At 34.1% G+C, this 144,179-nt stretch overlaps 4 protein-coding genes across 7 annotated transcripts in view; 3 read left to right on the top strand and 1 right to left on the bottom strand.

The window, feature by feature from the left end:
• LOC143239944 (basigin-like) overlaps positions 1-13,704 on the bottom strand; it is a 77,269-nt gene extending 63,565 nt beyond the window's left edge. The window contains exons 1-2 of one of the 2 annotated variants that reach the window (XM_076481617.1): positions 13,191-13,704; positions 8,452-8,730 (exon numbers count right to left, since the gene is read on the bottom strand). In XM_076481617.1, coding sequence (XP_076337732.1) covers positions 8,452-8,730; positions 13,191-13,239 — 328 coding nt within the window. In that variant the 5' untranslated portion in view covers positions 13,240-13,704. The remainder of the gene's footprint in view (positions 1-8,451; positions 8,731-13,190) is intronic. The other variant, XM_076481618.1, reaches the window with a different exon arrangement.
• A 30,992-nt stretch (positions 13,705-44,696) lies between these two features.
• On the top strand, positions 44,697-65,760 carry LOC143239390 (uncharacterized). 2 transcript variants are annotated; one of them, XM_076480404.1, is made up of 4 exons: positions 44,697-44,934; positions 49,012-49,277; positions 57,191-57,226; positions 64,676-65,756. In XM_076480404.1, the coding sequence occupies exons 1-4, from the start codon at positions 44,913-44,915 to the stop codon at positions 64,700-64,702; spliced, it is 351 nt and encodes a 116-aa protein (XP_076336519.1). In that variant the 5' UTR covers positions 44,697-44,912; the 3' UTR covers positions 64,703-65,756. The 2 variants fall into 2 exon arrangements, with proteins under 2 accessions (XP_076336519.1, XP_076336520.1); XM_076480405.1 differs by having other exon boundaries at positions 44,904-44,947; positions 64,676-65,760.
• A 6,577-nt stretch (positions 65,761-72,337) lies between these two features.
• LOC143236089 (uncharacterized) lies at positions 72,338-120,040 on the top strand. Its single transcript, XM_076474356.1, has 9 exons — positions 72,338-72,465; positions 74,229-74,354; positions 86,141-86,264; positions 94,091-94,208; positions 94,995-95,068; positions 105,960-106,068; positions 109,939-110,133; positions 111,171-111,262; positions 119,050-120,040. The coding sequence occupies exons 1-9, from the start codon at positions 72,338-72,340 to the stop codon at positions 119,167-119,169; spliced, it is 1,086 nt and encodes a 361-aa protein (XP_076330471.1). The 3' UTR covers positions 119,170-120,040.
• A 14,288-nt stretch (positions 120,041-134,328) lies between these two features.
• LOC143239388 (large ribosomal subunit protein uL24-like) lies at positions 134,329-142,793 on the top strand. 2 transcript variants are annotated; one of them, XM_076480399.1, is made up of 4 exons: positions 134,329-134,480; positions 138,189-138,385; positions 141,254-141,394; positions 142,629-142,793. In XM_076480399.1, exons 2-4 carry the CDS (start codon positions 138,218-138,220, stop codon positions 142,752-142,754), a joined length of 435 nt encoding a protein of 144 aa, XP_076336514.1. In that variant the 5' UTR covers positions 134,329-134,480; positions 138,189-138,217; the 3' UTR covers positions 142,755-142,793. The 2 variants fall into 2 exon arrangements, with proteins under 2 accessions (XP_076336514.1, XP_076336515.1); XM_076480400.1 differs by lacking the exon at positions 134,329-134,480 and adding an exon at positions 136,002-136,055.
• Positions 142,794-144,179: the final 1,386 nt, after the last annotated feature.

Here is a 144,179-nt window from a genome sequence, read left to right as displayed (position 1 = left end):
CCAACAATTTTGCAGCTACTGACGAAGTCTGTACTTCTTTATATCTAATATGCACTTTGACATTAAATGATACTTCTTCAATCAAACTCAGTTGTCTACATTTTCCAGTCTTTGTCCACGCATTTAGATCTAACCCTTTTTCTCCTAATTCCACTTATTTGCGTTTAGCAAATTCAACATATGACTCAGTAGATAACTTAGTACTTTCTCTATAATTATGCCTGTATTTCTTTAAGATTTGTTTATATGTTTCTAAAATTTTCTTTTTGACAACATCATCATTTTCAAACTCTCCAAGACTTAAAGCTGAAAAATCTCTAGCAGAGCTTTCTCTGTTAGTTGTGATTGCAATAATATAGAGTTATTTCTAGGAACCTCCATAAGTATACATGATTTCTCAAAAACCAAAAACAAACTATGAACATCATTCTTATTGAAAGAAGGAAGGTAGTTACTAACAGTGTCTACCATTTTCCCATATCTTCTAGCCTTATCCCCAGATGTAGAACGATTTTCCCATATCTTCCAGCTTGATCCCCATATCTAAAACGACTTCTTTGACATTGCTCCTCGATCTCTTTTAGTCTTATTTCTCTTTCTGTCTTTTCTCTCTTAAATATTAGTTGTTGTTCAAATCTGTGCTCTTCTGCTTTAAATTTGCGACTTTCATTTCCTCGTTTTTGATCAAGTTCCAATTACTTTATTTCTACAATCTGTTCTAAAGTCAAATTTTGGTTTTGCACATTTTCAAAATTATGAAGATTCAGAGTTAGTATTTTCAGCTTCTGTCCTGACCACTATCTATTATAAATAATATCAACTTTCTCATCATCAATAGTCTTTTCTCTTGTATTTACTTAAACTAGGTAGGCCTCATTCCAAAAATTGTTGTTGTTGTTGTTTGCTTTAATGGATACTATCAAGTTAAGCTCTTTCAACTGACCTTTCCTCAATCCTGGTTCAAAAAACTCTTGAACTGTGAAAATTTCAGCCATTTCAAACTAACTTCTTATGATTTAAATATATTCACAAAATTTTAAACCAAAATAAGCAATAACTTGTTTCCAAATTAACACCAAGTTTGAGTATTCACACAATAAAACAGATCTAGACCAGGAGTATAAATTATACAAAACGTAAATAATATATATTGGACAATTATACAAATTCTAAAGAATTTCTCTGTTGCTAACAACCAACTCTACCTATCGTCCTACGCCATATTCAGGACTAGTTTCCAGTTGTTACGATCCTGTATTTCTATACTGTATATTTCGTTTGTCGGTTATTAAGCAGGAAGCTAAATAATGACATATTTGTGCTATACCCGTCCCAGGTATCGAAACACAGTTTCTATGTCGTATTTCCGCAGACGTACCATTGTATAATACATAAAAACAAAGAAAATACAACTTTGCAATTTTGTAGCTTTATATATATATATTAACATTAAAAAACGTAAATACAATATATATTATAAATATATATAATATATAAAATATTTTTTTTTTGTTTGTTTGTTTTGGAATTTCGCACAAAGCTACTCGAGGGCTATCTGTGCTAGCCGTCCCTAATTTAGCAGTGTAAGACTAGAGGGAAGACAGCTAGTCATCACCACCCACCGCCAACTCTTGGGCTACTCTTTTACCAACGAATAGTGGGATTGACCGTCACATTATACACCCCCACGGCTGGGAGGGCGAGCATGTTTAGCGCGACGCGGTCGCGAACACGCGACCCTCGGATTACGAGTCGCACGCCTTACGCGCTCGGCCATGCCGGGCCATATATATATATTTAAAAATATATAAACAATAATTTATAAAAGGGTACAATACAAATAAAAACTATTTCTTGGTAGATCCACGTAAGAACTGTGTTTCCAATTCGATGTAATCACTTTAAACGCAGTGTCGATCTTCAGCTCAGAGTTGTAAACTCAAAGTTCCAATTCACGCTAAATTGAACGGTTACAAAGAGTTCATTGTTCTAATGTCCACTGCACCAAAAGTTACCAATATTTTCAAAAATCGTTTTTCAACAGTTCTCAATACCACAAGACTTACAACAGATATAAACGTTAAGACTAATTCTTAAGCTTACTAACTCTTTAGAGCCATAAACAACAAAATCTAATAATGGTTTACAATAGAAACAAAAAACAAGAAAGGTTTAAAAACTCTTTCCGATTTCCATACAGAAACATCTGTCTCAAATGGCCACTTAAACTAAACTACATATCTCAAAACACACTTCTGTATCTCAGGACGGTGGTATACGAGGTCTGTTCAAAAAATACGCGGACTGTTTGAATTGCGCGGCTCCAGTTGATTCCAGGGGATTCCGCTTGGTGTCGCTAGGTTTGTACAGATCAGCTAATTACGACGCCATTTCCCGATTGCAGATATCTTCATTTGTGTATTAGCTACGCGGTTTTAAGTGAAGTGCGATTTTTTCGTTTGGCGGATTTCAGAATGAATGACCTGAAGGAGCAACGGCTTGCTGTGAAATTTTGTGTTAAACTTGGAAAATCTGCAACTGAAACTTTTGCTATGCTTAACACGGCTTACGGTGATGTTGCTATGAAGCGTACGGCATGTTTCAAGTGGCATGAACGTTTTAAGGATGGTCGACAGTCCATTGAAGATGATGAGCGTCCTGGACGTCCTTCCACGTCAACTAACGACTCACACGTCGACAAAATCAACACCTTGGTGCAAGCAATCGACGTCTGATTGTCAGGGAGCTTGCTGAAGAGTGTGGGATATCAGTTGGATCTTGTTACGAGATTTTGACCGAAAATTGAAGATGCACCGCGTTGCTGCGAAATTTGTGCCTCAGAACTCGTGAGTTTTTGGCCAAACACTCGATCACTGTTCTTCCCCACCTCCCTACTCACCTGACTTTGCTCCTTGCGATTTTTTTTTGTTCCCCAAACTCAAAAGACCCTTGAAAGGAAGAAGATTTGAGACGATTCCTGAGATTAAGGCAAATGCGACGAAGGAGCTGGAGGACATTACAAAAGAAGCGTACCAGGACTGTTTCAACAAGTGGAAACACCGTTGGGATAAGTGTGTGCGTTGGGGAGGAGAGTACTTTGAAGGGGTCCCAGACCTGTAACTTCTAAATAAAGTACATTTTGTTTTATGACGTCAGTCCACGTATTTTTTGAACAGCCCTCGTAGGTATTAACACTTTTATTAATAAGCAGAGAACAACGTTTCGACCTTCCTAGGTCATCTTCAGGAAAACAAAAGAAACCTAAAATTTCGCATCAGAAAAACAATTGGTTATACGTCAATGATCAAGCAGTAGAGCGGCTGACACATATAGCCCTCGTGTAGCTTTGCGCGAAATTCAAAAAACAAATATTACATACATTCGTAGAATATATAAACTTTCACCCAGAGGGAAAAATATCACAAAACAACAACTAATAGAAAAGATTTTGTAAATGTAAAATGGTGTAGAGATTGCACTGCCAAAAAGAATGATAGCCATCACCACCCGCCATCAACTCTTGGGCTTGAGTGAAGTGAGTACCATCGTAACAAGCTTTCACAGATCAAACCATTTGTTGTTCCATGACCGTCTTATTTCCGTAAGGGTCAGAAGAAGGATACTGTCCAAGCTAAGCTACGCATTGATCACATTTTTATAACTCATATTTTCTTTTATCTGGGACTGATCCACTAATGTGTGTCCTTTGTGACACTCGAGTCACGGTAACTCACGTATTACCGTTGTGTCGTCATTACGACCGTGAAAAACGGCATCATTTTAGACATATCTTTTCTATGGGTTTAACCCTGAAGCTGGACATTGGCGATGATGACATTGTCCAAATTATTTTTTTTTTTAACTTTGTACGAGCCATTTGCCTTTTTAGTTATATTCAAATCTTGTATCTGAATTTCGAACATTTTTTTGTTTTATCTCGATTTATTTTTAAATTTTATAACAATTTTTACTTTTACGGTTTTCATTGATTGTTTGACATAGATAGCCTAGTTGCTTTGCGCCAATAAACGTCAAACAACCACCAACTACGTATTTCAAGTTATTGCTGTAGTTGACATCTGATGCACAGCTGACTTAATCACGTGAAGTTTACAAGTTATTTGAAATGATTGCATTTTGATCTGGTAATGTATTTCATTGACCTACCCCAATTAATGCTTTAAAGTATTTTCTTGTTTTTGCTGAATTTCTTTTGAGGTACAAATGTATCTAACTGATCTAACCACACAACCGTTCAAGTTATTTTTGTTGACTGGCTTTCGATACATTAATGTATATAATTCATCTACCCTAATGATTGATTTCAAGTTACTTTTGTTGGTTGACTTTCAGTGTACAAACTGACTTATCCTACACTGTGTTGACTTTCAGTGTACAAACTGACCTATCCTCCACTGTGTTCTCAAGTTATATTTATTAATTGAATTTTGCTGTATTTGATATGCAATTTCATAATAAACTTGGTTTATTATAAGATTTATCAGGTCGTTAAATGTACGTAGTTGAGAGTGGTCACATCATTCCAAGTCGTTAATTGTACATGGCTGAGAGCGGTCGCATAATTCGAAGTCATTAATTGTGCATAACTGAGAGTGGTTACATAATTCCAAGTCGTGAACTGTACATGGCTGAGAGTGGTCGTTTAATTCCAAGCTGTTAAAAATGTTGACCTGCAGTTGATCTTTGCGAACCAAGTTCAAATTACCGTTATAATAAAACCGTATCTGTCCAATGCCACTGTCGGTTTTTTTGTTATATGTTAAAAGTAAAAAGTAAACAGATACATTTCTCGTAACTATTGTAATTCAGTTATTCAAGTCACTGTTGCAGTGTGACTGTATCCAGGAATTCACGCCAATGATGGAAAGGATATATATCCTGCTGATTCTTCTGGTATAATTCTATTGTTGACATAAAACTTTCCTACTAATCTCCCTCAGAATATTTTAAGTAATCTTTTTTTTTGTCTAAAAACCTGGAACAACACATAAAAGTGGTTTGGGAAGACTTACTCTCCCCAAAATGGTGAAGAGAAAGAGTTCATATCTAACCGACCAAAGAATAACCTCTCTTGAACATCTTTCATGGACAAAGAAATCACCTCCTCTAATGACATGCCCCTTACAGATCATTGTTCCCGACAACTTAAAAATATTATATATATGTCAGAATAGCCAGCCTACCCAAACAAAAGATTTATGAGCCGCCCATGTCTAAAACTTTATCTAGTTTATCTTCATGCGACTTAAAACTGTACTGAGTTTCAGTGTATAGCACCATAGTTCTTTTTGTGTGTATGTGATAAAATATAACGAAGTACTGTGTCTAACTTATATTCATCAAATAATTTGAAAGTAAGTATTGATGTAAAACATATTCTTACATTAGAGATGTTTCATACATATGTTTTTAGACTTTAACCTCTTGAGTAACTTCAGCTTATCTCGAGTAGCTGAAATAAATTCTATACTAGGACGTTCCACTTATTCAGTTGAAATTTCGTCACTTAGTGAAACAGAAAAGAAAATACATTGTATCTTGGCTTTTAAGTTGTTTAAACACAAGTCCTCTGATGCAGGACGTCCAATGAAAATATATGGGGACATAATTTTTAATACTTACGTTAAGTTAGTGTATTTTTATTTAACAACTATCTGGAGTAACCGTCCCCTGAACGAATGTTATGTAAATTTATGGTTAATGAAAGGTTAAATTAGAACATGAAAAGTTGCTTCCCTTATATGTAATTGTAACAAACCCAAAAACGCTCATAAAGACTGAAAAATATAAAATGTGAAATCGTAAATTTGGATCCAACAAACCCTTATGCTAAATCTGATGACAAGCCATCAATATGGGAGTGGAGTAATGATAAAAAACACAAAACCCAGAATGCAGAACTGAAAATTTGTATGTATATCTGCAAGAACACAATGAACCTCCATACAAAATTTGGTGAATATCCATTCGGAAAATGTCAGGTAATGGTTTCAAAAATAAAACAACGCAAAAACGTCCATAAACATCGCAAAACACAAAATTCAAAGCTGAAAATTGGTATGTACCCCACATAGACCTAATTAGCCTCCACACCAATTTTGGCGAAGGCTCATCTACTCACGCAAAATAATTACATAAATATACAACAGACAGCTCTTATTACATTTATACAGATGCTTTATTAGATTTTCTTCTGTTTCCTTTCTTTTCTATGCCCAATATTCTTGTGTTTACATAATTCATTTTCTGATCAGTTTTTTTCACATCTTCATTTACACATGATATTTCTTTTACTTGCTCATTAAGTCTCCTTTTAGATTTATGCTAGTTTCACCAACATATACACTTCTGGCCAAAATCTTAAGGCCAATAAACACGAAGAAAAATATGCATTTTGCGTTGTTATACTCAACCACTTATTTAAGTAGAGCTTCAAAAGATGAAAATAAGAAAAGGTAAAATAAAACACTTTTTTAACATTTAATAGGGAAAATGTTAACACTATGAAATTAGCTTAAATACTAGCTGGTCAAAAGTTTAAGACCATACAAAATTTAGTCATTTGTGTTCAAGCATTAGCATTGTCAACATCTCCCACTGACATCTCCTGTGTTACATTAGGTAAAAACATGGCAAAGGTTCAAACGTTGACAGAGTTTGAACGTGGCAGAATTGTCGAGCTGCAAAAGCAAGGTCTCTCTCAACGTGCCATCACTGATGAGACGGTTGCAAATTTCTTAAAAGACCCTGAAGGATATGGAACAAAAATCTCAAGTGGTCGGCCAAAGAAAATTTCGTTGGCGTTGAGCAGGAGGATTCGACAGGTTGTCCGGCAAGACACCAGCCGATCGTCGAACCAGATTAAGACCCTTACGGACGCAGAATGCAACTCAAGAACAATAAGAAGGCATCTACGAGAAATGGCTTTAAAAACCGTAACCATATTCAAAAAACACTCCTTCTTCCACACCACGAAACTTGGTTAAACTTTGCTATGAAGCACCAAACATAAGACGTAGAAAAGTGGAAGAAGGTTTTGTTCTTTGATGAGAAAAATTTTAACATAGATGGCCCAGATGGCTTCCAACGTTATACGACACAGTGAAAGAGATTCCATCATGATCTGGGGTGCTTTCTCCTTCCATGGAACAATGGAGCTTCAGGTTATACAGGGGCATCAAACAGCAGCTGGCTACATTGGAATATTGGAGAGAACATCCTTATTGACTGAAGGCCCTCGCTTGTGTGGAAACGACTGGATCTTTCAGCAGGACAACGCTGCAATACACAATGCTCGCAGGACAAAGGACTTTTTCATGGCGAATAACGTGATCCTTTTGAACACTCCAGAGTATTTGCCCGAACTGAACCCTATTGAAAATGTTTTGGGGTGGATGGCAAGGGAAGTCTATAGAAATGGACGTCAATTCCAAACATTGCATGATCTCCGTGAAGCCATCTTCACCACTTGGAATAACATTCCAGCCAGCCTTCTGCAAACGCTTATATAGACCATGCCAAAGCGAATGTTTGAAATTATTTACAATGACGGCCGTGCAACTCACTACTGAGACCTCTTGTTTGGCATTTCCTACCCTGTTTAGGACTTCATTTTGGTATGGACTTAAACTTTTGACCAACTGGTATTTAGACTAATTTCATAGTGTTCACATTTTCGCTATTAAATGCTAAAAAAGTTTTTTAATTTTATTTTCCTTTTGGTATTTTCATCCTTCGAAGCTCTAATCAAATAAGTGGTTGAGTCTGACAACGCAAAAAGCATATTTTTCTTTATGATCATTGGCCTTAAAATTTTGGCTAGCAGTGTATATATATCAATAAACTCTCACTATTTTCCCTATTTGGTTATATACTCTTGAATGTTGTAAATTTAAAAAAAAAACTTTGATTCCCAAGTCAAATATATCCTAAGTTTTTTATAAGTATTTAACAGAAAGAAATCTTTCACCTCGAACATAAACTATACGTATATCTGGAATCAACATCAACGTTAAAATATTCCCTTTTTCCGATCATTTTTATTAATAAACTTAGAACTATTCTATTATAAATGTATATACATAAGTTAATTATAGTTCGGTCCTCCTCGGTGGACATAGCAAAAAGCCCGATGTGGCTTTGCTAAAAGGAAAAACACACACATACAGTTTCTTATAACTCAAAAACAAGCCGCAACAAAAACAAATTAAACAAAAGTAAACGTTGCATAAACTGGAAAGATCCCAGGGTACAAGCTAAACCGTCAATAATACTGTCTTGAGGAAATGTTTTACGCTTTACCCATTATAAAGATTTTTTATGAGCCTGATATATATTTACAAAATGTCCAAGTCACATAAAATTGGATTATTATCTCAACATTCCCTAAATTTCTTATAAAGGAAAGCATTCAATGTGAAGGCTGCCTACCTGACGAGACTTCAACGTGGTGAGCTGTAGCACTAAACCTACTGCATCTGTAATCGCCCGAATGATCAGACTTGGCAGATTCCACCTTAAGAGTTAAATGGACGTTGTTATCATCATCTGATTCTTCACTAAATACGTAATCATCATCTGAAGAGATCCCAATCCTATTTTTTGTCCATCGCGCACTGTCATATTTTGAAATAACACATCCAATAGAAAATGAAGAACCCTCTTCTACAGCATCTTCTCCTGAGTATTGAACTTCAAAAGGTTGAACAACTATAAAAATAATCACTGATATAATATAAACAGTTAAACAAGTAATTTTTATGAACTATCTCAATAACATAACTAAAAGTTAATGAGGTCACTATTTAGTAATTGTTACATTAAATTTGAAGTTAGATCCTTATGGTGGACAGATAGCTCATTGCGCAGCTTTGCGCTGTAAAAACAATAACAAGAAAACGAGACATTGTCATAAGAATCTAACATCCCTTATGGGTATTACTTTTGTTCTTCAAAACAAGTGTTGCTTCGAAGTTAAATATACACTTTGGTCTACAGATATGTGTATGTTTATAATTAAATTCCATATTTTGAAAATGTACATTTTAAAATGTTAATCCTGGTTTAGAATCATAAATCTTCCTCGAAAAAAAATCTACTCATAACTATAATAAAATTACAAATAGCATTACCATTTCAAAATATAAAAATAAAAACTCATTTCCTGTTTAAGAACACTTTTATATATATATTATTCTAACTTTAATTGTTGGGGTCCCCATTTGCTTTGGGAGACCCTGTGCAGCAGTTTCATCTGCTCGCCCGTTAATCCGGCCCCCCGCTAGTACAGCGGTATGTCTTCGGATTTACAGCGCAAAATAAGGGGTTCGATTCCTCTCGGTGGGCTCAGCAGATAGCCCGACGTGGCTTTGCTATAAGAAAAACACACAAACACACCCGTTAATCCGCTACTGACAATATTATATATTTAGAAATGCATGTAACTTATATTGTTAAATTTGTATTGCTCTCTGAATTTGTAGAAGATTCTCGAGCGTAGCAATCAACAATGTACAATGTGTGTATGTAAATACCAGTATTGTTGCCTTAGCTGAAATTTCTGGAAAATCTCCTCTCAAGCTTTTGAAAGATAACCAACGCAACGCGGAAAGACGGGTTTAAATTGTTGGTTTGCTAAACTAGAAAATGTAGTTGTGATAAACGCTTATTAATCGGAAAGCTACAGATATTTGACCAGGAAAGTTTGTAGATTTCGAACATTACAAACCATTCAGGCATTACCAGTTGGTTAAGGAACTGAATTTCATATTGACGATTCACGATGAGCTAATTAATTCTTTGTTGATACGGCCCGGCATGGAGATATGATTAGGGGGGTCGACTCGCAATCTGCGGGTCAGGGGCGAATCTCCGTCACACTAAACATCTTCGCCCTTTCAGCCGTGGGAGGTTATAATGTTACGGTCAATCCCATTATTCGTTGATAAAAGAGTAGCCCAAGAGTTGGCAGCGGGTGGTAATGACTAACTGCCCTCACTCTAGTTTTACATTGTTAAATTAGGGACGGCTAGCGCAGATAGCCCTCGTGTAGCTTTGTGCGAAATTCAAAAAACAAAGGACCGGCATGGCCAAGCGTGTTAAGGTGTGCGACTCGTAACCTAAGGGTCACGGGTTTGCATCCCCGTCGCGCCAAACATGCTTGTCCTTTCAGCCGTGGGGACGTTATAATGTGACGATCAATCCCACTATTCGTTGGTAAAAGAGTAGCCCAAGAGTTGGCGGTGGGTGTTGATCACTAGCTGCCTTCCCTCTAGTCTTACATTGCTAAATTAGAGACGGCTAGCACAGATAGCCCTCGAGTAGCTTTGTGCGAAATTCAAAACAAACAAACCGTTCAACTTCAGTGAACTACCTTCGGACGATAATAAAACCACGAGGACAACAGATGTATTCTTCGGTAAAAAAATGAGCTTGTAAACCGCGTGAGGCCAACCAAGAATAGAACTACCTGGCATTCCCGTGAAGTGAAGTGTACTTGTGTATCAACAGTTTGTTTTGGATTTTCAAGCTAAGCTACAGGAGGGCTATCTGCACTAGCCGTCCTCAATTTAGCAGTGTGAGACAAGTGTGAAGGCAGTTAATCATCATCACCCACCACCAATTCTTGGGCTACTCTTTTATCAACAAAAAGTGGGATTGACCGTCTCATTACAACGCCCCCACGGCTGAACGCTTGAACACGATTAGTGCGACGGAAATTCCGAATCCGCGACCCGCAGATTGCGAGTCGAGCGCCCTAATCATATCCCCATGCCGGCCCGTATCAACAAAGAATTAATTAGCTCATCGTAAACCGTCAATATAAGATTCAGTTCCAAACCAGATAGAAGTCTCAACATTGTTTGTAAGTTTATAAAAAAGTTGTATATAAATAATCATTTTTGTTTGTTTGTTGTTTAAGCACAAAGCTAAACCCCTAATTATCTGTGCTTTGCGAACGACAGTATCGAAACCCGGATTCTATCGGTGTAAATTCGCAGGCATACCACTGCGTCACAACCATCATTTGTAATAACGATTTATAATAACCGTTATCATAAAATGTATTGTTCTTTGCATATTAAAATATATAAGTATTGATAATTTGTTTTTGAATTTCGCACAAAGCTACTCGAGGGCTATCTGTGTTAGCCGTCCCTAATTTAGCAGTGTAAGACTAGAGGGAAGGCAGCTAGTCATCACCACCCACCGTCAACTCTTGGGCTACTCTTTTACCAACGAATAGTAGGATTGATCGTCACATTATAACGCCCCCACGGCTGGAAGGGCGGGCATGTGTGGCGCGATGGGGATGCGAACCCGCGACCCTCAGATTACGTATCAAGAAAATTATATGTAACAATCTTGTTTACAAAAATACATTTGATAATACAAACATTTAATTAACTTCTAAATTAAAATTAAAATTTCCTGCTATTTGAAAACCTAACGTGTAACATAATAAATCGGAAGCCCGTCCGGTATGAGTTATAATACGTAACATAATGGATATGGTAGAAAGTTCATATAATATACATGTAAGTGCCAACATAGCAAACAGCATTTATACATTCATAAAAAAATCAAGAGATGTAAAAGTGAACTAGGAATGTAAGAAGTAGAATAAGGTCACAAACAAGCTATGTGAAGGTTGAAAAGTGCTGTACCAAATAGGTCATGGATTTTCGACTCTTACCCTTTCAACTTTATGATAAGAGTAAACCTAAATGTTAACTTGGAAACAGTACTGCTCTTCATAATTTATTTACATTTTAGTGATTAACCGTGTTTACCAAATACAAATGCATTTCTTGGTCCTTAAATTATACATTATATATTAACAAGTTTATATTAGATGGTAGCATTATACAATTACCAAACACAAATCACAAGTATAATATTTAAAAATAAACAAAAAATATCTAATATATTATTAACAAATTTAATTCGTTATGCCACTATAATTCAAAGTTTCTCATCTACGAAATATCTTAAAACATTTCAACAACGAGTTATCACTTCCATCATTAACTAACTATAGGATTCTCTAAAACTATTTGTAACCCGAAGAATGATTCTAACGTTTTATTTAAAATATTAGTTTGGAAATATATGACAATACTGATCTAATATTATTATATCTATACATAATTTTTAATCTAAAGACAAACTTTCACGGTTTCATGAATCTTACACTAAGATCCTGGGCCTTAAGATTTAAGTCTAATTTCTTGCTATATCCTAACTAAATGTTTTAGAATGTTTTGGTAACACTTGCAAAATCCCGAAATAATTTTTAAGTTATATGAATAATCTGAAACTTCAGTGAAGCTTCAATTTCCAATTACTTTCCCGCCAATTTGAACATTTCAAAGGTTTTATGGGCTCAGCATGGCCAGGTGATTAAGGCGTTTGAATCGTAGTCTAAGGGACGCGGGTTTGAATCCCCATCGCCCCAAACATGCTCGCCTTTTTAGCCGTGGAGGCGTTATAATGTGACGAACAATTCCACTATTCGTTGGTAAAAGAGTAGCCCAAGAGCTGACGATGGGTGGTGATGACTAGCTGCCTTCCCTCTAGTCTTAAACTGTTAAATTAGGGACGGTAACGCATATAGCCTTCCTGTAGCTTTGCGCGAAATTCAAAAACAAACTTTTTGCAATGCACATTTGTTATAAAATTAAAAACTACAAAAAAGTGGTTTCGAATACTGTATAGAAGGTCTTGTTACAATAATGTTGCCCCCCCCAATGGCTCAACGGTATGTCTGCAGACGTACAACGATAAAATCCGGGTTTCGATACCTGTGGTAGGCAAAGCACAGATAGCCCATTGTGTAGCTTTGTACTTAATTGAAAACAACAACAACAATAATGTTAGTTTAACTTCTTTAGCCAAATTAGAAATATGACGATTACATTACTTATTTGCTTTATGCTCTAAATAATGAATTGTTTCACTGCATAATTCAGATATATTTAAGTATCGTTTACTACATAACCACGAGAACTATTAGTGTTTTGCTTAATTTCTAAAAATAGCTTAAATAAGATATTTCGTTTCAAATTGATCGGCTTCGTTATCAAATAATTCAAGGGTTTAAAACATCCAAGTTAGATACTGAAAACAAAAGTATAAAAACTGCTTACTGCTAAAATAGGGATACCTACATTGTGAAACCCAAAGTAGAAGTGTGCCGTATATCCACATCTTACACATTGAGAAATTATCGAAGCTATACTTGACGTCTAGAAATCGTTATGTTACCGAATTACAAAGTTGATGAGCTTAGAGTTAAATATGCTCTTTAAATAAATAAAATAGAACTTTTAAATCACTCAAACCTAATTAACTGAGACCTCTGAATATCCCGTAGATGTGAACATGCTCTTAATTCGTTCTTGAAGCTTAGTCGAACTACAAGGACCGACCTACACGCTGCTATAAATAACTTAAGTTCTACTGCTTTCTTTGAAGACGACTTCTGCTTGTTGGTTAACCTAAAATAAACTTCTTTGCCAACAAATTTTTGTGATACTTTTGTCTTCAAAGAACTTTAGAGTCTCTGTTATTTCGTAATAATAACAGCTGACGATGTTTAGCTTTGAAATTAATTTTAAAAATTGGAAGCTTTTTACAGTTGAACTTGCAACATTTCACGATCGTAACAAAAACTAAACAAAATTTGCTCCTGCATGTGATTGAAATGCGAAGTTGCGAAATAAACTGCATTAAACGTTACGTATTTTAACTTTGTTTACCAGATTAAGTCCAGCTAATTGTTTAGAGTATACTTATGATTTGAAAAAAAAAGTTAATTTTGACTTTAAGTATCACCTGATGGGAGAAATTGATTGGCAGTAGTTTACCTCTTCAAATAATGTTAATGAAGCGGCAGAATTGTTTTATAAACGTATAATACTTCTGAGATATTAGAGTCCAAAAGAAAATATAACAGAAGAAAAAAAATTAAAACCGTGTCCAGTTTTGCTAAGGATGCAATCACCACAATGAACCCTTTTACGTGCCTGTGTTATAAAATTAAACATGACATAAATTTAGGTTAATTACGTTATATTCAGTTTATGGAACAGAATTCTGAAATAATGCTAAATAATATCTATAATTTCATACAATAACAATGTAATCTGAATATATTTTAATTATACTGTGTATACCGACAGTTAGTGAAACTGGTCATAAATTTATCTCCTTGACCACTACCATGACTTGTATCCCAGCCGGGTTGATAAATTCTGGTATTGAATAAAAGTTCTCATCGGCACAGGATATGGCAGATGTAACGGAGCTGACATGTTACATATTGTTCTTTACTTTAACTTATAGTTTTAGTATTGAAAAGTAGCAGATATTTTTGCTACTTTCGTTTAATCTATAACCAAGAAGATGTTGGTGTAAATTTGATTGAATAAACTGGACAGACTGAACATTGCCGATCTTCTAAATATTACCAGTATGGCATCAATTCATCTGAAAAAGTAATCAGGTCTTGAATGTATTTCACTTTTACTTAAAAGTTTGTTTAATAAGATGCTGTTGCTTTTACTGTAAATGATCTAATAAATCGTTACATTTTTAAATCAATGCTTTCAAATCCTGTCATAGTCTCAAATTCGGCTTTGCTAATAATAACATTAAAACAAGTAATTTGTCCTAAATTCCTTCCAATCTTACTCTAAAGGTAACAGAAGAAAAATAATTATTGATATATCAGCTTCGCGAAGCAATTTATTCAAACTGAGAGTGTTATAAACCATTAGTTAAGAACTAGGATTTTTAACAGACAGCATTCATCTTTGTCTTTCCTCTCCTGTTACCATTACTTTACATTCTCCCAGGGATCTCATCTCTTGCCAGCATTGGTTGTTGGCAGCGTTGGTCCTAATGGCTACAATCGCTATTGGATGAATTTCTCATTCCTTTTCAAATATTTTTCTTTCCATCTTTTCTTTGATTCCAGGAAACCTGTAGATAGCTGTCAAATCTTACAACTTTCATGTCTCAGTCTGTTTATTGTCTTCCTGTACTTTCCTGTTGGGGTTTCCTCATTCTACATTGGTCTTTCATCCAACAGCTTGGAATAATTGATACTGACATTTTGGATGCCTTTTCTTTTTAATTGAGATCTTTCCCAACAAGTCTTCTCTAGCCACTCTTGTCTCCTTCTTTGGAAGGTGATGCATCTGGGTTAGTTGGTTCATCTTGGAGGATCTTCATGTCATACCCATTTCATTTGGGTGTTATATCATTCATATGTCTGCAGAGCCCAGCCTTCGACACTTCTTTAGAGGGACATGGAATAATTAGTTTCCTCTGTCATATCTTTTCCTTCTCTCTGTATGGTGGTTCTTTCTCTCTTTGGGATGTAGGCTTCCATGGAATCCTATATCCCCTTAGGGTGTGCTCATTTGTGACATTTATTGCACATTGTCTTCAACCATCCTCCTTCCTTATCTGAATACTTCACCTGCTGACTTCATAAAGCTTCTCCTATAGTGAATATTCCACTTCATCTCATCTAAGTCTTCTGTTTCCAAATGCCACCTTAATAAGATGTGGGGCATGTCTTGACTCTCATGTGAATTTGAGTTGTTGGTGTCAAGACGTATCGTCTCTTCAAATTCTCCTCTTAGAACTTTTAGTGGTACATTCAATTTTGGTTTTTTTGATCGTTCATAGATGCCAACTGATTATACATACCATTAACTCTGCAGTTGACTCCTTTATTAATCACTAGGAGGGCTCTTTGTCTTCTCCCTGTTTCTACACTAATGATTTTCTTTTTTGAACCTATTCTATACATGTTTAATAGCTTGTCTATTCTGGATTCCATTTGACTTGTCATGTATCATTTATCATGGCTCACAAAGGTTGTACCTATGGATTGGTCCATCATTCCTATGACGTTCAAGTTGCTCTCCTCTCATTTTGACACTCTTCTTCTCGACAGCCTACGTCCCCATTTCTTGGTTTCATGTTCCTCTTCCCGCAGCATTAGCATGAGATACTTCCCATCAGGACTAGTCCAACTTTTTTCTTTATGCTTTTCCTTCTACACGTCTTGTCCCTCGTGTTTCCCTCATTATGAACACTAGATATTGAATTCACCTGATAACTCCTTACTGGTCAGTTCAACCATGGCTTCCTCTATTGCATCTGGTTCTCCAATCTCTCTCATTCCTCTGCTATTGATCAGTCAACACTACAACTTTACAAGTAGGTTTTGTCCAGTACCTTACAGGGCATCCTATATTCTTTACCTGCAGTTTTCCTTTTATTTTTGTTTGGTTTTTCTCCCCCTACATGTCTACCTATAATTGACCTTTGTATCATGTTTTTTTTCTTTCCCTTCCTTCTGTCCCTCATTTTTCCAAATATTTTCATTGGCTGGTGAAATGAGCCTTACTGCTTTAGATCATTGCTTGTTACTGAGCAGCTGCACCTAATACTTTCAGGTTTTCTTATTATTCTCATGTACTCTCCTCTCCTGTCTTTTCTAAACTCTTTCATTCACTTTGCTACCTTCATCCTTGTCTTGAAGTCCTCGCTGATTAGAATCTGAATACTGTTCTCCATGCCCTTACCTTTTCTCTCTTTTTCCTTGTACTATGTTTCGTGTAAGTAATAACTCTTACTTTTTTCCTTTTCACTGTAGGAGCTGTGTGTATTCCATTTCTGCTTCTCATATTTCCCCTTCTTTTCCTAAATTTTATTCTTATTCTACTTTAAATTTGTCCCATCCATGTAGTTCATTGTTCTCTCACCAACTCTGATAATTTTTATGGTTCCTGCTTCCATTTATTTATTGTTTGGAATTCTCATCTCTTTGAGAGATTTTTACTATTACTGTCAAGGGACAGCTACAGCACTTCACTTATTTAGCCTGTGCTTCATTGGATGTAGATTGACATCAACTCTTTCAAGTATGTTCACCAAATCTGACACCTTAATCTCTCTCTGGCTCTTCATTCCCATCATATGTTGGAAGAGTTCATGCAAAATTGCATTTATATGTCCCACTTCTTTTTATCACATCTTTCCTTCATTTTATGGACTATTTTCTTAATTCCTCTGGATATGTAATTTCTCTTGACACCATTCTACATACCCTTACTATTTTTAAATGGGGAGTTATCATTCTTATATATAACTTACTCTTAATCTTGCTAAGTGGCAAATGGTGCTTGTGGTATCCTTAACTTTAAATCTACACCATATGACCTTACAGATCTATAATATTCACTGCTGAGATAGAGGGTTCCTCACAGTATCTTGATTCATAAATAAAGTCTCTACTGGACTGTACCAACTCATTGTGTTAACAATGTAAAGCAGTATCAAGATCATTAGTCATACATCTTGCCTTGAAACTGGCCTGCTTTTCAAAATAGGGTTTTTATTATGATCAATCATCTTATCTTATTCTATTCCTCTAGACAACACATCACATTGTCTCCCTCTTCCACAGGGTTACAGAAGTCTGCTAATTACCAGTTCCTATCCTCTGGGGTGATGGACTATAGAGGCTTCCACCTGTTATAACTTCCACTCAGCCAACAGTATGCAATCATGTTCTGTTAATGTAAATGGTGAGTTCTCTCCTTCTACAGACCAGAAGATAAATTCCTAGTGCTATCTGGTTTTGAATTGGAGATCACATACATTTCACCCCCTTGCTGGTTTTATTCCATCCTACCACTCTTGGATGTCAGTTTGTAAGTGGTCTGATGTTTGGATCAGCAAAGAACCAGCTAATACAAATCTTCACACATCTGATTGGTAGAAGCCCTCATCCTACTGTGAACTGGATGAAAGATACCTGGTTTTGGGTGGCTGTTAACCCATCACTCTTACTTTTCCATTTCCTTATGTTGCCTGGATGTTGGATTCCCAGATGGTCTGGTGCTGGTTGTGTACTGAGTTTGCACACATGCCCTATCTGGGTTGGTCATCAGAACAGAAGTTGTTTTCTTCCTGGGTTTGAGTTTAAAATTGTTTGGACACTCCTCATACAGAAGACTGAAAAAAAAAACACCTGACACTACCTAGTTTTTGATAGTTATTGGCCTACCAAATACAGCCTGATGTACCTTATCCACTCTACCCCATCTAGTACATTCTATCATTGATTGGACTAGCTCTCTTTCACCTGATTTAACAACATGTTATCTTTACAATGAATACGGAATATACTTGGTATAGATGGATTGCAGTCTCCCACATGTGTGACTTTATACATTGATGTACTTCACTCCATGGTTTCTACTTGGGAACCTTCTGAACTTACCTAAGTAATTATTGCACTGATCTCTCCACCTTTTCAACGTATTGTTCTAACTGTTATGTGACAAAAGGTAAGGTGCCATATCAGAAGTTAACATTTTCCTACTTTTAAAATGTATTTTTGATAAATACTTATCTTTATTCTCACTTTCCACCCTTCCTCCCCACTTTTGGTGTATTTATTTTTTGCCTAATCTTAAAATTATGGTTGTGTTCTACACTATAGAGAGAGTCAATTGAACTAGAAGTGTGTGTTGCATTCCTATTGATGGACAGTTCTTGCATGATAATTTGCAAACAACAACACATCAAAACTATGTGTAAACATGTGTTGTTAGATGGAAGCCTAAAGGCTATAACTGATCAAAACTTGCACATACAGAGAGCAGTATAAACTGAGGAAGGCTATTATGTGAGTGAGGGTATCTGTTGGAAATACATTTTCAGTGTACTAATAGGTTAACTTTCTTCATCTGAAAAAAAATCTCAAATTTCATTTTCATAATCTCTAAAACCACCTAATTAACTCTCATTGTTTTTCAATAAAACTTTATATATTATCTGTTACTTTCTCTACCCTAAGACTATACAAAGTTGGTCATTGTGACTGACTTCACAACCACCAATGAAAATTTTGAAGTAAATCTAAGTTACTCTTTTTCCTTCTTTATAATGACTTCCAATTGTGACGTAACTACATCTGTTTATCCTAAAAAGTTATAAACTCATAACAGTGTACATCTGTTTATAATTAACTTTTATTGTTTTATCGACCTTTAAACTGTGCCTAACTAATATTCATGCCATATAAGTTATAAATCAACTCCCCCGCTAGTACAACGGTATGTCTCCGGATTTACAACGTTAAAATCAGAGGTTCAATTCCCCTTGGTAGGCTCAGCAGATAGCCCGATGTGGCTTTGCTATAAGAAAAAAAATCAACTGACAAACATGTAGCCCACATAATACATTTGAAGTACATGATGAAGAGGCCAGTTTTGAGTATACATCATAAAAATTATTACTATTTGTTTTTCCCTAATCTAACCCAAAAAAATTCTAACTTTTACATTTTATTTGCTTTTATACTAATGAACAGAGAATACAGATGAAACACAAGAAATGAAGTACTTGACCAGATGTTCTTCTTTTTTTTTCCCGTAAACTATCAACGACATTTACCCCTTACTCTTTTTATACTAACGATACTACTGTACTAAACACATTTTTATCAACTTCTGATTACAATAAAAAGAAAGTTTTGCAGTATGTTCAAGTACAAATCTAAAGGCTATTTTCAATTTGAAGAAAAAAAGAAGCCATAGGTTTTTCATTATGAAAGAAGACATCAGATACTAGTATTTCATCAGTTTTTACATAAACTTCTAAATAGTATTCTTAGCTCAACAAACTTAGCAGTTGTCTGTTGACTATTACTTATAGATGAAATTTATATCATAATACAATTTAGAAATGTATAAGTTTCATTCATCTAGCCTATAATAATGTTACATATCATGAGTTGCCCGCTCCAAGTAACTTTTGCATTTTGAATTTCCTAAACAAAAAAATGCTCAGATGTACTTTAGCATGTTAAATTCAACAAAAACTTTATTTTTACCTGTAAGTTTCTATTACAACATTTTCTTCATTTATAATACGTCTTATAGTGTTATTTAGTCCTATAATCCTTAAACAGTGCACTCCATCATTTTCCAAAATGTTGAAAAATCCCTCAAGAGGGGGTGCAACTAATCTCTTGTGGGTCAAGAGTGATTAGGTGGAGTGAATAGTGCAATAATGCAAAATTAAGAATGTTCATATATTTTTATCAATGAAAACAATAAGTAAGTACTACAACACATGTAGCACAACACATGTACTACAACACATGTAGCACAACACATGTAGCACAACACATGTAGCATTTTAGTATCCTTGTATTACATCTCACCACTTAATTAACTCATTTAAAAGAAGCAAAAGAGGAAATAAGAAAAAAAAACTATTTATTAATGGGTGGTATTGATGACAAAGGTTTGTAAAATTCTGGTGTATTCTATTGTACAGTTGCACTGTTTAATGAAATTCAAACATAACAAACTTATTACACTTGACATTGCTTAATAATTGCAGATTTGTATTCTGTTGACAAAACTAGAAAGATGAGAAGAACCTAATTTATGGCTGGCATCACCTCTGTATTAAAAGTTTAGCCCAGAAAGTTTGCTTGTATTTAATAATTTAATGAAATATAAGTTACTGATAAAGCTGCATAGCTGCATTGGTTTCCTGATAATGAATATTTCTTGTCTATTAAACATATATATTAATGCATCCCACATTGCCTGTTTTGTTCTTGCCATTTTTCCAAAGCAAACTTTGGACAAGAGTAATTTAAAATCAATGGGTTGGACCATTATGCACTGTATCACATGTCTTTATCATTTCTCACTAAAGTTTTCATTTTAAATTCAACTTGCAAAAAATTCATTAAATAGTAGTTCAAATTTATTATTTCCATTTCTTTTGTTTATGAAAACAATTCAGTCATAATCTCCATTGAAAAATACATAAATAAATTATGATATTAAAGCTCACTCACGTGAACTTTGTATGTGGAGGTTAATTGTCAAATGTCTTGTTTTGTTGCCTTTTGTAGAGTATGCCTTGCCTGTGAATGATTTTTAGCTAGCTCTTCCTCCTTCAGCCTTTGTTTTTGTCTCTTTTCTCTCTGTCTGTTGAGGGACATGCATTTTCTCCTTTTCTGTTTACTATGCTCATGAATTAGATATGTGATATTCTAGCATTTTCTTACATGTAAATTACAATGTGTCTGATTGTTTTACAAAGTGTATCATCTTCTTCTGTCACAATGCTGAATTGTTCTTGTCCTAAATAGCCTTTGCTATGGCTTCAAGTCATGGCTTTCTTATATTTATTGATCTCCAATCTCTTGTGTAATTTTCTTTCTTTTTGAAGTTCGCCTCTTTCTTCCTCTTTTTCATTCTTTCCAGTATCTGTTTTTTTATCTTTAACCTAACTTTCTCCACTATTCACGTCCTCAATGAAGCTCTTCATTATGACCATTATAGTTATTTGTTTGCCACTTCTTCTCCTTCTTTCCCTGTTTAGACTTAGTTTCTTTGTTTTTAAGATCTTAATTAAGTATCTGCATATCATCCTCTTATATCTGGGTCCTTCATCTCATCTACTGATTACAGACATGACTTTTGGGAGTGCTCCTAACTTCTTAGAATCCCAAGCTTGGGCTTCTTGTTGCAATTTTTTATTGTTTCCTTAATTTTCCAACTCACTAATCCAAAATACCTTGTCCTCTTGCTTCTGTTTACCATCTTCCATTCCTCATAGCTAGGCTAGCTGTTGTGGCTCTCAACAGTAACTATTCTTTTTAACCACTTCTAAGCTGTGGTCCCATCAGTATCCTCCAATATCCTTCCTTCAACAGCAGTCTTATGGTTTTGCACATTCTTTCTCATCTTTTCTCTTTCTTATTTTTCATAACGCTCTTCCTGCCAGTCCTCTGCATTGTTATCATCTTCAAAAAATTGTTACCTCTTTGTTCGCAGTGAGAGCTGTAGAACCTGCTTCTCATTTATCTCAAGGCTTTTATTTGCATCTTTTTCTTGTTCCCATAATGATGGGAGTTTCATGCCCCGTCACTGACATGTGATTTCTGAATCATCTTGTCATTGTTTCATAATTCTGGATAGACAACTTTATGTCTGTGTTGGATTCTTTTTCACTTGAGTAGTGTTTAACTTTCTTCAGTTGTTACAAACAAAACATTAAAAAGGTGAATGCCTGTCTCAAGTACTTAAATGTTGAAAAATATTTGGTGTAGTAATACGAAAACATTGGAGAAAGAAATGCATTGACTAAGTCTTTAGTTAGCCCTTAGTAATATAAATTGTAACAAAGATCTGTTTCTCTTACCTTAAAATTTAAATCTGGACTACAATATAACAATGATACAGACCATGAAAAGTATTTATTTTCACTAACTTATTTTTCATTCATTTTCCTACATGAAGAAAATTAATTTTGTATACTTACCTTTATAAAAAATCCTGGTCTTTCTACTTCAAGTAGCAGTGACTCATAACCATACATTTATTTCAGCTCTCATCATCAGTTTTAATTAATTATAATACTTTCATCCTGGTTATATTGCATGCATTTTTGACAATGTGAAACACATCATAAATTGCAAGAATTCACAAACCATATAATGCATGGGAATAAAGTTATTGGATAATATAAATAACCACAAATGTATAACAATATTAATAGGTGAAACATAATTTAGAGCTTGCTATAACTTCATATTAAACTAGCAGAAATAATGTCCAGGCAACACCCAACCAAAAGAAAATTTAGATGAAACACTAATATGGATAAGATGTTATGCACAAAACACTAGAAATTAACATTTTCCTTACCAAAAATATATTTCAGATAAATGCTTACCCTCTCTTCACTGCTATAAGCAAACAACTGCCACTGAATGTATTGCACTAACTCCATCCCTACATGAGTTGATGTGAACTGTACCAGCCTCTGATATAATTATTATTAGCCAATTCTTGATCAGGCAAAGGGAACAACTACCTCAGAAGTAGAAAGGTGAAGACTGGAGGAGCCTTCACCTATATACCTACCATTCAATAAAAGTAATTTCCCTTATCCAGGTTTCTCATTGTCATGTTCTCCTGCTTACTCTGTACTGGCCAGCTCACTTGTGGTTTCATCTGCTCTGGACCTTACTCGAGCAACAGCAACTCCTGCCCTACATCTGTCCAATGGCTCCTTCAACAACACCAATTGGATGTTTTTCATTCAAGTGTCATCAAATACCATCTTCAATTGTGTCTCATAACCAATCCCTTACCTACCTTAGGGACTTGCTCTCCATGTAGCATCCTTCCTAGCCCATATTGTTTGCCTTTCCCTCTTATCGATGTACCTGTGGCATTGGTCTTACTTCAGACTTTGATCCATTTCCTGCTCTTCCAACTACCCCATCTTTTAGTTCCTCACCTGTCCCAGTTCTTTGCCTGGTTGTTTGATTGGGGGTTGTCTGTTTCAACTGTTGCTTGTTATAGGGATGTCCTGTTGACCATCTTCCTGCTTCCAGAATGTCTCTGCTTATTTCCTTCCTTTTCAGTTTCATTTGTCTGTTCCATCTGCAGTCTATCTTTGTTCTACCAGACTGAGATCTCATTGTTGTCCTTCATGCCTTGTCCAGTTATCTTTGTAAACCCATTACAACGTATTCCTCATACCTTCTTTCCCCATCTTGGCATGCAGTTGTCTTCTTTAAGATATTTATGCCATTTATTCCAACATCCACCATTTCTTGTATGTTATCCTTAATCCAGATTGGTCCTTCCTTCCCAGGATATCAGCTTCTCGAGAAAGTTCTTTAGTCTCTTTTTCTATTTCCTTACCTTCCATTTCCCATCTTTACTCCTCTTCTGTACTTATGTAATATGACTCATACTGTCTCCTTTCATTTAGTGGTTCACATTCCTGTCTGTCTGTTTGTAGCAATTCCTCTAATCCCTGTTATCTATCACCTATTACACTTACTAGTTGGTTTTGTCAACTCATACGACTGGCATGTTCTGACTTGTCTGTGAAAGGTTGCAATCTGCAGAATGTTTCTTCACACCACATTTGTCATCTAAGTATGCCTTTAACTGCTCATAACCACCATCCTTTTGAGGGGATTGTTAAGTCTGGTATGTGAGAACGCCTTCCAGTACATTTTTCACACGTGCACAACCTAGCTGTGTTTTCCTGAGAAAGGTATAGGCTTCCACCTGTGGTAATTCCAAATATACCTGTTCTCCTTTGACTGAGGTAACGTGACCTGTTATTATTTTGTATCTTGTTATGTTCATATACATCACATTAAAGGATCCCACCTAGTGGCAGGTGTTACCTAGTTACATATGGTGAATATTTGTTTTTGCACTAGCTCCATATAATTATAAACACTCATTGTAGAGACAGGTTGTTTCTGTAAGACCACTGGATGCTTTTCTGATGATATATACACTACATGGCCAAAGGTACATGGACAGCCCTTCTTATTAGTAGATTTGGCTATTTCAGCCACACCCATTGGAAACAGGTGCATAAAATCGAGTATACAACCATGCAATCTCCATAGACAAACATTGGCAGTAGAATTGGTCATACTGAAGAGCTCAGTGACTTTCAATGTGGCACTCTCATAGGATGCCACCATTCCAACAAGCCAGTTCATCAAATTTCTGCCCTGCTAGAGCTGCCCTGGTCAACTGTAAGTGCTGTTTTTGTGAAGTGGAAATGTTTAGGAGCAACAACAGCTCAGCCACGAAGTGGTAGGCCACAGAAGCTCACAGAACAGGACCGCTGAGTGCCGAGGCACATAGCACGTAAAAATAATCTGCCCACAATTGCAACATTTACTATAGATTTCCAAACTGCCTCTGGAAGCAATGTCAGAAGCTTCATGAAATGGGTTTCCATGGCTGAGTAGCCACACACAAGCCTAAGATCATGATGTACAATGCCAAATGTCAGCTGGAGTGGTGTAAAGCACACTGCCCTTTGATTCTAGAGCAATGAAAATGCATTCTCTGAAGTGTGAATCACACTTCACTATCTGGCAGTCTGATGGACAAACCTGGGTTTGGTGGATGCCAGGAGAACTCTACCTACCTGAATGCACAGTGCCAACTGTAAAGTTTTGTGGAGGAGAAATAATAGTCTGGGGCTTTTTTTCATGGTTTGAGCTAGGCTCTTTAGTTCCAGTGAGGGGAAATCTTAATACTACAACATACAATGACATTCTACAGAATTGTGTGCTTCCAACTTTATGGCAACAGTTTTGGGAAGGCCCTTTTTTGTTTCAGCATGATAATGCCCCCATGCACAAAGCGAGGTCCATAAAGACATGGTTTGCTGTTGTTGGTGTGGAAGAACTTGAATGGCCTGCACAGATCCCTGACCTCAACCCCATCAAACACCTTTGGAAAAATTGGAACAACGAGTGCAAGCCAGGCCTTCTCATCTGACATCAGTGCCTGACCTCACTAATGCTCATGGCTGAATAGGAACAAATCCCCAAGCCATGTTCCAAAATCTAGTAAATAGCCTTGCCAGAAGAGTGGAGGCTGTTAGAGCAGCAAAGGAGAAACCAACTCCACATTAATGCCCATGGTTTTGGAATGAGATGTTCAACAAGCATATACGGATGTGATTGTTGGATGTCCACATACTTTTAGCCATGTAATGTGTATATATATAAATATATATGTATAACAAATTTTTATTTTCAATGTATTTTATATAAAGTACCATCACTCATAGACTTCCTGAATAAAGCAAATGGGGATTTTTATCAATCCCCACTGAACCATGATCCTTACAATCTGGGTCTTTCTGCTTTTCATAATCTCAGACATCCACTACACAGTCACCATTGTGTCATTTCTTTGTGCTCCCCAATGCATATTTTCCATTTTTTATTTAATTCTAATGAAGCACTCCAGTTCCCAATTGCTGGAGTGGTGAACCCTATAGGTTTCCTTGTAAGTTGAGTTGTATAATGAAAGAAATCAAACTCCTAACTTATCAGGACACATTCAGTAAGAAGAGGACTTTTGTCATTCTAATTATTGTTTTGGCAATAGCATACTTGTATTCATTCTTTCATTGATTAAATTTCAACTTTGAAGTTTTTCTATTCACTAATAGTTTTATTTGTTTAATTTTATACATATGAATTTAAATTTTGAGTTGATTTCTGTTTGTTCTAAATTAAAATTCCAAAACATATCAACTATCACACTATAGCTTTATCCCAATAAAAGTTACTCTTCTTGAAATGAATCTAAAGCTACTTGCTCCAGCCTTTATACTCCACTATATTGCCCATAGCAAGTTAAATATTGTGATTCTATCTACCTACTGCAATGCATTCCCTATTCCAGATCCACATATGAGCTTCCTGTTATTACTTCCTATTCACTTTTTTATAGTTTTATGTGCTTCCTGCAGGTTTCTCTTCAGTCTTGAATAGGTTTGTTTATACATACTCTTTAGATGATTTTTTTGCCTTATTGGGTTCAGAGTTTGTTCCTTATTTCCTTTATTTTGCATTAAAAATTAAGTGAGATGTTTTTGGATATGAACTCAGGTCAGAAATCAAGTTTCCTAGTGCTCATATTCAGCCACATCTGGAGTCTAGAGTTACCCAGGAACTGATGATGGTTCTTTTCATAGAGGATATCAAGCCCCCTATACACAAAGAACCACCTCATGGGTCTAACACGAGATCTATTGTTTTATCTCCTGTTGGCTCAGGTGCTGAGCTGATGAGAACCAGGAGTGAACTGTTAAGAATTTGTGTTTTACTAGCATCTTCCTTTCCTCAGGCAGCTAATCATGAGCCTATAACACATATCTTACCTCCTGCATGACTTTTGCGGCGAGTTCAACAAGTTTGTAGTACCTTGTGCAGCTATTCTCTTTACTTGTTATGGAGGGGAGGTCATTCACCTGATTACCTGGTTTGTCCACCTTTGGGAGACATTGCTGTGTATACTAGAAGATTTGCTAATCACTTAAGAGAGAGTACTGCCATATCTTGTTCTCCTCATTCATTGGATCAGCATGCCTTAGCTTTCTGTTGCCAAGGGAAACCATATTTGCATTCTTAGAAGTAAGATCTTCTGTACCCTATTTAGGATTCTAAATTTGATGTCATTGTCCCTCTTAACTAAACTTAGTTTTCATGAATTCGTCTGTCCCTTAGAATAATTTTTCATTTTTATTTTCTTTGTAACTGTTGTTTGAGGTATATCAAAGATCACATACTCAATTTTCAAAGAATCATAGTCATTTATTGAATTCTACTTTAGTAGGAGTACTGGCTTCTGCTTTCTCCTTTGTTTCTTGGTGGATTTATTACTGGAATCTTTTGGAGAGAGAAATGCCTTGCTTGAGGGAGTTCAAGTTCGTGCTTCTTCCTGCCCCTTGACAGAACTTCATACTTGAACTCTTTCATCTACAATTACGAGAGCTCATTTACTCATCAAAATGGATAAGTCTATTCCTACTCCGACCTCATCCATTTAGGGGTACTTTTCAACTCTTATCTCAGTCAGGCCCATTATTTTCCTCTGCATCCTCAGACCATGAAATGTGTCATTCTTCTAATATGGTGTCTTATTTTCCATAGTGCATACAGTTCCATCTCCTATAGAGATGTGAGCATCCTTGGAATCACTCATCATTTTTGGTTGGGCCCACATGCATTCCCTTCAGTGGTCATTATGGGACCAATGGAACCTCTGCACATATGTGCTGAATTGTCCAATGATCCTATCAGATTCCAGCATGTTTGATCTTCACTGATAGTTGAACAAGAGCAATACAACAGTAGATGTCCCTCTCCTGCTCCCACATCCCACATCTTTTCACGGATGCTTCTCTTCAGGGCTGAGATTCTTGGATAGGAAATATAGAATTCTAAGGCTGCTGGACAGAAGAAGAATCACCTCTCTACATTAATTTATTCTACCTTCTATAAGTTCAGTGAGCTATGTCTCAAGAGTCTTGTAGTATTGCAAAGATAGGTAATAATGCATCTCTCAGACAGTTCTACACTAGTGTCATACATTTCCGAGCAAGGGAACTTTGTTTTCAAGCATTATATCTTCCCTCTTGAGCCAACTATCATACAATTGTTCTCCTTGCTTGTCATACTCCAAGTGTAATAAATTTAGTGGCTGATCAGTTATCCTGTACCAGTAGAGTACTTCCCACAGAATATATGTTTCATTCACAAGTTTTTCATTGTATCTGCTGTCCTTTTAGGATGCCTCAAATCAATGCTGTTGACACACATTGGAATTCTCAGCTCTTGCTCTTCTGGTCTCCTATACCTCACCCTCTGGCTTTGGACATAGGTGCTCTCAGCCAGGATTGGATGGATCTTTATCTTTATGCATTCCCTCCAATTCATCTGTTATCTAAAGTTCTTGCACTGACAATCTATAATATAAAATAAGAACCTTATATAATTCTTATCTATTAAGATATTGCTTATGTATTCAATCAAACACAGTGGCCCACACACCTCTTTCTATTATTCAATCAAACACAGTGGCCCACACACCTCTTTCTATTATTCAATCAAACACAGTGGCCCACACACCTCTTTCTATTATTCAATCAAACACAGTGGCCCACACACCTCTTTCTATTATTCAATCAAACACAGTGGCCCACATACCTCTTTCTATTATTCAATCAAACACAGTGGTCCACATACCTCTTTCTATTTTTTGAAAATGGCACCTTATATACACTTACTTCAATATATGTCATGTGAATAAGTAACTGAAAACTCAGAATCACCTCCTAGTAGATTTCTCAGCCATTATAAAATGTTAGATACCATTTTGTTCTTTCAAACCAAGATTTCAAAGAGGTAGGTTGTGTCATTAGTCTGCTCAAATTTTCATTATTTTTAAGCTGAAATACAGCTTAGATACTAAGCTTGATAAATTATAGTGGAATTTTATAGTCTCAACATTGTAATTTATGGCTTTTCGTTATTCAGCTGCATGCATAAAAAAACCAAGAAAAAATTTTGTATCACATCCTCCATGTGCAAAATTTTAAAAGGCTTAGCAAAATCAGGCAGTAACTGAATGTGTAGGTCATAACTAGAAGAGATAATTTTTCCTTTATCTCTTTTTTTCTTAACTGTTCTATGTTTTAAAAATAATATGTTTAATAACTTATTTCTAAATTTATATAATGTGTGATAGCTGAAATGTGATTGCAGTGTATTTTACAAAATACTAGTCTCTCTACTAAAACACAGCCAAGACATGTTACTTTGTAAAGAATAAAGGTCAGTTTTATTCTATTGGATATTGTTACATGTGTGCACATGTGCAAAGTCATTGTAACTTCTGTACTGTTAACCAAGCACAGGTTGAGAAGTCAATATAATAAAAATAATAACTCTATATAAATGTATAATGTTATGCTATTTAAGCTATTTAGTCTAAACACTTTTGTTTTCATGTTATAATTTGTAACTATTCTAGAACAAAAAAGGCATAATTTATTGTTATTTCCTAATTTTTCTAGTAGTTATGAAATCTGTCAAACCTACCAAACCACTACAGATATATGTTAGTAAAAATAACAGATAGAAAATAAGTTTCTTCTTAAGATATGTTTGACAACTATCTGAACATTGTAAAGATTATGCTTGTGAAATATGAATTTTTGCTGATGCATAAAAATATTTTTAATTTTAAAATGAAAATTACTTTGCATGTTGAATAAGCAACGTAAAAAGAAAAAAGCATGAAAAACCATTGCTTAACAAACCTTAAGACTTAATAAAAATTTGTTGATATTTTGCATATGAAAGCATTGTAATGTTTACTGATAATCTACAAAATTTTGTTCATACACTAATTTAAAAAGCTATAGCAACAAAATTCTAACAAGCTCAAAATGGTTACAAGGTCAATACAAGGGACTTAGCCCATGTTTAAAAAAGAATTAATGCACTCTGTTTGGCATTCTTTGGATGTTTATCAACAATAATTGTTTACTTATTGTTAGAAGTCTCTCAGACATGGTTTTAATCCTTTTTTCCCACTGTGCTTCATGTTTTTCAATTTCTGACATGGTTATTTGAGAAAGGTTTGGTACATTTATCCATTTCTTTGTATATAACAGCTTTTCATAAAATTTTTGTTTTCATTGGAAATGAAATGTTTTTGAGTCCCTGGTTTTGTCTTCTGAAATCTTTTCAGGTTATCAGTTCTTAATGTCCTTTCCAGGTACAAAATTTGGATCTCACAGTGGTTCTCCATTCTATATCTCATACACTCATTGAACCTTTATCTTTAGCATCATATTCCCTATATCAACTTTTTTTTTAAACTTATTTTTTTCCTTTATGACTAGTGAACATTGGCATTTGAATGTGTTTGCAATTCATGTTCACAGGACTCTTTGCAATTCTACTTGTGTTCTGTTGTATCCAGTTAGGCCTTTTCTTACCAAAAGTTCAGCAGCTAAAGAAGGGGATAAGGCTTTCTCTCCAATTCATCTTCCCTCCATTTCTCATTTATTTGACAGTTTGGATCTGGATCGTCTATTATGTTTGGCTTGGACTTATCCAATGTTATGTTATATGCACGGACAAGCTTCATAGCTCACATCACTTTTTTTTTATCCATACCTAATATGTTTATATCTCACTATTTACATGATTTGACAGTTACCTTCTTAAATGGTTTTCAGCAACCCCATGGCTATTCTCCACACCTCAGCTAGACTGTGAGAGAGGTGAATGATTATATTTTTTTGTGTCTATTTCTATCCTCTTTCAAGGACTCTTTCATTATTTTCATTTGGATCCCACTTAGTGGCAAGTGTTGCTGATCAAGTACAATTATTTTCAAATCTACACTAGTTGCCAATAGACCAATAAAAATTTTTACTAATAGCAAGGAATCTAAACCTTTATTATCTTTGACTTGGAGTTTAAGAAGCTGATGCAAATTGCCTCACAATACCTAGTCTAAAGTCCTTGTCTCAATGACTATCTTAAAGATGGCATTTAAATCAGGGACATTTTCCTTCTGTGAGTCCAGTCATACTCTACTTGAATATTTAGTTGCGTGTTAACTGCTGGCCAGCCAAGAGTATTTTATTTAAACAGGCTTCTTTGTGAGCATGGATTCTTTCATAATGATTGAATCTTCCTCCAGGTTCCTTCCAGCTGGAGAATCCTTCAACTGTAAATGGATTATCTGCTTTGTAACTGAGGTGATAAGATTATTTCTGGTAGCAAAACTACAATAAAAGCAAAATACCTTGAGGTTGGATAGTACAAAGGATCAGTCAAGGATAAACCCTGTACCAACTGGATTGAAATGATCTATATTTCTTGTTCTTGCCACTTCCATAAGTAATGTTTATTGTTTCCAAATAAACTAGCTTCCTGTAAATGGTAGGGACCAATTTCACCAGCCTTGCAGCAAATGTCAAGACACAGGTTCAGCAGTACCTCTAGTTGCCTGAAAAATAAAATATATATTCTGAAATATTAATAAAAATATATAGTCAGTGCTTCATATTTGGTGTAAGAAAATTATACTTCTGGCAACAAGCCTATGGAGTGAGACAAATAATGTGAAATATATTTAAATTTTCTAAATACAACAAAATTTAGCCTATTTTCAGGTAATTGCATGCAAAGTATACTCTTGTACATAATGTATGATAAATCGAAAATACTTCCAAATATTGCAACTAAATATGTGAACTAAGAACCTTTTACAAGGATTGTGTAACATAAAAATTATTAGAGGAAAAGTACAGTTTAGAAAAACATCAAAAATATTAAGAATAAGTGATAACCACTGAACTTTTACATCATATTATTATCAGATGTGTACAGTAGAACACCAATATAATATAACAGATGATCAAGATATATGGATATTTAGATGTACACACAAATATAATGAAGTTGTTACATGTTAGACCTAAAAATATGCTCATCTTCTACTGTAATGTAGGAGTCCACAGTGAAAGATATTATGTATATATATATACAACAATTTTCTACACATTAAAACATGACAAACATATTTGTTATACAGGACTTGAGTACATAATTACATTGCAATTTGTAGGCCCTGATATTGAATAAGTGTCGATGGAACACAATAAATAAGTTGAATTTTTTAAAAACAATTATGATTTGTGATCTGTCTCTTGAAGTGTAGGCCTGTCAGTATTGGGTTCTTGGTCTTTAGATCTAAAAGAAGCAGATACCACTATTTTCATGAAAATGACTGGAATAATTCATTTTTTTTCCTTAAACTATTCGGCCAATGCATGTGATATGTGGTGTCATGCAACAATATTTTTTTATGTGTAGACTTCTTATCCCACACCTGTTATGCTTCAGTCATCTTTCAACAGAAGTGACAGGTTTTTAATGTTGGTCTATCCTCCATTCATTTTCTCTGGGCCATCCTACTGTAGTTAAAATTTTGGTCTTTTTTTCAGTTAATTGTTAAATCATTGTTTTTTTCGAATTTTAACATTGCTTGTTATCAGTTAAGTTCATCAACTACATTTTGCTTTTCTTTTTACTACCAGCTTTTTCTACCCCTATCCTCTCCACAGTCTTCCAATCCTTCCTCCTTCATCAACCCCCTCATCCTATACCTATATTAAACAAGGACATTAATCTGGTTTTATAGTTTTACATGTGCTCCTTCAAGCTGTTGACTTCATGTTTCTTATATTATTTTTCTCAAAAACATATTTCCTTTTCCTTCACAATGTAGTCATTGTCTTTCAGATGTATATGCCACTGATGCATCCAATACTCTCTTTCACTGTACATATGTTCACACTTCTCTACTTCAACAAAGCCTTTCTTCCTTAGATTGGCTCCTTGGAAAGGTGATTATTCTTTCTCTCTCATCTCCCTCCCTTTCATTTCTCACCATTGTGCTCATTCAGGACTAGATCACATTCTGTGTCTAATTTTGGCTGTTCAGTGTTACATAACATGTATATCTTCTTTCAGGATTCCCATCATTTTTGTTTCTACCCTGTGATTCCTCTTCCTCCATTGATCTCACACATGCTACCTTTTAACTATGGATCTGCCAATTACTACAGTTGTATTAATAAAACTGGAAGAGCTGGTCAGAAGTAGAGGAAAGCACTCAACCCATCTGCCCTGGGTCTAAACAGTGGCAACTGTTGAGATGGGATGTCCCACAAGACCACTAGAGGTGTCCCCAAGATATTAATATTAATCTCAATTGTCAGATTCAGACCATACCTTTCACAGACTATCATGAGAAAAGCTAGCACCAGAGAAATGATTGTTTACGTCTTTGGCTCACACTTGTCAGCTTTTAAAAATAGTTTTCTGGTCATTCATTACACTATCTTTAATAAAGGATCTTTCCAGTAGGCATCAGAAGGGGACCCAGACACTTCTTTAGGTTGTCCCAATGTTAATTCCCTGTCCTTTCTTTAAGTAGATCCAATGTGGGGAACTAAACCCCTGATCTTAGCATTGTAAATTCAGGGACTTACTGCTCTCCCACAAGGTGGCCTGATGGTGGGATGTGTGGCAGTAGTAGTAACACTTTATGTATAGTAGGGGTCACCCCTCAAACATCTAATATGCTCTCCTGCAGCAGGACAGATTCATCACCACTGTCCTGACCTGTCTAATTCAACTAAGGTGGGACATGCACAGTACTACCTGATTGCACCCTAATTACACTACACTTCTTGGCTTGCCAACCAGTGTATACTAGTGCTCAGCTGTTCATGTTAAAATTTTTCACTGTGACATTTGGGGTTGTTTTGCTTTTCCTATAAATACTATTGTTAGAGAGTTATTTACTGCAAATATGTATGGAATGCTTTGCATTCTTTGAATCCTAAATCAAACTTTTATTCTAGGATTTTCATGTCAGATTCAGTTGTTTTTTTTCCCAGGAATGAAGTGCTGCAGTTGCACAACACATTACTAACCTTTCTCGATTTTGTTTTTCTTCTGTCTCTCAGTTCAACCAATCAGTGCACATTAGATTCAGATAAAACCAAAGGCAGTTTATTTGGCAATACTATCAAATGGTTGTAGTCTGTAGATATCATGGTCATTACCATGCATGCATTTCTGTGAAGGTACATAAATATATGTAGCCCCAATTTTCCAGTGCAAAGAGTAGTAAAATTAAGGTAAGCATACCTGGCTCTTAATATGAATATTTGTCAAGCCTCATTTATGTTAAAGTAGGGCAAATGGCTTATTGACAATGATAGAAATATACAACACTTTCAAGGAATGCTATTTATTCCATTAGATATAAAAAGTTGTAGTCAAGAGGTGAATCTGTTTGAGTTAAAACAAGAAGTTTGAAGGGTTAGAAGTTTTTGATTTGAAAATGTTACAGGCTATTTGATCAAACAGAAACAATCAATTATAAACTTCATAATAATAATTTGGGTTTTTACAGGTAAAAATACTAATACAGTAATTGTGTGAAACTTTAATTTTAAGCAAGTTGATTAGGAGTGAATGAAATCAAACAGCAAGTGTGGGAGATTTCTCGAAATAATTCAAGATGATTTTCTATACCAAATTGTCAGAGAAATAACAAGATGAATTAACCAATAATGAAGATATGGTTGGAAAAGAAGTAAGAAAAGATCTGGAGAAGAGTGATCACAGAAAAGTTAGATGTAATGCTTTGACATGTTTTTGTGCCTAAAATAATCCTGACAAAACCTTTTACTAAAAAATACAGCATACATGTTTTAGATTTTCATTCAGAATTATGTATTATATTTTCGTTTTAATTACACCTTCATTAGCCACTGTCAATAAAGCTTTTCACTAGGGATACACTGATAGATTAATAGATTATTGGACTGCCATACATATCTACTATTGGTTTATATTTATTTATAGTAAATAATATACATCAATACCTTGGTTTATCTTGTATAGGATGTTGTAGCTTTCATTGTTCATATTTTATATATTTCATGTGACAGTCAACTCTTACCCCTGCCACATACCATTCTTCAAAGACATCCAATTTTAATGTTGTCAAATACTGTGTAATTAAACTTGTTAAAATAGTCATGTGTTTGTATTAGTTTCTTAAAATTATAAGCATCTGGATTTTAATTTAAAGCAATTCTTCAATTATTTTTGCAAAAACATAATTTTATTTTCTGATACATTTTCATATCATTATAGAAAGTAACACAGATGTGAATAATATTATACTTGACTTCTAGTCACATATGTCTACAAAACAATGCCAACATGATTATGGATAATGCAACATACAAAGTATGAGGTTGGTTATTATGCTGGAGTGACTGAACTAAATTTTGTTCCAAATAAATTGAATAGTTTCATACTCTATTTTATCATGAAGTTAATTATGTTTACTCGTATAAAGTTTCTACTACGAATTAACAAAAGTTACAGTTACAATTCAGAAATTAAGAAATTTGTTTTTATTTTACTAATTTAGAGTTCTTCATTAAACTTCATAACCATTTTTTGAACAAAAAGCACCAAATAAAAACTGTTTGTAAATTCTTGTTATAAATGCAACTAGAAAAAAATCACAAATTTTCATACTTGTGATGGGTAGAGCACAGATAGCCTGTTGTGCAGCTTTATGTTTAACTTCAAATATCAACAAGTTATATTTAACTAAAATACAAAAGTAACTCCTAAACACAATTTAACTGTCTATCAAACCAATATGTGTAAAGTGAGAGAAAACAACCAAACTTTAAGGGCAATGATGTACTTGAAATTGTACACCTGTATAGTCAATGTTTGTATTGTGTTAGGTAGAAGATAATTTACAAGTCTGCAAAATGTATTTTTCCATTGGTTACAAGCATGCCATTAAAATTAAAACTGTCACTTGACACATCTTCTAATTTGCAAGTTGGCATGGCTTACCTTGGAACTGAAGAATCTTTTACAATAGTTTCATACAGGACAAATTCTTGGAAAGTACTCAGATCACTGGAAAACAGTCTAAATAACTGTAATTTGAAAATCTAGAGTAAATGTTTACATAACATATGATTTTTTTTAAATTTGATTTTTATAACAATTAGGGCATCTATGACAACAAAAACTGGCATTTTTTGTTTTAGAGGGTTTTTTGAATTAAATGAATATGAACTTCAATAAATTAAAAACTTTGAATTATAACACATTTAATAATAATAATTTCATCAAAATACATTGAGAGTAAAGTGATTTAATTATACTTTGAAAGTAAGGTGCAGAAAAAGATTTAAAAAGTTGTGTTGTCCTACTAAGGTTAATATGTCTGCATTGATTACATAATAGATATTTTAGACATAAAGTTCATTTTACTTAATGTGAAATATTTCATCTTTGGGAAGTTGCATACAAGTAATATGTTCTATCTTATTTCAAAGTGAAATGTAAAAGTCAGGAATCTGGAGTTAATGCCAATGTAGTGGTTTTGATGGTAAAGACGAATATTCAAATAAATTTGTCCATGTAAGTAAATTTACAAAATGTATGTTATGTACACATTCCTTTATGTTGATAACAAACATACAGTTGTAAAACTGTACACAATCTCCCTTACTTTAACCCTCTTGAGAGAGTAGATGTCACTGATATAGGTTGATTTTTCTCTCTCACAGCAGAAAAACTTAAATTGTGTATGACATAGTAAAAATTAGTAATTGATATCTAATTTTAGCTTCATAAAATCTTATAAGTTATTTTACTCTTACTATATTTTTTTACATCGTGAAATTTCAAAAATTTTATTGAGAGATGCTATTTTGAGAAACATTAAAAATACTTCCTATCATCTTAAAATTTCTCGCTCTATTTATATTAAAGTTTTATATAGTAATGCTATAAAATTTAATATCAGGATGTAAGTTTAGGACTATAATCGATAGTTAACTAAAGGTCTAATATTATTTGTTGGACTAATTTATTCCATTATTTCCTACATATTCTTATTTCTTTTAGAGATTTCTTCAAGTTGTGGTGCACTTAATTCAAAGTATTAAAAAATCAATTTTAATGGCTTCTATATCTAGTGGCTTTCTTTTACATCTAATAACCTTAGCCTTTCATTTTGTTAATTTGAGGTGTTATTACACTACTCATCAATTATAACTAAAACTTCATTAGTACTAATAATTCCACTTTGTTAAATATTTTTTGACTATTCAACATTGTTTTACATTTACACTAATATATTTTGTTTTGTTTGTTTGTTTTGGAATTTCGCACAAAGCTACTCGAGGGCTATCTGTGCTAGCCGTCCCTAATTTTGCAGTGTAAGACTAGAGGGAAGGCAGCTAGTCATCACCACCCACCGCCAACTCTTGGGCTACTCTTTTACCAACGAATAGTGGGATTGACCGTCACATTATACACCCCACGGCTGGGAGGGCGAGCATGTTTAGCGCAACGCGGGCGCGAACCCGCGACCCTCAGATTACGAGTCGCACGCCTTACGCGCTCGGCCATGCCAGGCCACACTAATATATACCTCCATGTAATGCAGATCAATTTAAAAAATAAATCTCATCATGGGAAATGTGATACAAAAGAAAAAAAAATATATTTAAATTAGTAAATTATGTTGAAAACGCAAACATACATAAAGTAATTAGTGCCAGTACTTAAATATTTTAAGTTTTAACTTAATTTGTTTTCAGCTGTGTGTGTCATAAATTTTGGATTCAGATACGGTCCAAAACCTCCTTTAACGTAAACAGTTAATCCGGTTCATTATCTCCTTCTACATGCAAAAAAATTTTAGCGCACGCCATGAGCTTTTAACCTTCCACTTATTTGGAATTGACTGATTGTCATGCGTCTCACAGGGAAATTTTCAAGCGACAATTCTCCACCAATAACAGTACGATATAGTCTTGACATATGTGATTCTCTACTGAATTTTACTAAACTATCACTTCTCGTTTAGTAGTACTCGTGATAGTTTAGGTTTATGTGCTTTTCGAGTATTTTATTTCAACAATTTATCCTATCTTTGTATTACTTTCTATCAGTAAGTTTACTCTTTATTATACAGTATCGATATTTGTAACTTGCTGAGTTAACGAAAGTCTATTTCTGCGAGAACGACTTTGCACTCCAGAGATGCATGTGTGTGTATATATATGTACATTTTTTTGCCAACATTTCGCCTTTGAGGCTTCCTCGAGGTTAATATTCTCAATTGTTTTATATCTAAATAGTTGTTTTGTTGGGTGTTTATTTTTTAAATATAAAATGTGCAAATCCCTCCAGCATTCACTACAAATTTCCAGCAATCGACCGAACACATTGTAATACTACAGCAGTACACTTAAATTATACTCCCTTCTTCAATGGCCTAGCATGATCAGGTGGTTAGGGCGCTCGACTTGTAATCTAGGGATCGTGGGTTCGAATCCCCCTTTACAACAATCATACTCGCCCTTTTGGCTGTGGGGGTGGTATAATGTTAAGCCCAATCACACTCGTCGTTGGTAAGAGAGTAGCCCAAGAGTTGGCAGTGAGTGGTGATAACTAGCCGCCTTCCTTCTGGTCTTGCACTGCTAAATTAGAGACAGCTAGCACAGATAGCCCTCGTGTAGCTTTGCGCAAAATTCAAAATCAAACAAACAAGCCTTCTCTTGGACTGTAGAGGTCAATGTTCTGATATGACGCCCTTTATCACTCTACCTATCTTCTCCTTTATCCCAATCGCTTCTTTCTTCTTAAGATAGCGACAGTTTTCTTCATATTTCTCCTATTTCCCTTCCTTCCCATCTTTACTCTACACCAGATCCAGATAGGCTTATGTCCAGTCAGCATCTGTTGTTGTTAAATAGCATGTGCTTCTAACTGTTCAGGCAATCAAATTTTTACTCCTTAACAATCCTCTTCCCTTTACGATCTTTCAACTTCTACCTTTACAAACTAGGTCTAATTTTTGGTTAATTTGGCCTACTTTTCCCTTCCTTCCTATCATACCTTGTTCCATGTTTCCTCTCATCAGATTCGACATTTCATCTTTTTTATTACTTCTTTCCTTTATTGTCCAGTGGAGGAGGTTTCACAATCCTGCATGTGGACCACTCCCAATATATTCATCTCCCAATATCTTAATCGTATCATGCATCATCTACGTCAGAGTTTTGTGTACCATTTGTAGCTATTCTCCATACTTCAGGAGCTCTTCTCTCCCTTTTTATCACATGAATCCCGCTCTGTGATGAGTGGTGCCTGACCAAATATTCTTAAAATTTAAATCTGTAGTCAGCCATGTTGGCTTGTGCTCTCTCGTCCATGGCTTTGCACACTCACCATAGAGAAGGTGTGTTTCACAAGATCACTTAATGGTTAAATACCTTGCAATAATTTGCTTGATAAGCATACCCATTCTAAATCATACCACCCATAGACTACATGGGTAGAACAGAAAGGGATTGCTGTCTTGCCTTGAATGAATAACTCGGTGTAGTCTGCTTTTCAAAATAATGTTTTGTGGTCATCCATCACACTATCATCAGTGATGACATTCCTCTGGACTCTCCACTACATTGTAACCCTCCTTTCTTTGAGTGGAATATGGTTATCCTTATTAGTTCCCATTCTAAACTGCTGGGATGGTTGATCACAAAAGTACCCTTTTGTATGCTTTACACAAAGACAAGGTTCGAATCATTCAGTTGAGAGAGGACAGTTGTGTTCTGATAATGTGTATGTAATGTGGCTTCAAGATGTGTTGAGCCATCACTTTGATGGTTGACGTAGCCTCCTGATCACAAACAAGAATTGAATATTGATGTGGTCTACTAATACCTATTACATATTCACTAGAGTTGTGCTGTCAGCTTACTAGTTGATGTGGCGTCGTAATACTATTTACAGAATCCTGGGAGTTAAGCCGTCACCTTACGGGATGACATGATCTCTTGCTTTCTTTTACACAAACACTGGATTTGAGCCATCACCTTAATGATTGACATGACATACGCTTTACATAAACACTGAGCTGAGCCATCACAGTTTCAGTTCACTCCTTCAGTTGGGAGACTTCGTCCTACCTTCATGTGGAAGTCAGTTCCTATCGCAGATGTTTTGGATTAGAGTGAACCAATTAACATAAGTCCTCACACAGATTCGAATTGTCTATCTTCCTCCCCAGTTGCTGTGACTTTGGTCATAGTGGTAGTTTATGGAACTGTTCCCGTGCTATCTTTAGCTGTTCCTCAATTTCTTCCTATGGGGATGTTATTGCCGTTGGATGGTTCTGGCCTGTATCACTGTTAGGTATGTTGGTTCCATGTAATAGGCTTCCTTTCGATACTGGATGTCAATTCCTAAATCAATAGGTCAGTAATTATTCTCATGCCATCACCAGAAATCGGTGGGGATTTTAATCCCTAATTCTTGGGTTTGAAGTAAAGATGGTGTGATCTTCATCTTTCCCTCGCATGGATGTCGGTCCACCTCAAAATGGAAATATAATGTATCATGCAAAAGTCTCAAAGTTAAATAAATAATGTTGATAGTGTTAGAACCCTTACAGATCTAATATAAGTTACTAAAAGTGTAAACTTTAATATAATCGATGTTATTGTTTTCGTTCGTTATGAGTCTTCATATCTTTATGTTAATAAGTGTAAATTAAGTGTATATCTTTTGACGTAGAATTGGATTTGGTATTATTTATTCCTTGCATTACTTGTAAATTTTCTCGAATTGGTTGACTTATGTACTCAATCGATACTGCATACCTGGGTTTTTCAATAAATCTATTGTAATTGGCGTCTTGTCGCCCTAAACGACGCTTTCTTGTTTACACGATAAAGCAACCTGTTACAATTGTCACTTTTACTAGATTTTCACTTTAATCTGTTTTTTTTTCTTCTTTCAAATCATGTTTCAGTCTGTTTAAATCCAACATTTCTTACTTTGTAATGAATGTTGTATTTATCTAAAGTGACTATTCAGTGATGTCGAGAAACCCACTTGTTGAGAAATTTATATGCAAAAACGGCTCGTTTGGGTTGAGAAAAAATTTTACATAGAAGAGCGAACAACGTTTCGACCTTCTTCGGTCATCGTCAGGTTCACAAAGAAAGAGGTAACTGACCGGAAGCTGACCACATGTTTGAAAGGGGTTGTGTAACTGAGTGTCGGAATGTAGAGGGCAGTGTTAGATGTTTGAATATATAATTTTATTTATTTTATTATTTTAATATAGGTATAAAGGCGTTCCTTTATATTGGTTTATTTTGGGTTTAAGTTGTTGTATAAGTAAGGCTTCTTTAATTTTGCGTTTGATTATGTTTGTTTCTTTATTTAGTATTTGAGTGTTTTCTATGGTTATTTGACTTGCAGTGTTCGAAAACGTGTGAAGGTGACTTTTTATGTTCATTGAATCTGGTTTCCATTTTTCTACTTGTTTCTCCAATATAGAAGTCGTGGCAGTTATCACATTGTATTTTATAAATAATGTTGGTGTGATGTTTGTCAGTGTAGTTTTTACATAGTATAGACCTCAGTTTTGTGCCTGGTTTTTGAATAAATTTGGTATTAACTGGAATGTCATATTTTGTTACTAGTTTTTGTTAAATGCTGATTATTTTTCTGCTGATGTCGGGAATATATGGTATGCAGCAGTATATGGTTTCGTGATTTTTTGATTCGTGAGATATATTTACTTTAGTTGGTTGATTTTGCTTTCTGTCTAGGTGTGTGCGTATAATGTTTTCTATGGTTTGTGAAAGAAACTTATTGATGTTGATGAAGTATTGTTTTATTTTGTCTAATTCATCGTTAATTTTATCTGGTGAGCATAGTTTTATGGCTATGTTTATTTGGTTTCTTAGTATGTTGAGTTTTTGTTTTGTTTCATGTGCTGAGTCCCAAGGAATGTATAGTCCAGTATGGATGGTTTCTCGGTGGATTTCTGTTTTAAATTGTGTGTCGGTTCTTGTAATTTTGAGGTTCAGAAATGATATTTGATTGCTTTCTTCCTGTTCACATGTGAAGTTAATGTTGGGATGTATAGAGTTAATGTGATTGAAAAAATTAAGTATGTGTTCTGCAGATTTGAATCCCGCAACCGTGTCATCTACATATCTGTACCAGTATAGTGGTGGATGTAATGCTGTTTTAATTGCTTGTGTTTCAACTTGTGTCATAAAAAATATTGGATAGAACTGGTGATACTGGGTTGCCCATGCTTAGGCCATTTGTTTGTATATAGTTTTGGTTGTTGAACATGAAGTTTGTCTTTATCGTGGTGAATTCTATTAGGGTTGCTAACTGGTTACTGGGAATTTCTATGGTTGGGTTAGGGTCTCAGATATAGAGTTCTAAGGCTATCTTGCAGGCTTCAGTGGTTGGAACTTCTGTAAAGAGGGATATAACATCGAAACTGGCCATTAAGGCTTTATGATTAAGTTGATTAAGATTAGACTTGAAATTAAAAGAGTCTTTGATGAATGAGCTGGCTGATGTTACATATTTGGAGAATGCCCATGCTATGTATTTACCAAGATTGCAATTAAACGATTCATATGTGGACATTATTGGTCGTAATAGACAATCTGGTTTATGAGGTTTGGGGGTAAAGGTAACGCTATAGTCACAATGAACACGAATGAATACATCCAAAAAATGAATAACATCCTATCAGACACGAACAAATTTAAACCAATACACACAAATCCAACAAAGACACACGAGACGCAACTGAACAAATTACTACTACAAATGAAAAAAGCCAACACAATTTCACAAACACTTTATTCCTACCTTCGTAAAACCGACTCACGCACACCGCAAATATACGGCATCCCCAAACCTCATAAACCAATGGGTGGTGATGACTAGCTGCCTTCCCTTTAGTCTCACACTGCTAAATTAGGGACGGCTAGCGCGAAATTGCAAAAAAAAAAATTAATGTGATAACCTTGTTTGTAAAATTAATCATTTATCCCTCTACCAGTAGTGGACTTAACCATCAATCAATCAGTCAAATAACACTCTATTCCGTAAGGAACATAGGGCCGCATACGCTGCGGTTTTATGAACACGCTGGTTTTTAAGTGAGTAGGTTGTTAGCCTACCGCACAACCCCCAACTTGGAGGACAAATTCTCAGCCCATCGAGGGGAATCGAACCCCTGATTTTAGCGGGACTTAACCATCACTGCTAAAAAATCGAGCATGTTTGATCAAGAGATTTGAACCAGTAACCCTCTTTCCACAGGCATTTTTATTGTGCATTCCACGATATTTCTGGTAAACTTAATTAAACTACTTTTTGTTTCTTGTTGAGTGATTTAGTATAGCGTATAATCGTAGCTAATAATCAATATTTTAATAGTATATAAGTTCTAAGTTCATAATTTATAAAGAAATATTTTTAAAACCTGGAATTTCCAGTAGTGTAAGAAATTTGACTTTTTTTCTTTACGTATGGCCTTTTCTCTAATTCATTTGTCATCCCTCCAAGAAATATAAAATTTAACGGAAGTTACTCATTATAATATTCTCATTGCCCAGGCAACGCATAATATTTATAGCCTTTAACTGTTTGGATCACTTAACCCTCAGAGAGAAAAAGAGACCTCTTTTGTCATACCCACCTGACCCATTCCATCTTTCAGGATTTCTCATTAGTTCTCTCTGACCTATAATACTATATAACCAATAGAAAGCCAAGGTTTTCATTTATCAAATAACAGTCATATTACGTTATTTTTGTAGTCAGAATTGTCAATTTTTCTTTCAGTGCAATATTCACGAGAATAAAATTTGTACTTTAAAATAAATTAACATGCTGCCGAAGTAATAATGACAGTCTAGAAATTTGATGAATACAAAAGCTGATATTTATCCTTGCAATATTAAGTAGTCACCATATCAACCCGCAAATATGACTACCTCACGTCTGTAAAATAGTAACCCAAGAACAGCGGTTGGTGGTGTTGATTAATTGCTTTCCCTCTACTATATCACTACTAAATTAATAACGGCAAGCGCAGATACCCCTTGTGTAGCTTTGTGCGAAATTCAAAACAAACCAAATCATATTGAGTTATTTAATTTCTATAGTGTATATTAGTGCATAAAGTACATATTAATACTAGAAATAAACGACATTATAACACCAAAATGTTGTTTTTATTTAATTAGACATTCAATGTTTCGATTTACAGCTATATTCTTTCCTACGAGCTTTGTACTGTCAGCTTCGATTTGTGCTTTAACAAACACCCACGAAGTTGCTGAAGAGTGAAACGTTGATTACCAAATTAAATAAAAACATTTTGGTGCTATAAGGTCATTTATTTCTAGTACTAATAATGAGCTATTTCTTTTTTGCGTACCACAGATATCGAAATATGATTTTGTCTATAATTTACCATTGGGTTACCGGGGGCTTTTGATTTTTTTAAATTTAAAAAGTATGTTTATCTTTAATCGCTAAAAGCGTATTTACAAAAGAGAAAAAAGCCATCTCTTCAGTATTTCCACTTAAATCAGTAGGCAATTTCACAGTAGTCGGTTACTGTAACATCCCTTAATTTTTTTCTTTTTGAAATTTGTATTATAAAATATTTTTATTCCTTATTTTTCTCATACCCAGATGCTCCTCAATATTTATCCTCTCAATCAGTACCATTCAAAAGTAAGCCCGGCACTTATATAACCAAATAATCACCAATTTAATTAAACCGACAGAATAACTTTGGACATGAGCTTCCGCTCCAGTAGCTCAGTAGTTTGACTGTGAACTTACGACATTAGAAACCAGATTTTGACACCCGTGGTGAGTAGAACAGATATAGCCCATTTCGTTGTTTTGTGCTTACCCACATAGCAACAGGGATAAGCCAAAATTTGATTGCCGCGCCATCTTCAGTATCGAATATAAAAAGACTATGGAGGATTCAAATATGATAGGTAGGCTCAATGAGTGAGTTAGATTGCCTTCGGCAAATACGTGTTTATATATTTATTTATTATTATTTTGTTTATATATTGCTAAGAGACACAGAATTACGACAAATCTGTTGAAAACCTAAGACATGAGTATTAATTCACTGTGTAATCCAAGGATCAAACATTTCCCCACAACAGTAATAATAATATCGCGTTACGTACTCTGTTAGTGTTAGTTACTGTTAATAAGTGACAGTGGGAGTTTATATAATGACAGTTCTCATTGCGGTACGATAGTGAATTTAAAATTGTACAAAAACTGAAAGTATCCAGCTCGATATTTGGTCTATACTTCCACAAAATTATTGCACGAGCTCGTGAAGTTGTTAGCGATCCAACATCGATTATAAGTTAACGTAGAATTTAGATAAAAATATATATATATAACAGATCAAAATACAAAGACTACATAACTCAACTATAACCATTCATGTAAATAAGAACCTAAGGACATTCAACCTGCGACATGCCAGCAGTTCTAGTGACACTATACTGTAATAAGCGAACTAGGTATATTAGTATTATTACAACTAGTAACTGAGTAAAGTTATTATCACTGTATCAACTGGCAAATCATTTAACATTCCATATTAAGTTGGTAAAAGTGAAAAGATAAAAAAAAAACGTCTAATACCAGTTACAGTAATATTTAGCCTAGAACTGAATTTTTGGGAGAAAACTGAGCAAACAAATATTGCACACATTCTGAGGCAATGTCAGAAAATTTACCTGGATGGATTTTATTTAATAATAGAGACCATAGAGAACACATACCATGTATGGATGTAATATTGCATTCTGGTGTCCCATTGGCTTTTATCCAAATTTCAAGTTGCTCTATTTTTATGCCCTAGGAAAAAAACTGAAAACAGATTCAAATCTATAAATCCCTTTATAACTTAAAAAGTTTAAAATTAGGAATAATACAAATTGTATCATCACTATATAGTTAAGTAAACCAAAACTGATCATTAGAGCCCAAAATGGAACTCTTTCTAATGTTTTGTTTAGTATGCTGAAAATAATCTCTATGTTAAGTTCAAAATGTATATAAAAGAATGTAAGAACCTTGTTTCACAACTTTTAGCCAAAGGCTTAAAGCTTTTTAGTTTTATAATTATCATGTTTAAAGTTTCCTTACTCTGTATGCATTAATATTTTTTCCACAGAAAAATATGACTTTCCAAACTTTCAGTCATAAATACATCACTTTAGATTTATCAGTGTTGAAAATTATTTTTCACGTATTGGCCCACTTGGTAAGGCTGTCAAAGCCCTTTCACATGAGGGAAACTTTTTCTTAAAAATATCCTGAAAAACAGCCTTATCTAGTGGTTTAGTACTACTAACACATTTAAAAATCTAAATACATATACAATAGACAATAAACAACAAAAATATAAAGAAAGACCCCCATTAAACATATATTCCTAATTCTGGTGATGCCTGTTTATTTACCCTCTGTTGTTAAAGCAACTGTTGATATACATTTGGAGTTTTTCCCATAATTCCTTGAAAACTTAACTTGCAAGTAAACCTATTCCAATGCAAGTAACTTTATGAAAGGCCTAGAAATCTAAACACAAGTTCAACAAAGTTTCTTCTGTTGAAGTATCTTCACCCATACAACCAAAAGCGATATCTAAAAATGTCACTAAATCAGTTGAGACAAAATAAAAACTTTTTACAGTTGTGCTAAGAATTTTTCATCAACTTGTAATCTTCAAAGTACTTTCCTAAAGTTTTTATTAGCACTAGATTTCTGTAGCTTACTAATAACAGAAGTCATAATAAGTTACCTAGATGTTTTTAGACCCTTCTCTTTAAATATACTTATAACATACACTATCTTCCATTTATCAAGTTATCTATCTGTCCCTCATCTGTGTAAAAACAAGGAAGATTTTGGGTAAAACCCATAACAACTCATTATTTATTCTTATTAAATTATTTAGATAAATCTCCTAGTGGCAAAGCTCTTTACTTTTGTTATAATATTTTAAAGTTTTCCAAGGCAGTATTTTTTATTTTTAAAAACGTTATATGTTGATTTAGTGAACTTAAATTTCAAGAAAATTACAAAACTTAGAGTTTGGAAAATATTTCTTTTGATTGTAAGGTGGTTGAATGAGAAATGGAAAAACAAATTGTTGTTAATGAAGTCCAGGAACGTGAACCTTTGTTTGCAGTTATTCAAGGCTTAGTACTTTTTATTATTTACAATAGTGATGTTTATAGAGGTGTCATTAATAAATTTGATTGTTAGTTACAAACTTTAATATTACAAGCTGTATTGAAGATGTTGAGGTGCTACAGACTGAGTGATTGGGAGGTTAGATTAATATTTGGTAAATGGTACTTAATTATAGTAAGTGCAAGGTCATGCATTTTGGTTATGATAATTTAAATCACAGACTTATTTTATATAGATGTAAAGCCACTTATTTATTTGTCCGAAGAAAAGGATATTGGTAGATAAGTTATCAAGCCATCAAGGAAGTGTGAGTAATAATAAAACTAATAAAATTCAGGGTGTATTTACAGATATATTGATTACAGGTCAATTGAGGTAATTGTTCATGTCTAAAAATCAATAGTTAGACCTCAGTTAGAATTGTGTATATAATTTTGGTCTTATCTAAAAAGGCATATTGACTTATTGGAAAGGGGTGAGATGAGTGTTACTAGAGTGATTCTAAGGATGAAAGGTTAACTTACAGAAATATGTTAAGATCTATTAGCATATTAATTATCTCTTGATAAAAACAGTAAAAGGTGTTTTATTCAAGCTTACAAAATTATCTGGGGCATTGGTAGAACAAAGGTTGCTGATTTCCTTAATATATATTGTAACCTCTCATCCTATTACAAGGTTAAGATTTGAAAAAGAAAGGCTAAGCATCATCTGAAACAGCTTTGTTTTTCTAGCTTAGGGATTGACTTGTGAAATGAAACACTATTGACAGTAGTGAAGGACAGCACTTTACAGAAGTTTTAAGTGGTAAACCTATGATATCCTGAAAAATAAATGGTGGAATTTAGTTTTTATCTTTTTAAGGATGTGTGTATGAGGATCTGTTAGTAACACTAAATAGGATATTGTGTAAATGCAGTATTGATAAAAGCAAGATAAAGAAATATCAATAATTAAATATTCTGAATGAGACAGGTTGTTGTATCTTCATTAGCATTAGAATAAAGTTATGTGTATATAGCTTTTTATTATTTTTACATTATTATTATTATGTAATTGCTTCTCCAAAGAATTATAATAACAAATAAAAGAAACATTTTTTTTTTTTCTGTGATGAAATAGATTGAATAATAAGAATGTTGTTCCAGAATACAGAATCCAAGTTTTTAACAATTTGTGAGGAAAAGGTTGTACTATTAAGTAAAAATGAGAAATATATGTTTAGGAAAGATATTTTGCTAGGAGGATGGAAAAATTGTATTATGTGCATTATTATATAATTATTTGAATCATGTATATTGGTTTAAAATATATCATAGATCCTAGTTAAAAAAGAAAGTAGTAGGTCTGTGCAGTTATTTTAAATACAATACTGAGTCAGTGTATCATTTGTTGATAGAGTACTCTTAATATATTTTTGGGAGTGATGGTTAGATTAATAAAATCTGAAACATTCTATTAAATCTAAAGAAAATTATGTTAAATTATTCATGTACACCTTTGTTATCTGTTTTTTCTTTTTAATATACAAACAGTGGTAATATGTTTTCCCCTGTGTATTAATGATGCTAAAATTGTAAAGAAAATTAAAATTATGTTTTATCTTTAATATGAAGCTTGAGAATGGAAAGCAAAATGTATTTGACAAGTTATGAATAGAGTAGCACTGTTACATAGTTAACAAAGCATGCTACCTGTTTTGTTTATGTATGTAATTTAAAATAACAAGAAGTGTTTCATTATTTTTTGTTTTTATATATAAAGCCACAGTTTTCATTAGTACACTTGCTAATTTCTCATTAACATTTATTATTGACAATAATATGTTGTTTTATATGTTATAGAACATACATTAGATACAACAGGAAGAACATCAAGTAATTCTTTAGGGCCTGTGTTTACAGAAGAAATAGGAAATTCCTACCATGAAGAACAGGAAACATATTTTGAAGAACCTTTGTCTGTTGTACTGTCTTCATCACCATCATCATCTTCATACATAGAACAGTTGGAAAGTTCAAGGGGAGCTGAACAAGTTATTGAAACACCAAAGCTTACAGGCAGTGAGAATAATGACACTGATTATACTAGTGCCAAATTACAACAAAAGGTAGACATATTTTAGTTTTCTTAACTTAAAATTATTTGTTAATCTAAATGAAAGTCCTTCAACAAGTAGGTCATGACCAGTGTGTTATCAATGAAGTTTTTTCAAGTGGATCACTACAGCAAATGTTTGGCAAATGACATTTAATGATAGTAAATACAAAATAACTCATTTGGGTTACTGATATCTATATACATGTATAGATACATACAGAGGAACTCACTCAGTAGCATAATTGACATTGTGGTGGATAAGATACTAAACCCTTAAAACAGAGCTCTCTTGATAGTCTAGTAAAGCTAACAGAATTTTGTTAGGCTAGGAAATGTGTATATAGTTTTATTTTTGTTTTGTAAAAGGGTATATTGACTTACTGGGAAGAGTTGAGAGCAGAGCAACTTGGGTGATTCTCTGGATGGAAGGATTATCTTACAGAAATAGATTAAGATCTAATTAATCTATTTTCTCTTCAGAAATAGTTAAGAGGTAATCTTATTGAAGTTTACAAGATTATCTGTGCATTCAGTAGGATGAAAGTTTCTTAATTCTTTGTGCAGTATTCTAATAATAAGATGAACTAAGTTTAAGATTTGACAAAGACACTCTAGGCTTCAGTTAAGATAGTTTCATTTTTTAACAGGTTGGCTGAATAGGAATATGTTATTGTTAGCAATAGTGGAAGCCAATACTTTAAAATAATTTAAGAGATGAAACAGTTTCCTGAAGAATAAAGAGTGGGTATACAAAAATAACTTTGAAAAATTAAATGGTCCCTTGTTGTCCATTTGAAGTTATTTTACCTTGAACCATCTGAAGAAAAGTATGTTATTTCTTGCAATAACTTCATTTGGGAAAGTTGTGCTGTACCCTGTTCTACATTACAGTACTTTACTTTTATTTTTTTCATTGTCCAGTGACCCTTTCTCCTTTTCTAGATCTGGCCCTATGGTGAGGTGTGCATGTCCAGGCTTAATTAAATTTAAATGTACCCACATGGTTGTAAAGGTCTGTAATACTCACTGAAGATATGAAGTGTTCCACAAGACTGCTGGCACACATCTTTACAATGAGTAAAAAGTATACCTGATACAGATGAAGTGTGGCCTTCCATGGGTTTGAACTTAAGCATTAGGGTATCAAATTCAATTGGTTTTCTTGGGGTACCTTCTGAAGAGTGCTAATCTTGGTAACTTTTACACTAATCCTTTCACAGTTTTCACTGTGGGATTCTAGCTATTATGTGAGAAGAGGTAAGGTATCGTATTGGAAGTTAATATTTCCCAACAGTGAAAACTTATTTTTGATAGATACTTATTTCCTTTTTCACTTACTACCCATTTTCCCTACTTCCAATGTCTCTCTTATTCCTAATCTTGAAATGATGATAGTGCTGTATAGTATAAAAAGGAGCCAGCTGTGCCAGAGAGGCACGTTTCAATCGCATTGGCGGAGGGTTGTCATATGCTTATTTGCATGCTAAACCACAGTTGTTGCCATAAGAAATTGCCTGAAAGTAGGTAAGAACTTCAAGAGTAGTGGTGTTAAACAAAGTTATTACATGAGGAAGGGTAAGTATCTATCAGCAATACATTTTCAGCACAGGAAAATGGTAACTTTCTCAGCCATGAAAAACAAGATTTAAAGAGCTGATAAAAGATTTTTATACATTTAGGCATTGTTAGTTATATAAAAAATATACCTATCCTTTATCAAAAGTCAAAATATTTCTTTTCCGTACATTTATTTTAGTGCAAACACAACTTTAGATGTTATAAAAATTCAAGGATGAATTATTTGTTAACTTTATAAAAGTTACTGTTACATCATGGTGTATATGTCTGTTATTTTGGTATTGTTTCAAATTATATTATGTAGATATGTGCATGTGGAAAATAAAAGAAATTGGATATCAATATACAAGTAATAAAAAAATTAAATAGATGCAGTATGGTTTCTTGCATTTTGGAATAAAACAATAGTGATGGTCCTGGTGGCCCCTTGTTACAGTAGCATGAAAAATTTAAATTCTGTTATTGTTTGCTGGATAGATAATGATGTAATTAAATAATATTCTTTTAGATTTGAGGTGTGCAATAGGTACAGTCTATTTAAAGGACAGCATGTTTTTTTTTTTATATCTTAAATGGTTTTAGACATATCACGAGCTTGCTGTAGGAACACCCAGCACCAATAGTTAATACTTGGTTGGATACACAGTCACCTCGAACTAATACATTTTATATACAGTGGTGCTGTGTAACAAATGAAACTGCAAGTGCTTTTGTGTAAATAGTCATTACTGCATTCACTAGATGGTAACCAAGCCAAGGTTTTGTAGAATGACTTAGAAGCTTCTAACTGGTGTCATTATACAGTTTATATATAAACCAGGTGCAATCTGTACTTGGTGCATAGCTTATTTTTAGTCAATAATTTTAAAAACTGTGAAGTAAGATGCAAAATATTTATTATGAATGAATAAGAACAAAAGTATTTTAAAAAACTTTTTTTTACTTATGTTTTGCTGCCAAATATTTTAAATGATTTACAAAATTCAAGCTTGCGTTACCATTTCAAGTCTGTCTATTCCATCTGTAGCCATACTTCAGGCCCCAGGAACTGGTGAACCATAGTTTAAGTATTCTATGAATACCCTTTGGTATTTACCTCTGCATTGTGCATTTTGTACCTGGCATAGTTAATGAAGACCTCAACAGCTATCACATGCACATACCCCACCTGAAATAAGATGTGCCTTCCTCCACCCTGCCTATGGGTTTTATTTAGCTTGTGTTGATTTCTGAGAACTGCATTTCTCAGGTATATGATGTTTTGAGAAGTGCTACTTAAAATGTATTTATGATCCTCATCCTTTTCTTTTTTACTAGTGATACAAAAACAATTCCTTGTTCCCTAATTGTCTGGTTCATGCTTTGGATCAGTCCTCTCTTTCTTATTATTGGACTGACTGTCTTTAAAACAGATTCATGTGCATTTGGTTCATTTTGCTGGTTTGTCTCGCTAGAGTACTATTTTCTCATTTCTAATTTCTTGTGCTAGTTATTGCAATTCCTCCCATTTTATTTCAACTGTCTGAGGTTTGGGTAGGGATCCTAGAAAGGTTTCCCAAGGGTGTCTTCTCCATCCTTACTTTCTCATTTGCCCACCTCTTATCTTCAGCTCTAACCCTGCAACCATGGTTTCTATGTTGATAAGACATTTTAAATTGTGATGTCTTACTTAATGTACCATTTCTACAATCCCACATGTGGCCCTATTTTTGCAGTATAATATATTTATCATGTTTTCTCACTCCAATTATTTTCCACCCTTTCTGTTTCAGAGTCTTGTTTGTCCCACTCTACACCATACGTGCTACAAGTTTTTATCTACTAGATCTTCCATTCTATGACTCTCCTTTTCCTTCTTCCCTTGTACCATAATTCAGTGTTTTCCCAATGATGCAAGGCCCACTAATATTTGTTTTGGAGGCTGCCCAGTAGATTTGGGTTCATTGGGAGCTCATCTGTTGACTTTGTTCATCAGTTCAGACTTTACCTGTCTCATTGAGGTCTTGAGCTCTTGTCATATGGTTTCTTTATTATTCCCCTTCAGGCTGGCTTTGATGCCTTTGTCAGTTGGTGTTGCCCTTCACTCTACACCTTTTTTGACCTGGGATTGCATTTTCCTTTTTCTTAGGATGACTGGCTTCTTTTCACTATTCTGAGAAAGTGTCAGCCTGCCCACTTATTATCTCCTTATTGACAATACTCCAGTGAGCTTGTTTTTCAGCCAAATGAAGTCCTTCCTTTCACCCTTCTCATTCCCTTATTATTTAAGGGTTCTTAGTCACCCTTCTGAATGGGGCACAGCCATATCCTCTTCACACTATTCTCTAGTATGGGTATTTTGGTACACCCTGTTTGCTTCCTTCCTTTTTCCTCCCATGTTTCTATTGCTTTTGGGGATGGAATCTATGATGACTCTTCTTCTACTTCATGGTCGAGCTTATCTGAAGTCTTTTAACGGGTTATCTACAGCTTACAGAATTTTACTTGGGATCCTTTGGATTCTCTCATTCTCCTTCTTTATTGCCATATTGACAATCTATTTTGGTGATGAGCTCAGCAAGTTCATACTTCTGCAATAATCATGCTCTCTACTCTGAAGGAGGTTGTGGATTAAGGTGAACCAATCCACCTAAGTCCTCACACAATTAGAAATATCCTGTAATTGGTTTGGATCTTTATCCAAAATTCCTGTTTAAAGGTGAAGTAGGCATGATCCTCATCTTACCCTTACAGGATGTCAGTTCACCATAAAGGAGATATTGGATGCAGTGTACCCAGCACAACCTAGCAACATTACACGTCACATGTTCTGCCCCTGAGTTCCCAAATTATACACAAAGACACTCAGTTACACAACTCCTTCCAAACATGTGGTCAGCTTCCGGTTAGTTACCTCTTTCTTTCTTTGTGAACCTGACGATGACCGAAGACAGTTGAAACGTTGTTTGCTCTTCTACGTAAAATATTTTCTCAACTCAAACAAGCCGTTTTTGCATATATATTTCATTAATCATTTGTTTTCACTTCTATCTCCAGTCATATTTTGACTAGGGTCTTGAAGGTTTTTTGCTGGCTCTAATGCCTTTAGAGATGCTAGAGAATAACTTTTATTCTGAGCTGTTTTGAAGGTGAGGGTTCTTTTGTGAGTTACATCCAATAAGATTTGTCACTTTTCTGTGCCATTAGCAACCCTGTGGCCCACTTGAAGTCTGATGTAGACTGATGTGTGGATCTTCTCCAGTACATTTATCTAACATTATTTGCCTGATTTGGAAATTTCTTCATCTGAGAATTGTTGTCTACTCCTTGTAGCTATCTCAGCCATTTCACCTTGACTTGAATCTTTTCATTGCTACCTTTCAGAGTTCTTTAACTTATTTTCATAGCATCCTGCTCTTTGGTGAGTGTTGTCCAGGCAGGTGCACTTTTATCAAATCATTTCTGCACCAGCAGCCACTAATGCAATATACTTTATACAGAAAGGAACAGCATCTTCAGAAATGAAATGTTCCATAAGACCACCTAGGAGCTAACCAGGTGTTATTACTATATTATACTGGACCACCACTCATGGACTATCATGAGTAAAGCATAAAGGGATCCTGCTTATTACTGCCAATCACCAGACTGAATAAATCAAAGTTGGTTTGTTTTTAAAAATTTCAGAAAGTTGGTTCACCTATTGCACTTTCCTTATGACACCCAGTTTCCAGTCAGTGAAGTGGTGGACAGAGGCATTTCTTCCAGAGTGTTAGAGTGAATTCCTCCATTCTTGTATAAGAGGGTGAAATTGGTAGTCTGCCTACTTGGGTCTCTATATGTTTTTACCAGATGTTGGTAGGAGTAGACAGACTACAAGAGACCCTGCTCGTAATAACTTGATTCTTCTCTATCCTGTTAGTATGTGCATGGACCTTCTGTTTGATCAATACAGATTCAGTACATTTTTTATGAAAGAAGGTTCACTGTCTATCTATAATTCTGAATGTAGGGTGATCCCTTAACATACTTCATTCTCGGTTGAATACAGTTGCTCCACATCTTTCCCATTATTTTGGGGGCAAATGGAATGTACCTTGCCCACATGGTTGTGGAGTGAGGATGAATATTCATAATTCTGACTGGAAGTGTTCTGTTTGATTTAGTAAGGCATAAGTGATACTAGTTTACACAGTGCTAGGAGAGAGAACACAATGACATAAGTAGAGAGTGTTATGACACAAATATTCCCAAGAGCAATGAAGTAAGATATAAAGGACAGGATCAAGTGAGAAAACATCAGGCCAATGCTTAAATGGATAATGGAAGAAACCCTGGCAGGCGAGTAATAGCTGTAAATATGAGTGGATGTAAGTATTATTGGAAATACATTTTCAATTTAGGAAAATGTTAACTTTTTATTTATGGTGTCTGATTTTTCACCATAGAGTATATGATTGAGTTGTACTTTATGGATTGTGAAACATAGTTCTCAGTTCCAAAAACTGCTAATTTATATATTACTTTTGCAATGTATGTGCAAACTGACTTGGACTTATTCAGCCATGCATAAAAAGGACTACTTTCATATTTCAATAAAGAAGGCTGCACTAGTGATTGAATATTTTTCATTGTTCAAATATTATAAATATATTTATTTTTGTGAGTCAAATGTGATACATATTATGTGTTTATTTACACTTAACATCTTCAATTACACTATGTAACAACATTTTTACTTTTTTTTTTGTTCCTGGGCAGAAAGTATTATTTCCCAATTGCTTATGCCTAAAATAAATGGAAAAGACCTGTTTTTCTCTTTAAACTTTGCTTTTGTGACCTGGGCAATGAAATTTTCAAATTTACCCAGTTTCCAGAACATTTCAGGTAGATTCAGTGCTGAGTAACTGATAGAGAATTTTCTCGAACTTACAAAAATTTTCAAGAACTTTCTAGAATGTTGTAAAACTTATGAATATTTTCAGGAACCTTTCAGAATTTTCTAGAACTTTCCATAGTAATATATATACAGGGGCTCACTACTCACCACTTCAGTTTAGTTCTAGCTGCCTAAGTGAACACATAGACCTATCTGATTTTACCAGAGAGGGCATCAAGAAGCTGCAAGCATTCTACACATTCTGCTATGTATGTGGCTAATTTATCAAGACAAGAGCGAAAAAGTACTTTGTGACAGCATCTGCTAAAATGTGTGAAGCCTACAAGACATATTTCTGCATGCCTGTCAGGGATCAAGACAAACCCTGGGCACCTAATTTTACCTGTGAACACTGTAAAAAAACTCTAGAAGGTAAGATGGACAATTTTTGCTTGCTTGAATAGTAAGATTTTATATCATACAAATTTTAGACCTTTTAAAATTCAGTGCACGTCAAAGAGGAATACAGCAGTGTCAAAACCTTGCTAGAAGTCTTGAAGTACAACGAGTATGGCTGGGAGATTATCAGAGACTTTAAAATGGTAGCATTTCTGATGGGTCTCCAAAGAGGCTTTACCAAGTTTCCCTGTTATCTTTGCCTTTGAAACAGCAGGGACACCACAGTGTACTACAACAAGAGGCACTGGCCACAAAAGACCGACCTCTGTGGGGCTGCACAACGTCAAGTGTGAGCCACCAGTGGACCTCTAGAAAGTGTTGTTCCCACCATTGCACATAAAATTTATGGGCCTGCTTTTTTTCAGTGGTTCAGAACTTCTTGGACAATCACAAGGCCAAAAATTATGTGTAACTGCTTGAGGCTCTGGTGAAGAACTATGGCAAAATGGGCTGCAGGATGTCCCTGAAAGTCCATGTTCTTGATGCTCATCTTGATAAGTTCAAGAAGAACATGAGAGTATACTCAGAGGAGCAAGGCAAGTGCTTCCACCAAGATATACTGGACTTTGAGTGCTGCAGCCGAGGAGCGTATAACAAAAACATGATGGGAGACAATATTTGGGGGCTGATATGTGAAAGTGATTTACATTGCAGTTACAAATCTCAAAAAACTACTCGCTTCTAAACATTTTTGTATAACTTCAGTATAAATACATGTAAATCTTGATTCATATGTTGTTTTATTCAGACTTAATGTAAAGGAAAATGTGCAAATTTGCCTATTTTTACATAGAAAATAGGTTAATTTCTAAATTTCATTATCCAGGTCACAAAAGTAAAGTTTGAAGGGAATAATGACCATTTTCTGTACTTTTACAACATAAGCAATTGGGGAATAATACATACTATCTAAGAACAAAATTTGTGTTACATAGTGTTATATAGCCAGAAGCATACTAGAAAACAGTTGTTTAACAGCAAGTTAATAAAAGGAACTATTTAATTCAGGGGGTATTTTCTTTCTACAGGTGAGAAGTACATCATATGGTGCAACAGTTGTGAAGGTAAATAAGCAATTTGATTTCCCTGTGATCAAATGTTTGCAAAGGTAGAATTCAAATCTTGCAAGTTGAAATCTAATTTACTTATGTTAGATAATGTGCAGTTTTGTAAGCATGATAAGCCAAAATAATAAATGTTTTCTTTTAAATTACAGAATAGCATTTTAAGCTGTGTGGTTAGATGTCAAGACTAGACAAAAAACATTTTTTATAAAGTAATGTTTTCCAGAAATTTGTTGCCTTTATATTCATTAAATTGTATTCTTAATTGACTTTTTCTGAATTCTGTATTATTTAAACTAAAGCATTTCCTCTCACAAATTGCAAAAAAAAAATTAATTATCTAATATCATAGGTCTAGTTTTTTTTCTAACTTTTATTATGGAAAATTACTAATACTATTTGATATTGTACATTATTTTGCTGTATCAAATAAATGGCTTGATTATTGGTACAAATCTTCCTATTGATATAAAGTTAGGTATAAGGAACATCAATTTTGGTTGAGAGAGGTGAGAAAGGTATCAGATTTTGCTCAGTTCCTTAGGGATTATGGTACTCTAAGTCATTAGGAAACTATCAGAGGGAATGGCCACTGTTCTTCTTGAATGATACATAAACAAGAAAACCTGTACAATTAAGAAACATTATAATCAAGCCACATTTACAAGAACAGGAAAAGAGAAAAAAATTGTTCTGTGTGGGTTTGAGAAAAGATGTATATATAAAGCCAAGAATTCAGTGGAAAGAAAAATGACTGATAGATATGAGAGACAGAGAGAAATAAATGCTGCTAGTAGAAAACAGACTTATTTCTAAACTTGTGTGTTATTGATTACAGTAATAAACATAATTTTGTTACTTTTAAGTTGGCAATACTTAATAACTGATAGAAATAAGTACAACCTTAATAAAGTTAAAGGGAAAGCAAGATGTGAACAGAGCACAACCATAACAAAGACATGTAAGAAGCAGTCTGTAACAAAGTATTTCTCTTCCTCTCTCCAGTCCCTAAGAACATTAAAAAATATTGATTGTATTAAACCTCATTTGTGTTTCATTCTTCTTATAATGTTTCTCTATGCTCCAAAATTCTGACATATCATACCTTTGTTGTTTTGCCACTTGCAGTCTTTGGCTTAACACTTAAAATTTTACTATCTTTACACATACCACATTACTGTTTACAGTTTTTCTCTCTATATTTTATAAGCTTCAAATCTTTTATTTACATCATTGCAACATTTTAAAAAAATCACAGTTTTGGTTCACATATATCACTAAACCACTTGAAAAGGTTGAAGTTTCTTTTATACATACATCAATATACAATTAAGAAGTTCCTTCATCTCATCCATTTTACATTATATTTTAGCTTTTAAACTAGTAAGTTCACAAATTTTTATTCTTCTGTTCATTTCATAACCAGATATTGACATACAATTTCAGTTTTAACCTTAGCTGAATGGATTTTAAGTCCCTTATATCTGTACAGTATGCAAAACTGTGTTAGGATAAGAGAATATTTTACTGTTTTATAGCACTAATTCTTCCATTCTATTACAGAATGTAAATTTTAGCTCTGCAGTAATGTCTCACTGATTCCTGTTGACTATTCAATGAACTATAGTGAGAATACATATTTTTTTCAAAATTCCCATATACTTATACCAAAGGTATGTCATAAAGTGTTCTGATTGAATGAACATACTGATAAAACTTATGGTCTGAAATAACTGTCATGGTACTCCATGTTGTGTCTTAAGTCTGTAGAAGGAATCCATCAAGGAGCTACCATATGGTAGTGGTACATGCTAGAAGAAATCAATGTAATAGTATTCCACAAATAAATCTTGATAAAAATAATGTTATGTTGCCATACCACAGCCAAAAAAAGCATAGGGAATTGTCAGTAGAGCAGAGAGTTCACATAAAAGCTTTACGTGATGCTGGTTGAACTCTGTGACAAATTGTTGCAGACTTTAAATCTCAGAAAAGTGTCCAGATCTATGGTATCAAGAAAATACTCATAATAATGAGAATGGAATATTTGGTTGTGTAGCTGCTAAAAAACCTTTACTTCAATTTCCATGTATTGTCAAGGGACTCAAAATTGCATAAGAAGTACAAAAACTGGAGTGTTAATGATTGGAAAAGAGTGTTATAGATGAATGAGTCTAAGTTTGAAATATTTGGTTCAAAGTGTAGGTTTAACATTCAACAGAAGAAAGGTGAAAGATGCTTACCTCTATGCTTAGCACCTACCACAAAACTTGAGGGAGGTGCTGTAATGGTTTGGGGTTGTTTTTCTTCTGAATAATGGACCAGTGCAAGTACCATCAGATAATGATTTGTCATAGTATGGGCAGTAGTTTGTATATTATTAGAAAATAATTCTACTACAAAGAAGATAATGACCCCAAACACTCATCCAACCATAGTTGTTGGAGTCATTCAAATGATGCAGTGGCCCCCAAAGAACCCTGATCTCAACCCAGTTAAGCAGATTCTGGATTTGATAGATGAAAAGTTACTTTCAAAGAAGTTTTATGGGAGTGTGTTAGACATTTGGAGTATAATCCCAAAGGACACTTTGATTAAACGTGTTGCACCAATGCCTGAAAAACTATCTGCAGTTATTCAAGCAAAAGGGAGACACACAAAATATTAGCTCTTTAATGAAGTCAAGCACTTCCACTGAGTTTTTGTGGTACTAAACAGAAAGATAAATAAAATTTTATGTTTCACCTGTAATTTACATTACATTCCTCTTTGAAAGTAGCCTGAAGTCTAATCTTCACCATTGTCATAATACTTTTGCACAGTGCTGTATATTAGTTTTAATCAAAGTGTGGTGATGGTCTGATCTCAATAACTCATATGCAAAAAGGGATCTGCATTTTGATAACCACTTACTGGTCTATAACATACTGTGAAATTAAAACTCTGTAGTAAAAAACTTTATTAAGCAATTTTCTATTTTCATTCCCCTGTGCAACCAGATTAAAGGATTATGGTCTATTTCTGTGACATATGCTTTACTTAAGAGAAAAGGACTTAATCTGTCAAGCCCCAGACAATTGTCAATCATTCTTTTTAGTAGGGACTAGAGCCTTCTTGTGTGCTAGTTAGTTTTGGCATAAATACATCTCTATAATGAATGCATCAGTTTGTAGTCTCCTTATAACTATATATAATTGTTTTTTACACTGATCCATTTTTATTTCCTAAAACCCTTCTCAGTGGCCTCATCCCACATGAAATGTTTTGGTCCTAATTTATAGATTAAAAATGTGAGTGGAGCTCTACTTCTACAAATCCTGTAAGAAACTTTCTGTAACACCCTATCTTCCTAAGCAAAGGTCTGACTTCTTTCTTTGTTGTAGTTTTCCTTCAATCTATAATAGCTTTTATCTTTGCCTCTAAATGGACATTATATCCTTTACATGATGAGTAAAGGATGTCCCTTCTGTCCTAAACTTGCATTTACCTGGTTTTACTGTTAACCTCTGAAATGTTACTGTAGAATTTTTTGCTCTCATGAACATTATATTTAACTTTAATAATCCATAAGGAATAGAAAGCATTTTTTTTCTTTATATCCTCTTCTTCTTTCTTGACTTGGAAATAACTTTTCAATTAATCTGTGTACGTTGCTTGACTAACTGCATATCATCAATGTGAGGTAATGGGTTGAAGTGCCAATAGTAACTTCATTCAGCCTCTTCAGAACAGTATATAACCTTATCAATGTTAAATACTAACACTATAGAAAATGCATAAAAGCTAGAATATTCCTTCCCTTATTTTCCCTTCTTTTAACAATTTCCTGATTTCTTCTTTTGTAGCTTGCTTCAAATGGTATGACACTCCTTTTGGGTTCCTTTTTCTCAGCATTAAGATTACTTTTATCATGTGGTTAACTAACCAGATCTTCCTTAGCCTATCATCAAATACACTTTAGTAATCTTGCATTCTTCCTCCTGTTGCTTAGAGATTAGCCTTTTAAGTATTTTTACTATCTATATTGCTCTATCTGCTTATAAGAATTTAAGCTAGTTTTCTGTTCACTCTTGTTACTACTGGTAGCTAAAGAGGTTCTCACACAAGTTTCAAGTGCAACGTTAGTGTACCATGACTTAAGCATATTTACATGATATATTTGTTCAGCTACTCAGTACACTACATCTACTTTAGATGTCACTTGAACAACACAGTTATAGTGAAGGGACATATCCACCTCACAACACACTTATAGTGAAGGGACATATCCACCTCACAACACAGTTATAGTGAAGGGACATATCCACCTCACAACACAGTTATAGTAAAGGGACATATCCACCTCACAACACAGTTATAGTGAAGGGACATATCCACCTCACAACACAGTTATAGTGAAGGGACATATCCACCTCACAACACAGTTATAGTGAAGGGACATATCCACCTCACAGCACAGTTATAGTGAAGGGACATATCCACCTCACAACACAGTTATAGTGAAGGGACATATCCACCTCACAACACAGTTATAGTGAAGGAACATATCCACCTCACAACACAGTTATAGTGAAGGAACATATCCACCTCACAACACAGTTATAGTGAAGGGACATATCCACCTCACAACACAGTTATAGTGAAGGAACATATCCACCTCACAACACAGTTATAGTGAAGGGACATATCCACCTCACCACTAAATTGATAATCCTACTTCAAATAAAACTTCAGTATCTCAATTTTTCCAGTTCCTACTACATGTTGTACCCACTTCTCTACAGGGTGGCCCGTAAGTCACTCCCCATCCATATATCTTATGTATCCACTGTATCTGTGTGCTGTTCCTCATTTTCACTGCATAATATTATGCGACGATTATGTCACAATACGCTCTTCAAGTGTAAATGGGCTTAGATCAGCCATATTTCTCTGAAAAAAAAAGAAACAAATTTATAATACATGCACAATTAAATATAACATAACAGCATATGGATGGGTCGGGACTTACAGACCACCCTATACATTTATTTACCAACTGACTTTTAACAGTGATTTCCAATTCTCATCCACACTAGCATTAATTTTCTACTCTTAAACAATGAATCACACAATTTATAATCAGCAAGAAATTTTGGAGGAGTTTTGCTAGATTTATTTTCATAATGTCCTTATAATTATCATCATAACTTTTCTTAATTTCATTTTCACTTGATGGTGAAGGGAAATGGGAATGTAAATGTAAATAGGAATCAATAAATGATCTAGGAATCAAGACTCACCAGTCTCTTTACATCCTCCTATTAACAAACATTCAATAGGAGGATGTAAAGAAACTGGTGAGTCTCGATTCCTAGATCATTTGTTGATTCCCATTTACATTGTCATTGCAAAAAACCTCAGTAGCTTATAATGGATAAAGGGAGTCCAGATCAAATGCCAGACTGGCTCCAAGCAAGACTTTTCTTTGGAAATTATGCTTTGGCATACTCGTTGATAACAGTGATAAAAATATTACTTACATCATCTGTAGACAGAGATTTGAAATGTTTAAGTTGTACTGAATTATCATTGATATTAGTGTGTACACCAGGATCAAACTTTTTCTTTGACAAAAACTCAAATTCATTACTTGTGGCAGACCTGTCTTATCAAATCTATCTCAGCCTAGTCATTGTCTCTGGCTTTAGTAGTGAGTGTAGATCTAGAAGATGAAACAAGTCTAGCTGAAACTCAGTTTTGTAGCCTCTTTTTACCATTATGTCCTGGTTGAAGTGATGACCCCATTGATCAGCTGATTCAGAAGCACTAGAACTGGGTCTCGGAGACTGTTTCCTTTCATCACCAGAGTCTCTTCCAAAGTCAATTACAGTATCATAATCATCATTATTATCACCTCTTCCTTGATCTAACTGATTGAACATATTCATTGCTTGCTCAGCAGTCAAACATTTAGGTGCCCTCTTTACATTTACCATTTTTATTTTACAATTGGTGTAAAACTGTTAAGACTTCACAAGAAAACATAACTTATTGATCTATCTATAGAAGTTGAATAATAACATGGATTGGATTAGTGTTCAGTCAAAGAGACATAAATGTTATCTGAACTTTTAGCTAGATTCTGGAAGCATCTGCTTGGATTTCAGGTGTTAACTGAACCACTGTCAAAACTAAAACAGGAAAGATAAGAATATAAAAAGACACTCTTTCCTGGATTTACTGCTTCATCCACTTAACTTTACTCCTTGGCTTTTGTTAACTTGGTTCCAACATCAAACTCTTCTTTTGTTGCTGGGTTTTGATTTTTAACAAATTGATGAACCACACTTTTGACATCACTTTGTTGTGCATTGCTTTGATTCTACTCTGTTGCAATCATGCAATACATGCACCTTGGTTTCCCTTCAACTTGATTAACTCTTTTTACTAGTCCCCTGTTGGAATAGCAGTAAGTCTTCAGACTTACAATGCTATATTCGGGGGTTCTATTCCCCTTGGTGGACACAGTAGATAATACGGTGTGGCTTTGCTATAAGAAAAAGACGCTCTTTCACTACCTTATAACCATTTTGTGTATCTAGGTTATAAGAAACTATAGATTATGTATTTAGACATCACAATCTCTAATTTTGAATCAGTGCTGCATTCAGTGTACCATGTGACATGCAAAAATCATTATTTAGGGTATTTTTTTTACATTTAGTCTTAAATTAAGAAATTAACTTATGTATGGTACTAATATTTGAATTATAATCTACAGTTTGATACTAAACTTATTGACATACATTCATAAAATAGTTCAATAAGATTTTGAAGGTGAGTCTGCACACACAGTGACCTCACCTTTGGCCTATGATCAAAGGAAAACCTCTTCTTCGGGTGTTAAAGTTCTACTTATTTATATCAGGAATTGGGTTATATAGGTATATATTAAACAAAGCAATATGCTGTTTATTATTATAATCAATAACACATGATATTATAATTAGGTCTTGTTTTATTACTTGCAGCATTTATATCTTTGTTTGCTTCTTTTTCAGTTAATTCTGTCTCTCCCACATTTTTAGACCTTTGCAATGAAATCTTATCTTTATATATCTTTCTCATAACCCATGCTAAACAAGTCTTTTCTTTATAACATTGTACACATGTCTTAGTTATGAAAAATTACTTGCTTCATTTTATTTGCCTGAAATATTGCTTAGTTGGTATTTGTTATGATAAAGTCAACAGTAAAGAGTTAAAATACAGTAAATTGTATGTTTGTTTTATTTTTAGATAATTAATCTATCCAACTCATCAGTTGAAAAACAGGTGGTAAAATATTAAGAAGTTTGTTAATTTTAATGTAACTTTTTTGGCTGCTTATTAAATATGATGTTATATACACTACATGGCCAAAATTACATGGACACCTCTTCTAATTAGTGGATTTGGCTGTTTCAGTCACACCCACTGCTAACAGGTGTATAAAGTCAAGCATACAGTCATGCAGTCTCCATAGACAAACATTGGCAGTAGAATGGGTCATGCTGAAGAGCTCAGTGACTTTCAACGTGGCATTATCATAGGATGCCATCTTTTCAACAAGTCAATTCATCAAATTTCTGCCCTGCTATAGCTGCCCCAGTCAACTGTAAGTGCTGTTATTCTGAAATAGAAACTTTTAGGAGCAGCAACAACTCAGCCACAAAGCTGTAGGCCACACAAGCTCACAGAATGGGACAACTGAGTGCTGAAGTGCATAGCACATAAACATCATCTGTCCATAGTTGCAACACTCACTACCAAGTTTCAAACTGCCTCTGGAAGCAACGTCAGCACAAGAACTGTTCATCTGGAGCTTCATGAAATAGTTACTATGGCTGAGCAGCTGCACACAAACCTAAGATCACCATGTGCAATGCCAAGCATCAGCTGGAGTGGTGTAAAGCACAATGCCATTGGACTCTGGAGCAGTGGAAACATGTTCTCTGGAGTGATAAATCATGCTTCACTATCTAACAGTCTGATGGATGAATCTGAGTTTGGTGGGTGCCAGTAGAACACTACCTGCCTGAATGCATAGTACCAACTGTAAAGTTTTGTGAAGGAGGAATAATGGTCTGGGACTGTTTCTCATGGTTTGGACTAGGGTCTTTAGTTCTAGTGAAAGTTCTTAATGCTACAGCTTACAATGACATTCTAGAAAATTGTGTGCTTTCAACTTTGTGGCAACTGTTTGGGGAAGGCCTTTTTTGTTTCAGCATTAAAATGCTCCCATGCACAAAGCGAGGTCCATAAAGACGTGGCTTGCCAAGGTTGGTGTGGAAGAACTTGACTGCCCTGCACAGAGCCCTGACCTCTTAACCCCATAGAACACCTTTAGGATGAAATGGAACACCGATTGCGAGCCAGGCCTTCTCACCTGACCTCAGTAATGCTCTTGTGGCTGAATAGGAGCAAATCCTTGCAACCATTTTCCAAAATCTGGTGAAAAGCCTTCCCAGAAGAGTGGAAGCTTTTATACCAGCAAAGGGAGGACCAACTCCATATTAATGCCCATGGTTTTGGAAAGAGATGTTCAACAAGCATGTATGGATGTGATTGTTGGGTGTCCACATACTTTTGATCATGTAGTGTATATGTATATATGTTAGTTTTCATTCGAAATAATCATTTGTAATAGTTTTAAAAGTGATACAATTTGTTCACTGTATTCAAAATATATTACAAACTTTTGTCTTTGGTAGTTTTTAGAAACAAAACAATAGCAGTTGTATGCTGTGCTTACAAAGGTTTCATTAAGTATTATAAAATTAAAACTAAGCATGAGTGACTGGGACAACAAGGTGTTTGTTTTTTGTCAAGCAGAGTAATCATATACAACACTGTTTTTGACTGGACATTTGAAACAATTTTTTAGTTTTTATTCAATGTTAATATCTTAACATTTTGTAATGGGGGGGGGGAATAGTCTTTGGTTAACCAGTTTTTGGACAGGATTTTTCAAATCAGCAGACTTGTCTTCTTTGGTTCCACATAGAAGATACTGAATCAAATTGCATACCTTTACTTTCTATAAGTAATTTCTATGCAAAATAAGGGGAAAATGATATATAGTATTTATGATTTTTTGAGTTTCTGAAATTTTATAATTTTTGTTGTGAAATGCTGTTTAAAACAAAATAGACTTGAAAAATACCTTCTTTCCTCAAACACTTTTTGTCATGTATCTAAATGCGTATAAATGTATTACATAGTTTTCTTTCAATAAAACTTCAGATTTTATGTTATTCCAATATCACATTACTAAATTTATAGAAATTTATGTATTATCACCATATATTTGTACATTTTAATGAAGTTAAATAAGTGAATAAAATCATGAAGAAGGATTGTATTAGAAACACCAAATCCCAACCTCTGATCATTTATATCATAACCATAATTTTTTAAAAAGTCAAAACAAAACACATCTAGATTAAAAATTAAACAAATATGCTGCATTTTTAAAAAGGATTCTAGGGTACAAACTGCAGTGTGGGATTATAAAGTGACTGAAGAAATAGGATCCACATTGTGGTGGGGATATGTACTAAATATTATATGTATGTATACGCATACACACATTGCTTCAGTTACTTGTGTAGATAAAATCACATAAGAAAATATTTTCTGTTTTACAGTTTGTCTGATTTTTTAAAATCAGGTGACTGTGGGACTGTCATGGTTTACTGTAACTGCCATTTTCCTCACAAAATCCCATCTTAAGTTTTTGTATTTGAAGCAGAATGGTATGCAATCTCACTTGCTCTGAACCACATCATCAATAAGCATCACAATATTACCTATGCACACTTGTTGAGCTTTTCTTAAAGACTGAAATCCCTTAACTTTAACTTCATCACTTTAAGCTGCCCAATTTTATTTGATACCTGCTCATGTTGGACTATAGAGGAATGAAATGTCATCACTAGAGCCAAATTACTCGTCACTGGCACTGTTGATCCAATCTCTTTTCCTTATTTTGGTGTGAAGCATGCTGTCAGGATGAAACTTTTTGACAGTTACCAAACACTGTTGAATAAGCATCAGAATAACATCTTCCAGACTAAATCTACAGTGTATTAGCTTTTTTTTTTTATCAGAGATATTGTCAAAGGAAGTTGTTGTATCAATGCCTGTGCATTCTTTATACTCTTTTCACACACTGTTCTCTTCGGTGTGGATTCCTGTACATGCTGAGGGGACCTCCTAGGGAAGGTTCTGTTCTTTCAGTTTATCTCCTCTGGGATCTAAACATCCACCCACATGTTTGCCATGTGTGGTGACCAAGGAAGTGGAGGAGAGGATCCTGGTGGTTGAGGGGTCCAACCCTAACACACCACTAGGGCCTTCAATTCCTGTGGATGGATGGCCTTCGGATGCCCCCTCTGGATTAATCGGCTGGTTCACTTGGGCTAGGGTCAACCAAGTACTAGTGTTGGATGTTCTCAACAGGTGTTGTGGATATTGTATCTAATGCTAGTGTTTGAGTATAGTGCTCATGAAACCCTGGCGTTGCTGCAGTGCCTTTGTTTGGCATTGTAGTGCATCCCTTCGTAGGGCTCCATGGTGGGTGGGGTCAGTGGACACCAAAATATTATTTTTTTTATTATAGACCCCTCAAATAAAAACTTAAATAAAATAGTGAAAAAACAGTTGATAGGTAAATATATATGCAAAAACGGCTCATTTGGGTTGAGAAAATATTTTATGTAGAAGAGTGAACAATGTTTCGACCTTCTTCGGTCATCGTCAGGTTCACAAAGAAAGAAAGAGGTAACTGACCAGAAGCTGACCACATGTTTGGAAGGGGTTGTGTAACTGAGTGTCGGAATGTAGAGGACAGTGTTAGATGTTTGAATATATAATTTTATTTTATTATATTTAATATAGGTATAAAGGCGTCCCTTTATATTGATTTATTTTGGATTTAAGTTGTTGTGTAAGTAAGGCTTCTTTAATTTTGCATTTGTTTATGTTTGTTTGTTTATTTAGTATTTGATGTTTTTTTATGGTTATGTTGTGTTTATTTGACTTGCAGTGTTCGAAAACATGTGCAGGTGACTTTTTATGTTCTTTGAATCTGGTTTCCATTTTTCTACTTGTTTCTCCAATATAGAAGTCGTGGCAGTTATCACATTGTATTTTATAAATAATGTTGGTGTGGTGTTTGTCAGTGTAGTTTTACATGGTATAGACCTCAGTTTTGTGCCTGGGTTTTGAATAAATTTGGTATTAACTGGAATGTCATATTTTGTTACTAGTTTTTTGCCAAATGTTGGTTATTTGTCTGCTGATGTCGGGAATATATGGTATGCAGCAGTATATGGTTTCGTGATTTTTTTTATTCATTAGATATATTTACTTTTGTTGGTTGATTTTGCTTTCTGTCTATGTGTGTGCTTATAATGTTTTCTACGGTTTGTGGAGGAAACTTATTGATGTTGATGAAGTATTGTTTTATTTTGTCTAATTCATCATTAATTTTATCTGGTGAGCATAGTTTTATGGCTGTGTTTATTTGGTTTCTTAGTATGTTGAGTTTTTGTTTTGTTTCATGTGCTGAGTCCCAAGGAATGTATAGTGAAGCATATCTCCACTCGCAAAGATGGAATTACAATGGTGACCAGTATCCTCGTTCTGCCATTTATATCACCACATCCACCTGTCACCATCAAGGCAGGTTATCTTAATTGCAGGGTATAGCCATACATTCCAAACCCTCTCAGATGTTTCCAGTATCAGCAGTTTGGTCACTCGAAGACCTCATGTCGTGGTCCTTGTCACTACAACGAGCACACATGGTGGACAGCATTTAAAAACAGTTGAAAACATTACCCTGAAGCTCAAAAGTTGCTGTCCACCACTTTATCTCGGATGTATACTGCTGCACATCATTCCACTACTACAGTGGGAGTGCAGATGGATCTCTCTTGCCTCCAAATGAATTATTCTCAAACAAAATGAAAAGTCTTTTGACCTACATGGTTAAAAAAATTGATAAATCAACTTCAACACCCATCTCTGTCCTTAACATACATTCCAGCAAATCCCAAGATCCACTTCCTTTGGTTCCAGATGCAAGCATTTCTTCAGGTACATCTTCTTCTCACACCCCAAGATGCAAAACGATCATTCGTTCACATCCTCAGTTGCTGTAATCCTCTTTCAAGAGCAAAGACCTGTTCAATCGACCCAGGGCAGGATCCATGGACATCGATAGACCTACCTTCAAATAAAGACAGTAAAGAAAAAAGACATGATCATAAACAGAAGGGTTCTCCACCCAGTTTGCCTACACATAAATAAAAATGGTCACCTTGATACAATGGAACTGCTAAGATTTACATTGTAATCTGGATGACATTAAAACACTGATTGCTTCCTACCATCTTGTATGTCTTTCCTTACAGGAAACATTTCTGAAACCTGTCAATACAGTCACCTTTCGGGCAGGGCAATCACCTCTTTCCTGCTGATTGTCTCTATGACTATAATCGTCCCTTTACACAGGTGGAACTCAAACTGGCCATCAGTCTGGCAGTAGTTCAGTCAGACCTGATGATGTATACTATGAAATACTATGCTATCCATCTTGTTATCTTACTGTTTTTCTGATTGTTTTTAACTGAATCTGCCAAGAGAATGTTTTCCCTGATGCCTGGTGTCAAGCTATTGTGCTTCCTTTCTCTAAGTTTGGGAAAGATCCCAAGGTTCATTCAAACTATTGTCTAGTTGCTTTGATGAGCTCTCTCTGTAAGACCTTAGAGATTATGGTTAATACTTGTCTTGTTTAGTTTCTTGAACTAAACAACCTCCTCTCACCCATCCAGTGTGGGTTCTGACAACAGCGCTTCACCATGGACCACCTGATTCGACTTGAAACGTCAATCAGAGAAGCCTTTCTCAAATGACAACATCTTGTATCATTATTCTTTAACATTGAGAAGGCTTATGATACAACATGGAGATATGATATTTTGCAGGACCTCCATATATATGGGTTACATGGCCATTTGCCCATTTTTATTAAAAATTTGTTGAGGGACAGGCGATTCCAAGCTCATGTGGGTTCAACACTCTCCCGTTCTTTTCTATACAGTATAAAGACATCACTGAACAACTCCTTCTTACTGTTGCAAATGGGCTCTATGTCAATGACTCTCACACCTCTTGTCAGTTGTTGAACATGAGGGATGTTGAGCGGCAGCTACAGACTGCTCTCAATTGTTTACTGAAGTGGACCACAGCAGATGGCTTTAACATCTTTCTCTCTAAAACCGTTTGCATGCACTGTCCACCTTGGAAACGTTTTTAGTTTTTTAAAGGTCATCAATCTTTTTAGTGCTATTTAAGTTTTTTAATTTATACCTTAGACCTTTTTTAATGTGATTCCCTTTTAAGAATCAAAGTACATCTAGTTCAATATGAAATATGAAAATGGCCATAATGTCAAATAACTCGAAGCCAGAACTGGAAATCCAACTTCAGGTGACTAACTCTGCTGTTTGAAATATCCATTAATCATGCTGGCAAGTTATAATTAAAATTTTGCTACAAGTCTTGGAAAACTTTTATTACCTTGCTTTCTGAAAATGGCCATAATATCACCCCTATGATATATCACTTTACCAGGCCAAGAGCCTTACTTTTAAAGTTTTTCTAATTCCATGAAGCTGTACATAAGTTATTTTCTATAAAACAAAATTGAAGGGCATTTTTGACCAGTCCTATGCTATAAACCCTCTGTTTATGGGGCTTTATTCATCAGAGATTCTACTTTTCTTCATGAAGTCAATATTTTACATGAAATAAGACTAATTAATGTCATATACTATAGTTGTTTACAGAACTTGAGAAAGCATACAATGTATTTTATCAAAATTCCTCACCATGTTTATGACTGCTGAAAATTCTTTGTGTGTAGAAGATATTACTACCATTTTCCCTCCTAAGTTACTCTGATTCCTATGCAGTATTTATTCCTGAGCCTTACCACTTGACCAACATTTTTGTCCAGTTCTTTCCACCATCTTGATTTACCTTAGCCTTATCATTTCTGTTGAGTAGCCCCTCATTTGTTTCTATCTTTGTTGATTGTGTTGAGTTTATACTGTGCTTTCCCTTTTTCCAGTGCCCCATGTTTTTTCTTGATTTTTATTCCTTGCTTTTGCAGTGTACTTTTATTGATTTTTCCTTCACCTAACTTTAGTTTTCATTATGAAATCATCTTGTCTCAGCATTGTTCCCACTATTTCCTACGTCATCCTCCTTGTTTCCATGATTTCTTTAACATGGCTTATTGTTATTATCCTTCTGCTTTCTTCAATCCATAGTTCCAGGAATTCCTTCAGTCTTTAGGATGTTGATCCTCTGTCTTCAATATCACTTACCAGGGCTCATTTCTCTGCTTTCTCCTTGACCTATCCATTTGCTCTCTGTTTTCTTCTTACCTCCACCAGGATCCAAGTAGCTCTTTTTCCAGTTTCTCCATTGTTTTCCCTCCATATTCTGATCTGTAGCACCTCCACTATTTTGAGGACACGTTTTCAGAACTCTTGGTTTTGATTGTCACAGGGAGTGTCACTTGCCTCTCTCTTCATTCTTCCCTTGAATGCTGGGAACTGACACCTCTTCATTGAAGGTATTTCTTCCTCTTAATAGGTTGTTTTCCTTCAGCTTTTGAATGGAGTATTCTATTCCTGAAATGCCTTTCTTCTCATTCCAGTAGCCTCATTATTACAATGTTTCCTTTGGTTTATCTATCACAGTATGGTATACCAGTTTTGAACTTTACCATGTGGCATGCATTTTGCTCTTTATTTCTTCAACCAAGTCATAAAGACTTTTATTTACCACATCTACAGTCTTCTATCATTTCCATTCCTTTCTAGACATTTAGCCACATTTTGCTCCTGTTCAGTAGCTACATCTTTTCTTTTCCAAAAAGCTATTTATCTGGGAGGGCTAGTTTTATTTTCTTAGTTGTACCTGATTTCTGCTTTGTATTTGGTCCTTTTCAGGGTTCTTTTCTCTTCACTTCTTCTTCAGGTTCATTCTTTTACATTTTGTGTGTGAGTCATGGAATGTCTGATTACCCTAAGCTCTTTTGATCTCCAGTTCCACAACAGGCTGTTGTGGCTCTTGACATCCTCGGCCTATGTTGGTCTCTTCTGTATATGTCCTCTGCTATCTATCTCACCCAACATGTACTGATGATGTTTAGTGACACTGCTTGTCAAGTCCTTTTGATATGTCTTATTGGCCAGCTATGTCTTGGCTTCTTTTCTCCATCATCATCAGCATTTTAGACAGCTCTTCTTATTTCATCTTAGAGTTTCATTTTATGTTGCTTCTCTTTTGTACCACTTGATTCTTCCTTTCACTCCAACTATTTCCTGATGCAAGTAACATTTCTATCACCACTGGTTCTTGTTCTGTTGCTTATCATTCTTTTTTCACCAGGCTGTTTGACTAGGGATTGTCAGTCTACACCATGATATCATATGGCCTTGTCAATTTCTTTTCACTTTTTTCACCATATTTTTATCTTTTTACCTGTCCTTCTATCATCGTCCAGTCTTTCCTTCTTTTTCCTCATTTGGTTCATTTGCATGAGTGGGATCTTCTTCTGGTTCTTTACACCCCCACCCAGACCCTGTTGAAACTCCTCCCACTTGTTCCTTCTGTCATCTTATTTTGAAGACCTTTCTCTTTCTACATCTGGCTTGAGGTTATTACCACTCTAGTATGTTTATGCCTTATATGCCTCCCATGCCCTGCTTCACAAATCTTACTCCCTTTTGTATTTTGAGAACTCTTTTTCTTCCCTATACATGGGTGGCATGGGAAGCTAATGGTTCTTTTTCTCCCATTTCTTTTCCATCAATTTTTGTCCACACAATGATTATTCAATTTCTGGTCATCTTTAGTGTCTATCTGGACAATTTGGTGTTGTTCAATATGCAGAAATAACTTTTAAGATGTATGGAATCATCTACAATGTTTTTTCCAAAATGGTCTGTTAAGAGGTCCTCAAATTGGTCCTCATGGAAATAACTCATGCCATAGAATTAACTGTTCTAAAACAAATCTTGTTTAAACAATTGCAGCAGCATGTATGTTTGCTGTAGTTCAAACATAGTAAATAAAGTAAAAAAGTTGATACACACTAACTTAAAGAGCATCTACAGCTCAGTATTTCTGTTTGAAAGAATATATATCATGTCAGACTTTACTTTGGCAACCTTTGTTAAGAAATTCATTTTCAAGACAACTCGAAAAAGTATGTTACTTCATGCACACGTACTGTAAACTTTTAATAATTTAATAATAAGAACTAAGAAAAAATAAGACTGGCAGATGTTTCACTGTTACTGATAACAGAAGTATAGTGTAAACAGCATTAGTGTGCTATTTGTATTACTTAATTCTGTCCTTTCGTGTTATTTTACATAGTTCTGAGTGATATCTCGTGTTAGGTTTTTTTTACACAGCATGCATGTTTCAGAACATGTGAATTATCTCTACTTTAATCTGCAAAAACAGAAAAAAAAATTAAATAACAATATTACAACATTTAGTTACAAAAACTGCTAGTTGTATGTAGGTGAAGGAAAACAACAAAAGTACTCTGCATAAACTTATCATTCTGCTGCATAAACCACTTTTTCACAATATTTTACGAATGATTTTTCTTGATAAAGTTTAAGTAATGGAATAAAGTGCATGAGTTTGAATAAATCCTTGAAATAATATTAATGCTTTATCATAGGTAAAAAACAAACTTGTAAAAGTGTTAAAATATGAGAAAAAATGTTCTTATTTTAAGTGTAAAAAAGTGTAGTATTTTTTTACAAAAAGAAAAATACTTCCTCATTTTATTGTACACACCAAACAAGTTTAACACTACCATAGCAACACTATATGTAGAGCTGTTTTTTCTAGATGGATTTTATTGTAATCAAAACAGATTTTTTGTTGCTCTCTCTCTCTATATATATATATATAAAAGAAAAGGAGGTTGGCCTAAAGGGAAAAAACGAAAGAAGGAAACTGAAGAAACATTAGTGAAGACACCATTAGCTCCATCTACTGGGTAAGTGCATAAGAAATAGGTTTGTGACAAAAGATTAGATGTCTGTAACCCAAGACGTTTCGTTCTTGTACTTTCCTTTTTTCTCCTGTATAACATTCTGTAATTTGAGATGCCTTTTTCTCAAATGTTTTGTGTTTTTTTAATTATTTGTTCATAATTAAGACTGCTTGGGATGGTTAATCTTTTCTAAAATGAACTAACTGTGGGCAGCTGTTCTTTTGTTCCTCAGGTAATAAATGTTAAAGTTTTTTTTAATACAGACATTAGCACAGAGATAAAAAAGGCTATATCATATGTGATTTATTAGTGTGATTTCATAATTTCCTCTTCTAGTTAGATGTATGTTATAATATACCACATGTATATGCTTTATAAAGAGGAAAGATAAACTTCTCTACATAATGTACTTTCTCACTTTTTCCAATTTTTTCACCCTTCTTTTTTAAATATGAAATTTGCTTTATAAATTTGAATTTTCAATCATATTTCTATAAACATTCAGTCATTGGAATCTATGTATACTGACAGTGATCTGCCCACTCAACCCAGAGCAGTATCCATGAAGGTCAATATACTTCCTTTTACTAAAGAAAAATGATGTGATCTTAAACTGCAGGGTTCTCTGACCATTTTTCTTCCATCTAAGTAAAAATGGCCATTTTGATACAGTGGAACTGTTGAGGTTTCCATTCTAACCTGGATGATATTAAGCTCTTGATTGATTCCTGTCATCCTCTGTGTCTTTCCTTACAGGAATTGTTTCTGAGACTTACCAGTACAGTCACCTTTAAGCAGTTCTTGTACTGGAATGGCAGGTTGTGTGAAGGACAAGTGTATGAAAGGTTGGCACTGCTGGTCAACCAGCATATACCCACTGTCTTTAACACTCAATACATCATTTGAGGCTGTAGCTGTCCATATGTTTTCCCTCTGCCTGTCTTCTGGAGAGATTTGTGGTCAATTAGACATTGATTATCTCATTGAACAGTTGTCATCTGCCATTTTACTCCACTCTGGGATGGAGCTGATATTGATGGAAGGAGTCATTCCATTGAATGTATGCTCCCAGGACATGACCTTTCTCTCTTTAATACTGGTTCTTGTAGTTATTTTCCTGTACCTAGTCAGTCTTTTACCACCACTGATCTCTCTATTTGTTCCTCTTCACCTTTCTCTTGTGTTAGGGAGTGATCATTCTACTATCATTTTGAAGAAGATTGGCCATGGTCAATGCCACCTGACCCATGTGCCTCTGTGGAAGTTGGACCAGGCCAGTTGCCCTCTTCTGCCACTTTCACTAAACTTGATTCTGCCATATTTTGCCTGCCATCAGTAGATGACTGCTTGGGAGCAGTGACTAACTTTATTGTTGAGGCAGCTGCTCAATATTTTCCTAAAACCTGGACATGTTTCATGGTATCCTTGTCCGTTGTGGATTCTTTCCTGACAGAAGGCTAAGAAATAGGCCATGGATACCTTCAAACAGTATCCCTCTGTTTTTAACTACATTTGTCAGCAGGCCCACTATTACTATTGGCAGGTCGAGCATCAAAGCTAAAAGAATCTTGGACTAAATTCACAGCTACTCTTCTATCACTAGTTCTAAAATCATCTGGAACAAGATTCAAAAAGTCAATTGGATGTCTGCTTCCAATTTCCTTTCCATCTTGTTTTTTAATGGCCAGGAAGTTGCTGACATACATAACACTGCCAATACTGTCAGTGAGAACTTTTCTCATGCATCTAGCAGTTCTGTTTCTCCCCTGCCTTCTTGGCTATCATGTCTCAGGCAGAGCAGTCACCTCTTTCCTTTCAAGCTGATCTTCTCCATAAATGCTTCTTTACATTGATTGGTAGAACTGAAACTTACTCTTCCTCAGTGTGGCAGTACGTTGGTTGCACATGTTGATGTTCACTATGAGATGCTATGCCATCTCTATTCTGCTTCTCTTACTATTCTTTTGGTTGATTTTAACTAGATCTGGGAGGAGGGTATTTTTCCTGATGCTTGGTGCTGGGCTATTGTCCTCCCTTTCTCTAGGCCTGGGTAGGATCCAAATTCTTTGAATAGCTATCTCTGTAACTTGTTAGAAAGGATGGTTAATGCTCATCATGTTTGGTTCCTCAAATAATACAAATTTCTCTCACCCACCATATGTGGATTCTGTTAACAGTGATACACCATGGACTACCTGATTCAACTTGAAACATCAATCAGGGAAGCCTTCTTCAAGAAGGAACATCTTGTTTCCTTGTAATTTGACCTTGAAAAGGCTTGTAATGCTACATGGAGGTATGGCATGTTGCAGGACCTCAGCTCCTGTGTGTTGCAAGACCATTTACACATTTTTATTCAGAACTTTTCTTCTGTACAGATGATTCCAAGTGTGTGTGAGTTTCACAATTTTTCATTCTTTTCCACATAAGCTTGGAGTTCCTCATGGCTGTGTCTTGAGTGTCACATTTTTCAGTATTAAGATCAGTGTTATAACTACACAACTTCCTCCTACTATTGCAAATGAGCTATGTTTCAATGACTTCCATATTTCACATCAGTCACCTAACACAAGTTTTATTGAGCAGCAGCTACAAACTACCCTCAGTTGCTTGTTGAAGTGAGCCACAGCAAATTGTTTTACATTTTCTTTCTCCAAAGCCATTTACATGTACTTTTGTCACCAACTGGAATATACACCCTGATCATGAGCTCTGCCTCAGTGATGTTGTTCTTTCCTTGGTCCTTGAGGTCAAGTTCTTGAAACTTACCTTTGTCCATAAGCTAATTTTCATTCCTCACATCCAGCAGCTACCTGTTAAATGTACTAGGACACTGAACATCCTCTGTGTCCTCTCTTCTACCCCTTTAGGACTGGATCAATCTTCCGTGTTTAACCTGTTGACTGCCAAGTATTTCAGCTGCTACGGCAACTCCAAACCAAGTTCAAAATACAACTCTAATGCTTCTTCATTTTGTAACTTTTTTTTGTGACACCATTTTGGATCGAAAGTGAAACAATTTGTAAGTAGGTCAAATGCACATATGGTGCTGACACCTAGCGTTGAAGTTAGGTATTATTGAGAACAAATTAACTTGTCCATGGCACTGTGTTACCGATCGGCTTGGACGAGGTAACATGTCTTTTTTCCTCAATTGGTTATGCATTTTTGTGCCTCATTGGTTGCTATATGGTTTCTGTGTTAACTGCCAATTTATATGTCATTTCTCTTGCCTTGGATCATGTAGAAACTATGCAGTACACGGATTCTACTATTTATACTAACTCTTTTTGCTCTCTACTGGCCCTGAAATTGCTTAGTATTCATTCTCATGCTATTTTTGTCAGTATTAAACAATGGCTGGCTCATTTTTTTGTATCCTCTTATTCATATCCAATTTTTCTGAATACCTGACTACATCAGTATTCACAGGAATGAGTTCACTGAAATCATGGCTAATTCTATCTGCTCTGGTTCTGTCATAGCCTTGCCTATCATGTATATGGATTACAGTCCTGCAGTGAAGGCTCAGCTTTGCACCAGTTGGCAGTCAAAGTGAGCAACATCATAACAAGCCTTCTTTTGTTTTTGGTTATCTTATTTCCATAAGGTTCTTCTAACTAGGCTATGCATTGGTCACAGTTTTTAAATCATCATTTTCTTTTATCTGGGACTGATCCACTAATGTGTGGCCTTTATGACACTTATGTCACAGTATTCAACATTTTGCTCTTGTGGCATCATTATGACCATGAGTCACAGCACCATGTTAGACATTTTTTTGTATGGGTTTACCCCTGACATCGAGTGGTATATTTGGCAATGGTAGTACTGTCCGACTACCTTGTGTTTTTAACTTTTTATGAGTTATTGGTTTTTTATTTTATTTAAATATTTTCTCCAAATTTTTAATATTGTTCCAGTTTAATCAATTTATTGTTACATTTTATAATAATTTTAATTTTACATGTTTTTACCATTTGTTTGGCACAGATAGGCAAGATAACAATAGGGTCAAAGAGTGCCTAGACCACTACTATATCTATGGTATCCTAGCTGGCCTAGTGAACTCTGGTATTGGCCGCAAAGCCTTGTCAGCACTGGATATTGCAGTTATAACATTATTGATGTATAATAACATATTTCTCCTTCCTTTCATGTAGAAGTCTTTAGAATAATGAGATATTGCAAATTAAGTTGGTAGTACATATTCCATTTATGTTTCCCATATCAAGAGATTAATGACATAGGGAAAATATGGCTGTATTGTCTATAATTAATTTCGTGCTTGTTGTTTGTGGTTCTTTATTTTCTTTACCAGGGGTTCAGAGTATCCATTATCAAGGCAGTTTGCTTTCTGTTTGTGGTTTTTTTATTTTCTTTACCAAGGGTTCAGATGTGTCCTTTATCAAGGCAGTTTGCTTTCTGTTTGTGGCTCCTTATTTTCTTTACCAAGGGTTCAGAGTATCCATTGTCAAGGCAGTTTGCTTGTTGTTTGTGGTTCTTTATTTTCTTTACCAAGGGTTCAGAGTATCCATTATCACTTTAATTTCTTTACCAAGGGTTCAGAGTATCCATTATCAAGGCAGTTTGCTTGTTGTTTGTGGTTCTTTATTTTCTTTACCAGGGGTTCATAGTATCAATTATCAAGGCAGTTTGCTTTCTGTTTGTGGCTCCTTATTTTCTTTACCAGGGGTTCAGAGTATCCATTGTCAAAGCAGTTTGCTTGTTGTTTGTGGTTCTTTATTTTCTTTACCAAGGGTTCAGAGTATCCATTATCAATGCAGTTTGCTTGTTGTTTGTGGTTCTTTATTTTCTTTACCAGGGGTTCAGAGTATCCATTGTCAAAGCAGTTTGCTTGTTGTTTGTGGTTCTTTACTTTCTTTACCAAGGGTTCAGAGTATCCATTGTCAAAGCAGTTTGCTTTCTGTTTGTGGCTCCTTATTTTCTTTACCAGGGGTTCAGAGTATCCATTGTCAAAGCAGTTTGCTTGTTGTTTGTGGTTCTTTATTTTGATTACCAAGGGTTCAGAGTATCCATTGTCAAAGCAGTTTGCTTTCTGTTTGTGGCTCCTTATTTTCTTTACCAAGGGTTCAGAGTATCCATTGTCAAGGCAGTTTGCTTATTGTTTGTGGTTCTTTATTTTCTTTACCAAGGGTTTAGAGTATCCATTATCAAGGCAGTTTGCTTGTTTGTGGTTCTTTATTTTCTTTACCAGGGGTTCATAGTATCAATTATCAAGGCAGTTTGCTTTCTGTTTGTGGCTTCTTATTTTCTTTACCAAAGGTTCAAAGTACCCATTGTCAAGGCAGTTTGCTTACTGTTTGTGGTTCGTTATTTTCTTTACCAAGGGTTCAGAGTATCCATTGTCAAGGCAGTTTGCTTTCTGTTTGTGTTTTTTTATTTTCTTTACCAAGGGTTCAGAGTATCCATTATCAAGGCAGTTTGCTTTCTGTTTGTGGCTCCGTATTTTCTTTACCAAGGGTTCAGAGTATCCATTGTCAAGGCAGTTTGCTTATTGTTTGTGGTTCTGTATTTTCTTTACCAAGGGTTCAGAGTATCCATTATCAAGGCAGTTCGCTTGTTGTTTGTGGTTCTTTATTTGTTACCAAGGGTTCAGAGTATTCATTATCAAGGGAGTTTGCTTATTGTTTGTGGTTCTTTATTTTCTATACCAAGAGTTCAGAGTATCCATTATCAAGGAGTTCGCTTGTTGTTTGTGGTTCTTTATTTGTTACCAAGGGTTCAGAGTATTCATTATCAAGGCAGTTTGCTTATTGTTTGTGGTTCTTTATTTTCTATACCAAGAGTTCAGAGTATCCATTATCAAGGCAGTTCGCTTGTTGTTTGTGGTTCTTTATTTGTTACCAAGGGTTCAGAGTATTTGTTATCAAGGCAGTTTAAGTAAGTTTTTTTCACTTGTTAACAACTTCTATAATACAGACCTTGTTCATCCCCCAAATTAGGTTGTTTATGATATGTTTATATATTTTTGGGTTGTGTAATGTATAATCACAGTATTTACCAGTATTTGTGATTTTTTGTAAATGTCTTTGGTATGTGTATTATGTGTCTGAAAAACCAGAAAATTTGAAAATGTGAATTTTGTTTTCTTATATTTCAGTTATGAATTATATTGCTGAATTTTATTCGTGTCTGTAGTACATGGCCATATTACAAATATGTCATCAAGATATCTGAACCAAATTCTGAGTCTTGACATTTGAAACATTAAACTGTTCCTCTTCAATTTAAACCTGTAAATTTTTCATAAGAAGTTTTTATATGTACAAAAGCTTAGTATTTAAATGAAAGGATTTTAATGATTTTGTTATCTTCTATTACAGTGAGAGTCGTATATACTCTCTGTTGTAGTATAGATGTTTGTTTTAGTACAAAGTCACACAGTGGACTATCTTCACTCCTATCCACCATGGGGAATTGAACCTTTTATGTTAGTGTTCTAAATCCTTAAATTTACAGCTGAGTTACTGTGGGACTATATCATAAACTTCCTAACATCTATAAAAGTAAAAATTTCTTATTATCAAATGTACTTCTATTTTTGTTTAATTTTATGCCTTCATGAATACTTGTTGTCATAAATTTTTACTTCCTTGGTGTCTATATTCAACAACTAAGGTAATGGTAAAAAAGAAATGAGGTTTGCGGATAATGAAAACTAATATATATTTTTACCGCATCCTGTTACATATAAACCACAAATTTATGAATAATTAAATACATATTGTAAAATTTTGTTTTGAAATTACTACTAAAGGTTTGGTGCAATTTTTTTAGTATCAAAGTATACACGTATATGTAGAAAGAAATTAACATATATACGTGGTTTTGGTATTGTGTATCATTTCTAAACTGCCAAAACTTTACATCAGCATAGAGAAAAGTAACTAGTAAATCCTAAACATTAATAATCAGTAAAACTGGAATAAATGTTCAGATATTACTGATAAAGTTTTCATCTGTGTATGAGATCTGAAAAGCTAAATTGTAAATTTTGTAACTGAAGGTCATACAGATTTTTAAAACCAAAAAATCTTTTTGAATCTAATAAGGTATGTTTAAGAGCTTCTGTAGCAATCTGGATTATTATTATATACAATTTCAATTGTCAGGTAGACATATTTTTGAAGTACTAAAAGCCTTTCATTGTTGAGTTGCTTGCATGCTGTTAACAATATGTCCTTGAAATCTGAAAATTCTTCATTTTCAACTTGAACCTAAACTAAGAGATTGTACATAAGTTCTGTTTTCCAGCTATAACCCACATTTATGTGTTAAAAATCACTTTATTAACTTTGCTGGTTTTAAATTCTCATGTCAGTATTAATTCTGATGCAGATTTTTTTATCATTATCAGAAATTATACATTTTTGTAGACAACTTAATTATTTCATGTGCATCAAGCTTGCACCAAATTCTGTCTCTCTATTGTCAGTCTTTATTGATCAATGTATTCAGGCTGTTAGTTCTGAATTGTCTGCTTATTTCCCAATAAGTTTTATAATCATGTGGATGTTCAAGTTGTCAGATATACCCTCTTTTTTTCACACAATAATGAATAACACAGATCTTTTGTTCAGACCTTTTTTCTTTCAGAATTGGATTTGTTGCTAGTACTGATCCAAAAGAAGCTTCAGCTACTCTAATTCGTTTCTCTTTCTTTTTTACATATTTTGCCAGGTATATTCTGTTATAAATCTTTAACCAGTTTCTGTTATTTCTAAAGGCTTCAGTGTTGTGTTGGATGATTCAATATTTGAATCTTTTTATCTTTCATTACATAGTGTTTGGGTTGTTAATGACACTTTTATAAATAAGCAACATTTAATTAGCTTTCACATTCAACATTTACATTTTAGAGGGGTCGTTTTGAACTGCTCATCTTACTTCTTGATTTCTTGACCTTAAGATCTTGCAATCTGCCTTAGTGATACACTTTTTTAGCACATAACTCCTTTGTACCTTTAACATTTTAGTCTGTTATGCTGTGTTGGATTTCAGCTAACTTCATGAAAATTACTGGTATGATTCTCTTGAATAGAAAACTATTTCAGATGAAATTCCAGTAAAGAAAGTAGTTTTCTATTCAAGAGAATCATACCAGTAGGAGCTTGTTAATGTTTTATCATCTTGACTTTTGGTTGGCATCCATCTTTGAAATGATCAGTAAGTAATTATCATCCTCATAGTTTATCTCAACATCAACTACTTCTGCCTGCTCCTTTTGACCCCACCAAGTGACCAAACATAGAAGAAACCAAGGAGGATCATCTGGATTCACCCATTGACTTTTCTGCTTTAAATGAATCCCCATCTAGACAGTTTGAGGTTGTCTCAAATCATTTGCTTATCTTTGAGAGCCTTGGGTTCAAAAGATCCTTCACTCCAATCTTTACCTTAATTTTTGTCGTTCTTTTCTTTCTTTTCATGTAGTGTTTTGTTCCTATTCCTTCTGATCCAGTTTGCTTACAAATTCTGGGTCAGGAAGTATTCAGAAAAGATTATTTCAAACGTTTTGCTGTGCTTCTCCAGATATTTTACTTCTGCTTCATTGTGGTTCAAAATAAATCAAAAGATGGGAGACTTGTCATAGTTCTCTCTTAACTCATTTGAAAATGTAAAGACATTAATTTTTCCTCAGCCATTGTATGCTGAGGTAGTTATACTTAATGCTTATCTCTCTATTCATCCATTAGTTTGTTCATTCTTGCCATCAGTTAAATATTCTTCAGTTTGGCTTCGGCTCTGTATACTTTCTGTTTGCTTGTCTCCTCCATTAACTAAACATTGAGTTTCACTTTTATATGGATGACTGGTGTACTCTCACTTTCTTTTACTAAGTCTCTTAACACTTGGTTGACCATCCAGCTGGCTGCATCTTGTGGTTGCATCAACACAGTTTACATATTCTTCCAGCTATCCCATATAGTTTGTTTTTTCATACTTTTGAACAAAGACATTCTTTCTACTTTGGAAATGATGGGCCATCCATTTGTGATGTACTCACAAGCATTATATCTCCCTTATTTCTTATTGGTATCTGATTTCAATTCCATTTCACTCAACATAACCATTTATTCCATTACTCTTGAGTTTTTCTAGTTTTGGTGAATCAAGAACATATGACAGTAGTATTTTATTTTCTGTCTATTTGGTTTAGCTGAGATGAGACACACACACACACTGTACAATCAGATAATGTCCTAACCACACTACATTTCTTGGCTTGCTGGCCACTTGTACTAGGTTGGATATGTTAAAATTATGCCCATCCCAGAAACACTTGGGGCTCTTTTGTCTTTCTCCCAGTTTCCTTGCAGGGGAAGAATATGGCTTGGTCAAAAGGAGATGGAGATGTCTATGGAGCCTTTGCTATCAGCTGTTACACTCCATGGGCTTTCCTTTTGGGAACTTTCTGAAGAGAGCTCATCAAGTTTTGGTCTTTACACCAGACCCTCCATTTTGTTGTGGGATTTCAGCTATTTTATTTGCAGAGGTGAGATATCATCAGGGAAATTAATATTTTTCTTACCTGAATATGTATCTTGGAAAGATACCTCTCCATACTTTCCTACTCATCTTTCCCACTGACATTGCACTTTCTTCTTGTCTCATCTAAGAAGTAAATTATTTCAAGTATAAATTCTTAAGGGAAGTTATTAAACAAGAAATTTGTGTCACCTTCCTATTGATGGAGTACTATCATCACATGATGATGTCATCACCCACTAGCAAAGTTCATTGCCCCAGCATGGTCAGGTGTTTAGGGTACTTGACTTGCAATCTGAGGGTTCCAAATTTTAATCCCCAATACACTGATAAATCATAGATGGATAGGACAAATAGCTCTCATGTAGCTTTGCATAAAGTTCAAACCACACTCTTGACCACAGTTCACATTAAACATGACTTTTAGATAGGAGTTAGCTTAAGGCTAGTAACATGAAAATCTCATAGACAGATGTTTGAGAAATCAAGCTATTCTGTTGTTTGCTGAGTTGATTATCCGTTGGAAATACATTTTCAGATAAGGAAAATATTAACATTTGTAGTGATCAATTCTTAATGTATATTTCCAGGTCTACACAATGGCGGTTTAATTCCCTACTTGGAATGGTGTGTACACATTATTGCTATGATAACCTCATAGAGTCACACTGTTCTTGCTAGCAGTGGCATATTTAGGTAGGGGTAGAAAAGGCTCAGCCATTGATAATTTTATTCTATTTAAAAGGACATGGGATGTGGGGCCCACAAAAATTATTAGCCCACACAACCTTAAATCTGCCACTGCTTGGTAGATGCAGGATTTTTTTTTTCAAAGAATAAATTGTCAGTATAGTTTAAATATTTTCATTTCACATTCACACGTTATTTGGTGCGTAATGTAGCTTTCTGTATTTTCAGTTATCTTTAGTCTCTTATTCTTTTTCACTTTGTCTGGACACTTGTAACTCAGTCATTACATGAAACTGAATTGAAATGGTCCATAGAATTATTTTTCCTGAAGACTTTTGCAAAATAAGGCTTTTTTCCCTACCCATTTCTGTTAGACTGAAAGAGATTTGTGAATTCAATAAAAAAAAAGTTGAATTGAAAACATAGGGATGTAATCATACCATGTTTATTCCAAAAAATTGTATTTCACTTCCATAAGTATGAAAGCTCAGCATGGTAAGTTTAAAGAATGGTAATGGCTTAAAAATATTGTAACTTCCATTTTTCATGGGTCAGGTTATATCACTTTCTTCAAAAGAACTCTATTTATATATTTATCAGAAGGCATGTAAGTAAAAGTCAGTTGTAAAAGTAAAATAAAGTAATAACAAAGAACGTCTATAATTATTTTCCATTGTAAACTATTAAATTTTAACAGGTACCTTAGGAGAGGTCTGTAGTTCACTTCAACTAACATTATTTTTTTAAGTTTTTCATTGCATGGCAGTATATCACATAAACAAATAAGTTATTTTTATTTAATAAGTAACAGTTTTCAGAAAAGTCAAATACTTGCATCAAATTAAGTATCAAATTTTTCTGGAGAAAGCCCCTACAAATCTTCATGTAAATGAGCAAAATATTTTCATTTTTTTTCACTGGTCAGACAAATACAACACAATGTATAACTTGGGCTGTTAATCTAACTTAAAGATATCAATGAAAAAATTTTTGTATAACTCACTGATATTTAGTAATACATATAAGTGTGAAACTAAAGATTTCTCAGGTTACTAGAATCTTGAAGAAAAGTAATCTTAGTATATATTCAAATAGATGGTTTAATAAAAAGATCTGTTTCTTTTAAGGCATAATACAGGGTGTTCAGAAAGTCACTGTGCACTTATATATTTATTAACAGACATGTTTCAATATACAAGGTAAATATGAATGACAGTTATAAACAATATTGAAAGTGACCCCTGTTGGCATCAATACAGGCTTGGATCCTTCTTATTTTGTTTCTAAACACTGCTATCAGTTGCTGGCTTGAAATAGACTGAATGCATGATGATTACAAAACTGCACATTGACTTTCCAAACAACCTGTATAAAGGTAATTAGTGAATTTTTTAAAGATATAGTAGGTTTGAAGGATAATTATGCTTTAAATGTTTCTTTCATTTTAACTCCAGCAAAGCATACAAGTAAGGCAGATTTGTACAGTAGTGTTTATCGTAACATTATTTATTGTAATTTTGTTACATTTAATTGAGTAAAGCTATTATAAATATTGTTTTGATAATTAATTTTGAATTATTTTACAGTTATGTAATTTTCTTAAGTGAAAGACGTCAACAAATGAAAGAAACTCACCCACACATTTCATTTGGAGAAGTTACTAAAATTCTTGGTAATGAATGGTCCTGTCTGTCATCAAAAGAAAAACAGGTAAAAAATGTAACATTGTAAGAATATCATATAAAGAACCTGGCCTTAAATTAATATTTATTTTGTTTTTCAAAAGAATCAAAACAACTCCAAACTGGAAAATTTCTTATTCAGGAAAGAATGCACTTACCATTAGTTGAAACTATAGCTATTTATCAATCTAGCCAAGTGGATAAGGGTGTCACTATGTTGTTTGGAGACAGTGTTCTTTGGTGTCACAACTACTTTTTAATAGGAAGTGTGACTGGAATGCCCTATGATATGTGTTATCTTCATTTTTTTTATTTTCTAAAATGCCCAATAGTAATTTTGGTAACACTCAGTCATTTGAAGAGATTATTTTATTATATTTTAGATTTTGCATGGTGCTTTCACACCAACTGCAACAAAAATATTTTATTAATAAAAACAGTAAAAACACTGTCTCTCATGAGTTTTAATTTGCATTGGGAGTGGAAGCATTATTTCATCATTCCTGGCCATCTTGAGTTCTTTCACCCTTGATCCGTGGGTACTCCATATACTGGCATTAGGATTGGTCATTCAATTTACATCACCTTATACATTGTCCTCATAACCTGTTGCTTTTTCTCAATCTTTCTGAATCTTATTTCCATTTATTCATTGTATTCAAGAAAACAGGAGATTTGATCCAGTCATCAGTCTTTCTCAATTCAATCAATTTTAATCCTCCTTGCTCTACAGTGAAATATTTTCTTAACCTACAATGACACTTTGCATCAGGGCTTGGATGACTGAGTGCAATGTTACCAATGCTCATCTCTATGTTCCTATAGCATAATCACCCTGCAGATTTCTATGATTTTTGCACAAGGATCACATGTTACAGTTTAGAATTCTACTTTTTGGCCTCACATCATTATTCTTTCTGTGAAGCTATTTGAACTTTTTCTCATCACCAGCATTCCTTGGCACTGTGCATACATCTTGGTATAGATGAGTGGCTCCTTCTGACACCAACTCGTCAGTTGATGGAAAAACACACCCACATTCTCCTTTCAGAAACCACAAAGGCAGACTTTTTTTTTTCAGAGTAAAGAAATCCATTCTATCAACAATGCAATATTTTATCGATCTGAGTATGTTTTTCAAAACATACTTAAGTCAGGCTCAACTAAATCCTATCAGGCATCAAGTTATTGAAGGAGTGGTCAGACTTTTACTTACATCTCCTTCACCTATTGTGCAGGTGGCTCTTTTGGGAATGTTGCCATACCTTAAATCTATTATTTCTTTAGGATGAGTACATACGAGGTCCTTTCAATGGCCACTGCTTGATCAATACATCATCCAGTCTCCTTATTTTGGAGCAACATTATATATTTCTAGCTAGCAGTGGTTGAATTAGCACAACATTAATTTTTAGATACTAGTATCACCACCTCATCCCAGATTCATCTGTCCACAAATGTATCTCTTCAGGGATGGGGATGCATGTCTCTTAGGTCAAGAGTTCCAGGGTATTTGGACAGAAGACAAGTATACCCTACACATCAACATTATAAAATTCCTTGCTGTATGCCAAACAATGGTTCAAAGTCTGTCTCTTTTGAAGGAGAAAATTGTTATGATAATCCTATGATAGTATCTCATATTTCTCATCTAGGGGACACACATTCTTGAGGTCTTTTTTGCACTTTGGATCTTTTCTACTGGGCTCACTACCATCTTATCAGTATCTTAGCATTTTGTGTTCCAGGAATGATTAATTTAATTATGGATCACTTGTCTCAGTCTATTCTGATTTTACTGACAGAATGGGTGCTACATTACAAGGTTTTTCAGTGGATTTGCTCTAAGTTTGGGTCTCCAGTGGTTGAGGCTTTTGCAACTCATTAGAATTCTCAGTTGTAGTTGTTTTGATCTCCAGTGTCATCCTCAGGAATTGACAGTAGATGCATTCAGTCAGGACTGCTTTTCCTCCAGTCAGAACTCAGGCACATTCCACTCCCTGTTGAGTTCTTTTGGTAACACCATATTGGCAAGCTCAAACATTGTTCCATGTCCTGCCCATAATTATTGGAGGCAAGCAGAATACTCATTGCTCACTTAGTTGGAGAGTAAGGATGAATGTTCATTATTCCAGACCAGATGAGTTCTGTTCCTTTGGTTGAGTAAGTCATACATGATCCCATCATTCCAAGCCTATAGTGTTGCCATTCAGGCTTCTTCAAGTAGAGATGAAAGCTTCTCCACTTCAGTGTTGCTTTCTTATCCTGGTTCAAAGCACATCACTCTATGGCTACAGGTTGGGATCCAGTCAAAAGTATATCTATATATAACATTGTGGTCTGGTTTCCCAAGCCATAAATGTGGGATATAGGGACTAAAACCTCTTAATTCCAACACCAAGTTGCTCAAGTTTGACTGTCTGATAGGAGCTTGCCTATAATGGTGATTACTCTTTTTCTCTTCCATCCTTGATATAGGAGCTACGTTTTGGGTGAAGAGCATACCTGCTCTGAATGTAATGTGGTTTGGTTCCTACACTCGTGTTTCACTCTTATCTTGGTACATCCTTGTTCTGTGCAGATGATTTCTGTATGGATAATGCCTTCACCAGCACCTCTAGATTCTCAGTGTGTGATTCTAGGTGTAGTGTCAGCAGATGGTAAGTATATTTTGGAAGTTAACATTTTCCCAAACTGAAAATGTATTTCCAGTAATACTTACCTTCACTGAAACTCTCATACCCTACCACCTGGCTAAGAACTGGTGCAAGTCTAGAAAAAATGATTATGTTATCTGAATAAGTTGCTTATATATAGTACCTAGATAGAAGACACAGTAAAGTTGATGGAGAACTTTACAAGTTAGATTTTGCCAAGGGCATTCAAGTGAGGTACAGATGTCTGGAGAAGGTGTGATCACTGCTTAGAGTAAAGAAGTAGAAACCACGGAGATAGAAAATTAGCTGTAGTGTAAGCAGAAGTAAAAATGTTATTGGAATTACATTTTCTGTTCAGGAAATTGTTAACTTTTGGATTTAATAACAGATTTTCATTAATTCAGCTAGGCAGATTTCTAAAATAATATTCTTTTTTTTATCTATTGTGTAAGGGTTTTTTTATAAATCAGGAAGAAAAAAAAACTCTTACTTAGATCAAATTGACCACAAATGTAACAGAATATGTTTGGGTAATTTACACAACCTCTTGTTGCCATATCAAGAAATAAATAATATTGAGAAAAAAAATGATGTCAGAGTGTATACACAAACAAATACTATTCAGAAATGACGCGTCATGCAGTCTGTTAACCATTTATATACTAAAGGTTTCTCATGGATTTTGGAAGAGTCAATAAGACTAATGGTGTGATTAATCTGTTGCTAGTAGTTTTCAACATTTTAAGCATAATACTATGTGACCCAGTTTCAATAAAAATGACTTACTTATGTAAAAGTACATATAATGGTTTAGTGAAAAATGGATATTATGTTTAGATTCAGTATATAATAATTACTGTATAACATAAAAATGTAAATAGTTTTATTTACCACTGCATGCCCGTGTAAATTTTCAGTGTTTCAAAATAGTTTTTCAAGTACGGTTTGATGATACAGGTTTGGAAATCATGGTTTTGTATGTCATAAATTGTGATAGTAATTTATCATATTATCAGAAATAAACTCAGTAAACTGCACATACATTGTAACTTTTGAAGTTTCAAGGAAGAATAATTTTGTTGTGACATTATAACCAGAGAACTTATCCCACAATAAACCAGATAAGCATTTGAAAGTTCTGCAGTACTTAAAACTAGTATTTTTAATTAAACACAATATCAGAACCAAACTTCAACCTTGTAGTTTCTGTTTATGTCACAGTTACATGCAACCATGGAATAATCATGACATGTGTGATTAGAAATGGGTTTAAACCTATTTATTTTGATATTATGGGCAGCTAAAGGAAGTAACATTAAATATTATATATGAGGGATTTCATACATGACGTGTAAGCAATAAATCTGTGATAATTTAGAATATAGTGTTATATTTTTGACATTAACATATTCAAATAAACACAGTTTATAGCAATTTTTAATTGCCTGGTAATGATAGCTTAAAAACAATCAATCTGTGGGAAAACAGGATGAAAAATTTTAGACTCTTCTGCAAAATCATGATCCATGAGTTTCTTCACAGTCATTGGATTTATAGATCATCCAACATATCACCTGCCAACGTAATTACCAGTGGCCCTCAGGTTACTTTGGAAGCTGTGAGAGCCCTATGGACACGTTTCTCTGCTCAAAATGGGCTACTCAAGTTCTTTCCCATAGTCATTCTCTTCACTTTTCTTTCCCCTACTTCATTCCCCACCTGTTGCTTTTCAACATTCATCCAGTCTGACCTACCTTCAATGTTTGTAGACCTCAGCATCAGATTTGTTATAGAAGGAAGACTTTGCAAGAGCTCACACCCTTTTTCTAGGTTATTACTCCTGCTTCTTTGTTTTTCTTAGAAAGACCAGAGACTGGCATTTGATTTTTTACCATTCTTCCATCATTCATTTCTCTGTCATCCCACAGTTTCAGATTGAGGATTTTTTTTCTCTTTCGGTTGGTCTTTACAACCAAGTCTGTAGATCACCAAAGTAGATTTGTCAGACACTCTTCTCCACATTGCAATTGCCTCATCCTCGTGATGTTTTCTCCATTTCCTTCTTGGAGATTGCATATTCCAAGTTTTTGTATTTCTTCATTTGAAGGTCTATCAACTCCTTGTGTTTTCAGTTGCATTATGCAGGTCTACACTCACTTCATTCATGGTCTGAATCTATGTTTCCATTTCTACATGGACAGCTTGCCCATTCCAAGGCAGAATCTTCCAAACACACTTCCCTTCTTTTCACAAAGCCACTCGTTTGGGATGGATTGTGGAAGATATCTTACCCACACCCAGTATCCCATCCACCATGACATTCTCTTTATTTCTCACCTCAGCTGTGCTAAACCTTCTCTGGTTTGCTCACAGGACTCAGGCATCTGTTTACCAAATACAGTGGGCATTGTGCAACCAATGGAATCTTTCTAGGGATCTAGTATTCTCACTGATCCTTCTTTATCTGTATTCACTTTAGGATCTTTTTGGTGGTCAAATAACACCTCTGTCACTCCATTACATCCTCCTGAACTGCATTTTTACTTATTCATGGACACTACTTTTTTCTCAATGAGGATCATCCCTCAGTAACTATTGATCTTTGGGTTCTTGGACCTTGGATGGGTGTTTGCTAAATATCAGTGTCCTTGAAATGCTTTTGGTAATTATCCACTTGGACAACTCTATGACTGTGTCTCATATCAACTGCCAAGGGGCATCCATTCCAAGGCCCTCTGTTTTCAGACTCTGGACCTTCTCTCTTGGGATAATTCCATTTGGATGGTATTAATATTCTCTCATGTTGCAGGTGTACTTAACGTTACTCTAGACCATTTTTTCTTATTACAACCTCATCCTACCCAAAAAATGCCACCCCTCCCCTCAATCCTCAAGTCTTCCATTGAATCTGCTCTCAACTTGGAACCCCCAATATAGATACCTTTGCCACACCCCTCAAAACCATACTTCCTCTTTTTTTATAACTCACCTATCAGCACTGGCTGTGATGCCCTCACTCAGGACTGTCCTATATCTTTCTTTGTGTCTCTTCTTTTTTTTTTCAATGAATTTTAGCCTTTATTGTGGATACCCCTTACATAGTTGTATAGGTAAGCTCTTACTGGCCTGTCCAACCTTGATTTCCCTTACTTTTCTTTATCAAGCACCATACCATTTCCTAACATTCTTTCCATTCTTGCCCAACTGCACTCATCACTTTCATCAAAGAGTGACATCCCTTCATCTTTATTTATGGGATTTATATGATCTATTGCTCATTGGGATGGACTATCCAATCATTTTCTATCATTTTCATGTTGCCTATCCACCTATTCTGTATACCTGTGTAAATGACTGGCTTATCACCATTTTATCCTTCACCACTCCCCCCCCCTCCTAGCTGACCTACTTTACCTTCAACACCTTTAAGTATCTCTTTAACCATGGCCCAGCATGCTCAGGTAGTTAAGATGCTTGACTCATGAGTTTGAATACCTGTTGTACCAAACATTTTCATTCTTTCAGCCATGAGGGTGATATAATGTAATGGTCAATCCCACTGTTTGTTATTAAAAGAATAGCTCGAGAGTTGGTGGTGGTTGGTGATGATTAGTTGCCTTCCCTCTTGTCTTTGACTACTAAATTAGGGACAGTAAGCACAGATAACCCTTGTGTAGCTTTGTGCAAAATTCGAAATAAACCAAACCTCTTCAGTCATGACATCTCTGTTTGTACCATTGCATATTATTGGGCATTGCTATTTACCATATTCTGCCTTGTCCAATGCTGTAGGATCTTTTTTTAAACCATCTTGTACTCTTTCTTAATCCACAGACCCCCTCATCCTACACCCTTGCCCACTGAGACCTAAAAGGACTTTTCCATGCCATCATTTGGAACCATTTTGAACCACTTGGTACTTGATCCCTATATTTGATCAACTGCTCAGCTGGTCCATGAGAGCTAACAGAAAGGTGTAAGTACTTTCTTACAGTTCCAGAAAACTGATGGAGCCCAGATCATGGTTGACTACTTCCTTAGGAAAAACAGCAAATAACGTGCACCAAAATCACTGGATATTTTGCTCTGAGGAATGATAGTAGACTTGACTTGAGTAGACATGTAGATTTTTGCCTAGATGTTGATCAACAAATGAAAGTAGTCTTCTCTAACCTCAGTTCTGGTATTTGCATACTCAGGTTGGATGTGCTACAGAAATGATCAGTCACCCTTGTGTACACAGACAGTGAACTGATATTCTGTAGGAGAGGTTATGCTGGTTTTTTAACTACTGTTCTTATCCAAATGTAAAGAAAGTATTTTGAAAATCAGCATTGTTAATAACTTTTGATGTGATGACATAACAGTCTGATGCAGGATATTAGAATATTTAAAAACAGTTACAGAAAAGGCTATTCATGTGTTTGAAGATTTATAGGGATAGTTGAGATGTTTGTTTAGTGCTATTATTAATATATATCCAGCCATCAAAGGACTATCTTTGCTGAAAGTTAAATTTGTACACTGAGTACAAATTCAGAGTATCCATTCTTTGAAACCCACTGAGTCAACTTACCCCATATTTAAATATATTTTTAGAATTTAACCAACTAATTATTAAGAAGCAAAATAAAGAAATACATAAAACATAAACAAACATTAACACATAAATCTGCATTTAATAAAATATTTTTGGTAACATTCATGTATAACATTATTCACAACAAATTAATATTTCTTCATTTATTTATTAAAACAAAGGAATCTGTTTGTCAATGATGTGTATAGCAGTTATTATGTTTACACTATCCATTAGAAAAGGCCTACACTTATGTTGTATGTCAAATATTGTGAAAATACTAGCTAGGGTCTTAAGTAAAGAATATTATTTTTACAGGAGATCATACGACTTAAGGTATTTTGGTTTATATCCCATTTTCTCTCTAGATTATGTTTTACTACCATTAGCAAAGTCTTTTTACTCCCAATAGTTCCTTCACATTTATTTTAATGTTTTGTTGGTTCATTAATGTATAAGATTTTATTCAGAAAATAGGATATAATAGTTGTATTTTAAACATCAGCAGGACCTTTTTAGTACTGTACATTTATTTTAGTGGTTTTGTTAGTTCATTAATGCTTGATGATTTTCAGAAAATAGGGTATATATATATTAGTTATATTTTAAACATCTTAGAATTTTCTTGATCGTGCTGAAGAAGACAAGAAAAGATATTGTGCAGAACTTAAAGAATACCAGCAATCAGAAGCTTATCAAACTTATTTGAAGCAAAAGAAACTCAAAAATGTTTTCTGTAAGTACGATATTATCTGTAGATGGTCTAATTTTACCCATGAGTAGCTGAATATTAATAGTGTACTTTATTCAAAAATCATTATTTCAGACTTTTAAAAGTTTGTACAGTATCAAGAAATAAAGTCAGTTTTTAAGTTTGTGAGAGAAATAACCAAATATACAAACAGACCTGATCTTTTTAAAGTGAATAGGATTTTAACTGTGAATCTAACATGTATTATTTAGTGGTTTTTGATATTAGCCCTATAAGTAGTTGTACTATGTCCACTAAACTTATATAAATAATGTATCGTTTAATGATGTTTAAGGAGCAATTAATACATTTGCTTCAGGTTTCATATGTAAATCACAATGCTCTACAGTTCAAGGTTTCTAAGAAAGATTCAGGTTAAATTGATTCACTTAATGATATTTTTCTTTTGACCTTTGGGATTCTATTGCTTATCTTAAGTTTGTTTGTCTAATACTAAAATTTTCAAAATAAATTACCAAGAAGAATTTATACAGTACATTTACCAGAGCATTACTGCACAAGTTAGGAATGATTAAACTATTGTTTAAATATTTTGTCCAATCATTTTTTATGGTATTGACATCCATCTGAATCTTTAAGTATTCAACAGTTTAAATTACCTACCAATGAGTATTACAGAAATGTAACATGGTAGTTCATAGCAGTATGAACATAATTATATGTTATAAAAAATAACAGTAAATAATTCTTGTCAATTTGTTTGGTTCTTCTTGCCTTTGTACCATATTCATGTAATATTTCCTCCTCTAGACTGTAACGGAGATAGAAATAAAAGTTTATTTGAGCAGGAGAACAGCTCATCATTTATCATTCAAGATATAGAGGTTGGTTTCAGTTTTGTTTTTGTTTCAATTAAAACAAAACTTGGTGGTAATGAGTTTAAGTATGAATGTCAGTTGGGAACCAAAATGGCTCATGTCAGAATTGGAGTGTAGATTTGTGCAAATTTTGTGAAACTTGAGATAAGTCTCTTAAGACATATTGCATTGCTCTAAGGTAGTAATTTCTAGCTTGTGCAGACATATTTATTAATCAGAATAGACTTTTTATGTTAATAACTCCTGAAATGGTTTTTAAAAAAACATATAAATTTATCAATGAATACAATGTTGAATAATATATATCAGCTTCTGTGTTGATAAATGGAGGCATGTAAATCATCAAAGTTTATTACGGTAGATTGTAAGACAGAGTGGGCAGATAAAATATCAGTTTGTATTGTCAGCACATTATACAGAGTTTGCACAATTCCTGGAAGCTCCTGGAACTACTTTTTTTACACCTCCAGAACTCTGGTTATTTTTAAAATTATTTTTAAAACTTCAGAAAATTTTAATTTGAATAAAAATTAAATCAAAAAATTGCTACAGAATGTAAAATAATCATTTCCAGTACAATACCTAACCTATTTTCACATCCTCCTTTCCTGCTTCAGTGCTGCTCTCTGTATGCAAATTTTTATTGCTTTCTATTAGCCTTGAAATTTCCCTAAATCTAATGTGTGTCCATGTGATATTGCTGTGTTGCATGACCAGAGTTAACATATCTAATGTTTACCTTATCATTCACATTTCCCTAGCATCTAGACTTTATCTTCAGTCTGTACACCATGGACAAGTTTACCACTTCTGAATTCACCTGGTGTTGGCCTCATATGTTTGTTTTTTTGGGTTTTTTCACATTATATAAGCCTTTAATTATCACATTCATGGCTTGGGATTGAGATTCCACAATTATTATTTTGTTTGTGTGTTTTTGAATTTCAGGCAAAGCTACTCAAGGGCTATGTGTGCTAGCCATCCCTAATTTAGCATTTGTAAGACTAGAGGGAAGGCAGCTAGTCATCACCACCCACCATCACTTCTTGGGCTACTCTTTTACCAATGAATAGTAGGATTGACCATCACATTACAACACACCCACAGCTGAAAGGACAAGTATGTTTGGTGCCACAGGGATTCAAACCCGCAACCCTCAGATTACAAGTCGAACCCCTTAACCCACCTGACCATGTCAAGCTGGTTGAGTCTCATCTCACACCCATTCAGTATATAATTCATTTGAGTGTATTATTCAGTTACCATCTCAGTAGAGCACAGCCTTCTATACTGAATTTGCAGGTCATGGAGGGTTTGGCTCCCACAGCTCTATCCTTTCCTTGTCTTTCCATGAGAGAGGTTTTCTATCTATTGAGGAATTGGGTTTCCTTGGAAACCCTTTTCCCCTATGGTCATGCTCAGGTCTTTTCTTGTGTACTCACAATATCATTGGAACTTCCCTTGGGATGGCTTTGACTTTTCTGATAATTTCTCATATCAATGCTATTGATGCTTACAGAAATTCTAAGCTTTTCCCATTCAGGTGTCTTGTTCCACACATTACTGCACAGGCAGTGGATACATTAAATCAGGAATAGTCCAATCTCTTCCTTAGTACCCAATCTTCTATTCATGTTCTTCTTGTTGAAACACTTTGGCTGGCCCAATTGTGGTTTCTTCTGCTAAGTCTTCTGACTTTTTCTCTTCCACTCTCCATTTTTCTTTAACCTTGTACTTCTCTCTTCCATACAGCAATGTCATCTGGCTCTGGCTTCACATATAGGATTTGTCATGTCTCATTCTGCTCATCCATCCTTCATAGAAGTTCATCAACAGAAGTGTCATATTTATCACTGTATGTCTCAGCAGCAATCCTTATCTCTATTCTTCTGTTCCTCACCTCTCTGTATCTTTTGCATGGCTTTTTGACTATGGCTAGTCTATTTTGACTGTTCCTGGTTTCTGGATGGCTTCCTTGACTAATTTCCAATTTCTTATTACATCAGTTTTTTTTCCTCCCTAGCCTTCCTCATTCTTTTAGCTACCAGACTGTGGTCTTAATGTTGTTCTCAATGCCCTAACTTCCTTTGAACTTACGGCTTCTTAGTCCTTATATTATCTGTCTCTTAAACATATTTCTTCCTCTTTCTCATTTATTGTCATTGGTGTTTTGATGTGTATGCCATCAGTTCTTCTTACATTCTATTCCACTCCTCCTATGTCCTTTTCTATCCACGTCCTGTTTTTCTCCCTAAATTTTCTGTATTAATGTAAAGTGATAGTGTATTCACTTTTATATCTCTTCTGTCCATTATCATCTTTATTCTAGTTTTTGAACTAACAAGTACTGCTATAGAGGACAGCATTGGACCAGAAAAGCTAGATGTAAGGGAAGTGAGTACATACAAGAAATACATTTTCAATGTTATAAAACGTTAGTATCTTTCAGAATAATTTATTCTGTTAACTTATAGTTAGGAAGTCTGCAAGCATATCAAGTTTCATATGTTCATGTCTTGTCTTCTGTTTTACAAATGGTGCATGCTATGGCATGGCATTATTGTTATGTACAGTAGTACTAATAGGATTTAATTAAGTTTTGTTGAATATATCAGTAAAAAATATTTAAGTATATAGTTCAAATGGCAGAAAATTAAAGAATCTTAAAACCTGTGATGGGATATCTATTTTTAATGAACAATGGCTGTCCAAAGAAAGAAGCACAAACAGACAGCAGGGCTGGATTATTTATTAGGCACAGTGCCACAGTTTTCCTAGGGCCTATGGAAATTATGGGTTCATGAAAATTTTCCTTAAAAGTTAATCTTAGCAGGCCAAAAAATAATAAGCATAGAAACATGAAATAAACATTTTATTGTAAAGATTTTACTACATATATTACAATATGTTTTTTACATTAGTTTGTGTACTCACTTTCATATTTATGTATTTCACTAAAAAGACTTCTTTATTCCACTGGTTTGGCATGGCCAGGTGGTTAAGGCACTTGACTTGTAATCTGAGGGTCGAGGGTTCAAATCCCCATCACATCAAACATGCTTGCCCTTTCAGCCATGGAGGCATTATAATGTGATGGTCAATCCCACTATTCATTGGTTAAATAGTAGTCCAAGAGTTGAGAGTGAGTGGTGATGACTAGCTGCCCTCCCTCTAGTCTTACACTGCTAAATTCATTATTTCATACTGAGCCATTTTTAATAGAATTCAGTATATTACAAGATATTAGTACATTTTTGATAAAGATGTTAATTTGTACAGCATTTGTGCAGCTATGGCAATCTATACTTAAAACAGTTATAATTTATCTAACTTTTGGTTTAACTTACACGTCTCGCAGGGCCTATGAACAGAAGGCACCTAGGCCATACAGTCATCTTGATCTGTTACTGACAGACAGAGAACAAATATAGTGTTTGTGAGAAAGTACATGGTGTTGCCAGTATAAACTAATTGGAGCTAGTTAGCTATATATAATGGAAAACTGTCAAGATCTGAATGTAACAAATATAGTGTAAAAGATTTTTTCATAACTAAAAGCAACAAAACATACAGAGCTACAGTGGTAACTTTGACAGATATACTGAAGTAACTAACTTACCTTTTTATAATCTGATAAAAAGAAAAGTCTCAAAGTTTTGATAAACAAATGACACATATTTATTTTGTTATTTCTACTTAAATTACGTTGTAAATTTCTGCATTTTTCATACCCTCAAAAAGTTTTCATTTTCTCCTAGAAAATTCATGAAAGAAATCATGAAAACATACTATGAACCCTGGTTATATTATGCCCACTTTGAACTTAGTTTCACATTATCTGCTCAACACTAATGAATCTGAAGTTTTCTCATGTATCTTAATCAATCAACAGAATCCCTACCATGATTATCAAGTATATGTTATTTGTATGGTTTTAAAAAAGATAAATATGCTTGTAGTGTTTTTAAATGCCAGTGCAGCATTAACTCTTTGACTTGAAGTGTAATCTTCAAACTCTTTCTGCATGCCATGAAGTATTACTGAGTTATATTCAAACTTTAATTAAACCACTTTACTATCAGTGTATTTTAATGAAATTAGCATTATCAAGTATAATTCAAAATTTTATTTGATGTAAGTTTTTTAGTCCTTTTATTTTGAAAGAACCCCCAAAACAGTACCTACAACTTTTGTTACCACATCATGTGTTTGCAGTTAAAAATAGCTTACAATTCTTCTGTTTTACTAATACACAAAACTATGTATACAGGATGTTACTTGAGACGTTTCAAATTCCAATCAGACAATTAGCAGAAGAGAAGCTCTATATCTTTCCCAATCCGACAGCAGCCACATCCACATTTTAAACCACAGTTGTGTATTTTGAAGGGCATATTTGTAACCAAAAGAAAGAGCTAATTTTAAGGTACAGTTTTACAATGATTAGGTTAAAATTGGTGCCCATTGTTCATTTTCAGGCTTATTAAACTGATAAAGTATTGTTGCAGGTATATTATGGCAAGCATATAGTTTTAGTTAATTGTCTGTTATTTGTGTTTTAAAATTCATATCTGACAGGTTTATTAATTTTTTTTAGTATAACCTAAACTTCACCTCGGTATTGATTGATTAGGAAGGACTAGGGAAGACTTTGGTTGGCTAAGCTCGAACACAGCAGGTGTCTTACTAGCAGGTCCAGTACTTGCAGGAGGCTAAAGTATCTGCTGACAATACTATTATATTGCCAGTAGGCACCTGCTGACATAAATAATTAATGGTAAAGAACAGGAAAGGAAAATAATATATTAAAAATAAACTAAAAATGAGAAGGTAAAGATGTGAAATTACACACATGACCCTAAGAAGATGTTTTAAAATTACTCCACAAAAAAGTTAAAAGGTATGTACATATTTCCATTTCTTAATTTTAAACATTTCATTAAACTGTACATTGGTTATAATAGCTACACTTAGTGGTATGATAGAAAAAGTGAAAAATAAAAAATAAACATTTACCTCAAAAAAACTTTTGATGTTCTTGTAAGATGTTCTTGAGGTTATTCAAATTAAATTTGAAAAATATAAAGAAAAGTATTTCATAATTAACATGAATATCACCTGACACATGAACTGTTCAGAAAGTTGATGCAAATAAATATAATAAATAATAAGTTTTTATTGGTATTAATAGAAAAACTCAAAATTCAATATCTTAATTTCCTGAAACTATATTCTTTTAGGAAAGTTCTTGTCAAATTTCAAACAATTTTATGAACTAGTTTTATGATGAGAGCAATGTTATGTACTTACAATATTAACTGGTAGTCATAGGGTTAAACATGTTCATTATGACTATAGCACCATGCTGCTCTACTTATATGTTAGTGACCCAAGAAATACCAGCCACATATCTGATAACTATTTGCTACTGTGTCACAAAAGATCCATAAGCATGCCACATGCCATGATTGTAGTTTAATCTGTAGAACAATATTCTTGTGCATGTGATAGAATAAATAAATTTGTGTGTGAAAGAGGTATTTCTCAGTACACCACTTTATTTACCTTCCATCATGCTTCATCATTTCTAAACATATGTTTCAAATAGTAAACTCTTTTGTGGAACAAAAATAAATAATGTTCATCATGCACAAAATTCCTTGCAAGTAACAAATCTCTACTCTATATAGAACCATTTAAAATCAGGTTGTATTACTTCTCTTGGAGCATATTGCCATCAGTGTAGCGTGTGCAACATGATAAGGTTACTATTTTCTCTTTTCAGAGTGTCAGAGTATGTAATGCAGACTGGAGTATCTTAGACCTTTGTGAATAAAACAACCCTTATCTCCAAGTAAGTAGAATTAATAATTTGTTTACCTAGGGATAAGGGTCATTTTATTCACAAAGCATACTGTTTACCTACAACCAATGAAACTACAACTTTTTCTTTGTGAGGTTGTGGACAATTGTAGGCACTTAATGACACCCCTTTTATTAAATAAACATAATATCTAGCATACAAAACGTACAAAGTTGTAAATTAAAGTTTATTTCTTCAGCAGTGTTAAATTTGGAAGAAAAGAAGAAAAAAAAGAATTATACTTTGAGAGTTTATATATACATTTTATTTGACCAGTGCTTTCCTTTTGAAGAAAGAAAAAATGTTGGTGCTGTGATAATTAATATTATTGTTGTTGAGGGCTGTTTTTCTTCTGTACAGTTATCTTGTTTTATGTGCACTTGTTTCTCTACCAGTTGAATGACAATTTGTCAGGAAGTGGTATTATCGATAGGATGAAGGAGTCTCATTCAAGAGGAAGAGAAAGCTGCTGGATGTGGATGGTTGTATGTTAGACCCATTGGGTGTAGCATAAATCATTTCTTGGACATCAGGCTTTTGCTGATGCATCAGAGTGTCTGATGAACATGTCCTTACAGTCCAGAGTAAGAGGACTTTCAGCATGTGGAGCATCATGAGTTACTAAGAGAGTTCTTCTCTGAGGCGTAACTTCAGTATTCAGGAGACTTAATACATCATAGTATGGTGTTTCTGAAATTGATTGAGGATTTACTAGAGCCACTCTATTTCTGGTCCATCCCATCACTGTTTGATTAGGAGAAACTAGGGAAGACATTGGCAGTCTAAGCTCAAACACAGGAGCTGTTTTACAAGCAGGTTCAATGGTACATACAGACAGGTGAAGTTAGTAATTTTTAGTATCGCATTGAACCTGTACAAGCAGAGAAACCTATTGTCAAAACAACTATGGGTCACATAGGAACCTGGAGTTGCCTGAACCATTTGATGTGTTCCTGTAGGTACCTTATCATTCCACAACCTAGAAGCAGGAATTTTGTATTCATCCATAAGCTATGAGTTCAGATTTGGGAGGTTCATGGCTAGATCACAAGCACTGGTAAGGAATGTGAAGTAGATCTCATGTCTAGTGTAGGAGGGAATGGCTAAGAAGATTTGAACCATTTCTTTAGTTGTTTTATTTGGTCACTGTTAGAAAAATAAGGACTGTGAAGCAGGCACATCCTCAAGACTGGAACAAGGTCATGGCAGAGTTGCACCAGTGCTTTGATCCAGTTGAAGATCTAGCAGTTTATTAAGCTAAGTTCAAAATTCAAAAGTTGTGTCCTCCTGAAAGGTTGAATACCTGTGTGGAAAACCTTCACCAGCTTACAAAAGATAACCTCCTTGTTCATAACCACCACAGATTGCAAAGACGTCATTGTGGATAATTTCAGAGAGGCCAAGTAAAACAATGTGGCATCACTTGGGAGTGAGGGACATTCTCTCCCTCTCTAAGGCAGTGTCCACCGCAATATGTTTTAAAGTGGTAACTTTGAACAAATCGCAAGAAGTGAAAAAGCCTACAGTAGAAGCTGTCCCTGGGCTTGGACAGCCTAGTGTAAACAAACAGTTTAGTTACAGTCACATTATGCTATTTGTATATAACTGCTTAGGTGTAGAATATCAAATACCACAATAAATTTTTTTTCCTTTTACTTCTTCACAGTAACTATACATGAAAAGAACAACAAATGTATTACTTATACCTAGACTCAGGCTTTTTGTCATAGAGAATGAAGCACTCATAATCTTTGTTATGGTATTTTTGTCTCCATAGTAATTCATCTTTATTTCAAATATGCTTTACAGAACACAGAAATAGAAAAGAATGTCCTATAACTACTATAATTTAAGTGGCTTTATAAATAGAAAATTTTTCTGCTAGAAGCTTGAAATTGAACAACACTATTGGAATGAAATTGAGGCCAAATGTATACTTATGAGCATGACAACATGATCGTTATAAATATCTTCTCAGAAAAGATGCTCTTCTGTTATTGATTATAGATAATTCAGTAGAAGTGCCATGGAGGCCTATTGGCATTTTTTAAAAGACAAAGTGAAATGTAAAGAATATATAATATGTATTTGACATTTTTTTCATATATTGGTGTAGCAAGAAGATTAAAACATCTTAACTTTATGTTTTGTTGTTTATCAATATCTATCTTACAAGTTTGTAATTAGTTGGAACTGACACACAAAACAGTAAAAAGTAGAAAATGAAATCTTAAATGAGAAATTCAAAGTGCAAGAGCATCATATGATACAGGTAAAAATTGAGAATGCATTGAAATATTTTTTTTTGAAATTCAGAATTAGATAATATAACAAGTTGAATAAGAAACTACATTTTCGTGACAAGCATATTAACATACATTAATAACAAAGCTAGATAATTGTTCAAAACCCCAGTTTTTATTCTTAGTATTGAACATTGGTAAAAGGTTTTACTAAGTTTCTGACATCTTGGTTATACATTGTATTGCATGAGTCTGTAAAGCCATTTCTTGTCTTTTACATTTGAGATCATTGTAACATGAATGATACTATGAACAAAAATTGTGGTCTGTTCTTATGGTATGACATCCCTTCTGTCATGTGGATAATGTATCCACTTGTATAAAGAACTTAATATATATATGTATTGTAATGTTTTCCTTTTATTTATAAATTAACAGGATGATCTTTTTATCTGGCTTCCAGTAGATAGACTGCATTATATCTTTAAGACATACCTTTCTTCAGATTTATAATTTGAACTCTAAAATAGCACTTTCCAAACATTTTTGGTGCCAATCCAGTTTGAAACATCCCACATCTGTGCAACCCCATCTATTTGAAAATTTATTTCACCTTGCTCATTCAGCTTTTTTTGCTACATACGACCTCCACCCTCCCACTGAACTCATGACCACTGGTTTGGAAACAAGTAATCTGTCATAATAAAATTAGAGGAACTGGTGATGGAGAAGAACTACAAGAACTTGTTCAGATATTTAACTTGGTCAATGATTGTATTGATTATTTCAAGAAAGATTGTAATTGTTTACAACCCTCCTTTCTTGTGTTCAAAACTTGGTAAAAGGCAAATAAAATAGAAATATAAGCACTATTTGAATATGGTATTTGACAAAATCTCCTGTTTTTATGATTCCTGCAGGCTATTCTGAGGGAAATTGAAAATACCACATTTTACTATATGAACCAAACTTAAATCTTGAAAGAGAGAAAGGGTGTTACTTCATATTTCACCCCAAGGTTACTTGTCAATGGTGCAGTTGGTTCAGTTATGGGGAAAAAAAGATTTCAGGACTCTTTTGAATAACCTCAGCAGGAATATTCCAATGGGTCAATATATATTTATTATGTGTTCACCATTTAGAATTTTTATACAAACTCTTTTAGAAATGTTGTAAGGAATTTTAATAACATCAAATATTAAGGTTAAAGATGAGCCAGCTGTATGAGTAACTCCATATAATTTAGAACTGTTTGCAATACTACATTTTATATGAATTACTGTTTTTCAAATTTTTGTTACATTTTTTAATACTAATTTGCATTGTTTTAATATTTGTTTGAGATATGCTTGGAATTATCAATATATTTGGGTAGTTTTATTTCAATAACCCTTTGGGAAACAAAACATTTTTACAGGTTTCATAAAATTTCCTTTTTTATTGTGTGTGTGTTAAATCATTTTTGGAAACATAAAGTTCATACAAAATGATTTCCTTGTGAAAAACTTTTATCAGTGATGTAGCCAAAAGAACAGAAAAACAAAACTACTGTTTTTTTTACTCTTTAAAGGGTTTACTCATCATACATAATATTTTTCTCCAGAATTAAGAATGGTTTATGTTTTGTTTTATTCTGAATGCCAAACACCACTAGAACATGTCTGCAAAATTCACAAGTTTTGCCTGTTTTTAAATCCAAAGCCACATAAAGTTTTCCAGAAAATTTCAGTACCCATATCATTTTTCATCAATAGAAAAAGAAAATATTGCAAATATTCTCACTTGTTGATGATATGAATCTGAAGAAGAAATTTGATGTGCACACTTTTAAAAAGATTAATTTTAAGAATGTCACATTTGCTTTAAAATGGCTTGAATTTTGGTTTATATGCCACTTAAAAAACAGAACTTGAAAAAATTATGATGAATGCAAAGTGCTGTAGTTAATGTTGGACTGACCAATTTTTCTCTTGGAAATTATTATATGTACTAATCCTAACATCATCAGGAATGAGGCACTAAATTCATTCTGTTTATACATAGCTGAGATAGTTACCTTTGTTTTAATTGTAAAGAAATAATATTTATTTTTGAAAACATGTCACATCAATGGGCAGTAAGTAAGAACACTTATTAATAAAAATAAAGAGTCCTCCTCCTCTTCATGCAGAGAACATTGCTAAAATTCATTTTGCATACCTCAGCTCAGAGTTTAATATGGTGTCATTGTTGCTTTCTGCTCCTTACACATTGTCACTCTTCACAATAACAAACTTTCAAATCCATGAAACATTAACCATATTTTCACATGCAAATTACTTCCCTTTGAGCTGCTTCCATTTAGAGGTATAAGTGATTTGGATTGACGTAACTCACAAAGAAACATGAAATCCATCCACAAGTCATTAAGTGAAAAAAAAAATAGTTGTGCTTTAACTGAATTTACTTTACTCCTAATTCATGTAAGAATCATTACTGAGTTACACTATTTATGTTGTGGATCAGGAGTTAAGCTAAATACAAACTCTGTTTAGCAGCACATAAATAAGATAATGCAATATGAATAACATCTGATTGCTTTCTTTTGCTGTGTTTATAAGATAACACTTGTTTGAGCTGCAGCAGAATTTTGACTATTTATTTTTATTAAGGTGTTTTGGATGGATTAACATGTGGGCTTTCAAATTTTGTCAAATGATTAACTGAATGTATGCATTACTTTATTTGTACTTAGAATGTACTTATATTTTGGCATATTCCCAGCAATAATTTTTGTGCTTGTTTGTTGCAGGAAGAAGATACCAATGAACTGTATTGTAAAGTCTGTGATCAGTTTTTTGTGTCACTGCACAATAAAAAAGAACATCTTTATGGGAGACAACATCTCCAAGCTATTACAGGTATTCAGATCTATATCACATTACAATTTTCTGTAACTAGATAAACATATCTAGTTATCTACCTGTATAAAATCTGTATGTATAAAGTAATAGACCTTTTAACTGTGACTTATTTTGTTTTGATACTTGTTCTCTTTCAATAATTTCTGAAAGCAATAAATTTTCCTCACTTCATAAGCTGGTTCCCCAGTGACACCATGATATGTCTGCAGATCTACGACACCATAAACTTGGTTGTGATACCCATAGTGGGAAAAGCACAGACAGCTTTGAACTTAATAACAAACATTTAAATACATTATTGTTCATTCACTCGTCCTTGTCCATACTTTATATTTTTCATTACCCTCTCTGATATCTTGAATGTAATGTAAATTGCTCATTATAGTATAGGTATTACTAAGGCATACTCTTTGTTTATGAAGATATGAAATAGAAAGTAAATCCCACTTGTCATATCTAAGGTGGTTAAGGCACTCAACTTGTAATCCGAGAGTCACGGGTTCAAATATCCATCACACCAAACATGCTTGCCCTTTCAGCCATAGGAGTGTTATAATGTTACAGTCAATTCCACTATTCGTTGGTAAAAGAATAGCCCAAGAGTTGACAGTGGGTGGTGATGACAAGCTGTCTTTTCTCTAGTCTTACAGTGCTGACGTAGGAATGGCTAGTGCAGATAGCCCTCATGTAGCTTTACACGAAATTCAAAACAAACAAACTACTACCATCATTACATAAATAGTAGGCTTAAGTTTCCTTGGTAGACTGTAAATACTAAATTTTTTATTTTGTTTGTACTAGTTTGATTTATTGTTGTAAAAGTAACTAAAATATAAAATTTAGTAGCTTAATAAGGTGAATTAGATGATATGATGTGAAACAATTTTAAAATATCTTTATGATGTTTGCATGTGAGTTGCTCCTGCATTATGTCATTCAGCACAGTAACTTGAACCATGTGTTTGTTGAGTGATTTACAGCTTGTATTGTAGAATTAGTACATACAGTTCAGATAACTATAAAACAATAAATAGAAATGGATGTAGACTGTTATGAACCTTACATTATTAGAATAAGCAAGTGTAGTTTCTGTTACAACCTGCAGTCATTATAGAAAGAAAAAAGTAACTTAGATTTATTTCTTAATTTTTTTTATAGTGGTAACAAAGTCAATCAAATGAACTGAGCTTGTATAGAATTAGGAAGGGAAAATAATAAAATATACAACTTTTTACTCAAAAATAAAAACATATAATATTTATTTAGGAGGTTTTATACATTATGCAAGTGAAATTTGAAAACTGTTAAATAAAAAGGACTATTGTTAACTTGCACTGGAATAGTTAATACTCTGTTTCAATATAATCACAGGCAATGTTTTAGTACAAATTCTTAATAAAAAAAATTAATTTCTTGCAATACAGATGACTTGTAATGTTTACTAAAATTTTGTAAAGTTTCATGAATATGTATACCACATTAAAATTTATAGCACGAATACTTTTATGGTTACCTGGTGCTTACAAGAACATTCAAGATGACAAAACCCATATTGAAAAGTTACTTAGTCCATTGCTGCTCTCTTATCAAACGGTGGATAGCACGGTTCAGAGCGCCATGAGAATTCCACTTGGGTGAAGGAACTAATTTCAATAGCCAAACTATATAAAATGTTAGGTTTGGTAAAAATTCACTATTTGCCATATCACTCACAGTCTGGGAGTTTGTTGAAGCAGATAGTGAAGTACATTCTTGCAAGGTTTGCTAATCTGTATGGCACTGACTGAAACTAAAACACCTGAAGAATGAGATGATGATGTATTTTGCATCTAATTGCCCTTACGTTTTTGAGGGTGAGAAGGTGCAAAACATGAAGTAATATTTACATACAAGTCTAAATATTTAAGTATCAGATCCCTGTTTTTCTCTGATGGTTATTGTAGTGGATTCATTGACCTACAGATGGCAGCACATTATATTGATAGTTAAGGTACTAGTTTATGTAGATCTCGAAAGTAGTAAGTGTATTTTTTGTTGAATAATTTACTTATTGTGCAGTAGGCAGCATGAATATTGACCATCTTGTGTGAATTAAAGATGAAGGTCTTGGTTTGGCAAAGTTCTGCCTGTGATTATTTATTTCATAACATAGTGTATTGAGATTATTGACCTATAGATGGCAGTGTAATAAAAGATATCTGTTGAGATACATACAGTAGGGGTTTAGCTTAAGGTGCAATGGCTACCATATGAAAGTTATTGGACAGTTTTGTAGATGTTTTAATTTATTTTTTATGTATGTATGAGGCCACACACATATTTGTACTGATGTTCTACATGAATTCATTCTTATCTATGCAGGTAATATCAGAGCACAGTATCAGGCAATAGTAAACCAACGTATTTATAATATTAAGATATTTCTGTCAGGTGTACTGAATATTGTTGTCTGAGACCTGTTTGTACAGTAAAAGAGTAAATATCATTAATGCAGTTCACAGTTTTTAGTGTTTTATTGGTGTTCAAGGGTCAAGGTGACTGGAACAATTGAAAATAAAAAGGAGAAGAAATGTGATGTGTAAAACAACAATTATTTCTTTCTTTCAGTTTAAAAAAGTGAACATTTCTTAATTAACAAATTTTCGAAATAATTATTATAAATTAGAAAATTGAGTCAGTTAGTCTCTAAAAGTATTTTAGGAGGCAGACAGATGGAGGGTAATCTGTCTGGTGACACGTGACTTGGTGTGGGAAGTGAGTAGGTCTCAAGTCTCGTAATTTCAAAATTTTGTCTGTTATGAATAGAATATAGAAAACAATATATAGCCAATGATAAATGCAAATTATCAAAACAAAGAACTAAACACTACATAAAATTGTAAGAGAAAAATTAAAATAAAATGAGGAATATAAATTTCATGCTATCCAAAAGAGCAAGGTTACAGTGTTAAATTAAAAAATGTACACAATGAATTTGTAACCATTCTTATTATGTACATGGTGTCCCAGGTGTAACTATAATGCCCATGACCTTTTATACAGTTGCAGGGATGTAATGGGTAGAGGTATAATTCAACTGAAAAAACAAAATCATGATCATTCCTTTATAATGCAAGGTTCTATGTATGAATGGATTCCCGTTTGATTGTCCTTGACTAAATTCCACTTTCTGCACCAGTACTTCCTGAGAGAAGGATACTGTGTTGATGCATTGGCAGGTACATTTCCACTGTCCATATGCATGTCCTTGCATAGCATTTGAGACAAAAAAGACAGAATACCCATTTTTTTACGTGATGTATCATAGCTTCAACCAGGAAGGGAACACTCACATTTTTATATTTTACCTCTTTTTTTTTTTTTACCTTATCTGACATTATTGCACAGTTTTAAAGTGTTAAGCCCATCCTCAGATCTGTCTCAAATTTTCCTGTGGCTACTCTTGAACATAGCAGTGAAGTGATGCCCAGAAACTATGACAGCATAAGAAGTATTTTTGTTTGTCAATTCTCTTTCAATTTCTGGTCATGAATAGGTTCAAAATTCATTGTTGTTGTTTTTTGGTTTTTCCATAATACTTCACTGATTTCATTTTCTTGAAATATTCCTAATAATAACTTAGGACATTTTATTCTTGAGTATAATTATGTAATAAAAATATTTCAAATAGCCTAAAAAATCTTAGAACAGGTTTTTTACCATTGAGGTCTCAAAATGATGTGATACCACAAAATTCTATTTAGATTATTTTATAAATAAAATAATTCACTAGTTATTATCATGATATATCAAATGAAAGCTAAATATTTTTCAAAATACGTGTTATTGTTGTTTTTTGTAATGAAGTTCCTAATGTTCTTTATCAAGGAGAGATACACCGAGAGCTAGCACCTAGATTACAGGGAGTTGAGAATGGTGACTGTCAATCAGTTGGAGAAGGATTCAGTGATGATTCTTACAATGGATGTTCATCATCAGGCAAGACAGCAGATATATCACTACATAAAAATTGGGTCAGCAATGTAAATCAAGCTATTATAGATTTCATGAATGTTACCCATGGTAAGTATTAAGGAACCTTCATATGTTTTGCTTCATTTAATTTTTACTTCAATACCTCTTAAGGCATTATGTATTGTTTAAAATTACACACTTTCATCCATACATATATGAACAATGAATTTGAAATACAAGGTAAGGATGAATAGTTAAAGAAAATTGCAAAACAAAATATGTACTAGATTTAGTATATAGTTAAGAACCTTTAATAACACATGTCCATCACTAATGGATATGGATGAAGTAGAAATTTCAAATTTATTATAATGTCTTGTTTAATACTATTATTGCATAAAACTCAATAAAAAAATATCACAAATTCCCCTCTGGGTGCCCATGAGTGGCAGCAATAAGGATATAATTCAAACACTAAGTAATAAGTACGTTTGATCTAAAAAAAACTGACTAAATTATGGTTGTATGACAGAAAATTAATATGGCATACATAAGCTTATTATAAAGAACAGTAGTTTCATTATGAATTATCAAGTTGTTGAAATCTAAATTTCTTTAAATGTTTAGAATTTGTAAGAGTTCTTAACCATAAAAGTGTTGCAGTTTGAAATTATAAATTTTAATTAAACTTTCATTTTAATATTAACCTATCATTATGGCAAGACTAGTTTGTTAAACTCTCCCCATCATACAAAACTCAAAACATAAATTCTCGAAACCGAAACTATGTATGTGTGTCTTTCTCTATATTAATAAAGTTAAAATAAATGTCATAGCATTTTGTATGTCACCACCTACAGTTAATAATACCAGATTGTAGAATTTACATGGAACTTTATCTCTATGATCTTATTCTATTCCATGAACAGATAGTTAATATTATTCAATTGAATACGTGATTTTACTGTTTTTTCTTAATCAATAAATAATTGGAACAGAAGATGGGAGAAAAATTGGTAAAGTAAAAAAAAATACATTTGAATTTGTACAAATCTGTGGTAAAGTCTCCAATCATTTGAAATACTATAGTATGAAAATCTTACTTCAAATTATTGAGTAATTAGTATTTATTTATTTCTAAATAGCAAGAGAAAAAGAAATAGTGGTTTTGAGTCAACATCTGGAGAATGTTAAGCATACCAATTTGGAATTTCAGCAGAAGTTAGAAGAACTGAAAGTAAGAATTAGTCCATTACTGTATTAATGGTAATTTTAAAGATTTCATTTGGCAAATCCTTCTGCTATAGTTGTCTGAAACATGCTGATATTTACTTAATGTGACATGGCTTAATAGTTAGCATGTCAGGTTATGGTTTTAAGGATTCAAGGTTTGAGACGTGCCATTACTGAATACACTTCACACTACCTCTTCTCATATAAATAGCTATTTTCCTTCAATGCCATCCTATATATACAAAATATTTTTTGCATGCCACAAGACTTGAGCTCCTGTGTACCCTATGATCAATGTAGTCCTATTGCATCTCACATATAAATCATCATGTGGAAACCCTCCATCAATAAGAGTGCCACACACCCTCATGATGTATGTGACTCCCTCTTGTGAACTATGACATTGTGTTTGGCACTGTTCATGCCAAGATATTTCTATTGTGCTCTTGAATTATGTACTTTTCAACTATATAAAACGTTACAAACTTCAACATTTTTTATTCTAACACTGTTGTGTTTGATCATTCATCATTAACAACAAATTTTAAAATTCAAGTTACTACTTTAGAAGTAATACCTTGTATTAGCACACTTACACATGCTGCAGACAGGAGTAACTTGGCTATGGAATATTGATTCTTGTCTGCCATGAAATTGATTGTTATATGAATCAAGCTGGATTTCCTGATGTTGGCCATATTTCTCCTGAACATACCAAACATATTTAGGTCAGTGAGGAATTTGACATCCTTTTTCTTCCACCTAATTTTACCATGTCATCCTATTCCTATACTGCAGAATCGACTGAGCCTAATACAGTTTTTTTTCAAACATGACTTCTTGGGTACATTCTAATTTATCTGTTTCCCTGATTTCTTATAATCCCTTTCCTTCTTTGTTACTTGATACCCCTCCTCTTATTATTTCGTGTCTCCCCTTGGATTCTAAGCTTCATGCAGAAAGTTTGTCTCTCAGATGATTAAGAGTGCTAGCATGCATCACCCTCCTCGAGCTTTGGATCAGTTTATTTTAACCTGCCATCAGGATGAATTTCCATTTGCTGATTCTCAGAAGCTGGAATTGACTTTGACCATGTGAGGAGCAGACCTTAATTATCCTGCTCATTTATTCCATGCCCAGTTTTCCTACCTTTGTCTTACCCTTCTGACTCTCCTATGGTACTTGTCTACTACCTACCTCCTTTCCGAGGTGTTACACAAGGATCCTGAGGGTTTTTCATTGGGATAACTTCTCCATTATTACCTTGTTTTGCTTTTATTAGGATTTTCTGGGCAGGAATGCTACGTTATCCCAATTTTGAATATCATCTACTTATCTCATGAACTCACATATGGCTCTTTCTCCAGTTGTCTATTTTTGGAAATATTTCTGAGACTTTGGAATTCCATGTTCAGTGGATGAGACAGCAGTTGACCTTTTCATCTTTGGTCGATTGTTTGTCTTATTCAGAGCCTAAATAAGTCCCTATTATTGATTCCCATTCTGGTACTCTCCAATTCCTTCTCTCACCATATTATTCAATGCAGATGGACATGTCTCTAACAGTACCAGTAACTACCTGATGGGTTCTGGTCCATTGGAGAACCACTTAACCAATTTTATTCCCCTATGATGAGTTTTCACTGCAGATCTGTCAGTTACTTCTGTATTATTCGAGGGACTTGTTTTCCACTTCCTTTCCCATCCTCTATTGTCTTGGGCACCTATATTCTATCCATTGGTTCAGGATCCTACCATCAGTCTAGGTCTGCCCTATGTTGTAGAAAATCTTCTCTTCTAAGCATGTAACTTATTCTTCTCTACATTTTTTTTTCTAGACTGCTTGTGGTACCCAAGAAAAATGGGGACTGTTAGCCAGAAATCGATTTGTCCTGCTTGAAGCAATTATTGGTTTCTTCCCAATTTACCATGCAGTCTTATCCCATCCTCAGGTGAGCATTTTCTCCAGGTATGTGGATTACCAAGGTAAATATCATGAATTCTTATCTCAGCATTCCAGTATCTCATTTGTTGAGGTGCTGTCTTCAGTGTTCCTCACAGCATAATATTTCAAATTTGTACCCTGCCCATCAAGACTTTCTTCAGCCTCATATTTTGTTTGTTAAGTGGTCAAAGCCTTTGCCTAACATGTGCATGCTCAGAGGTTGCTCATACACCATTACATGGGCAACCGGCTTCTGTTAGTACATTCCAAATAGGAGTCCATCCATCACACTCACTCATCTGCTGCTTTCAGAAGCAACTTGTGTGGGTTGGTTAATCAAGTAAGCAAAGTTGTTCATTTTTCCCACCCAATATCTTGCCCACCTGAGAGTCTTATCATCTCTGATATCAGTTTTGCCCAACCTTCTTTTCTTCAACTCTATTCGATGGAGCTTTCAGTTCTCCATGTCCTTACTACTACATCTATTACTGCTTGTGAAATTTTATCACTTTGGGGGATGTGATCTTTTATGTTAGCCGTTATCCCCTTGAGTCAAGCATGTACAAGGTCTCTTCATTGGATTCTACACAACAAGTAGAGCCTTGTGAGGGATCTATTAGAGGCTCCTATTTCCCTTCCTTTTTACCTTGTCGATGATCTGTATTGGTAACTGGACAGGGCTCTTACCATATCAATATCCTGGGGCTTTTGACTGTAGCACACCACACTTTGATCTTTTTCTTGTCTTACTGGGAATCTTCTGGTCATAATACGTTCCAACACTTCTATGATGGTGAATTATATCAATCACCAAGGTGGTACCCATTCTCATTCCCTTTGTGTTCAAACCTTGAATCTTATTTATTTGGGGTCCACATGCTTAATATTCATCTCTTTATATGTCCTGTCCAAGATGCATTTAATCTGGAAGCAAATCTTCTTTCCTGTCTCTACAAAGTTAATCTGACAGGATGGTCTCTCAATTCTCTCATTTTCTAGTGGATATGCTTTCAGTGAGGTATTCCTCAACTGAATGTTTGTCACATCCCTAAATACCATGTTACCTCTATTTTGGTCTTTGGTTCCATATCCACTTGCACTGGCTTTTGATGCATTCAGTTAGGCTTGGGTCAACAAATACCTCTGTGTGTATCCTTCCATCCATCTTCTTTCCAGAATGGTTTTGATCATCCCAACCACTTTATGGCAAGTCTTTCTAATTGTTCCTTACTGTCCAGCACAGCTGTGGTATTCATCCAGCCCTTCATATCCCTGTCATCATGGCTGGTTTTATCTGGTCCTTGACAAGAAGATTTGAATTGTCCTTGCAAGTCACTTATTTTTTAGCTTGTTCTATTTGCCCTTCCTCTGTGGATGTCTATCAATGTAAATGGAACATTTTTCTCTGTTGGTCTTTGGGTGGATGGTTTTCTCCTGCTCAACCCACTGTTCCTCTTATTATGGATTATCTCACTTAGCTTTTTGATTAAGGATCTTTGGCCTCTTTAGTTGCAGGTTATCAGGCTGTTTTATCCCATACTTTTGTTTTTTCCAATACCATAAAGTTTATATCTCTCCTACCCTCTCACTATTGTTGCATTCTTTCTGGACTCATCATCCTTCTTGGCACGCAGTGCTTCTGGCAATGTGATTATTCATTGTTATACTGTGCCTCTGTTTGAATCTTTCTCCTCATATTAAGTTTTCACTTATCTCTTAAGACTTATTTCCTTTCCTTATTGGCCTGTGGATGTCATTGGTCAGGTTTATTTGCCATTGACATTCCTCATAACTAATATTACTCCACATGTGTTTTCCTTTATCTGGATTGATCTCTCCTTCTCGACACTTTGGCAGTTTGTGGAAGATAGCTGCTTTTCATCAACCTCTTTTCCTATCTGTATCCTAGGTCTGATCCAGATAGACTACTATAAAGCAAGTTAACTCCTGTTTTGAGGGTTTTTATTACCAGCTGTTTGTTGTACTGAAAAATACGAGTGATTAGTGACTTGTCATTGATCTTTCCCATCTCATTCACTTCCCCCATCCTCCTTGGTTTACAGTGGAGTTGTTTAGGTCCCTTTGATTGTCTATTGATGTCATCAATGTCTACCTTCTTGTACCAGTCTTGGAGTCTCAATGACCTTATCTCCATTTCATGCACAACAACCAGATTTTTCAGTTCTGTACTGTTCCAGTTATCCTCATGTCAATTCCATACATTTTTTGCCAAATAATTAGATACTTTTTGTGTCATCTTCACTCATTGAACATTCATGCTCACCATTAAATGAACAACTGGCTTCTTTTGCTCCTTCATGCCACTCTACAAACCTTCACATGGAAACTCTGTTATTAGAAGCTGTAAAAGCTGGGATTATTATAAAAAAGGATAAGTCTGTACTTACTCCCCCATAGTACCTTCTCCATCTAAGGGTGTTTTTGAATCCCAGACAAATTGGGCCCAAATTTCTTTATGTCATCAAGTCTTGGAACAGATAGTTCTTCAGATACAGTTGTCTCCTCTATCTCTTTTTAGGATAATATGCATCCTTGGAATCTTTAGGATAAGCTCATGTGCAGGCCCTTCATTGGTCATTACATGACTAGTGGAACATTTATACAGATGTGCTGGATTGTGTGAGGTCCTATCAGCTTCCAGTGTAAAATATTTTGTCAGGTGGTTGAAGATAAACAATACAATAATTGGTGTCCTTATACAGCCCCCAGGTCTAGAGCTACACCTTTACACAGATGCTTTTCTCCGGGGCTGGGATAGTTGTATAAAAAATATGATATTCAAAGCCATTTAGATAAAAGAGAAAACTTCTCTCCACATTAGTCTGTTAGAAATTCTATCCATTGAATGATCTGTAACCTACAGTCTGGAATTGTTACAGGGGAAGATGGTAATGTTTCATTTGGACAATTCCTGACTGTAGGTTACAGATCATTGAATGGATAGAATTTCTAACAGACTGATGTGGAGAGAAGTTTTCAATGATCTGTAACCTACAGTCTGGAATTGTTACAGGGGAAGATGGTAATGTTTCATTTGGACAATTCCACAGTCATCTCATACATTTCAAAGTAAAATAGCACTCACTTCTGATCTCTCTGCTTTTGAACATTGGATCTTTTGTTTTGGGCACAGAAACATCAGATCATTATCTTACTGTCATGTTCCAGGAGAAATTAATTTAGTGGCCAACCAGTTATCTCATCCCAACAGAGCTCTTCCCATGAAATGAAGGTTTCATCCTAAAGTTTTTCATTAGATATGCTCTCATCTCAAATCAGTGCTTTTGTCACACAACAGAATACTCAGCTGCCATCCTTCAGGTTTCCTGTACCTCATTCTCTGGCTTGGATTTAGATGCTTTCAGTCAGGAATGGAGGAGTCTTCATCTTTACACATTCCTCTAGTTTGTCTGTTATCCAACGTTCTTGCACTGATTTGATCCATGTCCCTTTGAGTTAATCTAGTGACACAACATTGGCTGAGTCAACTTTGTTTTCCTCTCCTCCAGTATCAGCAGGAGTGTTAACCTTTTTCCTTCCTATCTGGCCATCTCTCTTATGTCAGTCTCAGTCAAACATTTTTTATTCAGGATTTCACACCTTGCTTTTAGTGGTATGTTGCACAACATCAGGGATTGACTTTTCAGGTGGTATTCTTATTAACGTGATCCATATAATGGTGTTCTTTAGAAGTTTATCCATGAAAATGGTTTACTTATCATCAGTGGCCTCTCAGATATGGTTTTAACCCTTGTCATCTCACTGTACCGTATTTCTTTCAATTTTTTACATGGTTATTTGACAAAAGTTTAGTGCTGTTATCTGTTGCCCTGTAAAAGGCTGCTTTATTGGTTTCCTTTAGTTTTTCTAAGAAAAGAAAAATGTTTGAGTCCCCAGTTTGTCATTACTTTTGAAATATTTTCTGGTCATCTATTCTTGTCATTCTTTCTAGGCTTCTAGTTGGAATATCAGAGTGAGTCTTCATGCTTTATCTTGTCCACCTTTTGAACTTTTGAGGTTATGTTCACTATATCATTTTTCACTTAAGACTTGTTTTCTTATGTTATTGGTCATTGGGCATTGACTCTTTACCATTCCACTTGTGTTATACCCAAACAGGTTTTTTTCTTCCCTAAACTTCAGCAGTTAAGGAAAGAGATGATGCTTTTTTTCCTATTCATCTACTCTCCATTTCACATTTATAAAACCACTCAGATCTAGATTGTATTTTATGCCCTGTTCAGGCTGTCTGATATTATATGAAAGGACATCCTTTGAAGTGTTTCAGGGCTCACATCACCAATTGTTTATACATAAGAATTATGTTATATCATGTGACTTATCCCCTGTCACTTTGACAGTTTGGATTCATCAGTTGGTTCGTGTGATTTACTCTGGATTATTATTAGAGGAACAGAAACTTCATCAAGTCTCATCTTATCCAGTTTGATGCATCTTAAAGTCCTCAGCAGCTCAGTTGCATTGGTTACTTGAGGAAATTGTACAGGCTGGTATATGTCTGCTATATGTAGGAGAAATTAGTTTTGGAATAGACGTGCTTCTTCTCACAATGTTGTGGTTTTGACATTGTGGCCAGTTGGCCTTTACTGCTCACATTTTATGTTTTACATTATCTGGATGAAGAGCATACCTGTAGTGCAGACGCTACTAGTGTGGTATACTATATCTTGGTTTTCACACCTGTTTTCTACACAGAAGCTTTTTGTGTGGGTATTTCCCTCATGGACCTTGTCAGTGTGGGATCCTAGCTAAAGTGTAAGAGGAGGTATGTTTTGGAGGTTTACATTTTCCTATACCAAAAACATATTTCTGATCATTTCTTTTAATATATACCAATTGCTTTAACTATTTGTTTCTGTAAAGTTTTGGAGAAAATGGTTGTTTAATTTATAAAGTAAAACAACTTCCTCTTGCACACTGAATATGGTTTTGTTCCACCATGAGCCACCTGATTTGACTTTGGAACATCAATCAAAGTATGCTAGTTGTGGGGGGTAGGTCATCTCCCACTTCCTCAAACCAGTATGTCTTAAACTGTCCTCAGCAGAGTACTAGTCATGCTTAAATCATACCTAACTTCTTCATGCTTGTCCTCAGCAGAGTACTAGTCATGCTTAAATCATACCTAACTATCCTCAGCAGAGTACTAGTCATGCTTAAATCATACCTAACTTCTTCATGCTTGTCCTCAGCAGAGTACTAGTCATGCTTAAATCATACCTAACTTCTTCATGCTTGTCCTCAGCAGAGTACTAGTCATGCTTAAATCATACCTAACTGTCCTCAGCAGAGTACTAGTCATGCTTATGTCCTCAGCAGAGTACTAGTCATGCTTAAATCATACCTAACTTCTTCATGCTAGTTTATTTTCTTAAACCACTTTTAGCAGTGTACCAGTTATGTGTTAATTTATTCTCCTATCTTTCAAAGTTGAATAAAATGATAACACATAACAGTTGAAGTATAAATGTGGTTTCATTAGGTAGAACTGTGTAAAGAATGCTTAAAATTTGTAAATTGTATATCCTGTTATTGTACAAGCTCTCAGATTACTTTTCTTTCTTATTAAGATAAAATAACACACTTTAAATTTGTTTAACAGTATATTGACTTTACCATAATCCTAAAAAATTAATAACTGAAACAGATCATTTATGTTAATGATAATATATGTTAATAATTGTGTTAACCTGTGATTCATGTTTCACTCACAATTTATGGTTATGAGATCAACTATAATGGTATAATCTTTGAACTTAGGCCAAAAAAAGAACTTCTCAGACTCTTATATTTTACTTTTTTAGAAAATGATGGAGACAGCTCACAGAAACTTACAAGACCTGAAAACTGAGGGAACTTTCCTGTCAACCCAACTGGATCAACTTCGAATGGTGCCTGCACTCTTTGGAGTCATTAACTTCTAGTTGGTTCTGTGTTGAAGGAAGTAATGTTGAAAGAGTGTAAATAGTTATTTTTTTCTGAATGTTACGTAACTAAATACATGTATCTAGTTTGTTGTCATACATAATGCAGTAACATGAAAATATAGTTATGTTGCATTCACCATCATGAAATAGCAATTGCCTTAAATTAAAGACAGATCTACAATGTTATACATTCTTTATGTGTCTGTATTAAGCTTTGTACTATTGATATGTATTAATAGGTGTTAAGCCTTGAAAAATAACACTTGTTTCTTTATTATAATGTAATATATGATAATTTTTAAATATGTTATTTATGTTTTCTCATATCAGCATTATAAATATTAAGACAGAATTCAGAAAGAATTATGCTTAATGTATAGTATGTTAACAGGACATGACTCAGGTATCTCTGTCTTAAAGCATTTTTTACAATAAATGTACCAACATGTTCTTACTTATGAATAATGCTCTGAATGCTATGACTTATAAAAGTTAAAATTCATCAATCACTGTTAGGTCTTTTGGTGGTGTTATAGGACTTAGTTTTGTTGACTGATAAAGTCAATAAATTTACAGTTGAAAGTACTGATTTAATAAAATAAAAAAGTTTGAGTAAATAAGTGGCAAGTAATACTTAAATAGTGAAAATATACATCGTAAAAAACTTATGATTTGAACAACAAATAAGGGGAGGGCTTTAAGATGGAAAGTCAGTATATTCACAGGAGATACTAGATTAACACAAGATATGTATATTCTCTTTGTAACACTAGTGAGACCTAATGTGGTGAGATACACTGCTGGCCAAAATCTTAAGGCCAATGAACATAAAGAAAAAATATGCATTTTGAGCTGTTAGAATCAACCACTTATTTGAATAGAGCTTCGAAAGATGAAAATAAGAAAAGGGAAAATAAAAATAAAAGCTTCTTTAGCATTTAATAGGAAAAATGTGAACACTATGAAATTAGCCTAAATAGTAGCTGGTCAAAAGTTTAAGACCATACCAAAAACAAGTCCTAAACAGGGTAGGAAATGCCCAACATGAGGTCTCAGTAATGAGTTGCACGGCCATCATTGCGGATAACTGCAAACATTTGCTTTTGCATGGTCGACATAAGCGTTCACAGAAGGCTGGCTGGAACGTTATTCCAAGTTGTGAAGATGGCTTCACGAAGATCATGCACTGTTTGGAATTGATGTCCACTTGTATAACTTCCCTTGCCATCCACCCCCAAACAATTTCAATGGGGTTCAGTTCGGGCGAACACGCTGGATGGTGCAAAAGAATCACGTTATTCGTCATGAAAAAGTCCTTTGTCCTACAGGCGTTGTGGATTGCAGCATTGTCCTACTGAAAAATCCAGTCATTTCCACACAAGCGAGCATCTCCAATAAAGGATGCTCTCTCCAACATGCCAATGTAGCCAGCTGCTGTTTGATGCCCATGTATAACCTGAAGCTCTATCGTTCCATAGAAGGGGAAAGCACCCCAGATCATGATGCAACCTCCTCCACTGTGTCGTGTAGAAAATGTCTCCGGTGGGATATCCTCATCGTGCCAATAACGTTGGAAACCATCTGGACCATCCAGGTTAAATTTTTTCTCATCAGAGAACAAAACATTCGTCCACTTTTCTACGTCCCATGTTTGGTGCTTCTCAGCAAAGTTTAACTGAGCTGTTTTGTGGTGTGGAAGGAGGCGTGACCTTTGAAGATGTTTACGGTTTTTAAAGCCTTTCTCTCGTAAATGCCATCTTATTGTTCTGCATTCTGCATTTGTAAGGGCCTTAATCTGGTTCGACGATTGGCTGGTGTCTTGCCCGACAACCCGTCGAATCCTCCTGCTCAATGCCAGCAAAATTTTCTTTGAGGCTGACCACTTGAAATTCTCATTCTGTATCCCTCAGGGTCTTTTAAAAAATTTACAACAGCAGTTTTACTACGCTCAGTCTCACCAGCGATGGCACGTTGAGAGATACCTTGCTTTTGCAGCTCGACAATTCTGCCACATTCAAACTCTGTCAACTTTTGCCATGTTTTACCCAATGTAACACAGGAGATGCCAGTGGGAGATGTTGACAATGCTAATGCTTGAACACAAATGACTAAATTTTCTTACATGTTTACCGATTAACACTTCGTTTCAGTATAGTCTTAAAAATTTTTTAAGACATTTTCCCTATTAACTGCTAAAAAAGTTTTTATTTTTATTTTCCCTTTTCTTCTTTTCATCTTTCGAAGCTCTACTCAAATAAGTGGTTGAGTTTAACAACACAAAATGCATATTTTTCTTTATGTTCATTGGCCTTAAGATTTTGGCCAGTAGTGTATTAATAAAAAAGAAATTTCACTCTAAAAAAAAGAGGCAGCACTTATTTTGTGCAGATTTATGTGGTACATATTTCCACACATCTTTTGTTAAAAGTTTTCCACAAAATATTCTGCAGTTTTTATCATAGTAAATTCAGGGTTATCAGACTTTTGATTAATTTTTGCAATTAAACTGATGAAAGGCTCTTGTTTATAATTCAATCAAAATTTACCCAATGAAATCCTAACTGTATAAAAGTATTGAAATGTACATAGAATTAATTATATTAAATTGAAGAATAACTTGATTTGTGGGACTTAAAACTCATGGAAAAAAAAATTCAACTTATAGTGAGTTTAGATGAAAAATATATTCTATTTTAAATATTTTGTGTCAGTACTTTGTGATGGAACCCACAATTCTTGTTCTACTAATATGCTTTATGCACTACAATGTTTTTACAACATAAATTTAATATATTGTAAAATCACATTATGTAAATGTGTGCAATCTACAAAAAAAGGAAGTACATACTTTAGGGCCTAGAGCTGAAGTGACTTCTCCAATTCAGTTACACAATTTTGACTCCAACACCAGTAAAGAGATTAAAATTGAATGTCTGTTGTGACTTCAGACTGATGGCTATGGCTGCAAAATCTCTTATCTGAGCTCCTAATTTTTACATTCTGGTAGAATTGGGTAACATGTTTTACATGAAGAAATGTTTACATGTTACATCCTTTATAATATCATCATAAATCATCCATAGCACTGAATATTACTGAACCTTCCTGCATAGCTAACTAATGACATTCCTCACCATGGACTATGTAAAGAGAAATATTCTGAAGTTTTTCCTTATTGTTACTATCATACAGAAACTTTTTCTGTCAACTAGGGTTTTCTGCTTCTTGTTGTAGATTATTATATTTTGTGAACCACCAGCTGATCAGCAGAATTTCTTCATACATTTTATGTTAATGTACATATCTGTCACATAGTCAAGTGAGTACACTTTGTTACAAGCTTAATTACATAGAGTGTAATGATGTCTTCTGGCTCACCAAATGTAAAAAAAAAGAGTACAACATAGCCCTTAGATGATAGTTATTCCTTCAATGATTATTTCTCTGTTCTTTACAGCATGGACTCCAAATACATTGAGTAGAGCTGATTTATTGGTTTTAGCAAAAGGGTAATAAACTGGTTCCAAAGAGTAGGATAGAATTTCACTGAGATCATTTTTTCTGCTTTAGCCTAATATAAGAAGCCATGCTTGCTGTATGACTTGTCAGTACAAACATTTTTCTTTAAATGATAACTTTGGTTTAGTCTTTCTAACGTTTGGTATTGTACTTTCACCAGTACAAAATATCCTGTCCTTTAATATGAATTATAATGCTCTGAGCCTTTTTCATCTGTGCAGCTCCTGACTTTCCTGCATCTACAGTTTCTGCATGTAACAGTTGATCTTTCTGGTATTTATGGGCCACAGCAATGTGCCAGGCTCTTTTCTTGTGTGTGATACAGATGAAAGGAAGAGCAGGTGCAGGTGTACTGATAGGAAAGCCATATGTTAGTCTAAGGTTTTTTTCTTGGGCTAGGCAAAGGTTTGGAACTGGTGCCAGTTGAGGCAAATTGTATGTCATCCTGTTTCTCTTATAATATAAACTGCTGTGCATAGCATATTTTTGTACTGGTTTTGCACTTTTTCTCTATTGAATTCTGGGTGAAACCCTGCATCACTGTGATGTCATCAGTTTCATCTAGTAATTGCTTTGAAATGATTCAGCAATCTGTTGATCAGAATGATTTAAGTTCAACCATTCTTTGGTGCATTTCTGGTATTTATTCAGTCTGACACCTGTAATGCATCCCTTGATTGAATATTGGTGCATATAATAATACATACTAGTTCTGTAGCTGGATTGATTGTAAAATTTAGATAATTGACCTGAGCTTTCTTGTTTGTTTGTTTTGCAGCATCCTTGAATGTGGCCATGTTAGTTCTACATGAATACACCAGGTGTTGAATGATCAAGTTAAATGTATCATAGCTTTATTACTGTCCTCTTTTTTTTTTATGTGCTGTAGGTGATTAGCTAGGTAATGTTTAAATTACTAAGACACTAGAAGTTAAAACATAAAAATAAAAAAGGTTTAGTATACAGTATTGAAGTCATCAGAAGCTAATCTTACAAAAACCTGGCCCCCACCCACCAGCCTCCATGGCAAATCAGTATGTCTGCAGGTTCACACCACTAAAAACCAGGTTTTTGATACACATGGTGAGCAGAGCACAGATTGTTCATTGTATAGCTTTGTGCTTAATTCTAAACAAAGAAAGAAAAAAAATCTGAGTAATGTAATTTAATGAAAATATACACAGTTGATAGTACATTCTGTGCTTTAAATATTCCCTGAATATTAAATTTTGTTCGTAGGAAAATGATGTCCTTGCTAGAGCCAAGTTACACACAGTTTGAAAGACAAAAACTGAATCCTCCTAGATTGTGTTGTTATTTTATATGCTGTATGTTCATAATAAATGTTATATTATCTGAAGCAAACTTACCTTATAAACATAATGAACTCTTTTTCTTTCTTTTTTTTTAATATATTTTGGTAACTTTGTTGTTTCATAATTTGCATTGTATTCACTTTGTTTCCCTTAAATTAAGTGTTTCTTATATCAATAGACATGAGACTCTGATGACATCATCAACATGCAAGTGCTTGTAGAAGATACACTATTTTTTCCTGCCAGGTTAATAATCATATGTATGTTATAGATTAGAAACTTACACTAGGTGAACTGTTTTCATAGGCTAAAGGGTGAAAGTCAAGAACTCCTCTTTATATGAAGAGTCAGTAGTCAAAAGCAACACTGCTGTAGAAAGTAAGGAAGTCTCTTGACCTTACCAGCAACATAGTGACAATAACTATTGCCTTGATAAAAACACCTTTTACTGTATTTATATCATATGAATTTAAATTTGTCATGGCATAGACACCAAATATTCCATTTAAGAGGTGTAAAAATTGTATATGTTGTAGTTTTACCATGTTTCCACTGAATAATATATCAAATATCAAGTCTGCTATGAAAACATGTGTTGTTATAAATATTTCTGAATATGTTAAATGAAAATACCTAAATTTGTCATTTTATGCAATTAGAAAAATTTCCAAATACTCTTCATGTAGCTAAAATTAAAGATATTCATTGCTATAATAAAGTAAATATTGCTAGTGATTTATAGATTAGGGAAATGTGGTAATGTTTTCCCCCTAAGTTTTATCAAACTGGAATTGCTGTATCTTGCACATTATCTGTTTGTACAGTCACTGAAGATAATTATACTCAGTGATGTCAAGAAACCCACTTGTTGAGAAATTTATGTGCAAAAACGGCTCGTTTGGGTTGAGAAAATATTTTACATAGAAGAGCGAACAACGTTTCGACCTTCTATGTAAAATATTTTCTCAACCCAAACGAGCCGTTTTTGCATATAAAGATAATTATACTATTTAGTAAAAACTAGACCAGAAAGAATTCTGGACTCTATGAACAAATGTATGTGTAGTTCAATTATTAAATTAAAGGTTTGTTTGGTGATTTTGCAGCACATTTTCCCCTAAAAGTAATGTTATGCCTTCATCTATTATTTCAATATATATTTTAATTATTTTGAAATATCTTGTGTCCAGATTAGGCAAATAGACTTGAAACTGAAGCCAAAAAAAAAGCTTTAGTGGACAATTTATAACATTAGTCAACAGCTGACTGGGTAACTGCAGTGTATTTTGTCGAAAACTTTTAACACAAATTATGTGAGGTTATCAACTACATAAATCTGTACAGAGCAAGTAGTGCTCTTACTGGAGTGAAACAACATAATAATGAATCTCTCAATATAGCAAATAAACACAAACCTTTGATAGGACCATTCTGTGTTCTTTTTCATGCCAATCTTCAGTGTACAACCAGTCTGGCTAATACACATGGCAAGACCCTTTTCCAGGGGTCTTGAAAGATATTGTGATCCTAAATCATGTGTACATCCAAATCAAAACTAATTCTTCTGATAATCTCAGTATAAAAAGAGGTCAGTAAGGTTAATTATTCTTCAACAAAGATTATTGCAAACAAATTTGGTAAATAGCCATTTTCACAAAAAATCCCTAAGATGTCCTGTTTGTATCTGAAACTATGAATAATATTTTCTCCTTATCAAATTCAGCTTCTAATGGTGTAGATGGTGTTTCGTTAAGATTTTGAAAGCTAATGCTAATCTTTTTGCACCAATTTTGACTTTTTTTTAATTAATTTATCTTTACTCAAGGGAAGTTTCCTAATGCTTTAAAGTTATCATTGGTCATTCCTATTTATAAATCTGGTAATATTTCTGATTTTACGAATTATAGACCTATTTCCTTATTAATACATTTCTCTAAACTATTTGAAAAATCTATGAAGATTAGAATTTTATCATTTTCTTGATAGACATTCAGTTTTGTCTCCTTCTCAATTTGGCTTTTGGCCTGGGCTTGAGAGAGGAGGTTGCTGTTGCTAAACTTGTGGGAAGTATTACAGAAGCTTTGGATTCTGATCTTCATCCAATTGCTGTTTTTCTTGACTTAGCCAAAGCTTTTGATTCTGTTAATCATAAAATATTGCTTAATAAATTTATTATTATAAAAAGACAACATCAAAACAGATTCTAGAAGTCCTAAAACTTCACTAATACTGGTTGATATTAATAGAAATAACTGTCCATGTCAGTAGATTTTTCAACAAATTCCACTACAACAAGCACCTTCCATGTTACTGGATATAACATTAAATTAAATTATAATCCCAGGTTTCGTGGAAGGCTATACTGATTATTGTCTGTTTAACCAAAAACTATGATGTGCAAACTTTTCTTTTGTATCTTAATTAAAAAGGAAAACAAAACATTATATGTAATTTATACAGATAATAGACATTATTAGATAATGAAGAAGAAAATATGCAGAACTACAGCCTTCTTCAGTAGTACATGCTAATGCAAGATACTAATGTTGCATATCTAGGATTATAATTTGAATATTTAAACACTACAATATATGATTATCAGATGTAAACTATGCAATCAAAATTTATACATTTTATATAACTGATAAAAGAAATTTGACTTGGCATTAATAATAAAACTGAGTAAAGTATTTGAAGAATTTGGTGTGAAATGAGTAATAAAAGAGACATGCTTGAAAAGTAAGGACAATGAATATTTATTTTGAACACATCTTAAGGAAGACAGTACTCTAAACAAGATAGGCTTCCAACAAAGTGATTTCATCAAATACAAAAGTCTCTGTGGAAGATCAGCATCTAAAACAACTTGTGGATTACAAGGATGAATTCTATGAAGAACATTCAACATTGAAATCTGTGTTTTTCTGGAGGTTTTTGTGCTGCTTACCAACAAACATTATCATAATATTATTATATTATTATTGATGCCGCTTGATTCCATGAAGGGACATAGAGCCGCAATCTCTTGCGGATTCATTAACAGGCTGGTTTTTTAAGTGAGTAGATTGTTAGTCCACCGCACAACCCCCAACCAGGAGGAGAAACCGTAGCCGCCCCTACTTTTGCAGTGTAAGACTAGAGGGAAGGCAGCTAGTCATCACCACCCACCGCCAACTCTTGGGCTACTCTTTTACTAATGAAAAGTGGGATTGACCGTCACATTATAATGCCCCCACGGCTGAAAGGGCGAGCATGTTTAGGGCGACTGGGATGCGAACCCATGACCCTCGGGTTACGAGTTGCACGCCTAACGCGCTCGGCCATGCCGGGCACATCATAACATTCCTAATTCTTATTGTTATTGACAATATTACTAACCTGCTATGTCTTGTATGTAAAATAAAAATACTGTATTATTTACATTTTTTATCAACCAGAAAACAAAGTGAAATAACTTGCCAAATGAAATGCTTCCCTAATATAATAATTTACACTTGTTCTTTCTCATCCATTGAAATAATACACTTTAAGGCTCTGAATTAGAAAAATAAGTTGGTTCCTGATGGAATTATTATTCAGATTTTTTTTTTCGTTAATAAATATCTTCTAAGACAAATCTCTGTGGTTAATCACTGAATAAGTCTGATAATACAAATGCTCAAAATATCCACCACTTTTACCATTTTGTAGGTGTAATCTGTCAACAATTATCATACAACAGAATTAGTATCTCAAGTTTTGTGTATTCTCAAATTTCCCGTAAACATCATGTATTTATTCATACACCTACATTGTTATATACATGTATTTCAATATTACACGTTGTCACCTGTACTAATAACTTTAGGCAAACTGCCTCACCTGTCAGTGGCTTAACAGTAAGTCTAAAGGAATATAATACTGAAAACTGGATTTTGGTATTTGTGATGGGCAAAGCATAGAGAGCTCATTGTGTGGCTTCGCGCTTGACAACGAGCAAACAAATAGGCTGCAACTAAATCATGGTAACCTACATTGGCTACATCCACTAGCTATGTGTCAGTAACCATGATATCATAATATACTGCCATCTCAGAGCCCTTAAACTTGACTCTTTTTCTAGGCATCACAAAAAAAAAAACGAATTAAGCTAAGCTAAAACTCTTTCAGCCAGGGTTAATATTCTTGTCACTATAGTATGTATTATTACACACTCATGCTAATCTGTGCTTAATACAACATTTTTCAGTAAAATACATATGATGTTGAATAAGCTAACAACACCAGTAGCCAAAATATAAAGATAATGCATCTCTTAGACTACTATTTTTACCAATGAATAAGTTGGATTGACCGTAACTTATAACGCCCCCATGGCTAAAAGGGTGAGCATGTTTGATGTGACAAAGATTCGAACCAGCGATCCTCAAATGATGGGTCAAGCATCTCTAACCATCTCGCCATATCTTACCTAACTGTAATCGTGTAAGTTTTGTAGAATAATAGTATTCGATAGAAAAGATATAATGACAGATTAAGCTATTCTGGGTCCCTGAGCACAAACTCAAGTTTGGGCCTCTATCGCTAGCATTACTCTTGACATTCATTTAGATAATTCATAACAGTGTGACTTAATAACTAATGTTGTATTAAATATAATAATAATGTAAACTAATACAAATAAATACCACATGTGACTTGAATTTCATGGTTTGTCGTGTTCATAACCCTCATGATGATAATGTTATTTTTCAGAAGCACAAGAGTTCTACCAAATATTAATCCATCAGAACATGCTAGAGTGTTTAGTTCTATTGTGATCTGGGGCGTAGCCGGGGGGGGGGGTAAAACACCCCCCATGGACCCAAACTTTTTAGACAAGTTCAGTTGCCACCTGTGAAGTTTCATAAATATCCGTGATTGCATGGCAGATAATTTCACACACAACAAATGGTCAAATGCAAATGTCTGATTGAACACTTTTAATACATCAAGTTTGGTCAGAACTAGAGAAATACAATCAAATATCTATGAAAGACTCAAACGTCTGTTCGTTCTTGCCAGAACATCTACAACACAGTTTAGTTCAACTTTAATATAACGGTGAATGTATAATGAGACCAGGCCATTCAATCGATCTTCAGTGGTGATATTTCTCAAATACGTTTTGAGTCTTCTGAGAGTTGAAAATGAACGCTCCACTGAGCTCGTTGACACGGGCAGCATGGCAAATACTTTCAACAGCCTAGAAATGACTGGGGACATTTCTGCATTGCATATGCATCTATGACATTTTTGGTCTGTTGTTTGCAAGTGATTTGTACCAATCCTAAGTTCACCTACTGCACCTAGTGAAGTGCTGTCAATGTCAGCCTTGTATATATTGACCAACTCTTTAATTTGATCATATTATTGTGCTGTAGGTTCTGACCGTTCTGTGGTAGATCCTGATGGTAGTAGACACACGAAGTTTGTAAGGAGAGTTTGTGACTGGACAGACGGTCACATATTTGTGAAAGAAAGTGGTCAACAAATGGTACAAATACAACAATACGAAAGTACTCCTCAGGGCTAGTGGTTTGTGGGTTAGCACAGTACAAATGTCTTTTAGCCTGCCTTGGCATTATGATGTCAATTTGAAACTCACTATGCAGAGTCTGAGCCTCAAAAAATGTTGTTAAATTCATTCACAGTATTATTTCTGAGTGAACGGATTAAATCTTCCACTATTTCTTTGTGATGCAACGCAGTACCTAAGTCAATGTTCTGTTGCTGCAGTAAGTTGCACAGAGGTAAACTAAAGGAAAACAATTTAGCAATGGTAGATAGAGTGATGATGAATATTGGCTGTTATAGAACACAACAATTGATTGGCTTGCGTGGCAGAATCTCTGTGTTGCCAACCTGATATGGTCTCAAGGGTATCTGCAACTGCATTGATTAATCCTAGAAAGACAATGACTGAGTCATGCCTCTCAATGCACCATGTGGGGCAGAGACCTTTCAAACTTTTTTTTCAATTCAGGTGCTTTATTCTCCACCGAAAGAGCCAAAACGTGCTGTATATTGGGTGTATTGAGAAAGTTTTCAATGCTAGAAATTACTCCCATGTATTTTCGCACAGGAACTTCTTTACAAGCATCAGAAATTGCCAAGTTCAGGGAATAGGCACTGCAGTGTACATAGGATGCAAGTGGGAATTTATCAGTTATGTGTCTCTGGACACCATTGAATTTCCCACTCATAGAGGCAGCACCGTCGTACCCTTGTCCTTGCAGGTAAGCCATGTCAATACCATATTTTGTCAGATAGGTTATGATAACATCAGCCAAGTTTCTGCCTGTCACATCATAAACAAGTATAGATTACAAAAAATCTTCTCTCATTGCAACAGAGTTGTCATTAGCATGCAAATATCTAATACACAGCGAAAAATGTTCAATGCCTGAAATATCTGTTGTTTCATCAGCTAACATTGAGAAACACTTTGCAGCATTAACCCTGTTGACCAAAGCATCAAGAACATGAGTATTACAGGCATTGATGATTTCATTTTAAATTTGAGGACTCAGATACGTAGCATTCCTCTTTGTACTCTTTAGTCTTGCTGAAAGATTGACATCACCCTTTGCCCTGTAGCGCAAAATTACCCGAAAATTCCCATCATTATTGATGGGCTCCTCATCAGTTTCACCAATAAACATTGGACCAGAATCATATTTTCCCCTCAAAGCTAAACCCTGTCTCCCCACACAGCAATACAGTATCAAAAATAGGCATTAAATATTGCCGGTTCTGTTCAATTTCTTGCTTGTAAGTTGCATCAAGCTGCAGGTGCACAGATGAACTTGTGTTTACGACCTGTAGAAAATTGTTAGCTTTTTCTTTGCTGTCTTGGTGGTACTGTTTCAATTCATGTGTCTTGAAGTCTTCAACAGCCTTCTTCCAGTTTGTGTATGGAAATTTCACTAATTGTCCCAATTTCTGGCTTCCAACACCAGCACCATCAGGAGCAAAAAAGACAGCAGTACTTGCAGAAATAACCCTTTGCATGCTGACTGTAGAGTAGCCATCTCCACTGTGAAAGCCAACGATGCAGAGTGTTTGCATGACTTTTAATACAAAATTAATAAAATGAGGAGTCGACTTACTTGTTTACCAATGCTGACATCATCAGAAATGTAATTTCCAATGTCCCAGACTGAATCTGAGGTGGTAGTGGCAGCACTAGGAGAAGGCCACGGTGATGACTCTGACAATTCAGTTGACAATTCTGATTCAACCTGATTGGCTGCAGCAGAATGATCAGGTTCAGCCTCATGAATGGATTTAAAGAATCCATGCACTGTCTTTTGCTTTTTCAGGCTTGACACAGTGAATGACTGTAATCATTGATTGATAAACAATCATTCACTATAGATGGCGTGAATGGTACTAGGTTAGAGCATGGTGCTGCCAGCCTGCCACGGTGCCACCCACTGTTTAATTGTGAAATTAATTCTTGAAATCCAGGAAATCTGAACACACACTGTCCATGATAGTTGAATACAAATTATAGAAACTATACATATAATTTGCACTCTCCTGAGTAACTCTATATTTTATATGTTGATGACAGAACTGTAGGCCTACTTTGCTGGGCCTGATAACTTTAAGTTATACAGGGTGTTCGGAAAGTCACTGTGCACTTATATATTTATTAACAGACATGTTTCACTATAGAATACAACGTTGAAAGTGACCCCTGTTGGCATCAATACAGGCTTGGATCCTTCTTATTTTGATTCTAAACACCGCTATCAGTTGCTGGCTTGAAATATACTGAATGAATGCTGGTTTCAAAACTATACATTGACTTTCCGAACACCCTGTATATTATATATATAGGCCTATATATTTATTTATGATTAAAAAATAAGACAAACACCTCAATGTGCCATTCTGAAATTTGCCAAAAAGGTGGTTTCAGAATGCATAATTCAGGCTTTTCTTTTATGTTTTTATTTAAAAAATTCCCGGGGGGGGGAGCAGGCTCCGGACCCCCTAGCATGGCTTTGCACCTGCGACGCTTGCATCAAGCACTCAAACTAACCCCCCTCCAATGGCCATTTCTGGCTATACCCCTGGTTGTGGTTCAGTCACTACATGTAAATTTACTTTTACCAAAACCTTGTACGAGTAATTCACATACTATGAATTCTCTACTTATTTTTGGCAGAAGTTCAAGCTCTGCTGTAGTAATTTTAATGTAATATATAATAATATGCGTCATCGACTGTGAAAATTTTTAAAGTTAGTCTAACCTTACAGACATGTCTCTGCATGAAGTGATTTCCTTATATTCACTCCTTCCTGAAGTAAATTACCTTACACATTATGACGCATAGAGAAGTTGCCTACAATAAAGGTAATTTTCAACCATCTACTTGATGAAGTTATGGCTATTAGCATCACTACCCAGTATATCTTTACAAGTGAAGACAATTTCCCAACTTCTGTTACCAAATACAGTCACATTATTGTAGCTGTACAAGTAGTATCAATCAATACACTACAAGAATTCTATTCAATAATATTTTAAACAAAACTTTATAGCTTATCCGTCACTGTATTTATCTTATCTCTCTAAGGCTTTGGTCCATTTGACTGACTTTGTGGCCACCATAAAAATTAGGAAGAATCCTAACTTATGCTTTCTTTTATTCTAGAATAACTACAAATTGTAACAGAAAAAAAAAAACAAATGTTTATTCTAAATAGCTTAAATATCCTAAAATTTTACATCTATTTATATTTTTCATCGCGCTTTCAGCCATGTTTGATTAGTACTGTGGTAGTTGCATTCATGCGGCACATGTGCAACTCATGTAATACTTAGATGTTTTGATTGACTGAATAATGGTATTGAAAACTTCTTTGTGTAGTATTTCTATGTATTCGTCACAAACAATTGGTAAATAAGTATGGAACATGGCCTTCCCCTTATATACGCATTTCTGAATGTGTGCAGCAAGAAATATGTCATGCTTACCTAAAATCTCCAGTATTTCTAAATAATTGACATTGTATACTGAACCAACAATTTCATTATTTCTTCTAAATGTTAGCCTTGTGAAGAAACTTTGTAATTGAATCCATCTGCTCTGATAAAGTCTTGCCAATTCGTCTTCATTTCTTTTTTATGAATAACAAATTTGATGACGCAACTTTTATGCAGCAAACTTGTTTTTATGCCGACTAAACTCTCTTGTAACATGCTTCCAGTCAAAATAACCAGTTATTGCTAACAAAATCGTTTCCATTGCTCTTGAGAACAATTTGCATATAACACAAAAAATGTTCTCCTTCAATGATTGGAGCAAAACCAGTCTCTTTAAAACTTTTCTCCGTTCATTTGCTCGCGATAAAAGACAATTTTTTAGTATTCGCATTTATTCTTGTTAATTGGAATCAATTTTGTCGACATACTGAAATCCTCATTCATATACAGATAAGAGATAATCTCTGCTACATCAAAAAGCCACATCGGATCATCAGCTATGTCTACCGAGGTAACTGAACCTCTAATCTTAGCATTATAAATCTGAAGACTAACCGCTGACTCACCAGGGGATTTTAAAACAAATCCTTTTTTAAATTGAGCACACAGCTCCACAATTTTACCTACCATGGATATCAAACCTCGATTTCTAACATTGTAAGTCTAAAGACATTCCGCTGTGCCAATGAGATCATGGAGACAGTTATTTTTCTTTATATCTGTCCTTTTTTCTTTTCTTTTTTTTTTTACCTTGGGCTACAACCTCCATAGTCGTCTCCTTAATCTGCTCCTGGACTTTCTCCCGAGCCATTGGGAGTGGAGGGCTAATATATATTTATAAATTTTACGTAACATAATATACAGTTTCAAATAAAAGATTTTTTATAGAGCTTATCAGTCAGTTTTGAATTAGAATGGTATATGAAATCGTTTTCTCAATTTTCTGCGTCACTAAATGTAAATATCTAGTTGAGTGTATTTTCGGCGAGGTAAAGATGTTTCAAATCAACTTTATAATCACCTGTGATGTTTATTAATATAAACGTTAGAAGAAAATCTGCTGTTATACTGCTTACAAAGTATACCGCAGTAAAATGAAAATTAAAGGCTTATTATAGTTATAAACCAAAAATATAACAGATTTAAATACCTATAAATGTATTTGGGGTGTTTTTGTGTGTGTGTTTTTTTCTTATAGCAAAGCCACAAAGGGCTATCTGCTCAGCCCACCGAGGGGAATCGAACGCCTGATTTTAGCGTTGTAAATCCGGAGACATACCGCTGTACTAGCGGGGGGCCAAATGTATTTGGAGGTAGTTGTTTTTGATAAATAAAAGAGAGTACTGCCTTGCTGGTTAAATATGTATCTTCAAATTACCACCAGGGGTCACAGTTAGACGGTGAATAAAAAATTTATATTCTTTCTTTGGAACCATCGACGTTAGGCTTTGGAGGTAGGTAAAGTGTGTAAAATCGAATTTAAATCCGATATTTACATTTGCGATCTGTAAGAATTACTTATTTTACTGAGTCGTGTTTAAGATATATTACTGTTTCCAAAACTTATTTAAATAAATTTTACTAGTAATAGTCTTAAAAAATAAAAGTTGTAAATAACGTACTTCAATCGTATTGTATCATTATCATTAAGTGGTTTAAAACATCATATCTAACTTTTTGGAAAACTTGTAAAATAACGTAGTTTTGTTTGTTATTATACATAGTAATTACGTTTGAAGTTTGGCATTTTGAATGTATTGTTCGGAGACCAAGTACTATTTACTATCCGTTTAAATTTCTAGTGCTAAAAGTGTTTTACGGGGTAAATACGTAATGTCTTTCGCCATGGCCTGGCATGTACCATGTATGTTTCAAATATGTGAATATCTAAATATTTGAAGGGGAAAGCTTGGATTACATGTAACGTTACCATGGTTAATACACGTGATCACTTTCATACCATTCAGTTTTATTTTACATTTCGGCTGATAACTTTGTGAAGGGAAGGCATGAAAAAATGTTTTCTGTGCCGATAGTGCATGGGACTGAATCCTAGGTTTTGATGGATCTGATGTTTTATCCATTTGGTGGCCATATCTAGTTACAAGAAAAAAAGTCGCAATTTTGCGTAGGAAAAAGTATTTTAATACATAAATAGTATACAGTGCAATAATACTAATAGCATGATGATTATTATACAACATTTATGAATAACACAACTTGCAGAACTGTTGCACGAGGAAATGTACAGGGTGGCCCGTAAGTCCCTACCCATCCATATGTTATGTTATATTCAATAATACTTGTAATGAGTTGAAGGCAGCTGTTACTGCAGCATTTGGAACAATAACCCCTGCTATGTTAAGGAAAATGTCTCTCAGAATGTGGTGTTATATAATATTATGCAGCAAGAATGAGGGACATCACACAGATACACCTTATATATAAGATATATGGATGGGTTGGGACTTATGGGCCGTGCTGTATATTAGAAAAAAAAGGCAAATGTTGAACAAGGCTACTCTCGTGTCTTATAACTACTTGAGAAACGGCTTTATATCTGACGTAGGAATGTGGTGCTTAACCTCACGTGAAATCAGTCCAAATTATGAGACTGGATAGCTCCTCTTCCTTTTGGTACATTATATATTAAATTTATTAACACATTTACTGATTTGTTAATCTAAGAATTTCTTCATTAAGATTCATAGTTTCATTTGTTGATCAAACAGTATTCCACAGTTTGTTAGCTCGGCAAGTGTATTTATGTATGATGCATAGTTAAGTGCTCTTTTTCAGGCTTATGGAGTTATTTATCTCGTGAATGAGTGAAATAATGCAGTAATTTAACTTCTGTGATCTCAAAATATTGTAAACATAAGTTTTCAAATTGTGATTTATTTATTACCTGTATTTGGCCATTGTCTTCTCTATAAAGCTTCAGTCAGTTTGTTACTTTAATGTTTTCAGGAAAAGTTACCTTGGCGTTACTGATTTCTTTTCTTGGTTGACTGTGTATTACGAATTAGGTAAATGTAAAGGCTTTGTCTTTCTCATGTTTGATTCATATCTTTATATTTTATTTTACAGTTCATTGTATCAATTTATGATCAGCTTTTGCAAGCTCTGATTGAAAGGCAGATAATTATATTGGCACAAGATCCAGGATGATGTTTTACATTCATAATTACTGATTTGCACTTTAAAACCAACTTTGGATTTTGCATTCCTATTTATAGATACAGATTTTTGTGGAAATGTGGTATTACTCTGATAAAGCATAAGATGAATTCTTTGTGAAAATTATAAGATGAATGCAGTAATCAAATGAAGTCTACCACCAAATTTTTTCTAATTTTTATAAATATTCAAAACAAGTTTTGTAAACAATGTTTCAATTATGGGTAATTGCTCTAAGTTCTTGTATAAATGAATTAAATTGTTGCATTTTTTGTGTTCAGACATTTTTCTTTTCTGTATTTTTTAATAATTTTTGAAAATTCTTAATCTCTTGTATTTGACTGAAGGATGTGTTTGACAACTGTTTCATTAAAACAACCATTTCTTTCTAATGAGATGCTAATTTTATGCTATGAAGTGCCATCTATTTTACAACAATGTGTAATTTCCAATCTTGAAAAATACAAGCTATAATTACCATATTACCTACTTATGTTCTCACATTGAAACAAAAAAACCAGCTAAAACTGCAAACAAACTTTCAAGATGTTTTCAAGAAAGTAATAATAATAATATACATAAAAAATTGGGTAAGACATTGTATCCCATTGGCAAATGTCCTGTTTAGAATGATGGCCCCATTGTAAAAAAGAATTCCTTTTAATATTTTAAGAAATACAATAAAACACATTCTTAACACAAATATAAACTTTACTCTTCATGTATTATTCAGAGCCATCTGTCATTTATCTGACAAACTTATCAAATAACATTTTTTTTCTCTTTTTTTTTTTTTAAGTATCCTCACAGTGGGTAATGTCATCAGCAGAGTTAAACACTTGTTTACAATTTTTCATCTTATTGATATAAATAAAAATAGCAAGAGTCCTAACAGTAACACAGACCTAGAGTTCTTATTTTTTATTGAAGAATATACAACAATCTTCTGATTTCTTCCATGTTTTTAAGTAACTCACTGTGAAAAGTTTTGAAATTCTATTTACACTTACCATGACCTGTTTGCCAAATGGTGAAAGATTAGGAAGTTAAGATTTAACCATAGTAAAACTGTGTTGATCATCCCACAAAATTTTAAACTAAGTTAAATGGTTTTGTGAAGCCTTTTTTTTATATATATATATAAGACTTTCAAAAACATTTTTCATCACTAATGTAAGATTATTAGACCTATGATCACTTGTAGAAGTTTTATAATTTTCCTTCAAAAGATAAGTAATATTAGCTCATTTTTAATCTATATAATGTTTAAGGACTTGTAAAAAAAAAAAAAAGCCATAGCAAATTATTTAACCCTGTTTACATATCCAGTCCTTAATATTTAAAATTTTGAGGAAGTATCTGGTCTGGAGGTTTATAATCCTTGAAAGACTGCATAACTAGCTGCAGCTTTATCTGTTCTTGTTTAACTGTTAGTGTAGCTGTAATTTAATTGATTGCTTAATTGTTACAAAGCTGCAAGCATAACGAGTATTACTTAATGTTTGTAAAAAATTAATGTTAATTATTCATTATTTGCTAGAAAATGTTAATTATCAAATAACTGATACATTTAACCTTTTGTTCAAAATTACTATATGTAGATTAATATGAATTTTAATATAAAAGCATTAGGATAATGTGTTTATATGAATAACCCTTGTTTAGTTATAACTTTAAATATAAAAGCCTGGAAACAGAAAGCCAAAGGCCATGTCATCATGTTTATTGAACTACTATTTTATGAATTTATGTCAAGAGGTTGTGGATTGTAATTCAACCTTTCTACATATGAGTTAATTTCTTAATTTAAAAGTAAATATTAAAAGAACACACCTACATATGGATTTTAATGAGTTACCTGATATGTTAAATGTAGCACTGTTTAAAATTAGATGTTTGTGATGTCAAAATACTAAGTGTATAGTTTTGTAGAAAGTAAGAACTCAATTTACAATGAAAGTGGATTAATTTTACTTTACTAGGTGTCCCTTACCAAAGTAAAAGCTTCACCATGAAGATGAATAAGCTGGTCACTTCCTCTCGGAGGAAAAACAGAAAGAGACACTTTAATGCCCCATCCCACATCAGAAGGAAAATCATGAGTGCTCCTCTGACAAAAGAGCTAAGACAGAAATATGGTGTGCGTAGCATCCCTATTCGAAAGGATGATGAAGTTCAGGTAATTAATGGATTACTTCAGTATTGCTTAGATAAAAAACGCGTTAAACTAATCTTGCAATATTTTGACCACTAAGTCATTATTTATTTTAAATTAAAAGTACTCAAAGTTCCTTTTTACCCTGTTGACACAGGTCGTTCCGTTGCATTTGTTAACTCCTATTTACAATTTTATTGAACTACTATTTTGTGAATTTATGTCAGTAAGTATGGTATCAAATTGTAGATTATAATTCAGATTTTCTTGTTGTTGTTCAGTTTATATGTTTGTGATGTCAAAATTCAAAATATGTAGTTTTACAAATTACCAATATTGAGAAGCTAGATGATAAAGTATAAGTCTATCTCTACATTTACTGAATTAAACACAATAATGCCACACATCTTCCCCATTTTCAAAATGCTTTTTCTGTGTATGATATGTAAATAACCAATCAAAAGATCAGAATGTCCCCTTAGTGGCTTTCTCAGCCTCTGTGAAGTATTTTAGCAGCAAACTATTTCCTTTCATCGTAGAATCCAAGAGGTGATGAGGTAAGACTTCAGTTAACTTGAAATTTCTTTTACCTAAATACAGTTTAGTTTCTTAGCTTAATAAATTACAGTGGAATTCTATGGTGTTGATATGGTAATTTATGATATTTGGTTATTTCAAAATTTGTATATAAAATCTAAAATTTTCATTTCACATAATCTATGAGCAAAATTTGATAAGGTTTAGCAGCCTACAGCAAGCAAATGCAAAAGTTAATCCACCAAAACACAGCCAAGACAGGCTATTTTGTAAAGTTGATGGGTCGATTTTATATTATTGCATATGGTAACATTAGTCTAAATGTGTCACATCATTGTAACTTCTGTCATGTTAGCCATATGTGGTTGAGAAGTCAATATAATAAATATAAATGCAAAATGAGATCCAAGTTATGTAGACTAAACATTTGTGATTTCTTCTTATAATGTGTGGTCATTCTATAATGAAAAAAACATAACTTGTGTTTATTCTCTAATGGTGATTATGAGAGTGGTTAATTTGACCAAACTCGTACAGTGATTCAATGGCAGAAATAACAAATAAAATGTTTTCATAAAAAAAACATTTGATAACTATCTGGAGGTTATAAAAAGTTCATGTGAAATTTGAAAACTTTTCTGTTGCATACAAGTATTTTTAATTGTGAAATCAAAACTACTTTGCATGTTTGGATATTCAGTATTCAAAAAGAAAATAGGCATGAGAAAAACATTAATTTAAAATTTAATAACATAATTGACATTTTGCATTGAAAGGCTTTATAATATTTACAGATAATCTGTAAAACTTCATGAAGGTAGGTGTATATTTTATTAAAAGTTATAGTATGGAAAGTGTAAAAGTCCAAAGTAGCATTTACGAGGTTTGTCCATGGGACACAGCTTGTGATGAAAGAAATAGCCCTTTTGCAATGAGCTTAGTATATATGCACAAGTTCATATACATATTTGCAAACAGTAACTTTTGATGCAAAGTGTGTATCTTTACAGTTTGGTAGACATTTAGTAAAGATTACAAATTTTTGTACACAAAAAAATGAAATTTTTAATGAATTTTTATACATATAATGTATAATAATTAAAATTTGACTTCTTTATACAAAATATTAGTACACTAAAACAGTCAAGACAGGTGCCAGGTCATTTTGTAAATACTAAAGGTTAGCTTTATATTATTAGATGTGGTAGCATGTGCACTACACCATTGTAATTTCAGTGTTGTTTGCCAGGCATGACTGGAAGGTTAATGTAATAAAAATAATTAATGTAGAATGTTATGAGGTTTAAACTATTCAGACAAGATTTTTGTTTCCATGTTATAATTTGTGGTCATTCTAGAATGAAAAATGCATAATTGTTTTCTAATCTTTGTATGGTGGTTATAAGGTCTGTCTATTTTACATACTCCCACCCGTATAAGTTAGGGTAGAGAAAATAATACGAAATATAAATTATTACTGACAACAAATGTTTTAAATGTATTCAGGAGATTTTTGGGACAAAATGTTTTTTAATTATGACATGAAAATCAATCATGCTCTGACTAGTAGCAAAATAAACTTTCACAAACAATTCTTTAATAAAATACTTCATTACAAAGAGTGAATTTTTGTATACAAAATATTTGGGATCATTACTAAAAGAATACAAAATAATTCTTTTTCCATCTCAGTAAATGTTTTCTGTGGAATGTTGTTCCAAAACAAATGTGGAGTTTGAAAACATATTTGTTTAGTCACATTGCCCATACAGTTATAGTTTATCTTTTGAGACTTGTGTATTGCACATTAAAAGTGGACATCATTTGACACACTACTGCTTGTCAGCTAGTACTGTAAAATAAAATCCTAATTTATTTAGATGAAGACAAATTCCATAAGTTTGATAGATTTCAAGATAAGGTTCATTCACTTGGATAGCAAAATTCAACAGCGTTAGAGGTAGTACCATAAAAAATCAGTACCACAATAATACTGAAGCAAAACTGGTCAAAGTTGAATTAGAAAAGAGGTAGTTATAAACATACTGTATTATATTTTTTAAATTTTATCTTATTGGTAGCACATTACTTCTTGGATCTAGTATTTCTGTAATGTGAAAAATAAATGTCACCCTTTCTGGTCATTCAAATTGTCTTTTAGTGGCTTAAAATTTCTGAAGACTTTTGATTGGTTAAGAGTTGTTATTTCTGTCATTCTGTCTACAGATTTATAATTTTAAGTTAAATTGCTTATGGTTTTAATAAAATCTTAAAACTTGGGTTTTTAGCAGGCTACTGCTGTTTGTTTAATGAAAACATTCTGATTTTATTTAGCTCTTTGTTTGTTTGATTTAGGTGGTGAGGGGTCATTACAAAGGACAGCAGATTGGAAAAGTTGTCCAGTGTTATCGTAAGAAGTACGTAGTTTATATTGAAAGAATTCAGAGAGAGAAGGCCAATGGTGCTTCAGTGTATGTTGGAATTCATCCTTCCAAGGTAAACTAAGCTCACTATATTTTCTGTTCCTAATAATGTTGGAAATTTATTTGGGGGGCATTTTAAAGATTATACAAATGATATTTATGATTTTTGAAATGAAAAAGAGTATTTTTAATCTTAACATGAAAATCAGTTTGCACTTAGAACAGTTGATAATTTGTCTCCTGTTTTCATGGTAGTTTTTGTGATAACACTTCATTAAAAGTTCAGATTTTTTTTTTTTTGTCTATCTCTTAATGATTACTGAATGCTTGCAAAATTTTGTGGTGATACATAAAATGTAAATGTTTATATTTACTTAATTTTTTATCATTGTTACAAGATTTGATAAAGCTATCAAACGCGGTGGTTCTGATTTAAGAGTTACAATAAATCAATAATTTGATGACTGTCTCCCATGTGAAATTTGAAAATTTTGTGATGCATAAAAGCATTTTTAATCGTAAAATCAAAATCGCTACATGTGGGATAGATAACATTTGAAAAGAAAAAAAAAATTCTCGCACATTTTCATTGAAATTTTGCTAATTTAGTTGGACTAAAATGTTTTTGCAGCTCTAAGGGCAGTTAACATCTGGACCTCAGTGAAACAGTGTTGAGAACATTATCAAGATAAAGTAACACTATCATTCTACAACATCAAAAGAAAGTTTATGATCCCCAGCTTACATTAGTAAAACAGATTCTTTAAATTTATGTAGTCAAACATGTGCATATGTTTTTGATGAAATGCTAGAGATGTTCTCATCATGGTAAGGATGTGTGATGAATTGCATCATATCTTGAAGGAAATTCCTAAGAACTTAATAAAATGTGCAATACTATCAAAGTGTGGTACTTTGCATGAGTTGAAGATATAGTTTCAAGTAATACATTCTTAAATTATTAAGTTTTACTGCTTGAAGGCAAAGCTAAAAGTCAGAAGTTTCACTTAGAGATATGAAAAACATACCATACAGACATGTCTATGAAGTTTCAAGTTGCTGTTTAGGCTGTTAAAATATATTAACATTGTGATGATTACATGTTTTATTTTGTTCAATGAAAATTGTAATAAGTTGCATGTTTCATAAAATACAGTAAAAAATTTGAAATTATTTAACAACTTGTTGAAACTAATCTTTGGCTTAATGGCATATGGGTACAGTTTATGGGGTTTATTGCTACTTTTGAGGTTATAATTATATAATTATTCTGAAAAAAGTTTATCTTAAATGGTTCACTTTTCTAGGTGGTAATTGTTAAACTGAAGATGGATAAGGATCGTAAAAAGATTTTGGAAAGACGGGCAAAAGGACGTCAATTCTCAGACAAGGGAAAACATACTGAAGAATCTGTTGCTATGGAAACTGCATGATTGTAATAAAAATCCATTAAAATCATTGTAGAAAGCTGACGTGTGTGTGTGTATGCACAAAGAAACCATATTTTTGTTATAAAGCAAAGTAGAAGCAATTAGATTAAATTATTTACAATTAAAAAATGAGATAAAATGACAGGATACAAGTTTGTCATATTTTGTGAACCCATAAATTAAAAATATGAAGTGTTGATTAAATAATGGGTGTAAACTTTCTAAGCTGTTGTCACCTCATGAAACTTTAGGTTTTGTATCTCTAGAAGGAACATACATTGCTCAGGAAAAACATGTAAATCATATGAAACAAAATTCGAATCTAAAGAAAAAATATTAAAATTTCCCAAAAACAATTAGAAGAAAGGGTAGAAATAGTGCAAGGAAGCTTGGCTAGTGCTAACTAAAGTTAACATGAAGGGTGAAATTTACCATAATTTATAAGCTGTGAGTAGGCTTAATGTTTGGATCACTGGCTTTCTAATTTTTTAACATCATAATTTGATGTTATTCTTAATAATTAAAAATGGTATTGTATAAGTTAGGAAATTTACTGTGCTGAAAAGTTGCTCTGTGGTCATTCAACTGTTTCTAAATTTGATGTATATTGCAACCTGTTGAGGTTAGGGTCTTGTGTAAACTTGAACTTACCATTTCAGAATGTGAGGTATACACTGAATGCCTCAATTTTTTAGCATTTTAGTTAGTTCGGTTAGAAGTTATTTAGTTCAACACATAGAATCACTAAGTATAATTTTTATTTTTCTGTAAAAACACTATTAGTAGCTCCCTTTTAAAAAATAGAAATGTCTATGAAGATATATTTGAAAGAAATATATATGGTGGAAATTTTTTTTATGGAGTAAGTTGAAATATTGATATTAAAGATGACTGAAAGAAAAAAGATTAGCCATTCCATACAGAAGTTTTTAAGTTTATAATGTTATATGTTACTTTGAAGAAACATTTTTATTGATTTTGGAACCTTTAAGTAAAACTGATTGTTTTTCCAACTCTGAGTTTGGTTAGCAGGGCTTTACATCAATCTTTGAAGCCATTGATTGATGTCTCACAAAGATAAATATTGAACTCGTGATATTTGTTGTAGCTGATATGCAGGTTAACTCTCCTTGTCTGGGTAGAAGTTACTGTGAAAAGCTTAATTTGAAAGTTTGTATCCTGCGTTATGTTGGTTTTAGACTTTCTCCACGAAGAATCATCTTACATTAGCCACTTATGGTATTGGAAATTGTTCTAGATTTAGACACCATTAACAGTTGTGTAATTTTGACTCTTGACCATTATCAGAATTTGCAGTGAGGATATTTACACTTGTTATTAGAAGTTGAGTTGCTGTGATTTCAAAGTGTTAAAAAAATTGTTTGCTTGTGCTATAAATAATTTTGATTTGCTACTATTGAAAGCTGC

The sequence above is a fragment of the Tachypleus tridentatus genome, chromosome 13 (assembly GCF_004210375.1).
Source record: "Tachypleus tridentatus isolate NWPU-2018 chromosome 13, ASM421037v1, whole genome shotgun sequence".
In the NCBI taxonomy this organism is placed as follows: domain Eukaryota; kingdom Metazoa; phylum Arthropoda; class Merostomata; order Xiphosura; family Limulidae; genus Tachypleus; species Tachypleus tridentatus.
Note: the sequence above shows the minus strand (reverse complement) of the source record. Positions and strands in the feature narration are given on the sequence as shown.

Excerpts from the sequence above, each read along its gene's own strand:
- LOC143239388 (XM_076480399.1), top strand. The coding sequence starts at position 138,218 with ATGAAGATGAATAAGCTGGTCACTTCCTCTCGGAGGAAAAACAGAAAG. Across the intron at positions 138,386-141,253 it reads GAAAGGATGATGAAGTTCAG|GTGGTGAGGGGTCATTACAA; the intron begins GTAATTAATGGA and ends TGTTTGATTTAG. Across the intron at positions 141,395-142,628 it reads TTGGAATTCATCCTTCCAAG|GTGGTAATTGTTAAACTGAA; the intron begins GTAAACTAAGCT and ends TCACTTTTCTAG.
- LOC143239390 (XM_076480404.1), top strand. The coding sequence starts at position 44,913 with ATGGAGGATTCAAATATGATAG. Across the intron at positions 44,935-49,011 it reads GGAGGATTCAAATATGATAG|AACATACATTAGATACAACA; the intron begins GTAGGCTCAATG and ends TATATGTTATAG. Across the intron at positions 49,278-57,190 it reads GTGCCAAATTACAACAAAAG|GTGAGAAGTACATCATATGG; the intron begins GTAGACATATTT and ends TTCTTTCTACAG.
- LOC143236089 (XM_076474356.1), top strand. The coding sequence starts at position 72,338 with ATGGAATGTCTGATTACCCTAAGCTCTTTTGATCTCCAGTTCCACAAC. Across the intron at positions 86,265-94,090 it reads TGTCATCAAAAGAAAAACAG|AATTTTCTTGATCGTGCTGA; the intron begins GTAAAAAATGTA and ends TAAACATCTTAG. Across the intron at positions 110,134-111,170 it reads TTTCATGAATGTTACCCATG|CAAGAGAAAAAGAAATAGTG; the intron begins GTAAGTATTAAG and ends ATTTCTAAATAG.